Source organism: Mesoplodon densirostris, chromosome 13 (assembly GCF_025265405.1).
Source record: "Mesoplodon densirostris isolate mMesDen1 chromosome 13, mMesDen1 primary haplotype, whole genome shotgun sequence".
NCBI classification, from domain to species: domain Eukaryota; kingdom Metazoa; phylum Chordata; class Mammalia; order Artiodactyla; family Ziphiidae; genus Mesoplodon; species Mesoplodon densirostris.
Genome location: NC_082673.1, coordinates 57,931,502 through 58,053,310, shown reverse-complemented (window position 1 = coordinate 58,053,310; position 121,809 = coordinate 57,931,502). Strand labels below are relative to the sequence as shown.

The 121,809-nt window shown below is 38.7% G+C and overlaps 2 protein-coding genes across 2 annotated transcripts; both read right to left on the bottom strand.

Moving 5' to 3' along the window:
• Nucleotides 1-20,093: 20,093 nt before the first annotated feature.
• On the bottom strand, nt 20,094-112,172 carry SPAG1 (sperm associated antigen 1). Its single transcript, XM_060116035.1, has 19 exons — nt 112,078-112,172; nt 108,334-108,475; nt 106,414-106,573; nt 95,776-95,901; nt 91,777-91,841; nt 91,162-91,271; nt 90,231-90,336; nt 87,036-87,166; nt 83,736-83,842; nt 73,488-73,647; nt 46,409-46,804; nt 45,944-46,043; nt 40,559-40,711; nt 33,068-33,234; nt 29,196-29,328; nt 27,180-27,306; nt 22,122-22,286; nt 20,438-20,809; nt 20,094-20,330 (listed from the first exon to the last, which is right to left on the bottom strand). The coding sequence occupies exons 2-19, from the start codon at nt 108,471-108,473 to the stop codon at nt 20,199-20,201; spliced, it is 2,850 nt and encodes a 949-aa protein (XP_059972018.1). The 5' UTR covers nt 108,474-108,475; nt 112,078-112,172; the 3' UTR covers nt 20,094-20,198.
• A 2,260-nt stretch (nt 112,173-114,432) lies between these two features.
• POLR2K (RNA polymerase II, I and III subunit K) lies at nt 114,433-117,638 on the bottom strand. Its single transcript, XM_060115998.1, has 4 exons — nt 117,565-117,638; nt 116,822-116,890; nt 116,386-116,478; nt 114,433-115,727 (listed from the first exon to the last, which is right to left on the bottom strand). The coding sequence occupies exons 2-4, from the start codon at nt 116,880-116,882 to the stop codon at nt 115,705-115,707; spliced, it is 177 nt and encodes a 58-aa protein (XP_059971981.1). The 5' UTR covers nt 116,883-116,890; nt 117,565-117,638; the 3' UTR covers nt 114,433-115,704.
• Between the last annotated feature and the right edge of the window lie 4,171 nt (nt 117,639-121,809).

Below are 121,809 nucleotides of genomic sequence, written 5' to 3'. Positions count from 1 at the left end.
TGAAAAGATAAGCATTATAAATCCTCATCTTAAAAGAAGAGTAGGGTTTCCCTGGTGGTGCAGTGGTTAAGAATCCGCCTGCCAATGCAGGGGACACGGGTTTGAGACCGGGTCCAGGAAGATGCCACATGCCGTGGAGCACCTAAGCCCGTGCACCACAACTACTGAGCCTGCACTCTAGAGCCCATGAGCTACAACTACTGAGCCCGTGTGCCACCACTACTGAGCCCGTGCACCTAGGGCCTATGCTCTGCAACAAGAGAAGCCACTGCAATGAGAAGCCCGCGCACCACAACGAAGAGTAGCCCCCGCTCGCCGTAACTAGAGAAAGCCCGTGTGCAGCAACGAAGACCCAATGCAGCCATAAATAAATAAATTTGTACAAGAAAAAGATTTTAAAAAAAAAGTAAAAAGGTCTTAAAAGACTGTTTTAAGAGATTCTACTCTGGCAACATTAGATTATGAAACTAGAGCCATTTAAATTCAAGCTAATAATTGTAATGAAATGCTTTCTATTCTCATAGCCTCTATAAAATACATAGATGCTTTTTCTGTTTTCCTGTTACATAGGTAATACTTCATGAAAATAATATGTATGAATATGTTGACTGCCTTCTTGACATTTCTGTAGAAAGCTAAAGAGTAAATGGACAGCTAAATGATCTTGGGAGGAATACAGCAAAGGCGGTGCCGAGGTAGGAGGCCTGTGCGTTCAGCGCACCCCATCCCTCTCCTGGTTGTACCCCGACCAGTACTGCCTCAGTCTCACTTTAAAAATGGTCTCATCCTTTCAACTGACTTAAGTTCCTTCAAACTTGGATTAATTAAGGACCAAACCAGATTCCTCTGGAGCTCAACCTTGGGCTACCATAGCGTTAAGAGAATACTCCACAGTTCAAGACAGGCCTTAACACATCAAAATCTTTTAAAAGCCCTTTACACTTTGCTTTCTTTAAGGTGAAAATCGCATAGTAGTGAGAGAAGGAATACACAGATAGTGATCCTATACCCTACTGTTCATTGTGTGGGCTACCAGTTTAACTGAATTCTCTTAAATGTACAAATTTCCAGCTTCAGAACACTGAATTAGTAAGCTTTTTATGTTAAATATATACAATTCATCTTTCTTAACTTATTTTCACCAGAAATTGGGTTAATTTGTAAATATGTAAGATTTTCCATAGCATATTGTCTAGTTAAATACAAATTTTGGAGAACTTCCCCATGATGATGGAGAAGGAAGACTCTCAACTCACCTCCTCCCACGGGCACACACCAAAATTACAGTGACGTACAGAGTAATTATCTATGAAAATGACCCGAAGACTAGCAGAGAAGATTTTCCACAACTAAAGATATAAAGAAGGGGCCACAACAGATGCGTATAAGGGGTGGAGACTCGGTATAGTCAGGACGCACACCCCCAGGTCAGTGACCCACAAATGGGAGGAATATCACAAGCACAGAGGTCCTCCCCAAGGAGTGAGGGGTCTGAGCCCCATGTTGCGCTCCTAGCCCAGGAGTTCTGCACCAAAAGATGAGCCCCCCCAGGACATCTGGTTGTGAAAATAGGGCTTTTTAAAAACAGGCTGATTCTTAAAAGCAGAGCTTATGTTTGAGAGCTGGAGGGCTATAGGATAGAGAGACTCTGCTCTTAGAGGGCACATGCAAAGTCTCAGGTGCTCAGAGTCCCCGTGCAGAGGGAGAAATTAGAAAGGAGCCCAGGTCCTAGACCCACGCGCTTTTGCACAGCAAAGGAAACCATCTATCAAGTGAAAAGGCAGCCTACTGAGTGGAAGGAGATATTTGCAAATGATATGTGTGATAAGAGGTTAATATCCAAAATATATAAAGAACTCATACAATTGAATATCAAAAAAAAATTCCGTTAAAAAAATGGGCAGAGGAACTGAATAGACATTTTTCCAGAAAAGACATACAGATGGCCAACAGGCACATGAAAAGATGCTCAACATCACTATCATTAGGGAAATGCAAATCAAAACCACAATGAGATAGCCCCTCACATCTGTCACAATGACTGTAATCAAAAAGACAACAAAAACAACAAGTATTGGCGAGGATGTGGAGAAAAGGGGACCATCCTGCGCTGTTGGTAGGAATGTAAATTGGTACGGCCACTATGGAGAACAGTATGGAGGCCCCTCAAGAAACTGAAAGTGGAATTACCAAATGATCCAGCAATTCCACTTCTGGGTGTTTTTCTGAAGAAACAAAAACACTAATTTGAAAAGATATATGCACCGCTATGTTCATAGCAGCAGTATTTACAATAGGCAAGATACGGAAGCAATCTAAGTGCCCATCAGTAGGTGAATGGATAGAGGAGGTGTGTGTGTGTGTACACACACACGCACACACACACACATGTTGGGTTGGCCAAAAGTTCATTCCGGTTTTTCCATGTGAATATTAGCCATAAAGAAGAATGAAATTGTGCCATTTGCAGCAACATGGCTGGATGTATAGGGCATCATGCTAAGTGAGGTAAGTCAAAGACAAATATATGATCTCACTTATATGTGGGATCTGAAAAAGCAAAATGAAAACAGACTCATAGATAAAGAGAACAAATGGGTGGTTGCCAGATTAGGGGGAAGGAGGGTGCTTTGGGCAAAGTAAGTGATGAGGATTAAAAGATACAAACTTCCAGTTATAAATGAGCCCCAGGGATGTAATATACATCATAAAGAATATGGTCAATAATATTGTAATAACTTTGGAGACAGATGGTTACTAGATTTATCATAACGATCATTTTGTAATGTATGTAAATGTCAAATCACTATGTAGTACACCTGAAACTAACATAATATTGTATGTCAACTATATTCAATTAAAAAATAAAAAAATAAACTTTGATCACCAAAGGATAAAATATATGTTGAAAACCATCAGAGCTATTAATTCATATGTAACATGAGCAAAATACCTAAACTCCTACTCCTTATATCATTTTGCCAATTTTAGAGTCAATTAAGATTTTCAGCTACATTTTATATGGCTCTTTTAATGGGCTTGTTTCATTTATTTCCCTTAATTAAGTATGAGATATCATTGCTTAAAGCCAGTATTTACATACTGGTTGTTTCTGGATGCCCCAAATAGTATTCTAAACCTGGGGAGAGTTATAGCATTTTGGTAGCCATCATTTAATATATGAATAGTGAAGGAGAGTTTGCAATTTATAAGTTTAGTTCAAATTTAATCGCTACATTTCCTATGCCAGTGAGAATCTTTGTGATTTCTGCCAATTTATTCATTCAACAAAGAGTAAATCTGGAGATACAGCATTGTACTAAATAAACATTCTCTGGTTTCAGCAAGCTTATAGTCAAGAGAGTGACATAAATAAAACATATACACATACCTTAAAATAATGTCAGATAATGGATGCTATGAAAATACGGGATGGGGGGAAAAGTGACCAGAAGTATTGGGTAGTGCTGTTTTATACAGGGCAAACTGGAAAGATGTCTTCTTAGGTGACATTGGTACAAAGATCTAAAGGAAGTGAGGGAGGAACTATGAAGACGTACCTATTGGATGAGCATTCCTGAAAGAGATCTTCCCCCAGGTGAGTTAATGGACGAGTTAGACATCAGTCTTGGAATTTGTTTGATATCTAGAAATATGTTGGCCACCTTGTTTTTCTTGGAGAGTGTCTTGACTGTTCTTAGCACTTTACATTTCCTTGTTTTTCTTGGAGAGTGTCTTGACTGTTCTTAGCACTTTACATTTCCATAAACATTTTAGAATAACCTCATTGCATTCCATCAATTTTGGTTGGGATTGCGTTGAACCTATAATTATTCCTCTAGAGATCTTTCACATCTTTTTTTTAAGTTTTATTCCCAGGTACTTGATTTTTTAGGTATCATTTTCTGTTTGTTAGTATATAGAAATGTGGCTAATTTTTATGTAATGATTTTGCATCTAGGGAACAGTTCTCTTAATTCCAAGAGTTTATCTCTGGATTCTTTGAGATTTCTCTATACACAGTCATCTGTGAATAATTTTTTTTATTTAACAAACACTTTTACAGTGCTTTGTAGTGTCAAACACTTTCTATGTACTTTTAAAATATTCTTGTTTACTCTTTAGAACAACCCTGTGAAGGAGGTACTCATTATCCCCATTTTACAGATGAGGAAACTGAGATACAGAGTTAGCATTCTGCCCAGAATTACATTGCTGGTTAGTGGCAGAACAGGGATTCAAATCTTCCTCTTTGATCGCCGCATCATATGTTTTTCTGGCCCATTTGGACTGGCTAGGACTTCAAGTGCATAATGCTGAATAGCAGTGGTTTTGGGGGCATTGTTAACTCGTTGATAATCTCAAAGGGAACCCTTTTAACATTTCAACCATTAATTATGATATTTATATTTCAGTTATATTTGTAGATATATTTGTAGATACACTTTATCAAAATTATTAAATTCTTTTCTAACTCTTAGTTTGCCAAGAATGTTTACCTTGGGAAATATGCTGAACTTTATTGGCTGCTATTTTGGGGGGAGGGTCATCTATCATGTAATTGTGATTTATTCCTTTAATGTGTTAACATAGTGAATTTGATTCTTCAAATGTTAAACTAAGCTCCTGGGATAAACTTCAATATCAGAGTATGTAAGACTGGAATTATGTCTTCCTTGAATGTTTGGTAGAAATTGTTATTAAGGCTGTCTGGACCTTCTGAATTTTTTTTTTTTCTTTTTTTTATACCACGGAGGTCCACATTTTCAGGGTTAGTAAACAATTCCTTTTCATTTACATAACAGGAGCAGCAAGGCATGGCAAGCTCTTTCCTCTGTGGTCACAGAGTTTGCTAATCCTAGAGTGTGGCAATTTGCTGGTTGTCTGGTGCTGACATATTCCTGCTTTTATTGTTTTTCTTTGCAGCTTTTTGCCTAATAATGTTGGAGCACCTATTTCTGCTACCTTTTGGCCTGCATGAAGGAGGTAAAACTTAGATATTTCACAACCCCATGTGTACCAGGTGCCTCCAAATTCTGAATTCAGGATACTAGGAAACCAGAAACCTTAAAAAGAAAGAAACTGTAGGCTCGGAGGCAAGAACCGTATCTTTACTTTTTCCTGTTTGTGTGCTTAATAAGTACTTCATCTACGGAGAGGGAATTGAGGATAAGCTTGCTATGACGGGACAGAACAACTGAGCAAAGACATGAGAATATTTGTGGACCAAGGCCTCAGAGTTGGTGACCAGCCACTTCATTACATTGTCCACTAGAATACGTTTTGAAACAAGACAGTGGCTGAAACTTTTAACAAGGTTTTATGCCAAATAGGTTAATCCATAAATATTCTAGGATGTATGACAGCCACTGGAACATCTTTTTTCGGGGTTGGAATAGCCAAGGCATTTTACTTTTGTTTCCGGGGGCTTTTTTTTCTGTTTAAGGAAAATGTAATACATTCAGCTAAATAAAGAAATCATCGTTGCTTTAGAGGTAATGTGCAAACTGATGTTTTAGAGACAAGTACTACTGAGAGTTTAAATAAACTGGGCACAAAAGACTTTCTTTCTCCTTCCCCCTTTTTCCTTTCTCTTTTTTCTTTGCTCCCCCCTTCCCTTCTCTACCCTTCTTCCCACATTACCTTCCCCCATAACCACTGCAAATGACCAAGTATGTGTGATAGCATAGCTTTCTCTACATTCATATAATCTTACACAGTGCGTATATGTATTGATTATTGTCTTGATTTTCTCAATATCTAAGAAATCAGTCCAAGCCACGTGATATAGCTCCAGTTCATTCGTTTTGATGGCTGCATGTTCATGGGTATTCACTTTGTGTCTCTTTTGTTTTGTTTTCCTCTCTACAAACACTGCAAGAAACATCCTCATACATAAGTCCTTGTTTTCTGGTGGTTTGGAGTATGGGAGATGGATTCATGGAAATCAAATAGCTACATTGAAAAGTATATGTATTTTTAATTTTAATAAGATTATCAGATTGCCTTCCCAAAAATGTTGTCACAATTTCCAATTCTACTAACAATACACGAGTCCTCTTTCCCCTGTATTCCACCAACAATAGATATTAGGAGCTTTATAGTTTTTGCAAGGCTGTTTGGTATAAAGTAATACCTACTACTTGATTTTTCATATCCCTATGAGCGAATTTGTACATCTTTTTGTGTGGTTTTCTTTTTTATGGGGGGAGGGAAATGATGGTATTTGATTTGCTGTTCTCTAAAGTGACTTTAATATTTTTTGCCTATATTTTTTTAGTTGTTTTCTCCTTGTCAGTTTGAAAGATATCTTTATTATATATTATAGCTATCATAATAGCTATATATTATATATATTACTATTAAGTTATATTTTTATTATATTTTTCTCTAAATCTAGTATTTGATTATTGACTTTAACTTTTCTTGCTGTGCATTTTTTTCTTAACTTTATTTAGATTTTTTTTTTTTTTTTGGCCGGATTGGGTCTTCGTTGCTGTGCACGGGCTTTCTCTAGTTGTGGTGAGCAGGGGCTACTCTTTTTTTTTTTAACATCTTTATTGGAGTATGATTGCTTTCCAATGGTGTGTTAGTTTCTGCTTTAGGGGGCTACTCTTTCATTGCGGTGCGCAGGCTTCTCACTGCGGTGGCTTCTCTTGTTGCGGAGCACAGGCTCTAGGTGTGCGGATTTCAGTAGTTGTGGCACGCAGGCTCAGTAGTTGTGGCTCACAGGCTCCAGAGCGCAGGCTCAGTAGTTGTGGCACACGGGCTTAGTTGTTCCACGGCATGTGGGATCTTCCCTGACCAGGGCTCGAACCCGTGCCCCCTGCATTGGAAGGTGGATTCTTAAACACTGCGCCACCAGGGAAGCCCTAGAATATTTTTAAACTTAAAGTTGCAAAGATAATTCAGAGGCTCCCCATACACTCTTTACTCATATATATTATTTTTTTGCCATATGAAAGCTCTAATTTTCAAATGTGTCTAATGGTATATTTCAGGCCTCTAATCATGGCTAAGGTCTCCCCTACTCCTAAATGATACTTAGTCTCCTAGGTTTCTTGAGAGATTGTTATTTAATTTTTTACCTTTGCTTTAATCTGTATTGAATTTATGTTTAGTATGTAATATGGAGGTCCAAACTTATTTTCTTCCGTTTAGAAAGCTGTTTGTGATGACAGTGTTAATCTATCCTTTCCCTGTGATCTGAATACAGTTTTTATACTGGAATTTCTAGATTTCTACAAAAAAACCTGCTGGGATTTTTATTGTGATTCAGTTGAATGTATAGATTAATTGGGGGAAAATTAGCATCTTAATATTGACTCTTCTGATCCATGAATACATTGTATTTATCCATTTAGTTTTTTAAATTTCTTTAAACAGTGTTTTGTAGTTTTCAAAAACTGTTTCTGTAGATTTTTTTTTTTAAATCTCAATTTCTGATTTTTCATTAACAGTATACAGACATACCTTGTTTTATTGCACTTTGCTTTATTGTGCTTTGAAGATATGGTGTTTGTATAAACTGAAGTTTTGTGGCAGATGATGGTTAGCATTTTTTAGCAATGGAGTATTTTTTTTTAATTTATTTAATTTATTTTTATTTTTGGCTGCGTTGGGTCTTCGTTGTGGTGCGCGGGCTTCTCATTGCAGTGGCTTCTCTTATTGCGGAGCACAGCCTGCGGGCTTCAGTAGTTGTGGCCCACGGGCTTAGTTGCTCCGCGGCATGTGGGATCTGCCCGGGCCAGGGCTCAAACCCGTGTCCCCTGCATTGGCAGGCGGATTCTTAACCACTGCACCACCAGGGAAGCCCATCAATGGAGTATTTTTTAATTATGGTGCATACGATTTTTTAGACATAATGCTACTGCATACCTAATAGACTACAGAATAGTGTAAATGTAACTTTCATATGCACTGGGAGACCCAAAAATTTATATGACTCACTTTATTGTGATATTCACAATAAACCTGCAATATCTCCAAGGTTGCCTGCATAGCAATACAATTTTTGTAGATTGATCTGGAAATCCTACAAACTTCTAAATCATTTATTAATTCTAATAATTTTTTGGCAGATTCTCTAGGATTCTTCTACACAGACGATCATGTCTACAAATAAAGACAGCTTTATTTCTTCCTTTCCAGTCTGGAAGCCTTTAGTAACTTTTCTTTTTTTCCTTCTTTTACTGGCTTCAACCTCCAATACAGCATTAAATGGGAATGGTTAAGAGTAGACATCCTCGTTTCCCATTGTAGCATGGAAGTGTTTAGTCTTTCACTCATCCATAGCTTTTATTCCTTCTGATAATTTAAAGGGGTGACCATGCTTAAAGGGGTGACACACTTAAAGGGAGTGACCTGTTTGAAATGATTGGAATTTGACCTTAAGTTGTTGTCTGAATTGGATGGTTTGCTTTTTTTCCCCTCAATTTAAAAAATTGAGATATAGTTCACATATAAAATAAGAAAAATAGAAAACCAAGTTTGGTTTGTAAGTATCCTGACTGGTTTCTGACCACTTCACAGTGAAGCATGCCGACAGTGGCAGAGTTTCAAACTAAGTTTCCAGTGCACTGTGACACTGGAAATTCTACAGTAAAGTAATTCAATCAGACTGAGCTCTTTCTTCTCATCAACCCAAGTCAACTTAAAAATATGGCTTAGATTTTACCTCTTCCTGAAAATGTTCTTGATTAACTTTGGCCCTTTTAATAACTTTGACACTTGAACGTTATATTGATGCTTTTTTTTTTTTCCTACTAGAGTCTCTTGAACTTGGTTTTATTTTCCGTTTCTTCCAAATTAGTCATAAGCTCATTAAAAGCAGGAGCTATCTTTTTATTTATCCCCTACAATACTTTATTCAGAGGATCATAAATAGTTTAGTTCACTTAGATGCTTATGCAACTCAGATGTTAATTAGTTATTATACATTCAGCTTCTAGGACAGTGGGTGTATATTCCAACTTGCCTAAGAATCACAAGAAATATTTTAAAATTTAGATTCCCAACACCTGGACTCTTAAGATTTCCAAGTGATTCTGATGCAAATATTCCAAGAACTACTGTTTGAGAAATATTTAGAGTGTCACTGTAAAGTTCTCAGTGATAGGAACTTCTCTAATCTGAATTTTGGAAACCAGGGTACCTTTTAGGGCAGTGTTCTTTAGATTCATTCATTCAACATTTGCTAAGCACCTACCAACCTATGCCAGACTCTGAATATACATCTGTGTTGGCTCACTCTCAAAACAGTGACAGGTTGGAAAAGACACATGCTATTACAAATAGGTTGTTAAACTCAACATGTGGAGTAACCTCTTGGCTGTTGTGACCTGACTGATTTCCAGGAGATGGCACCAGACCACTTCTCTGGCTATCCCATTTCTATTGGTGTGGTCTTAATGTGTGTGACTTACCCAGTAAGTAAATATAAAGGTGTCCCTAATATTTGCAAATAGCTTTATTATCCTTTTCTAACAATATAGATGAGATCATTATACTTATGGGAAGAAAGGAGTTCTATACATAGAAGGTAAGATAAGGAACTTATGAAGTAACACCAGGCATTTTACAAGAACTACATAATCCTACAACCCTGAGTGGTAGGAAGGTATCCCTTCTCATTTTGCAGATGAGGAATCTAAAGTCTTCAAGTTTATACAGCTCCTGAGTAGCAATTAAATCCTGAGTTGGGATTTAATTCCAGGTTTATCTAATGCCAAAGTCTATGCACTAAAGCAGTTTCCCAGAAAAACAGAAGGGGCAGCTCTGTCTCCTGCTGCTGTTTCACTGATCTTTATTATTCATTAACCTTCAACCATCTTTTATTTGATTTTTGGCAAAAGGTATCAAAACCGATAAACTTGACGAAATGCATTGTATTCTGGAGACAGATTTCGTGCTAACAGACGTCTCTTGTGTGGGAAATTGAGAGAGGCAGCGGCCCATGACTTCCACATCAGTCCTTAGGGGTCCTTTTGGTCTGGGTGGTGCCCACTGGCTAATAGGAGAGTAAAACAAATTCCTAATGAACCCGCTTTGCTTCACCCTGTTTCTAGATAGCAAACCCATGAAATAATAGAAAAACAAGTATAATAAACTATCTTTGAACTCACTCTAATGGACGTTTTGCTGTAACTCATGATTAATCTCTTTGCACACAACATAGCATCAAACCTTTTACTTCCTTCTGAGAAGGCCTTTAGTGAGGAGTCCACCATCCCTAATAGCGAGGCACCACAAATTGGTCACATGAAGGGAATTTTCACCAAGATGTATAAGTAGAAATGAACAGGCTAAACTTAAAGCTCCATGTTTTTGAAGCTTTCCTGACAAACATCAGATTCTCAAAATATTCACCACTTTGCAGTGGCAGTGTGTACAGCCCTTTGCATTTTGAGATCTTGCTCATGAAGGAGGTACTCTCTGAATATGCCTAAATAGACTAGCGCTCATTCTGAGCAATTCAGAAGTATATTAGCCAGTTTAGATTCGGTATTATGGCTGCTCTTAAAGCGTTGCTTCTTCACCTTCCAGTTTCACCTCCTTTGCCCACAAGGCTCAGCAAAAGGGCAAAACCAATGCAGTCACCACTTCTCAGCGTTTCATACTATACAATATTCTGTTGTGTTCTTATTTGGGCTTCAGTATAAATAAAGGGATTAGCTTTAGGTGAGACTATCTCTAAAAAATTTCTTTAGGCTACAAGAGTATAACACAATTCTATGACTACGAAAAGGCAGAATTCTGGATTTGATCCAGGTTTTTGAGAGCAGTTTCAATAGTGATGGGAGGTAGAAGCCAAATTTCTTTCAAAAAAGGAAATTTAGGAGGTGGGGAAAATGGAGAAAATTATCTATTTTTGAAAACATGATGTAGAAAAGGATGGAAGCTTGGATGTTGAAAGAGGGGCTCTTCTTTAGGTGGGAAGAGTTGAGTCAGTTTGTAGGCTGAGGGGGGGCAGTAATAGAAAGGGACATATTGCAGATGCAAAAGAGGTTATTCTTGGGGGTGGGATAAGGATCAGCATCAGGAAGGAGAAGAATACTGCTTTCTGGGAGAGAGAAGGAGCAGGGAACATTTGGTCATAAGCCAAGAGGAAGGGAAGCTGATTGGAGCAGTCGTATGGGATGGCCTCAGTTATTTCTGCTAAGGTCAGGAGGCTGAGGGTGGCCAGGGCAGTGGACCATGGGATCATGTGGTAACAACTGCAGAGGCTGGACATTAACTGATGGGCCATAGTTAGGAGACGTAGAATCCTAGACTCAGGTTCTATACAGAGGGAGCTTTCATATTGTCCATGAACCAGAAATAATGATAGCCTCTTGTGTCGTGTATAGCTTAAAAGGTATTTTCATAGGTTATTCCACAACAAACATGATTGTCAGCGAGACGGTAGCTACTAATCATTTAAAAATATGCAAACTTAATTATTATGATTTGCTCAGGTATATTGTCATGTATAGTTTTCAAAGCCTGTGTTTTTTTTCTCCTTTTCTGTTTTACTATTTTGTCCTTCACTCCTAGTCTAGAAACTGTTTAAAAAGGTCCCTAAGGCATGAGTTTAAACTTTGATGATAAATCAGCCTCACTCTAATAGAGAATTACTTTGAGACTTTTCTACTTCTGGATGAATGATGTACAGCAACCCATCAGATATAACAAGTGAAAATATTCTCCTGAAATACTTTAATATATGTACCCTAACATATAATGATAAAGTTAGCAATGCTTCTCATTCATTCCATGCAGATTTATTGAGTCTCTACTGTGTCCGGCATTTTGCTCATCAAGATAGGCAACAGAACTAAACCAGACATTTTCTGTCATAGACAAGTCAACTCAGAACACCGCAGCAGTGCTTAGAGCTATGATAGAACTGTGCACATGGCACCGTGAGGAAACAAAGACAGATCATCTAACTCAGCCAAGGGAGGTGAGGAAAATCCTCTGGATTTTAAAATCCATTTGAACTGGATTTTAAAAGATGACTAAGAATTCACTCTTGTGGGTTTTTTTGGAGGGAAGAGAGAAGAGCATCGGGAGCAGGGAAACATTCCGTGCGAAAGCAGTCAGTGTTTTTTTGTTTTGTTTTTTTAAGTTATTTATTTTATTTATTTATTTTTGGCTGCGTTGGGTCTTTGTTGCTGCACGTGGGCTTTCTGTAGTTGCGGCAAGCGGGGGCTACTCTTCGTTGTGGTGCGCGGGCTTCTCATTGTGGTGGCTTCTCTTGTTGTGGAGCACGGGCTCTAGGCGCGTGGGCTTCAGTAGTTGTGGCACGTGGGCTCAGTAGTTGTGGCTCGCGGGTTCAATAGTTGTGGTGCACGGGCTTAGTCGCTCCGCGGCATGTGGGATCTTCCCGGACCAGGGCTCGAACCAGTGTCCTCTGCATTGGCAGGCGGATTCTTAACCACTGTGCCACCAGGGAAGCCCTGAAAGCAGACAGTGTTGAGTGAGTGCACCATACTGGGTAATGAAACAAGTTGCCTGGATGAAGTATTGGATTGGAGTTTGAGAGAGCAAGGAAAGTCTAGGATGAAGCCAAAGTTCCTGGCCGAGGCCAGTGTATGAATGCTGGTAACTTTCACCAAACAAGTGAAGCCTAAGTTTGAGGGAACAGAGTTTAGTTTGGGGGACATTACATTTGTAGTAATGAGACATCCAGGTGGAGATGAACCGTTTGAAGTTGGCTTTACAGGCCAGGAACTCATGAAAGATTTAAGGACTTAAGGTTGAAGAGATACAGAAACAGACTGTGAGAGGTTAAGTCTTTGGATATAATTACAAACAATCCAAAATCTCAGTGGCCCAACACAAAAAAGCTTCTTGTTTATGCTCTCCGTCCAGGGCAGATTAGCAGGCCTCTGCTTCAGACCCACACTCAAAGCACCAGGCTGCTGGAGGGGTCATCATCTTGTGACCCACTAACTGGAACATGAGGCCTTCTCAGTCACTGCAGCGAGGGAAAAGGCTGAGCGTGAGGGCTCTGTGCCAGCTCGTGCATACTCTGGCCCAGAAGTGACGGACAGCTTTCACCTCTACCCCAGCGGTCCCCAACCTTTTTGGCACCAGGGACCCGTTTCGTGGAAGACAGTTTTTCCACTGACGGGGGTGGTTCGGCGGTAATGTGAGCGAACGGAGAGGATGGTCCAGGCGTGCTGAGCGCGAGTGACGGGGATTGATGGGGAGCGGCAGTGAAGCCTCACTCGCTCGCCCGCCACTCACCTCCTGCTGTGCAGCCCGGTTCCTACCAGGCGCGGACCAGCACGGGTCCGCGGCCCGGGGGTTGGGGACCCCTGCTCTACCCTATTGGCAGAAGAGGTCACCTGGCTCCAACCAATCACAAAGAGGCTGAAAAGTACCGTTTTGGGTATGCCCAGAAGGGGAAGAAAACAAGGTACTGGTTAAGAGTGGTAATGCCTGGCTAGGAAAAGAACTATTTGTATAATTAAAACTCCGATATAGCTACCATTTCATGTGCAGCATGCAGCTATCTACTTTATCCAATTATAATTCCTTCAGGCTTTATCACATAGGCTCCACTAGTACTAAGGTGAAATACAGTTCCCCAAACGGGTCCAAATATTTCACCCTTTCATTCAACACGCACCATCACTATGCATCTTGATGCTTTTTGTCTCCTATCTCCTGTGCCTGGCACATCCTTTTCTCACATCCAAATGGCAAACTCAAGCTGCAACATTAACTCCTTGATACCTCTATTTGGGTACCAAAGTTGGTAAATTTACATATCCATTGCCTCTACTAAGCTGTAACTCTTAAAGACCAGGCACCTTACTCATTATTCCATTCATATATTTAAAATTTTCCGTTACACAGCACAGTGCATATGAGTTCAAAAGAAAGACTGCCCAGGTTTGAATCTTGGACTGGCCATTTGCTGCATTTGTAATCCTTGTTAATTCATAAGGATTTAATTTAACTTAAATTTTGTTCTTAATTTTCTCTGTGCCATGGTTTCCTCATCGGTAACAGAGTTGTTATTAGGATTAAACTAGACAATGTATGATAAACTAGGCACAGTGCCCGGCACAAAGTGAAGCTAAAAAAAAAATCACCTGCAATTTTTTTTACATTGAAATATATTTGACATATAACATTGTATAAGTTTATAGTGTACTACATGTTACTTGATACATTTATATACTACAATATGATTGCTGTGGTACTGCTAGCTAGCACCTTTATCACATCACATAATTATCATTTCTTCTTTGTGGTGGGACTAATTAAGGTCTAGTCTCTTAGCAAGTTTGATGTTTATAATACAATATTGTTATCTATAATCACTACGCTGTGTTAGATCTCCAGGACTTATTTATTTATCTACTAGTTGTTAGTTTGGACCCTTAAACAACATCTCTTCTGTTTCCCCACCCCTAACCCCCTGATACGCACCATTTTACACTGTTTTTATGAATTCAGCTGTAAGATTCCACATATAGGTGGTATCACATAGTATTTGTCTCTGACTTATGTCACTTAGTATAATGCCCTCAAGGTCCATCCATGTTGTCACAAATGACAGGATTTCCTTCATTCTCATAGCTGAATAATATTCCTTTGAGTATATATATTCCATATCTTCTTTATCCATTCATCAGTTGATGGGCACTTTAAAGTATCAGGTCTATAAGTCCTTGATCTATTTTTAGTTAGTTTTTCTGAGTGGTATAAGAGGAGTCCAATTTCTTTTTTCTGCATTTGTTTACCCAGTTTTCCCAATACCATTTGTTGAAGAGACTACCCTTTCCCCATTGGGTGTTTATGGTTCCCTTGTCTAATATTAGTTGGCATATATGTGGAGGTTTAATTCTGGGGTCTCTATTCTGTTCCATTGGTCTGTGTCTATTTTTATGCCAGTACCATACTGTTTTAATTACTGTGGTTTATTGTATAGTTTGAAGTCAGAAAGTGTGATGCCTCCAGCTTTGCTCTTCTCTCTCATAAGTGCTTTGGTTATAGGGGTCTTTTGTGGCTCTATACAAATTTTTAGTATTTCTTTTTCTATTTCTGTGAAAAATGCCATTTGAATTTTGATAGGGATTGCACTGAATCTATAGATGGCTTTGGGTAATACGGACATTTTAACAATATTAATTCTTCCAATTCATGAGTGTGGGGTATCTTTCCATTTGTTTGAGTCATCTTTGATTTTCTTTTTTTAAAATTAATTAATTAATTTATTTTTGGCTGTTTTGGGGCTTTGTTGCCGTGCACAGGTTTTCTTTAGTTGCGGCGAGCAGGGGCTAACTTCGTTGTGGTGCGCGGGCTTCTCATTGCGGTGGCCTCTCTTGTTGCAGAACATGGGCTCTAGGCTCAGTAGTTGTGGCTCGCGGGCTCTAGAGCACAGGCTCAGTAGTTGTGGCGCATGGGCTTAGTTGCTCCACAGCATGTGGGATCTTCCTGGACCAGGGCTCGAACCCGTGTCCCCTGCAGGTGGATTCTCAACCACTGCGCCACCAGGGAAGCCCATCATCTTTGATTTCTTTAAACAAAGTCTTGTAGTTTTCGTTGTACAGATCCTTCACTTCCTTGATTAAATTTATTCCTGGTATTTTGCTTTTGATGCTATTGTGAGTGGGACAGTTTTATTTTTCAGGTGTTTCATTGTTAGTGTACAGAAATGCAACTGATCTCTGTATGATTTTGTATCCTGCAAATTTACTAAATTTGTTGATTAGTTCTAACAGTCTTTTTTGGTTGAGACTTTGGGATTTCCTATACGGTCGTCCCTTGGTATCTGTGGGGGACTGGTTTCTGGAATCCCCACCAATACCAAAGTTCACAGATGCACAAGTCCCTTATATAAACCTCTCATGGATTCTAAATCTGTAGATTCAGTTAACCCCAGAATTCAAGCCATGGATACGGAGGGCTGACTGTATATAAAAGCATATCATCTATCTGCAAATAATGAAAATTTTACTTCTTCCTCTCCTATTTGGATGCCTTTTCTTTCATTGTCTTGCCTAATTGCTCTAGTGAGAACTTCTGATACTAGTATTGAATAAGAATGGTGAGAGTGCGCATCCTTGTCTTGTTCCTTAGAGGAAAAGCTTTCAATTTTTCACTCTTGAGTATGTTTGCTATGGGCTTGTCACATATGGCCTATATTATGTTGAGGTATGTTTCTTCCATATCCAATCTGTTGCGGGTTTTTATCATGAAAGGATGTTGCATTTTGCTATATGTTTTTTTTCTGCATCTGTTGAGATGATCATGTGATTTCTTTCTTTCATTCTGTTAATATGGTATATAGATTTATTAACTCACATGTGTTGAACCATTCTTGTATCCCAAGGATAAAATCCCACTTAGTCATATATTTAGGTGTTCCTACGTTAAGCCCATACATCTTTATGATTGTTATAAATTCTTGCTTACTGACCCCCTTTATCATTACATAATGACTTTCTTTGCTTCTTGTTATTGTTTTTGGCTTAAGGTCTATTTTGTCTGATATTAGTATGGTTATCCCCACTTTTTGTGGTTTCCACTTGCATGGAATATCTTCCATCCCTTCATTTTGAACCTGTGTGTCTTTAAAGCTGAAGTGAGTCTCCTGAAGGAAACATATAGTTGGGTCTTGTTTTTTTAATCAATCCAGCCACTCTGTGCCTTTTAACTGTTGAATTCAATCCATACATTCAGAGTAATTATTGATATGTATGGACTTACTATTGCCATCTTATTGATTGCTTTCTGGTTTCTATTTCCATTGTTTCTTTCCCCTCTGTTTCTGTTTTTTCCTTATGTTTCTTTTTCCTTTTGTTTCATCTTAGTAAACTGGTGATTTTCCATGGTGATATGCTGTTTTCCCTTTTTGAAATCTTTCACGAATCTGCCCTAGACTTTTGCTTTGTGGTTACCATGAGGCTTAGCTAAAACAGCTCATAGGTGAAACAGTCCATTTTACACTGACAGCATCTTCATTCACCTATGAAGACTCCTCCCTTCACTATCCCCCCTTTTACATTTTTGATGTCACAATCTATCTTTTTATGTTGTGTATTTAACAAATTATAGTAGCTATAGTTACTTTTAATACTCTTTTAACCTTTATCTGTAATTGAGTGGCTAATACACTGTCTTATTATAGGATTAGAATTTTCTAAATTTGAGCATGTATTTTTCACCTTTACAGGCATAAAGGTGTTTTCATGTCATTGATGAGCCTCTTTTCATGTCAGCTTGAAGAACTCCTTTCAACATTTCTTGCAAGGCAGGTCTAATGGTGATAAATTCCCTCAGCTTTTGTTTGTCTTGAGAAAGTCTTTATTTTTCCTTCATATCTGAAGGATAACTTTGCTAGACAGAATATTCTTGGCTGCGAGTTTTTAATCTTTCAGTGCTCTGAATATGTAATCCCACTCTCTCCTAGCCTGCAGGGGTTTTGGTGAGAAACCTGTTGATAGCCCAATGGATGTATCTTTGTAGGTTACACTTTTTTTTCCCCCCCTGGCTGCCTTTAGAATTCTTTATCTTTGATTTTTGGTAGTTTCATTACAACGTGTCTTGGAGAAGGTATTTTCACATTTAGATAATAGGGTGATCTATTAGCTTTGTGAATTTGGATGTCCAAGTCTCCCCAGATTTGGGAAGTTTTCAGCTATTATTTCTTTAAGTAAACTTCCTGTCCCCTTCTCCCTCTGGATCCCCAATTCTTCTAGTATTGATATTTGCTCTCTGTCTCAAGTCCCATAGAGTGTGCATGCTTTCTTTGCTCTTTTTTATTCTGATTTATTTCAAAATTCTCATCCCCTAAGTCATTTATTCTGTCTTCCATCTGCTCTGCGCTACTGCAGAGGCTCTCCAGTGCATTCTTCATCTCATTCATTGAATTCTTCAGCTCCAGAATTTCTGTTTAGTTCTTTTTTGTGATTTTTTGGTAAGGAGTTAATTTTGTTCATGTATTTTCCAGCCTATTGTCATTAAGCTGTCTTTCTGAGTTTTCTTGTAGCTTACTTCAGAACAGCTTCTTCAGAAGACTTTCTTCAGAACAGCTATTCTGAACTCTTTATCAGCTACATCAGAGTATTCTGTCGCTTTGAGCTCGATTGTTGGAGAATTATTGGTATCTTTTGGAGGTGACATATTTTCTTGATTTTTCATGTTCCTTGTATTTTTGTGTTGCTGTTTTTGCATTTGAAGTAGCAGACACCTCCTTAAATCTTTACTGGTTGCCTTCAGTTGGGATACTAATCATTGGTGTTGCTCTATGAGGGGTTTCCTCGGTTTCTGAATGGGTAGACCTGCTCCACTCTTCTTGTTCTGCCTTGTGGCAGAATTCTTAACCTTTTATGTTTCTCCTTATTCTTAGAACTCACCAGACTGGCTGCTGGAAACCTCTCTTTTGTCTTCCAGAAGGTAGTGTTATAGCTCCAGTTGCAATTTCTCCCTTACCCACAGACTGTGGTCCATCCTTCTGAGATACTCCAACTACTGCGCCTGCTCTCACTGCTGTAGCACTGAGGAGCATGCAGAAGGATCTGGCCACAGAATGGCAGGAGGTGTGGGTTTAGCACTTGGGGTGTTGGGGATGCCCACGGACCCAGTGGGGAGATCCCTAAGTAGGGTACTCCCAGAGGCTTGTGGGAAGACTTCCTGCTGAGGTCCTGAAGCTGTCTGCAGGAACTGTGCTCCTTTAATGCCCTTGATATTCTTATCTGCTTCCTTCACTTTCTCTTCCCTTCCTTCAGTCATGGAGGTCCCCCCTCAGGACTCTGGCTGGGGAGAAACAAGTTTCTCCAGGTGTGACCCAACAGTTGGGACAGCCCGGCACTTGCTCACTGCTTCCCACCTCCTCCACGGGAGAGGCTGCCCCGTGCAGCTAGTACTGGGTATGTAACTGTCAACAAAAGAGAACGTTCCCTTTTCATGTTTCTACTGTAAAGTTACTAACACACTCCATCATGTACTTGCACAGAAACTTAGTATCATTCAAAAGGAGAAGACTGTTTTGTTCATTTGCTTGAAGACTAGAGTTAAATAACCATCACAGCAGATTTTCATTTATGAGCTTAGGAAAGAATAGTTTTTTAAAAAAAATGGCACAGTTTGAAACCATTTACCCACAATACGTTAAATATTCTTTAATTATTAAATATTAGATAACAGTGGATATGGTAATAATGAATGTTGAAAGTCATCTTTCCTCTGCTCTTCTAAAGAGCAAGAAAATGCTTCAGAAGAAGAAACCTGACCAAAGACTACAGGAATAAATGACAGCACACTGATAGAGACCTGAAGGTTTTATCGTAAGAAACACCTTTACTGTGACCCAGTTAACAAGGGAGCTCTCAATATAGAGTTCTTCACTTTCCCTTTTGCACGAAGGGAATAAATATGATCATGCTTAAAGGAGGGGGGAGAAAAAGGAAAAAAAGTGGGAGAAGTCATTTAAAATGGGGGAAGTGTGGGAGTGACAATTCAAATAGAAATGCAGGCTTAGTTGCTTTTATATAGTGGTTGTTTCATTACTGCTTATATAAGCAACACATAAGGGAAACTTGCCTTTAAAAATCTAGTAAAAAGTAGTAGAATTTCGGGCAATTTTTGTTCTTAATTATTAGGCAATGCTTCCATATTAGAAAAAAATAAGTTCCTCTTATAGCTCTAAATTAATAATCACTATTTAATAATCATTTCATATTATAGACTTAAGTGTTGCATTTTATCTTAGAGGCCTGTAATCCACAAGTAGTAGAAAATGGGATTTATATATATCTTAGCAGGAAATAAAAGTGATGTAATAATCAGTTAATGATTTTCACTTTTAAAAATGAACTGTAAAGAAATACATTTCTATCAAACTTAACAGGACTCCTTCATAGCCCAAAGAAGTGTAATTTAACTCAAAATTTTAACAAGTAAGTTATTAAAAGAAAATGTATAATATAAATTAAAATGCATCTTAAGTTCCAGATATACTTATTATTAAATATAAAGATGTTAGCTCTGGTACATAAGAAAATATTTAAAACTAATAAAAAGCAGATTGTAGAATATATGTGTTCTATGTATAAAAATAAGTAAAATATTTTATAGCCCACACCAAGGAATCTTTTCTAAGCCAGGTTTTATCCATGCAACTCTATTACAATACCATCTCATTAGCATTACTGGAACACATACATGCATGGAAGAAATCTAACAATAATCTTTATTTAAAGCTCATACTGCCTTTTGAGGGCCTGCACGTCTTCTAAAGTAAAATGTTTGTTTGGTGTGTCTGAGAGGTCATCAAAGAGCTGTTTAATCTGCTCCTTTTGGCCCTTGCTAATCAGTGTCAACATCATCTGAAAGAAGGAGAAAAATTATATTAGCATACAAACTGGCATTTTAAAGTTGTTATAAAAACCCTAAAAAAAATCAATCTCCATGAATAACATAGTTTGCCATTTACCTTAAACCTTTCTGCTTTACTCAGATATAAAAGATGCTGATATACCAAAGAAGGATCTTTATCAATAAGATTATTTTTCAGAGACTGGATGAGAAGCAGGAATGTATCCCCTTCAAGTTTGTTACTCAACAACACTGGCAAGTCTTTCGGTTCAGTGATGGCTAACAGGTGTGCACAGGCTTCTTTATCTTTCCTAGTACTGAATGCGTTTATAACCTGGCCAAATTCGTAGGCATTGTTAGGCTTGGGGATTGGTAGTTTCTCGTAGAATTCTCGTGGCCCGTTGCTTGTGTCCCCCTTCTCAGAAGCACGGGAGTCAGTGGAGACGTCCTCCGAGGTCCTTTCAGGCTCCTCTTTCTGGCCTTCATTCACCTTCAGGGGGAGACAGATTACACTGTGACACAATGGCCATTGCATACACCCCAAGTTACCTTTATTAAAACGGGAAGGGGGCTTCTCTGGTGGCGCAGTGGTTGAGAGTCTGCCTGCCGATGCAGGGGACACGGGTTTGTGCCCCGGTCCGGGAGGATCCCACATGCTGCGGAGCGGCTAGGCCCATGAGCCATGGCCGCTGAGCCTGCACGTCCGGAGCCTGTGCTCCGCAATGGAAGAGGCCACAACAGTGAGAGGCCCGTGTACCGCAAAACAAACAAACAAACAAACAAAAAAAACGGAAAGGAACTGAAAAACACAAGTGGACGGTAGTTTAGTCAAGTTCTAAGTGAAAATATATAACTTGTAATAATCATAAAATCTACTTTTTTTTAGGAAGAGAACTTTTAAAGTATAAGTATCCATTCATAAAAGCATTCATTTTTAAAGTTAAAAAAAATGTTGACACTGAGAATATGACAGTGAAATTTTATAATTTTCCACAAGTAAAAGCTGCTGCATAAAAGAAGACCTGTAACAACTTTATATCTCTTCTTCATGATAAATTTTACATTTACTTGTTTTGTTACATTTGATAGAGAAGTCAACTTACATTTTTCAATTCTCTTAAAACAGCTTTTTCCTTCCCTCCGTAGAGGGAAAAACTCCCTAGCTTCTTTCACATATTAGCCTCTAACTCTTAGCAGAAATGTAAGATGATAGGTAGCTGATATAGTATTCAGGAAAACACAGGAATCCAAGAGCTGACATTCTTCACTAAAGGCAAAACAAAAGGCTACAGCACAAGGCATCGAGTTGTCTGAAATCACAGAGGTAGGTTTGATTCTAGGGTAGTGCAGGACCCCTGATGAGGCCAGTCTTGTTTACAAGTTTACTAAAAAAGTCTAAATCAATCATGAACCCTCTATGGGGTGTGGCGTGCAGGACCACTGAAATTGAATCAGTCCTGTAGGGTTCTCTGGGTCGACCAGGAAGCAAAGCTCAGTGGCCAGAGGCTCGCAGGGCAACCTGGAGTGGAAGCAATAAAACCACAGGCCAGGTGGTACTGGGGGAGGGGCGCACAGAAAGGAAGAATGCAGACACCCAAGGGTCCTTGGACCCAAGTTGAGAAATGCAGTGGCTAATTATCACAACAAAAGAAAAATCTTATTATAATTTGTTAAAATGTCTTCATTGATCATCAGAATAAAAACACGAAAAATTTTAAAGTCATAAGAATATGACCTCAGAAATCCCATATGAGTATAGGATCTCCAAAAGAGTACTTTCAGAGATAATCAAATATACATACCTCTTGAATCTCAATTTTCCTTCTCTCCTTTTCTTTGTTGAATGATGCTGCATTATCCTGAACATTCAGGATTCTGGTTACCTCTTCCAGTTCCATTTTTGCCTCAATAATATTTGGGTCTAGTAGGAGAACTTTATGGAGATCGTTTAAACTTTTCTGATAATTCTGAAAGCAGGAACAGCAGAGAAAATAATTTTCATACATAAAATGAGAAGGGGCACAGATGAGCCCGGGTGGGAGTGAAATTGGTGAGACGAGTACACAGAGTTTGTGCAGTGGGTTCCATTAGTACCGCAGTAGTAAAGTTAGGCCTATGAGATAAGTCTTGGGCTAAAATATTGTAGCCCACAACACAGTGGCCATCCTCTACAGAAGAGTGAGCACAGAATCTGGGGCTAGAAGGCAAGTTAAGTTCTGTACCACCACAGCTTTCATAGTCCCTGGCACACACAGGCATTTCTGGTCTGCTGAATGAATAGATGAAAGAGCGAACGGCCTACTAGCATGAAAGCTTGAGCAAGATCCCACTGAACCTTTCTGAGCTTCAGTTCTCTCATCTTTAAAGTAAGGATGAGAAGAGATTCTCTAGTTTTCACGAGGTTGTGCCGAGTAATCAGCACATTAATAAAATAACATGGGAGTGGCTTAGCCTTAGAAAGAGCTGGGCCAGTGTTAGCTGTTACCATGATGCCCTGTTCTGTAACACCCTTCGAGTTGCCTACTGCTCAGACAGCCTAGAGTCAACCTTTATTCCTCCATAAAGAGTCAGGCAATACACTGGAGAGGTTGAGGGGAAGGAGAAAGGATCTACGCTTAACCAGACACTGCACGGAATCTGCTGGCAGAGACGGACACCACAGAATCACAGTCTGCTGTGACAAGCCACATTGTAGAACTACAGACTAGACCCATGTTTTGATTAAGCCAAAATTAATTCTGTGAGGAGGCCAGGAATTCCAGTGACGTGTAACCTCTCAAGTATTCACGACATATAATAACAGCACGCACTGGACGCTGAAGCAGAGGTAAAATAAGCTGGTGGTTGTGTGACACTCCTGGGGGACGAGCTGTAATGCCGCGGCCCTTGCCACTCCACCCAGCAACATACTAGAGCAAGAGTGATGTGTTTAAAAGGGATAACCTTACACCTGCTCTAACTTATTTTTAAAAAAGGTAAATTATTTACAAACTGTATGTAGTACATCAGCGCTATTAACAACAATCTCCACACAGCACTTTGTCACAACAGCGCAGTTGGAAAACCTGCTACAAAAAACAAATGACACTGTGTTTCCATCCTAGGTGTTCCAGGCACCGAATCATACTGAAAGGCAAGAAGGGTGGGGGGGGGGGCAGCGGGGCAAGTTGAGGGAGTAATAATAGCTCTTACCCGTCTCAACATTTTGCAAGTATTCTTATTTTAGTCCCACAATAGCCCTATAAATACTGTTATTGTCCCCATTTAAAGGTGAGGAAACAGGCATAGAAAGATAATCTTTGAGATGATGAAAGCAGCAATGAGCAGAAGGTGAATGATAAGACAGCTGTGGAGCTCAAGTGAGAGGCCTGAAAATGGAGACTTGTGAGCTGCAGCCTTGGAAATAGAAGGCCACCAGCAAGGAGTTGACATGACTATTGTTTCAACCATTCAAGGAAAGTCTGTGCCTAAAGACCAATCTGTCTGGTTGGAAGAAACCTAAGAAAGCAAGAAATACACTTTGATAAATGTTAAACAGGCAGGCAAGTGTGAAGAGAGGGCCCGACAGCAGAAGGTGCGGGGACGGCCATGGAGCAGGGAGGCGGTGGCAGAGGAGGGGCCGGGGTGCCGGGTCAACACAGCGTCAGACCCGATCCGGCCCCTCCGTGGGCCGGGTGCTAGGACACCATGGGGGAAAGGACAGCCAGGGCCCCGGCCCTCGTGGAAGCTTACGTCTTATGAGGGGAAACAATAAGAAAACAAGTGAACAAATGAATAAATAAAGTAAGCGTGCACTGCCATTTATGCAATTAAGAGAAGCAAGGAGGGAGACGGATGCTAACGAGGGGAAGGAGTCTCCTTTGACACGGGTGTCAGAGAACACAAGACCTGAAAGGAAGCCAGCCGCGCAGAGTGGGGGGCAGAGGAGAGCTCACACAGAGAGAAAAGTGCGGCTCCAGCAAAAAGGAGGACGTTAAAAGTTGCTAATGACCTTATTAGGCCTCAAAAAAAAAAAAAAAAGGTAAAGTATAATCACATGTGTTTGTGATAACATTTACTATTAATAAATGTGCTTAAACTACAATAACAGCAATTATTTTAGACGATATTACTCTTTTTGATACTTTTGGCCTGATAGCATCCCCAGTTGGCTGTGAATTCCCTAAGGCAGGCACTATGTCTTACCACCTCTATGCTCCCAAAGCCTAGCACGTGAGTGGCACTCGATAGAAGATATACATTGTAAGTAAAAGCAAAATGTTCAATGATCTTTTCTTATGAAGAACAGCTGAACATTAAGGAAAGCCCTATATTTTTCAAACCTGGCACACAGAAAAAAAAAAGTAAAATAAAGCAAGCTAGAAAACAAACAAAATATCTGAGAAAGCACAGGCAGGGCCCCTGCTCCCTGTGAGCCCCTGTGCCACTTCCTCACCAGTCACACAGAGGAAGCCGATCCAGGTGTGAGTTCGGATGCATTTTATAAGCAGTGGTAGCCTTTGAAGATCCTGAAATTAAATTCACTTGGCACATAACTCAAACTACAGGGTATACAGATCAAGTTATAAGAAATCAAACCAGGAAAGCTGCCAGCCTCATACTCTAGTGGGATAGCATTACTAAAAATTGGGATTATCTTTCTGCATCATAATACAATTTCTAGAATTCATTCCAAGGAAGTATAAAATTCTGGTCTTTCATTAGGTACAACTTCTGACTTTGAATCAAGTAAACAAGTTCAAAGAGTCAGGCAGCCAGTATGGGATAAACCTGTTCTAAGGGTCTGGACATATATAAACTCATGAGTCATGCAGATCATGAGTACCTCACGGACCCAAATCCATTAAGTTCAAAAACAGTTGAGTAAATTTTCAAGAAGCCTCTTTTAATTCATGGTGCCACACACCACCTAGGAAATCTTTACGTGAGGTTTACAAATGAGTATGCTGCTAACAAAAAAAAGGGGAGGGGACTGGTCAGGTCGCCTGGGCCCTGGGAATACAGTGAACACACTGAATACAGGACACAGTGCAGCTGTGGAGCTGCTGGGCTGGTGAGTGGGGCATCCACATGCTGGGAGGGTGACACACCCCAGTTCCATGGGGACAGACGCTCCTGCGCTCAGGACATTTCTGGACCTCGCCCTACACACCTCTTCACTTGCCTGTTCATCTGTGTGCTATATAACAAACTTAGGAGGGTGGGAGAGGGGAGGAAAGGGAGGGCAGCTGCATGGCCCTGCTGGTAAGGGGTAGAGGGGTGGCCCCACTGCAGCCTGGGGATCTAGGATCTAGAAAAGCCTGAGCACTCAGTGCACACAGGTCGTACTCATTTGATACAGGACACAAAAACATGACCACCCTCTCTCAACAAAACCTAGGTTTTATGGAATATATCTTTAGATATTTCCCTGTCCGTGATGGGCAGGGAATTACAAGAACTCTCTCAAACTCAATAAAGTCAGCACTTCTCCCTCAAATCTCTCCCTCCTGCTGTACACCCTCCCTTATCACACTGTACTGCTCAGCCACCTGAGACAGAAACCTGTATTTATCCAAAGCAAACGAAAACACTAACTTGAAAAGGTACTCCCGTGCTCACGGCAGCATTATTTACAATAGCAACCTAAGTGTCCATCAGTGAATGAAGAGAGAAAGAAAATGTGGTATATCTACCCAATGGAATATTATTCAGCCATAAAAAAGAAGGAAGTTCTGCCATTTGTGACAACATGATAGACTTTGAAGGCATCGTGCTAAGTAAAGTTAGTCATACAGAGAAAGAACTACCTTATGATCTCACTTACATGGGGAATCCAAAAAAACAAAACCACCACCAACAAAAACTTACAGAAACAGAGAACAGATTGGTGGTTGCCAGAGGCAAGGTGGGAGTTGGGGTGTGGAGGATGGGTGGGAAAGGTTGACGACCCTCAAAAGGTACAAAATTCCAGTTATGTCTCTAAGAGAATAAATCTTAAAAGTTCTCGTCACGAAAAAAAAATTAACTGTGTGGTGAACTACACATATTGTGATCATTTCACAGTATATACAAATACCAAATCACTATGTTGTACACCTGATACGGATATAAAACGTCAATTATACCTCAATTAAAAAAGTCAATGACCTGTACACTGACAATGTGTGAATTTCATTGTATTAAACCTTAATCAACTTGATTCTTTAAAAATACCATTTCAGGAAATGCCATTTCCCAGTATGTTCTGATTTTTCCTTGTCATGTTATTTTCTACAAATAGGAACATTCACTCAAGTTTTCCACACAGAAGAATCATCATAAAGAAAAATGTAATTATACAATAGTTTCCTTGAAAATAATGGTGTGGTTTTCTTGGAAAAGAATGCCATCCTATAGCCTCACACTGACCACCGGCCAGTTTAAGGCCCAAATCACAAGGAACTTCCCAGCCTCTGCCATGTCTCTACCAACGTCCATGGGGTGAACACACCTTCCGTTCTGATACCTCCCTCCCACCCTACAGACAACCCCAGTCCCCTGCTAGAGGAATCCAGTGGCATTGATGGTGGCCTTCAGTAATTCAGTAACAAACCTTCCTGTCCTTTAAAGTGGACCTATTATAACTAACAACACTCCTTAGAAAATCAGGAAATAAATCATCGTTTTTGAGCTGGAAGGAATCTTAGAAATTATCTAGCTCCACATTATAGTTCGGGGAAATCAGGCATCTTCCAAGGTTTTGGGACTGCTGAGTACAGAACTGGGATGAAATCCCAGGATAATGTCACTGCCATTCCTTGAGCCCACAATTTATGTTCATGAAAACCAATAATCTGTTCAGAGCTGACATTTATATATTAAAACGAAGATTTCCTCACCTTGAGTCCTTTGTGAGCAAGAGCTCGTCTATAGCATGCTTTCACACTCCCGAGATCTATCTGAAGCGCCTGGTCACAGTCCTGCTTTGCCTCTTCAAACTGGCCCAGCTTCAAGTAACAGAGGGCTCTGGTATGTAATGGAACTCAGCATTATGAAAGTAAAAACAACATATCTATAAACTTGGGCAACTAACAGAAATCAGAAAATAGCTAAATAAGTCCGTTTCTATACCACAGCTGCTGCAATTGAAACCTAACATTTTCCTCCAATTATGGAATTTTCTTGCAATACTTGCAATCAGGGCCCTGGGGATACAACCGCAATCAAAACAGTCCCGGCCCTCAAGAAGGCTGCAGTCTAGGGGAAGAGACAGTCAAAAGAAGCGAACACAATAAAATCCGTAGAGGATGCTCTGGTAGCACAGAGCTGAGACACGCATCACATTTGGTGGAGCTGAAGCAAGGGGAGGAATAGTCAGGGAAGACTTCCCAGAAGAAGTGACGTTTAAGTTGAAGCCGAGTATAAGGTGAGAATTATCCAATGCGAAGGCACTGGGCTGAGATTTAATGTGTAGGGAGGACACAGCACATGCAAAGTCCTACGGTGACAGAGAACACGGTGCTCTTGATGGACTAAGAAAAGAGCGCTATGGTGGTGATGAGGCTGGGAGAGTGGGAGGCCAGATCAGAAAGGTCCCGGCAGGAGGCTGAGCTTTATCCCAAGGTTAATGGTAGTCCAGTGATGGGTTTTTAAGTAGAGGCTGATCTGTTCACCATGTTTTAGGAAGATTGCTCCAGCTGCAGCATGGAGAATCAGAGGGAACAAGACTGTGCAGGGATACCTGGGAGGGCACTGCAGACGTCTAGGGAGAGCCGGTGTCAGCCGGAGGAGGGGCTGACGGTGAGGGTGGACAGAAAGGCTCACGCCCAAAGGAATTCCGAAGGTAGGACATCTGAGCTGCTGACAGACTGGAGAGGGAGGCGTGGGTCAGGGATGATAACCCACCGTGAGTGCAGAAGTGAGGGAGGTGCTCAGGTCCGGGGCTCAGAGACAGAGATTTGGGGGACATAATTGGAAGGTGGTAAATGGAGCTGGGGAGAGGATTAAATGTTCCAGAGAACATTGGAGCAGACAAGGGATCTATGCCTTTAGAAGCCTGAGAACACCAGGGAAAGAGAAAAGTGAGAAGGGGAGAGCCAGGCTAGTGAGCTGTCTGCACCACAGCCAAAAGGGGAGGTGGTCTCCAGGAAAAACTGAGTGGCCATTGATGCCCAAGGCCACCGAGGCTGAACAGGAGAAGGGTAGAAAAATACCTGTTGGGTTCAGTGACAGAATTTTTCACAAAAAAGGTTGCCAAAAGAGGAAAACATGTACAAAAACAAAGCAGTGTGAGATTAAGTTTAAAAGTTTTTTCTGAAATGGCTAAGAGAACCCATGCTGAGCCCCTATTCTTTAGGAACCATACCTTATTCTTCCTTGTCACTGCAGACCCTACCTACGCCCTAAAAATCCCCAAATCACCATATTCTAGGTAACTATCTTTTTTACCATAATGTGTTAAACATGGCACCTGAGCAGCATTCTGGAAAAATCTGCCCATTCCTACTACACATTAGAAGATGCCGGGCCCTTCCCTTAGCACTTCAAGAGAAAAGGGGCACTGAAGACACTAGTTTGAAAGGCAGCTGATTGCTGCTCCCCCTCTGGAGGACCGCGCCGAGGCCTCCTCACGAGCCGCGGTGAGGCCACGCACCACGGAGAGTCAAAGCAGCACCAGCCAAGGCAGCCATGGCCAGGCGGGAACCTAACGCAGCCCACGTCAGACCTCCCAGCTCCAAGACACATCATGTTTTCAATCTCTCCGATAGCCCCGCCTCTTTAAAAAACACTCACTTAAAACAAGTTGCTATATAGAGTCTCAGAATCATGGGAATAAACTTTGGCAATTAATTTATCTATAATTTTTTCATCAAAACTATTAACATAAGAAATATAGAAAGTTACAAAGAACTTGCCTGTTTGTATAAATGGCACATTCCTTGTTGTTAATCTTTAAGCATTCACTGTATTTACTAAGGGCATCTTTATAGTTTTTGTCCTTTACACATTGATTTCCTTCTTCTTTAAGGGTTTTAAACATTTTTTCATCTATGGGACACACACAAAAAAGAGCAAGTATTCATATAAGCACCTTTACAAAACTTTAAGTATACTTTAAATTAAGTGACCACAAACCATACAGAGCTAAAGTCTAAATGGAACAAAACGTTGTATACAAATTAAGATAAATTGGCTATAAGTAAAAATGATTATACAATTATGACACTATTTTTTCAAATTAGAAAATAAAATACAAGTGATTCTATCCTTTCATCCATATTGGCACGCCTTCTTTTCTCTGCTGGAGATAGAAATATCTAGTGTTTGGTGTAGTAACTATTTCATAAAAAGTGAACAGACAAACCCATTAAAGCCTGAATTAGACATCTTCCAACAGTCCAAGTTTCCTTGGAATCACACCTCCTCCACTCTCTGCTCCTAAGGTTTAAGTAAAGCAAATCCCACCCTAGCCCTACCTTTTGGAGTAATCTTTGTTTTACTAACCAGCACACTATGTTCCCTTGGCCACAATAATCTAATTGGTCAGGAATGGACCTATGAGAGCCAATGAGCTACAATAAGATTTTAGTGGCAGCTTCTGGTAAGGTAATTCTTGCTCTTTCCCATGGAACATGAGGATAAAAGGAGGAGCTATTCTGCCATCGTGCGATGCAAGGGGAGAATCTGTCTGAGAATGGGGCCAACAGAGCAAGAGAGAGGCCAAGACAGACAGCTAACGAATAACCTCTGAGTGCCCAATCCAGCCATCCCTGCAGCTCTCCTACTTGTGGCCTTTTCCACAAGGGGTGCCGATAAACAACCTCTTTTGCTTAAGACATTAATGGCTGGGTTTTCTGTTATCTGCAATCAGTCCCAACTATTACTATTGGCTATTATGTTGCAGTGAGCATGGCTGACTCCTCAACTCAGGACCCATTTCCTTCTTCCTAAGGGCACCTCAACATTCATTCAGCTATCACTCCTCTCCTACTCAGCCCGCGTGTCCAGGGGAAGCTGACTCCACTGATCAGGAACTCATGGCATGGCATTTCTTCATTACAGGGAGTGGTTCAGCAATGGGCACATGACCCATTAGAATAAATACCGACAGAGCTCAGCCAACAGAATATAACAGGCTAAAAAAGCTGGGTCTTTGGGGCAACATATCTCCTCATTCTTAAATTAATGCCACCAAAAGCAATGGTGTCTCTCTCCCTTTGGACATTGATATGTGCAGACATGAAGTCTAAAACTGCTACAGTTCTATTATTTCTAGCCAGAGCCTGAGCCCTGACAAGTTGTGCCTGATTTTAGAGCCTGTCTGGGCCCTTTCAGTTACTTGAGCCAAAACTATTCCTTACAGTTATAAGTCAACAGATTTTCTGTTACTTGCAACCAGAGTTTTCTAACATACATAAAATGTTAAAATTTAAAGTTTTAAATCTATGTAATAACTTTAATCTATGGAGTATCTTGATATAAAATAAAATTGCATAACAAATTTTAAAATATGCCTTTAAATTCTGTGATCTAAAAATCTTGATAGATGTACTGAATTTATAGTATAAACTTGGAATGTAAAAAATAATCTTATTTGTCCCTCTGCACAAATGGCATGACATATTAACTTTTCATCCTTTATTTCAAATTACAGAATATTTCTGCCTAATGTTTCATGTTTCAAAAGAACTCACACTATGTGGCCGAATGACAGTCCCCATAAATCTTGGTATATCTAAGCTCTAAAACAGAATATTACAGAGGATATTTTTTCTTCCAATTTGCTGAAAAACTTTCCTCAAGCTTTTCTTCCTACATTGTTTTTAAGTCTTTGGTATCCAGTCTCACTAATAATTAGTACACAAATATAAACAGAAAGAGCTGATTATTCTTGTGCTTATGATTCACTATCACATATCTACAGTATGGTTAGTATATGCACGTTATTAGTAATGAACAGCTACCCTTTATTGAGCAAATGCTTTGTGCCAGGCCCCATTAATAATGGATTCTAGAAGCTAGAGATCTCCATATTTTTCCCAGGGCTGCTGAACCACCTAAAAGCCTTGGCAGAAGTTCCCTGCATCTTCTTCCTAGGCAATGAAAAGGGTGAGCCACTGGGACATCACGGCTCAGTGTGTCTGCAAGATGAAGCTCGACACAGACACACATGGGGTTCCTAAGCAGGCAGGAGAAATGGAGCCTCAGCCAGCTTTCAAGCAGGAGGCAAGCGTGAAGCCACATTAAACACTCGGCACAAAGTTCTGAGGTAAGCACTGTGGGGATGTAGGTATGGATGTGAACAACTACGATACAGGCAGGAGGAGGTACTGCTAGATATATGTTGTAGGGCTTTTTTTTTTTTTTTTTTTTGAAAACTATAGTTTATTTTATAAGAAAATTGGGATTAAATTACAAGGATCCATGTGACCCCAACTTTTGTCAGTCATTTCATGGTTTGTGAGGCTCTGGCCCCTTCCCTCGGCATGGTGGCACAGCCTGAAAAAAATGTATACTTTCTTGTTATTACTTAATAGAGATCTTCCTGGGCATGTTCCCCAAAACAAACTCCACAGGATGGGAGAAAGGTGCTACTACAGAGTAACAATCCTTGTTCCTACTCCCTCTCGGCTTTGTAAAACCAAAGTCAGATGTTATATAGCCCCATCCCCAACCTTAAATGTAAACAACCAAACGATGTTTTAAATTAAAGGCTTGCATCTTTGACATTCTAGAATTTCTGTATGGTGAGATTTATAAAATTCATATGGAAGTACATAGAAGTTCTTATAACAAATGATGGCATTCCCTAAGACTTAATCTTTAGATCTCTCAATTACACTCTGTACAACCTTGGTGATCTCATCTAACCTCACAACTTGAAATACCATTTATAACCTGCCTGCTTCCAAGTTGATATGTCAATACAACCTCCCTCCCCTCTCAAACTCTAAGTTCTTTTGAATGTCTAGTAGGTTTTCTGAACTTGATGTGTCCAAAACTGAGTTCTTGATTGTTCCAAATCTAATTTTTCTGCCGTTTTCCCATCTAATAAATGGCACTTCCATCCTTCTACTTTCTCAAGATAAAAACCCTGAAATTATCTGTAGCTCTTCTCCCACATCCAACTAGTCAGCTCTACCTTTAAATTGTAACTAGAATCTAATAATTCTCACTACCTCTTCTACTACCCTCTTTATTCAAGCCACCCTTATCTCTTGACTGGATTATTATGGTAGTTTCTTAATGCCCCTATCTCTTCCTTCCTTGGCTTTCTATAACTGCATCTCATCACAGTAGCCAGGGTGATTCTGCTCAGCTGTCAGTAGCTTTCTATTTGTTGTAGGGCTTTATTTTGCTTTATTATTTCAAAAACATCAATCTCATTAAACTAGCCTTGCCACATACATGGTGTGTAGAGAACTATATGCTACTCAATTCTTTTTTCTTATTTTTAATAATAATGCTGACTTAACGTTTATTAAGAGACTGTTATAAGCTTACACAGTCAGCACATGTGCTAAGTATTTCATATGCATCTCTCCATTTATTCCTGAGAATAACTCCATGAGACAGTTACTCATATTTCCCCCTTTCATATACACTCAAACACTGGAGGTATGCGACAACTTCCTAAGACTCTGCAGTTAGAAAGAGGGAGAACAGGGTCCTAACTTAAACCCATAGCAGACGCCTGAGTTCACGCACTTACCCTTCTGCTTTACTGTGAAAATATATGCACAGCTCACGATAACCCTCAGAAGAAATAAGTGTAGACTTCCCCTACCTGTGGTGCCCGGTTGGTGATGGCTGCAGGAATCTCCCACTTGGTCTGGGGGCGTCTCTGCCACAGGCCACCAAGCTCGCAATTGTGCGGAAGTGGGCACAGCAGGAATGGGTGACAGCTTCTCCCGCCAGCTTGGTCCATCCAGGGCCATTAAAATTTTTGTTATCCTGAAAAGAAAAAGAAAAAAGTTTTCTCTGTTGATCATGCAATTTGCTTTCTACATTACTGGAGGTCATATCAAGAGTAAAATTTACAAATGCTATGCACTTCCGTACTTCCCTGTAGAAACCACACAATCAAGCTATTTGCTGTCCATATAAACAGTCTTAAAAAGGACTCTTAAAAATTGCCCCAAACTATGTAACTTTAGATCCTTTTTGCATCACAAGAAAAAATTAAGACATTTCTCATTAGTTTAAAAAAATTTTTAATGTATATGCAATAAAATTTTAATTTTAAAAAAAGTGAAGTATAAAACTAAAATTTAGGAGGCCTAGAAGAAATATCCCCTGCATAACATTTCATATAATTACTAAATTGATAATGTATTACTCTTGAGAATAATCAGAAGTACTTTAGAATTTCTGTGCCCAAAGTGTATATGAAAGACAGGTGTATAACACTGGCTGCTAAAACTGATGAGGAGTAGCAGTTACATGGAATAGTGCTTCTTTTTGAAACATTTACCGATGGTTAAGATATTCTTTACCTTGTGCTTTTTTCCATCTCTAAAATTATCTACTCTTCTTGTTTTCATATGCATAAAGATGAAAGAATAGGATATTGGAGCCTACTACGAGGGCCCTTGTATTAATGACATTTGCTAATGGCTATCATAATATTGAGATAACATCCCTGATTATCACTTTCTCATCACTTTAAACTTACAAAATATCATACTTAGATTTTAAAACAAAACTGAATTATGTCAAGTATCTTTTCCAACCACAATGCTATGAGACTAGATACTAATTACAGGAAAAAATCTGTAAAAAATACAAACACATGGAGGCTAAACAATACACTTAATGATCAAGAGGTCACTGAAGAAATCAAAGAGGAAATCAAAAAATACCTAGAAACAAGTGACAATGAAAACATGACGACCCAAAACCTATGGGACGCAGCAAAAGCAGTTCTAAGAGGGAAGTTTATGGCAATACAATCCTACCTCAAGAAACAAGAAACATCTCCAACAACCTAACCTTACACCTAAAGCAATTAGAGAAAGAAGAACAAAAAAACCCGCCAAGTTAGCAAAAGGAAAGAAATCATAAATATCAGATCAGAAATAAATGAAAAAGAAATGAAGGAAACAATAGCAAAGATCAATAAAACTAAAAGCTGGTTCTTTGAGAAGATAAACACAATAGACAAACCATTAGCCAGACTCATCAAGAAAAAAAGGGAGAAGACTCAAATCAATAGAATTAGAAATGAAAAAGGAGAAGTAACAACTGACACTGCAGAAACACAAAGGATCATGAGAGATTACTACAAGCAGCTCTATGCCAATAAAATGGACAAACTGGAAGAAATGGACAATTTCTTAGAAAAGCACAACCTTCTGAGACTGAACCAGGAAGAAACAGAAGATATAAACAGACCAATCACAAGCACTGAAACTGAAACTGTGATTAAAACTCTTCCAACAAACAAAAGCGCAGGATCAGATGGCTTCACGGGCGAATTCTATCAAACATTTAGAGAAGAGCTAACACCTATCCTTCTCAAACTCTTCCAAAATATAGCAGAGGGAGGAACACTCCCAAACTCATTCTACAAGGCCACCTTCACCCTGATACCAAAACCAGGCAAGGATGTCACAAAGAAAGAAAACTACAGGCCAATATCACTGATGAACATAGATGCAAAAATCGTCAACAAAATACTAGCAAACAGAATCCAACAGCACATTAAAAGGATCATACACCATGATCAAGTGGGGTTTATCCCAGGAATGCAAGGATTCTTCAATATACACAAATCAAACAATGTGATAAACCATATTAACAAACTGAAGAATAAAAACCATATGATCATCTCAATAGATGCAGAAAAAGCTTTCAAGAAAATTCAACACCCATTTATGATAAAAACTCTCCGGAAAGTAGGCATAGAGGGAACTTTCCTCAACATAATAAAGGCCATATATGACAAACCCACAGCCAACATCGTCCTCAGTAGTGAAAAACTGAAACCATTTCCACTAAGATCAGGAACAAGACAAGGTTGCCCACTCTCACCACTATTATTCAACATAGTTTTGGAAGTTTTAGCCACAGCAATCAGAGAAGAACAAGAAATAAAAGGAATCCAAACCAGAAAAGAAGTAGATCTGTCACTGTTTGCAGATGACATGATACTATACATAGAGAATCCTAAAGATGCTACCAGAAAACTACTAGAGCTAATCAATGAATTTGGTAAAGTAGCAGGATACAAAATTAATGCACAGAAATCTCTTGCATTGCTATATACTAATGATGAAAATTCTGAAAGAGAAATTAAGGAAACACTCCCATTTACCACTGCAACAAAAAGAATAAAATATCTAGGAATAAACCTACCTAAGGAGACAAAAGACTTGTATGCAGAAGACTGTAAGACACTGATGAAAGAAATTAATGATACAGACGGAGAGATATACCATGTTCTTGGATTGGAAGAATCAACATTGTGAAAATGACTATACTACCCAAAGCAATCTACAGATGCAATGCAATCCCTATCAAACTACCAATGTTATTTTTCACAGAACTAGAGCAAAAAATTGCACAATTTGTATGGAAACACAAAAGACCCTGAATAGCCAAAGGAATCTTGAGAAAGAAAAACAGAGCTGGAGGAATCAGGCTCCCTGACTTCAGACTATACTACAAAGCTACAGTAATCAAAGACAGCATGGTACTGGCACAAAAACAGAAATACAGATCAATGAAACAGGATAGAAAACCCAGAGATAAAACCATGCACCTATGTGTCCTTATTTTTGATAAAGGAGGCAAGAATATACAATGGAGAAAAGACAGCCTCTTTAATAAGTGGTTCTGGGAAAACTGGACAGCTACATGTAAAAGAATGAAATTAGAACACTCCCTAACACCATACACAAAAATAAACTCAAAATGGATTAAAGAACTAAATGTAAGGCCAGGCACTATAAAACTCTTAGAGGAAAACATAGGCAGAACACTCTATGACATAAATCACAGAAAGATCCTTTTTGACCCACCTCCTAGAGAATTGGAAAAAAAAACAAAAATAAAAATAAAAAAAACCCAGACATTTCTCCAAAGAAGATATACAGATTGCCAACAAACACATGAAAGGATGCTCAACATCACTAATCATCAGAGAAGTGCAAATCAAAACTACAATGAGGTATCACCTCACACCAGTCGGAATGGCCATCATAAAAAAATCTACAAACAATAAATGCTGGAGAGGGTTTGGAGAAAAGGGAACCCTCTTGCACTGTTGGTGGGAATGTAAATTGATAAAGCCACTATGGAGAACGGTATGGAGGTTCCTTAAAAAACTACAAATAGAACTACCATATGACCCAGCAACCCCACTACTGGGCATATATCCTGAGAAAACCATAATTCAAAAAGAGTCATGTACCACAATGTTCACTGCAGCTCTATTTACAATAGCCAGGACATGGAAGCAACCTAAGTGTCCATCGACAGATGAATGGATAAAGATGATGTGGCACATATATACAATGGAATATTACTCAGCCATAAAAGGAAATGAAATTGAGTTATTTGTAGTGAGGTGGATGGACCTAGAGTCTGTCATACAGAGTGAAGTAAGTCAGAAAGAGGAAAACAAATACCGTATGCTAACACACATATATGGAATCTAAATTTAAAAAAAAAAAGAAAAGGTTCTGAAGAACCTGGGGGCAGGACAGGAATAAAGACACAGACATAGAGAATGGACTTGAGGACACGGGGAGAGAGAAGGGTAAGCTGGGATGAAGTGAGAGTGTGGCATGGACATATATACACTACCATATGTAAAATAGCTAGCTAGTGGGAAGCAGCCGCATAGCACAGGGAGATCATCTCGGTGCTTTGTGACCACCTAGAGGGGTGGGATAGGAAGGGTGGTGGGAGGGAGACGCAAGAGGGAGGAGATATGGGGATATATGTATATGTATAGCTGATTCACTTTGTTACAAAGCAGAAACTAACACCATTGTAAAGCAATTATACTCCAATAAAGATGTTAAAAATAAATAAATAATTTTAAAAAGGTGGTCCCCAAGACTGAGAAAGTTACTGGTAATTAGTAGAATGCATTCAAATTAGTTAGCTCAGTAGTACTTTTTGTGTGAGAAAAATTTTATATTTATATAGAGGCAAATGTAATACATACACTTTTCCTGCAATTTCATAAACCGAAATTTCAATAGTGATCTTTGGTTATGATAACCACATCTCATATATTTTAGTGTAAAAAATAAATTTGAAAAAATAAATGTATAACCACCCACAATAGCAGAAGAAAAAGAAAGAACATTTTAGAAAAAAAGAATTTACAAGCAAAACTTGTATTACCAGCAGAGAGGTAAGGAAGAAGCAGCTGAAAAGAGATGATGTGTTGCCTGGGAATAAATAAGTATAGACAGGGAAATGTAACACATAATATTCCTGGGCAGGGATATGGTTAATGGAAGACACGTACAAAATAAGCACAGATGTTTAAATTTAAGGGAAAAAAAGCTGCTGTGGCTTAGGTGGCAAAGCAAGCATAAATATGGGAATCATGAAAAGGAATAGTGAAATTTTCTAAATGGGTATTTTATAGAAGATATATATGGCAAAACCAGACAAAACCTCCTCATCTTCTTATAAACGATGTATCAGCAAGAGCCATTCAATTAAAAAAAATGAATGAGTCTTAAAAGTCAATTTGTGTAAAAGAACCTTCCTGAGTACATATAAAAATTACAATACAATCCTCAAAAAGCTAAACAGAATTACCATATGACCCAGCAATTCCATGCCTAGGTGTATGCCAAAAGGAACTGAAAACAGGTATGCAAATAAAACCTTGCACGTGAATGTTCACAGCAGCACTATTCACAACAGCCAAATGGTGGAAACAGCTGAAAGGTCCATCAACGGATGAATGGATAAACACAATGTGATACATCCATACAACAGAATATTATTCAGTCACAAAAAGAAGTGACGTCAACACACATGCCACACCGCGGACCAACCTTGAAAACATTATGCTAAGTGAAATAAGCCAGACACCAGAGGTACATATTGTATGATTCTATTTATATGAACTATCCAGAAAGGGTAAATCCATAGAGACAGCAGATCAGGTGCTTGGAAAGGGAGAATGAGGAGTGGATGCTTAAGGGGGACAGAGTTTCCCTTTGGGGATGAAATATTTTGGAACTAGTTAAAGGCGGTGGCTGCACAACACTGTGAGTGTACTAAAGGCCACTAAATTGTACACCTTAAAATAGTTAATTTAGCTGTTATGCGAATTTTACTTCAATTTTTTAACAAAGTATAATGCAGAAGGCTCAGAAATGTGAATGACCACAGTCTCTCCGACATAAATTCCTCCCTTCAGACCATTCAGCCTATCATTATGAACCAGATTTCCTAAAACACCTCCTCAACAGCCCCCTTGTCTCTGTCAGATACTTCTTTGTTTCACGAGAACCCCTAACCCTGGGAGAAGATCCTACTTTCCCCAACCATCTCGGAGACTCCCAGACAGAGGATGGGCAAATTAAGAGCAGAATTCCACAGTATGGGGTGAGCCACACTCTGTCTGTTGGAGAATGCATTCATTCCACACAATTTTACTGAGGATGCCTACTGTACAAAGTACCGCAACTACAGAGTGCGGTAGAAAACACAACCCCGACCTCCAGGAACTCCTAGAAGAATGAGAGAAAAAGAACAAAAAGAGAGGGCAGAGAATTTACAAACAATACAGAAAGAAGGCACAGGTGGTAGGAGAGGAGGCTGAAGGGCACGTGTGCTGGGGAGATGGTGGATCAGGGAAAGTCCTCTTCTTCGGGACAAGAAGGAATTAACCAGACAAAAAGGGGGAAGAAGAGCCTTCAGACACATATGAGGAGGCAGCAGGTGGCGTGCAGCAAGGCAGCTGTGCAGCAGGAGAAAAGGCCTGGAGAGCTCTCGGTGACACGCCTGATTTTACAGGATGGAGACCAAGCCGTGAATGCCCACGGTTCCATCTGGTCCCACTCAGATCCAATAACCAACGTCTACCCTTTACTTCTGGACAGGCTGGGACCAGACAGGTCCTGAGCGACCAGAGTAGAAGCACCAAGGAATGGCTGCCCACTCTCCACACAGATCTTTCCAAGAGTTTTTCTCCGAAGTGCAGTGGAACCAGGTGGGGAGGTAAGGCAGTATCTCAAAAAAAGAATTAATCCAAAACCTGCCATTCTCATTTTCCATAGCTTTGTTCAAGGTCCCCTCGTGTTCTCTCAACGCCCTTCACCTCTCCAACAACTGTGGCCCACACAGACAGAGGCAGCCTGACCTCTCTGTGATCCCCACCTCACTAATGTTCACACTTGGGGAGAATCTGTCTTATGTTGAGTTGTTCCCCCTAGCTATGTTCTAGTTTGCTTAAAGACAGAGGCTATGCCATTTTTTTTTTCCCTTTCTGTCTTTTTGTGGGGTGTGGGGCATGGTACACTAGACCAACACAAGGCTCAGTGTAACATACACATACTTGCAAGAAATTATACTTTGGACAAATGGGATCAGAAAATATTCTACATAACTAGAAATGTTATCCAAGTAGTAATTTTCAAAGTTCATCTGAAAGCAATTTATGAAGTCTGGAAATTCTTACCTTCCCATTCTCACCCAGGGTGTAAATAGGTCACAATGTAACTTAGAACCAAATTCTGTGCTATTTTACCATTTTAAGTTAATACTCATCCTAGATGAGTGTCTATTTAAAGGGCACATAACCCAAATATCTAGCAGGCCCATGAAGACATCCATCAAAACCATTTGGTTTTGGGCTTCCCTGGTGGCGCAGTAGTTGAGAATCTGCCTGCTAACGCAGGGGACACGGGTTCGAGCCCTGGTCTAGGAAGATCCCACATGCCGCAGAGCAACTAAGCCCGTGAGCCACAACTACTAAGCCTGCACGTCTGGAGCCTGTGCTCCGCAACAGGAGAGGCCGCGATAGTGAGAGGCCCGTACACCACGATGAAGAGTGGCCCCCGCTTGCCACAACTAGAGAAAGCCCTTGCACAGAAACGAAGACCCAACACAGCCAAAAATAAATAAATTTTTTAAAAAACCATTTGGTTTTGAAGGAATGAAAGAAGACAATCATTCATGTAATGCCAATAACGAAGAACACGTCTACACTTTGACATCATTCTTGAAGGAGGGGAGGAAAATAAAATCTCATTCATTAGAAAACAACTAGACCTCAGGCGGCTGCCTCTGATTAGGTTACCTGTTAACACTGTCATTTGCTATCTGGATTCCGCAGTCTATTTGCAACACTGTTTTATAATCCACATAAGCTTTCTGATACTGCTCCAAAGTTTCATAGGCCTTTGCTCGTCGAAGAAGAGGCTTGATTGAGAATGGATGAAGTTCCAGAGCCCTAAAGGAGACAGAAATATTACACTGTCATTTGTTTTGAAAATTACTTCCTAACTTACACTTACTGAATGTATCCGATAGGACTGGACTCTCACATACATTCATATCTGATATTTTACCTTGGGGATCCAGCAACATACCAGAAAGGCAAACCCAGAGTAGCAGAGCAATCAAATCTGTGGTTACTTCCTTTCTTTTAAACCAGTATCGAAGCCCTTTGGCATTTACTCTTTCCCCCAGTGAGACTGAACTCCCTGACAGCAGGCGGTGCCCTCCCTCCCACTCCCCTGTGTACTAGCAGAGCCCATCATGGCACCAAGCACAGAGTAGGCTTTCAACAGGTTCTTGTTATTGACAGATTAAAAGGAAAATTTTTATTTGCACCTATGTATTTAGTAAGGCACTTAGCACAGAACCACAAAACCTACACTGCATTTTGAAAATAAGCTCTCCAAAACTTAATACAGTTGGATTATGATTTACTTGCTGCCAAAGGGCTTCAAACATAGACCCGAGGAAATCAAGGGAGTAGGTATCCAATGATTTCTTGTAAGTCATGAATTTTCACCTTGCACTTTTTAGTCTATGAAGCATTTCCAATATCACTAGAGATGTATTTCAAGGTTATGTTCCTTGGTTTTATCTGAAGTAACTGCTTAAAGTACCTCACTACTTAAGGCACTTCATTATATTCTGAAATAAAGCATACAATCAAAAGATTGTATTTATGAATGAAAACTATTGTACTCTTAGTTTTAACAAAATCAACTGAAACTGTAAAGAAGTACTCCGTGCAGAGATCCTATGAAGAGCTAATAATCCACTAACAAATCTCTGTGCCAGACTGTCCACAGTGGGGATAAAGGTTTGCTCTTCTGGTAATTCTTATGCATGAGCAGTTTATATATCAGACATTTAACTTGCTTCAGGAAAAGCACGAGTGAGGGCTTCTTGACTTTTTCCCCAACAGTCCTGGAGATCTGCTGTCTATTCCTGTCTACAGTGATCTGGAAGGAGGAAGCTCCAACAACATCTGCCGGTGCTATTCTCTGCAGACATTCTCATCTAATGTCACAACAAGCCTGCAAGGTAAATAGTAATATGTTCATGTTGCAGGTGAGGAAACAGAGACACACAGGGAGCAGTCTGCCCACGTGCCCGTTCTTCTGAATTTAAGCTACAGGAAAGCAAGGGCGTTGCGGGAGCTGATCACCACTGTATCCCAGTGCCTAGATCACTGCCAGGCCACTGGAGGGGCTCGGCAAACCCCTCCCAAATGAACCTGAGGGCCTACACTCTTTCTACCACGAACAGAAACAAGAGCACCACAGATAAAGGAACTCGGAGTCACCTGCCATTCAGGGGTCCCCAAGTCCTGGGCCACGGACCGGTACCAGTCCACGGCCTGTTAGGAGCCGGGCTGCACAGCAGGAGGTGAGCAAGCGAAGTTTCATCTGCCGCTCCCCATCTTCCCAGTCCCTTGCATTACCTCCTGAACCATCCCCCCAATCCGAGGAAAAATTGTCTTCTGCAAAACTGGTCCCTGGTGCCAAAAAGGTTGGGGACCGCTGCTCTACATTGTACAGATACTCAACTGCACGTGCGGGTGTGTTCCTCAGCTACGTACCACAGAATTTGTTCTAGAAATGTCATTAAACCTAATTAGTTTCATTTCTTTGAAAAATAACCAATTTTGCTCTGCCTAGGTGTTAGGATTGGGGATGATTTTAATGATCTCCTTTGCGTTGTACTGGGTTTTAAGATTTTTTTCTATAATAGGTATGTATTACTCTTGTAACCAGTAGAAGTTATTTTAAAAATAAAATTAAAGTCTATTAAAAACACGCAAACACTAGAAAACAGGTTTCTGGGCATCTGTACCACTGCCTTAAATCTACCTTAGTTAAATGCTTAGGGGATATTAGCTACACAGTGATTATAAATATAGGTCACAACACAAGACTACCCCCATTTTACAAAGACTTCCAACACCCAAGGTGCTATTTATCCACAAGAGAGACCTGAGGTAGGCGTGGAATCTAAAACTGAATGAGATGATGCATTTGATTTTTAGCATTGCCCAGCCAAGTAAATGCAAAGCTTTTTCTCTTTAACCGCAATCCTGAAAATGAATGCGAGCTTTTTTTTTTTGAATGTGAGCTTTTAAGTGGGAATTCCACTAGAAGAAAAAAAGAAAAAAAAAGCACATCCATTCATAAAAACAAACACAGATAACTTTTAAACCAGAGTTTACAAAAGCTTAACTATTCAAGTTAACACAGTTAAGATTCTTAAATCGTCTTCTAATTTCAAGTCCGTCTGTGAGCAACAAAGATGAGAAAAAGCAGAGGATTACTAGGCAACATTCATTCGTCTTGATTCTGTCAGAATACCATCAATGGAAAATCAGTGAAAGATTTTTGATATGGTTTAGATAACCCAAAAAGATTATCTGACAGATGGGAACAGTGTAGATTTTTCTTTTAGCTGATAAGCAATTATGAGAATGACAAGTAATTTCTAGAAATAATTCTAGAAATTCTAGAATTATTTCTAGAAATTGTTTTATTGTTTAAAATCATTTGGTTTTAAACTTTTCTTAGGTGTCATAACCCTGTTTCATGCTTCACCTGGAAGCCTAACCTAGAAACCTGGAGATGCTGAGGCGAGGAGAGGGCAGGGCTTGTAGCCACTGAGCTCCTCAAACAGCCTCATGCTCCTAGCAGCTGCTCTCCATAAGCCCCTGGGAAAGAGCTCAAGGGAAGTGCTTCAGAGTAGGCCCCAGGAGTGCAGACACTTAAAATCAAAGACTTTTCCCCCAAAATGCATACAAAGTTATTTAATAGGTTCCCCCTCTCCCTTATTTTAAACTTTGCCCTGGGGAGTTTTTCTTTTTCGCTGTTTGAATCCTGCTACCACTTGTTTTGTAATAAGCGCTCCTGCAACAGGAAACAACTCTCCAAGGAGCAAAGATAATTAACTGAAAAACTAAAAACTAGGCTCCCTTTTAAAATGTATGTAATCTTTTTGAGGTGAAGAGAAAACAGTCATCCTTCTGCTAATAATTGGTTCCTAGTTTATACAGATTTAAATACAGCCATATTTCAACATGTTCACATAAGTAAATCATGGTTTCCCTGGCACTGAAATGAGTTTGAGAATCGCTGCTTTGGAGTAAAATCACCCCATGCCCCTTATGCTAAGACTCATACACCAGGTATCAAAGAAAACATCTAAGTAGGTCAGCTTCTAGAAAGGTCAGTACTGACCAGCAGAGCCAGATTCCTCGGCCTAGAACACAGCTCTTAACTAAGGACACCTTACCTAAACCACCACCCACCTCCCTCCCTCCCTCCCCTGCAGGCAATCTCCCGCTCTCCTCCAGGGCAAACCTCCATTCTAGCGCCCACCCCCACTCCGGACCCCAAAATCTCCTCTGTGACTTCCTCCTGGGTCTACACTGAAACACAACACATCTGAGCAAGAAAATGTCTGCCACCTTACTCTCTCTCACTTAAGGATAAAGTGAGTCCACTGTTTTTTTTTTTTTTTTTGCGGTATGTGGGCCTCTCACTGTTGTGGCCTCTCCCGTTGCGGAGCACAGGCTCCGGATGCGCAGGCCCAGCGGCCATGGCTCACGGGCCCAGCCGCTCCGCGGCATATGGGATCCTCCCAGACCGGGGCACGAACCCGTATCCCCTGCATCGGCAGGCGGACTCTTAACCACTGCGCCACCAGGGAGGCCCCTGAGTCCACTGTTTTTAACTAGAGTCCTGAACTCACTCACTGAAGGAAGACCTAAGACAAGTCTGAAGGGTAATATATTACCATCACACACTTGAACTGAAAGGTCCTTAGCTGCAAATCACAACATGCCTGATAATCTGCAAATACACGTGGTCTTGTTGTTAGTTATGGGCAGCGGTAAATGTTTAACAACCGGCTCTCCTGAGAAAAAAGGCCCAGATTTGGGGCATTTGCCAATTTTCATGGTATTAGTAGTACTCCAACCATGGCAGATTTCAACTACCAACTTGACTTCAACCAACTCACAAGATCCTGAAAACGTAACAATTAGCTAGTGTGAGATAGCACAGCAGTAGGTGGGGTTTAGAGTCAGACCAAAGTGAATATAAATATTATTGATTTTAAATATGAATATGCAAAATCGGCAAAAAATCCAGGCAGCTCACGGCCTTCTTTTTAAACTGCAGGCACAGATACCAGCAAGATTTTATCCATATCAATAAACAGATACTATCAATTGAAAAAAAATTGTTTACCTTATAATCAAGGTGTCCACATATGCTACTGTCCAAACTAGGGCTTCTGAGAGTGAAAGGGGGTGATATTAACAATTATACCAGACTACAGGAGTAAACCAAAACTGTGAAGGTTAAACCAGTACATATGGCTTCTTATTTTTTAGATGCACTAATAGTAGCTTATTTCCAAAGGGCTCCTGAAGCAGGCTTATTATTTAATGGTAAAATGATACTTTTTATTCACGTAAATATATTCATCCATCTCAGCATGTAACTTGTTGAGTACCATGGGTGACTAATGTGCTTGAGGGATGCAACCCTATAATACATGATTCTTGACCTCAGGGAGCTTAAAATCCAATGCAGTGGATGACATAAGTACCTACAGGTGTGAGAGTGACAGTGCAAGCATTACAGCCATGCAGATGACCAGGGAGCCTGAGGTGACCAGGAAAGCAGAGAGGATGGGGAAGCTGAAGAGGAAGAATTTCTGAAAAGCAAAGATGTGCAGAGGGCATTATAGATATGGACCAAATGGGAGCAGAAAGCTTTTTTGGGGGGCAGTGTGGTGACAGAGGAGGTTATAATTACCTAGAAGACCATACTGAGCCACTGAACGCCCGCTGAAACAGTCTGCACAAAATAAGCCTTCAGGAAAAGCTATTCTGATGCCACAGTGGATTGGAGGAAGCAGAGAGACTAGTTAGAAGGCTTCTCCAGTACTCTGGGATTGATGTGAAAAAGAGTATGAATTAAGGTGACAGAAGTGGAAGTGAAAAAAGTTTGCACAATCTTCTATAATTGTCTTCATATATGTGAAAGGATTTACGAGTTTTATGTATTAACCAATTAACACATCTTAAATGTCTTAAGAAATTAGACTCTTATGCAGAAAATTCAGTATATTAAATACTGCATTCATCAGTGAAATGATAATCTCTTGACAAAGCTGAAAACGGGCAGTTTACCTGTTACAATCTTGAATGCAGCCACTGCAATTTCCGTCTTTTAGGTAACATGCTGCTCTATTTGAATATAAGATACTTAGATCATCTGCACTTCCACTTCCTAAAATCACATTTAATTAAATACAGTTAAAATCCATTAGCGAAATCACAGTTCACCAGACGACTGAGGTCTCCCGCGGCACTGCAGTCCTACATACACCCCGCTGCTAATGTAGCTCCGAGGACCTCCCAGTGCCCGCAGTGGCCACAGAGGCCAAGCCCGTAAGGGACCGCTGCAACCCTGCCCCGCCCGGGCACACGCTACGCGTTCCAAGGTACAGCTCCCGGAGGTGGAGTCGCTCCCGCCCTGCCCTCAGTTACTGGGAGGGATCTGGAGGTGGCCCGCGCCTCTCCCGCGGTGGCCCCTTTAGGTCCCGCGAGCCGCAGCCCGAGGGGCCAGGGGCCCCGCGGGCGCAGCTCACTCACCTGCAGGCTCCAGCTGCGCGATCGCCGCCGAGTACCTGAGAGCAGCCTCGGCGAACTGTCCGTTTTTAAAGAGCTCGTTGCCCTCGCTCTTCAGGCCGGCGGGGCCGACTGGGGCGGCGGGCGCCGGCGCCGGTGGCGCGCCAGGTCCGGGGGACGCGCCAGCCGCGGGGTCCCCGGCGCCCCGCCCGCCGCCCGGGTGCCCATTGGCGCCGCCCGCCGTCGCTGGGGCCCGCGGCCTGTTCCGCTTGTCCGCGCCGGCCTCCAGCGCCCGGCCCCGCCGCAACGCGCCCCTCTCCGGCCGCTGGCCGCCCTCGCTCTTGCCAGTCAGCTTCTTCTGTACGTTGCCCATGGCGCGCGGCTCGGCGGCGCGCCCGGCAGGCGCCGGCTCCGCGGCCTCTGTCGGGAGTGGATGCGGGAAGTGAGTGTTTGCATCATCGCGAGCAACTACCAGGGAGGCCGCGGCTGTGCCGGCGCAGGGGCGGGGTCGCGGGAGAAGCCGGGCAGAGTGGGCCCGCCCCTCGGGCGGAATCCGGCGGTTCCGGCGCCTTTGGGGGGCCGGTCGGCCCAGACGGTTAACAGCGGAGGCCGCGCTCCGAGCCCTAGTGGCTTCCCGGGCTAGGGACGGAAGCCAACCCCGGATTTAACTCTTCAAACGCTGAAGAGCTTGGGACGTGAAAACCGGCATTTCAAAATCATTCCCTTCATCAAAGCATACGTATCGAGGTAGGTCTTACAAAATATGTACTTTTCTTCCATTTACAGTTTAGAAATGAATGAATGAAGTTACTAAAACTTGAATACAATAATTGCACCCAAAGTTAGGGCACCCTTTCTTTACGTTAAGGGACTGGGAGAAGATAATTTGAAAAAAAAAAAAGTCCAAGTGATTTTTAAGCCATTTAAAAATGATTTTAGCAAAGAACTCACATAAAACAGGCACCTAGTTTTTAAAGTGAACCTTAAAAAGACAGTAAAATTTCCAGTACAATACCTTATTCAAACTTAAAAATTCCTTTGATCTTGATTGAAAGATTTCAGGTACTTATCAGAGCTTTAATAATTGATTATTGAATTGGTATTTAAATAGGCAAATGATGCATAAACATTTCATTGATGGGTGTCTTAATGTTTAAAACAAAGCAATTCATCATTTCAAAGCACTAAATGCAGAGACTTCCCAGCTTTCTCTTGTAACAAATTCTAATCTGATTTTTAATGAATCTATTTCCCATTCTGTTTCATGAATGGTAAAGCCAGAATTTGAAGCACAAAGACAGAGGAAGTAGAAAACCACTAGTACTTAAATAAAAATCAGTGGATGGATGATCACCTTAAGGCAAGCAATGAGTATAAAAACACACTAATTAATAAATACAGTTTTCTATACAGCAGAATAACATCCAGTTTTGGATCACTAACCAAAAGGGGCTTAACAATAAAAAGATGATCTTATTATAGAGATAAATCCCCAAATTGGACCCAGAGCAAGGCTCCAGTACTCTTCATCTGGCATCTGCTGCTCAAGTCCCACCCACCATAAAAATGGATGGAAGCTTAAGTCAGTGTCAGTAGAAACGATGGACAGCTAGTATTATTTTCTATTCCCTTGTATGTCTGACCAATACTATTACTAAATAAATGCCATTTATTTAGAACTTAACATGAGTCAAGACCTTTACATACGTTATCATTTTTCATTATCATTAATCTTCATACCAAGTATTGTCCCCACATTACAAATGAAGCAAGAGAAACACAAGGAAGAAGCTAAGGAATTCTCTCAAGCATGAAGAGCTAGAAACCAACATAACTGAGATTCAAAAGAAATGAATGCTGTACCTTTCCTTAAGACTGAAATGACCCTTAACATTTTCCTGCAAAGGTAAGCAGAGGCCTGAACATGAAAGACCTGTGAGTCCTGTTGGGTATTTAACTACCTGTGGGACATTCCAGAGGAGCTGTTCAGGAGGTAGCTCCAAAAGTAGATCAGAGGCCTTATCTAGAGACATTGACTTGGGAGTTGCTGGCATAAAAAGGATCACTGAAGTTTGAGTGTGAATGGAGTCACCGAGATCTTCCAAAGGATCCCTAAGAAATAAACACTTAAAGGCGGGCTTCCCTGGTGGCACAGTGGTTGAGAATCCGCCTGCCGATGCAGGGGACACAGGTTCGTGTCCCAGTCCGGGAAGATTCCACATGCCGCGGAGCGGCTGGGCCCATGAGCCATGGCCACTGAGCCTGCACGTCCGGAGCCTGTGCTCCACAACGGGAGAGGCCACAACAGTGAGAGGCCCGCGGACCGCAAAAAAAAACCCCAGAAAGACACTTAAAGGATGATCAGAATCTCCCGTGGAGATGGAGGAGTACCTAGAAATGAGAGAGAAAACAGGAGGGTGTACTGCCTCAGAAACCAAGAAATAAGAGTATTTCAGGGAGAAAGGAGTCAACAGTGACAAATATCAAAGGAAGGAATGGCCAAGAGTTTTGACTGCATAAGAACTAAAGAAAATCATTAGATCTGAAGACCACAAAGACTTCAGTACCCTGGGGTGGGGTGGTTTGGGTAGCTGGTAGATATAAAAATCCTCAATGAAGTACTAGCAAACTGTTAAAAGGATTATACATCATGACCAAGTGGGATTTATCTCAGGAATGGAAGAGTAGTTCAACAGTAGAAAATCAATCTATGCAACACATGACATTAAAGGACAAGGGGAAAAACTGACATCATCATAACTGACATTGAAAAGGAACTTGACAAAATCCAACACCCTTTCATGATAAAAACACTCAGAAAACTAAGAAGTAAAATTTCTCAACATGATAAAGTACTTTTATGAAAAATAGCTAACATCATACTCAATAGTGAAATCCTGAAAGCTTTCCCCTGAAGCTCAGGAACAAGACAAAGATGCTGTTTTCACTGCAGCTACTCAACATTGTACTGGAAGTTGTAGCCTGATCAATTAGACAGGAAAAAGAAATAAAAGACATACATATTGGAAAGGAAAAAGTAAAACTATCTCTATTCATAGATGACATGATTATCTACAGATTATCTATCTATATATACCTATCTATATATAAATGTACATATATTCCCAAAGAATACACACACACACAAACCACTACTAGAGCTAATAAGCAAATTCAGCGATTTCAGGGTACAAGATCTACAAAAATCAGTTGTTTCTATAAATTAGCAATGAAAAATCCTGAAAGGAAATTATGAAAATAATTCCATTTACAATAGCATCCAAAGGAATAAAATATTTAGGAATAAATTTAACCAAGGCAGTGAAAGACTTGTATAATAAATATTGCTGAAAGAAATTAAATAAATGGAAAAACATCTCTTGATCATGGATAGGAAGACTTAATGTTGTTAAAATATTAATACTATATAAAGCAGTCTACAGATTCAACATAATCCCTATCAAAACTCCACAGCTTTTTGGGCAGAAATGGAAAAGCTGATCCTCAAATTCATGTGGAATTTCAAGGGGCCTAGAATAGCCAAAACAATCTTGAAAAAGAGAACAAAATCAAAGGACTTACACTTCAGATTTCAAAACTTATGGAAAGCTACAGTAATCAAAACAGCGTGGTACGACATAAGGACAGAGATATAAACCAATGAAATAGAGAGTCCAGAAATAAACCCATGCATCTATAGCCACGTGATTGTTTTTTTAGGGTAAAATATGTTTGAATTTTTATCAAACGCAAATCAATGAAACATCTAAAAACCACAGCTTTGGACCATGTCTGTCAGTCAGGTGGTTTGTTTGTTTGTTTGTTTTTTTCAATACATCTTTATTATTATTTTTTTTGAGGTATAGTTGATTTATAAGTTTTAGGTGTACAAGATAGTGATTCACAATTTTTAAAGGTTATATTACATTTATAGTTATTATAAAATATTGGCTATATTCCCTGTGCTGTATAATATACCCTTGTAGCTTATTTATTTTATACATGGTAGTTTGTACCACTTAATCCAATACCCCTACCTTGTCCCTCCCCGCTTTACTCTCCCTTCTGGTTTGTTTTCTATGTCTGTAAGTCTGTTTCTTTTTTGTTATATCCACTATTTTATTTTAGTTTTTAAATTCCACATATAAGTTTTATCATATAGTATTTCTCTTGCTCTGACTTATTTCACTAAGCATAATACCCTCCAACTCCATCCATGTTGTTGCAAATGGCAAAATTTCACTCTTTTTTTAAGACTGAGTAGTAGTCCTGTGTGTGTGTGTGTGTGTCACATTTTCTTTATCCATTCATCTGTTGATGGACACAAGTTGCTTCCATATCCTAGCTATTGTAAATAATGCTGCTATGAACACTGGGGTGCATAGATCTTTTCGAATTAGTGGGTTTTTTTTAACATCTTTATTGGAGTATAATTGCTTTAAAATAGTGTGTTAGTTTCTGCTTTATAACAAAGTGAATCAGCTATACATATACATATATCCCCATATCCCCTCCCTCTTGTGTCTCCCTCCCACCCTCCCTATCCCACCCCTCTAGGTGGTCACAAAGCACCGAGCTGATCTCCCTGTGCTATGCAGCTGCTTCCCACTAGCTATCTATTTTACATTTGGTAGTGTATATATGTCCATGCCACTCTCTTACTTCATCCCAGCTTACCCTTCTCCCTCCCCGTGTCCTCAAGTCCATTCTCTACCTCTGCATCTTTATTCCTGTCCTGCCCCTAGGTTCTTCATAACCATGATTTTTTTAGATTCCATATATATGTGTTAGCATACGGTATTTGTTTTCATTTTATTTGAATATATACCCTGGAATGGAATTGCTGGATCATATGGTAGTTCTATTTTTAGTTTTTTTGAGAAACCCGCATACCGTTTTCCACAATGGCTATACCAATTTACATTCCCGCCAACAGTGCACAAGGGTTACATTTTCTCCACATCCTTGCCGACATTTGCTCTTTGCGATCTTTTTGGTGATAGCCATTCTGACAGATGTGAGGTGATATCTCCTTGTGGTTTTGATTTGCATTTCTCTGATGATTAATGATGTTGGTCATCTTTTCATGTGCCTGTTGGCCATTTGTATATCTCCTTTGGAAAAATGTCTATTCAGGTCCTCTGCCCATTTTTTAATCAAGTCTTTTTTTGACATGGGTTGTTGGAGCTGTTTATATATGTTGGATATTAACCCCTTATTGATCTTATCATTTGCAAATATCTTCTCCCATTCAGTAGGTTGTCTTTTTGTTTTGTTGGTGGTTTCCTTTGCTGTGCAAAAGCTTTTTAGTTTAATTAGGTCCCATTTGTTTATTTTCGCTTTTGTTTCCTTTGCCTTAGGAGACAGATCCAAAAAATATTGCTACAACTTATGTCAAAGGATGTTTTGCCTATATTTTCTTCAGGAGTTTTATGGTTCCTGGTCTTACATTTAGGTCTTTAACCCATTCTGAGTTTATTTTTGTATATGGTGTTAAAAATGTTCTAATTTCATTCTTTTACATGGAGCTGTCCAGTTTTCCCAGTACCGCTTATTGAAGAGACTGTCTTTTCTCCATTATATATTCTTGCCTCCTTTGTTGTAGATTAATTGACCATAAGTGTGTGGGTATGGCCAACTGATTTTTGACAAACGTGCCAAGTCCATTCAATGAGGAAAGAATAGTTTCTTTAACAAATGGTGTTAGGACAACTAGATTTCTACATGTCAAAAAACAACAACAAGGGCTTCCCTGGTGTCGCAGTGGTTGAGAGTCCGCCTGCTGATGCAGGGGACACGGGTTTGTGCCCTGGTCCGGGAAGATCCCACATGCCGTGGAGTGGCTGGGCCCGTGAGCCATGGCAGCTGAGCCTGCACGTCCGGAGCCTGTGCTCCACAACGGGAGAGGCCACAACAGTGAGAGGCCCGCGTACCGCAAAAAAAAAAAAAACAAAACAAACAAAAAAAAAATCAAACCTAAGTTGGACTCCTTCCTACCTCAACTAATCAAAATAAATCAATGACCTAAATATAAGAGCCCAAACCATAGCACTCTTAGAAGAAGACATAGGAGTAAATCTACATGACCTTGGATTTAACAGTGGATTTTTTTTTTTTTTTTTTTTGGCCACACCACGTGGCACGCGGGATCTTAGTTCCCTGACTAGGGATCAAACCCATGCCCCCTGCATTGGGAGCAGGGAGTCTTAACCACTGGACTGCCAGGGAAGTCCTAATAGTGGATTTTTACATATGACACCAAAGGTATAAGTAACAAAAGTAGATAAATTGGACTTCATTGAAATTAAAAACTTTTGTGCATCAGAGGATATTATCAAGAAAGTTAAAAAAACCCACAGAATGGGAGAAATTATGTGCAAATCAAGTATCTGATAAGGGTCTAATATCCAGAATACATAAATAACGGTTACAATGCAACAATAAAAAGACAACCTAATTTTAAAATGGGCAAAGGACTTGAATAAACATTTCTCCAAAGAAGATATACAAATGGCTAATAAGCACATGGAAAGCGGTCAACATAGTAAGTCATTAGGGAAATCCAAATCAAAACCATAAGGAGTTACCACTTTATAACCATTAGGATGGTTATACTCAAAGAGGCAAACCATAACAAGTGTTTGCAAGAATGTGGAGGAACTGGAATCCTTATATATTGCTGGTAAGAATATAAAATGGTGTAAACACTTTGGAAAACAGTCTTGCAGTTCTTCTGGAAGTTAAACATAGAGTTACCATATAACCCAGTATTCTGCTCTTAAGTATATACCCCCCCAAATTAAAAACATATGTACACGCATAAACACAAACCAAAAATACTTGTACTTGAATGTTCACAAAAGCATTATTCATAATAGCCAAAAAGTGGAAACAACCCAAATGTCCATCAACTGATTAATGAATAAAGAAAATGTGATATTATCAATGTAAGAAAATTATTTTTCCGTAAAAAGGAGTGAAGTACTAAGACATTGTTCTTAGTAATATTTTTTTGGATATGTCTCCTCAGACAAGGGAAACAAAAGTAAAAACAAACAAATGGGACTACATCAAACTAAAGAGCTTTTGCACAGCAAAGGAAACTATGAAAAAATGAAATGGCCACCTACTGAATGGGAGAAGATATTTGTAAACAATATATCCGATGAGTTAGTATTCAAAATATACAAACAACTCATATAACTCATAGCAAAAAAACCCAAACAACCCAGTTAAAAAATGGGCATAGGATCTGAATAAACATTTTTCCAAAGAAGACACACAGATGGCCAACAGGCAATGAAAAGATGCTCAAAATCGTTAATCATCAGAGATTAAAACGACAATGAGCTATCACCTCACACCTGTCAGAATGGCTGTTATCAAAAAGACAACAAATAGGGGGCTTCCCTGGTGGCGCAGTGGTTGAGAGTCTGCCTGCCGATGCAGGGGACACGGGTTCGTGCCCCGGTCCGGGAGGATCCCACGTGCCACGGAGCAGCTGGGCCCGTGAGCCATGGCTGCTGAGCCTGCACGTCCGGAGCCTGTGCTCCACAACAGGAGAGGCCACAGCAGTGAGAGGCCCGAGTACCGCAAAAAAAAAAAAAAAAGACAACAAATAATAAGTGTTAGTGAGGATGTGGAGAAAGTGTAACCCTTGTACACTCTTGGTGGGAATGTGAGTTGGTACAGCCAGTATGGAAAACAGTATGGAGATTCCTGAAAAAATTAAAAACAGAACTACCATACAATCCAACAATTCCACTCCTGGGTGTTTATCTGAAGAAAACAAAAACACTAATTAGAAAAGATATACAGACCTCTATGTTCATTGCAGCATTATTTACAATAGCCAAAATATGGAAGCAACCTAAGTGCCCACTAATAGATGAATGGATAAAGAAGATGTAGCATACATATATAAATAAATGTACATAAAATATATAATAGAATATTACTCAGCCATAAAAAAGAATGAAATCTTGCCATTTGTGACAACATGGATAGATGTAGAGGGTATTATGCTTAGTGAAATAAGTCAGACAGAGAATAACAAATACTGTATGATTTCACTTATATGTGGAATGTAAAAACAAAACAAATGAACAAACATAAAACAGAAACAGAGTCATAGATACAGAGAACAAACAGATGGTTGCTGGAGGGGAAGGGGCTGAGGGAAAGAGAGAAAAAGGTGAGGGACATTGAGAAGTAAAAACTTCCACTTGCAGAAATAAATGAGTCACAGGTATGAAATGTACAGTATGGAGAATATAGTCAGTAATTATGTAATATCTTCATATGGTGACAGATCATAGCTAGACTTACTGTGGTGATCATTTTGAAATGTATAGAAATACAAAATCACTAAGTTGTGTAGCAGGAACTAACATGTTATCAGTCAATTATACTTTGAAACCAAATAAACAAGCTCATAGAAAAAAAGATCAGATTTGTGGTTACTAGAGGTGGGGAATGAGGGGAGGGGGAAATGGATGAAGGCAGTCAAAAGGTACAAATTTCCAGTTATAAGGTAAATAAGTACTAGGGATGTAGTGTACAACACGATAAACATAATTAACACTTTTATATATGAAAGTTGTTACAAGAATAAGTCCTGAGATCTCATCATAAGGACATTTTTTTTTCTATTTTAAAAATGTTGCATCTATATGAGATGATGGATGCTTTCTAAACTTACTGTGATAATCATTTCATGATGTATGTAAGGAAAATCATTATGCTGTATGCCTTAAACTTTATACAGTGCTAATGTCAATTATATATTAATAAAACTGGAAGAAGAAGAAAAAAGGAATGAAGTACTGATACATACTTCAACACTTCAACATGGATAAACCTTGAAAACATTATGCTGAGTGAGAGAAGCCAGACACAAAAGGCCACATATTGTATGATTCCATGTACATGAGATATTCAGAATAAGCAAATCCACAGAGACAGAAAGTGGATTAGTAGTTGCCAGGGGAAAGGGAGATGGGAGTGACTGCTAATGGGAATGGGATTTCTTTTTGTGATGATAAAAATGTTCTGGAATTAGACAGTTGTGATGATTGTACAACCTTGTAAGTATACTAAAATCTACTGAATTTGTAAAGGATGAATTTTATGATATATGAATTATATCTCAAGTTTTTAAAAAGAATGCTTATTTTACCTTACCCTTGACAACAAAGAATATTTTTTTTCCATCTCAGTCAATTTGATGGGAGAAAAAAATCTATATTTAACTTTCATCTTTTTATTAGCAATACAAAAATGTATTGATCATTTAATTTCTTCATTAGTGATTTCTCTGTTCCTATGCTTTGTTCATTTTGGTACTAGGCTCTTTAACTTGGTCTTATTGTTTTGTAAAAGCTCTTCATATTTAAGGTCATAAACCCTTTGCCATTTTACTAACTTGTCATTTGCCTTTTATTTTTTTATGACATCTGTCTTATACAAGTTTTTAATTTTTACATAATCAAAATAATTCATCTTTCTCTTTATGATTTTGTCTGTTGTTTTAACTCTTTGAAATCCCCACCCTTCCACCCTCCTGATCCCACCAATACTAGGACAAGAGAAATATTTACACTTTATTCTTCTGTTTGTCAATGACTGTTTAATTTTCTTATATTTCATTTTTAAGTGGAGAATAAGCAACAACACTACAAGGGAGTCTAGAGGCTTACTTTCCTCTGACGGCCACTTCTAAATATTCTCTACTAGGGAAGGAAAACACAAATAGGGAAGTTTCCGAGCAAGCCCATGAACTCAAATCCCAGATCCAATCAGCCTGGTGAGGACAGGTATTTCTTCATAGCAGTCCTCAAAAGGACAGGTGAAGAAAGCCTATCAATTGTCTTATCTCAGTACCTGACACAGAGTAGGCGCTCAGTAACTGTCAGCTGTTAAATTAAACCCGTTGGTTATGCTGTACCTCAGTCTGGGTGAACTGGGCCTGGCCAACCCAGGTGGAGCCCGCAGGGGAGCAGCATTATCAGCCGAGGATAGAACACACTAATTGCTGCATTTTCCTATGGTCTTCAGGGCTCCCTGCATCATACCCCATAATGACTAAGAATTCTTTCTTGGAATGTGGTGGGAGCGGAACCACAGACAAAGATTCCAGTTTGATAACCTCCCTCTGGGCTTTCACATTATTTTCCTAAAAGTGACTTGGATTTCTCCTGTCTTGTCCAAGGCTCCAGGACCTCTTGTTACATATTACCTAACAATGGAACTTGGTAAAAATGAACATAATATAGTCCCATTGTTCTTACTTCATCTTAAAAGCACTACTTCTGGGCTCAGCCATTTAACCTACCTAATCTTGACTTGCTTCTGATAAAAGGGAACTAACTGGTCTTAAAATTTATATCCTTCCTAATCAAGACATTTTTGTTTTCTGAATCTTGCATACTTTTATATATTCCCTAATCTACAAAATAATTATGGGGGAGCGGGCATGAATGACAGGATCAGAAATGGTTCTCTTAAAGCTCTGCCTGCTTGGAAATCTGAATGGGAATATTGCTTCCCTATGGGACTTACCTTAGGGATAACCACCTAATTCAGAGAGAAACATATCAATCTGTTAAGTGACATTACACTACAGTAATCCTAACCCAGATTTTTAATCATGGAACCATATGTATTACTAATTTTTGATTAGCCCTTTACTGTTTATCTCTATTTGTGAAGAGGGCATTTTAGTATGTTTATTGAGATGCAGTTGACACATAACATTGTTTAAGTTGTACAACATGGTGATGTGATACACATATATACTGCAGAATGATTACCACAATAAGGTTACTTAATACATCCATCACAGAACTACTATTATTTTTGTAATAAAAATATTTAAGATCTACTTTCTTAGCACCTTTCAAGTATATAATACAGTATTGTTAACTATAGTCATCATGCTATACTGAATCCCCAGAACTTATTCATCTTATAACTGGAAGTTTATACCCCTTGACCAACTTCTCCCCAATACCTCCAACCCCTCAGCCCCTGGAAACCACCATTCTACTCTCTATTATTATGAATTTGGCTTTTTTAAGATTCCACACCATAAGTGGGATCATAGAGTATTTGTATTTCTCTGTCTGACTTATTTCACTTAGTACAATACCCTCAAGTTCCCTCCATGTTGTCACAAATGGCAGGATTTTCTTCTTTATGATGGCTGAATAATGTTCGTGTGTGTGTGTGTGTTGTGTGTGTGTGTTTGTATCACACTTTCTTTACTTATTCATCCTTTGGTGGACACTTAGATTGTTTCCATATCTTGGTTATTGGGAATAATGCTGCAATTAACAATGGATATCTCTTTGAGATAGTGATTTCATTTCTTTTGGACATATATCCAGAAGTGGGATTGCTGGATCATATGGTAGTTCTATTTTTTAATTTTTTGAGGAACCTCCATACTGTTTTCCATAGTGGTTATATTCCCACCAACAGTGTACAACAGTTCCCTTTTCTCCATATCCTTGCTGACACTTGTGATCTCTTGTCTTCTTGTTGATGGCCATTCAAATAGGTGTGAGGTGATTGTGGTTTTGTTTGCATTTCCCTGATGATTAGTGATGTTGAGCACCTTTTCATGTGCCTGTCGGCCATATAAATGTCTTCTCTGGAAAAATGTCTACTGAGTTCCTCTGCCCATTCTTTAATCAAAAATGATCATATTAGTCATTAACCCACTTGTTTCTCAACATACGTTCAACATCTGATAAGAGTTCTTAGTACAGCGTCAGCACAAGAGTGGATAAACACCAAATTATATCTGTTTCTTTGACAGTGTAGCCCGGTGATATTTGGCCTGGGTTTTATAGAACCTGTACTTCCTTAGTTGGTATCTAATAACCATGTTTAAGAGATAAACTTTGGAATCTCACAGATTTGGGGCCATATCCTAACCATATGACTTATAACCTGTGCAAATGTGGCAAATAACCTTTCTAAGCTTCTGTTTCCTAATCTATAAAAGTATGGATATTATAGCTTCCTTGAGGATTAAGTGAAATAATGTAAGTAAAGCACTTTCACAGTTCTTCAAGTGTGCTAATTGTTCAAAAAAAAAAAAGTAATGAGAAGAGCAATTCCTGTCAAGATGGAGTAAACATAATCCACCCTGTCTCTCACACTGAATACAACTAAAAACCTGGGACAGAATTCATGTAGCAGTTATGTGAGGACACTGAAAAGTAAATGGTAGCAGGCTGATTGGGGAAAGGAACTAGAATTGGAAATACCCCCCAAACAGCAGTGAGTTTCTCATTTTCCTTTCCTCTGATATCTCCTAGCCTCTGTCAAAGTCAGTTTAAAACCCCAAACAGGGGCTTCCCTGGTGGCGCAGTGCTTGAGAGTCCGCCTGCCGATGCAGGGGATGTGGGTTCATGCCCCGGTCTGGGAGGATCCCACATGCCACGGAGCGGCTGGGCCCATGAGCCATGGCCGCTGAGCCTGCACGTCCGGAGCCTGTGCTCCGCAACGGGAGAGGCCACAGCAGTGAGAGGCCTGCGTACCGCAAAAAAAAAAAAAAAAAAAAAAAAACCAAAACAGTGCACTGGGCATGGAGAAAAAGAGCTTTAGGAGATCCCCTTTATTATTTATCTTAAGAAAAAAAAAAAAAAAGTTGGCCCCATGGGGAAATTCCCTATTTCTGTTTGTTTGTTTGTTTTGTTTTTCCTTTCTCTCCAATCCCAGCTCCCAGGCAATCCTTCAGCAGCTGCAGTAGCAGTAGCAGCCAAGTAGATAGCTAAAACTTTGAGGGAGAGGAACTCTTATCTCTGGTCAGAGAAACTGTGGTCCCAAGGATATCCTCATTGCTTTTTTTTTTCTCTTTCCTCTTGCTGCTCAGTACTGGAGGCACATAGTTATGGGAAGTGTACAGTAGAATTAAAGTGTGCTTTCTAGCCAAAGGAAGAGGAAGGAAAACCTCTGGGATCCAGAAAGAGTAGGGAAGAATCACAGAGAGGAGGGAACTTAAGAAAACAATTGCATAAAATTGTAACTGAAATGAGCTTACCCACCAGGTGATCCATATGCATAAATTTGACCTTAAACATCCTACCAAAAATTTTGAGAAGTGAATTCCAGGGGAAACCACTACCTAGGCCCCAGTTGGTCATGGGGTGGTGCACAGGTGGGACAGATCCAAATAGTGCTGCAAAGGTTTTGAAACTAAACTGACATTAGAACCATAGTCCATGGAAGTCAGGTAGGAGAACTGTTACCCAAAACTAAGCAGATTGATTAACTGCTTTAAAATAAAAGTTCCCCATCAGATTTAAACAAAACTAAAAATCACATATAATAATATTAAAAATTGCTAATATACAGTACAAAATTCCTTACAAGTGAAGAAGAAAGAAAATCTCAACATGTGTCAAAGAAAAAGGCAATTAAGTAATACTAAACCCTGAATAACCAGATGTTATGAATTCTCAAACAAAGACTTTAAAGTGGCAATACTAACCATGCTCCAAGAAATATAGGCAAACACTCTTAAAACGAATAGAAAGATTAAAAAGTTTTGCTGAAAAATAGAAGATTAAAAAAAAAAAAAGAACCAAATGGAAACATTACAATGGAAAAATACAATAACCAAGATTAAAAAATTCACCAAATGGCTACAATAATACAATTGAGATGAGAGGAAAAGGTCAGTGAACTTGAATATATAGATCAAGAGAAATTTCTCAATCTTAACAAGAGAGAGGAAAAGTAACTGAGGGAAAAAAAGAACAGAGTCTCAAAGTCTTGTAGGACAATACCAAATGGTCTAACAATTGTGTCATAATAGTCCCAGTAGGAAAGGAAAAATAGTGTTGTCCAGAAAAAAATTTGAAGAAATTAGGGCTGACAACTTCACAAATGTGGCAATGACATGAACTTATAGATTCAAGAATCTCAGCATGCCCCAAAAGGATAAATTCAAAGAAATGCACATCAAGACATATCATAATCAAACTGCTAAAAAAAAAAACAAAAACAAAGGAGTAACATTCTTTTCAAGTGCAAATGGAATATTCATCAAGAAATAATATATCCTATATCATAAAAAAAAGCCTCAACAAATTTGAAAGTAATAATGTAACACAGAGTGTATTCTCTGACCTTAACGGAGGTAAACTTTATGTTTATTTATTTATTTATTTTATTTCCATTCTTTAAAAAATATTTTTATTTAAAAAAAAATTTAACATCTTTATTGGAGTATAACTGCCTTAAAATGGTGTGTTAATTTCTACTGTATAACACTGAGGTAAACTTTAAATCAATAACAGAAAGATTACTGATGTCTCAAAAATTTGGAAATTAAATATGCCATATGGGTCAAAGAGGGAGCCTTGAAGGAAATTAGAAAGTATTTCCAATTGAATGACAATGAAAATACAACATGTCAAAATGTATGGGATGCAGCTAATGCCACATTTAGAAGAAAGCATAGCATCAAATGCTTATGTTAGGGAAAAAAGGTTCAAATCAACATTCTAAGCTTCCATTTGAGAAACTATCTTAGAGAAAGAGGAGAAAAATAAACCCATAACAAACAAAAGAAGGAAATAATAAAGAGCAGAAATTAATGAAACTGAAAAAGATAAAAAAGCAGAGAAGTGAGGAGAGCTTCAAGATGGTGAAAGACTAAGATGTGGAGATCACCTTCCTCCCCACAAATACATCAGAAATACATCTACATGTGGAACAACTCCTACAGAACACCTACTGAACACTGGCAGAAGAGCTTAGACCTCCCAAAAGGCAAGAAACTTCCCACATACCTGGGTAGGGCAAAAGAAAAAAGAAAAAACAGAGACAAAAAATAGGGATGGGACCTGCACCAGTGGGAGGGAGCTGTGAAGGAGAAAAGGTTTCCACACACTAGGAAGCTCCTTCACAGGCAAAGACAGGGGTGGCGAGGGGGAAGCTTCAGAGCCATGGAGCAGAGCGCAGGAACAGGGGTTCAGAGGGCAAAGCAGACAGATTCCCGCACACAGGATCAGTGCCAACCAGCTCTCACCAGCCCGAGAGGCTTGTCTCCTCACCCAACGGGACGGGTGGGGGCTGGGAGCTGAGGATCCTCCTTCGGAGATCAGATCCCAGGGAGAGGACTGGGGTTGGCAGCGTGAACACAGCCGGAAGGGGGCTAGTGTGCCACAGCTAGCAGGGAAGGAGTCTGGGGGGAAAAGTCTGGAACTGCCGAAGAGGCAAGAGACTTCTTCTTGCCTTGTTGTTTCACAGTGCGCAAGTAGAGGGGATTCAGAGCACCGCTGAAACAAGCTCCAGAGATGGGCATGAGCCATGGCTATCAGTGCAGACCCCAGAGATGGGCATGAGACACTAAGGCTGCTGCTGCAGCCACCAAGAAGCCTGTGTGCAAGCACAGGTCACTATCCACACCTGCCCTCCCAGGAGCCTGTGCAGCCCGCCACTGACAGGGTCCCATGATCCAGGGACAACTTCCCTGGGGGAACACACGGCATGACTCAGGCTGTTGCAACGTCATGCCGGCCTCTGCTGCCACAGGATCGCCCCACATTCTGTACCCCTCTATTCCCCTGGCCTGAGTGAGCCAGAGCCTCCGAATCAGCTGCTCCTTTAACCCCGTCTGGTCTGCGCGAAGAACAGATGCCCTCAGGCAACCTACACGCAGAGGCGGGGCCAAATCCAAAGCTGAACCCCAGGAGCTCTGCAAACAAAGAAGAGAAAGGGAAATCTCTCCCAGCAGCCTCAGGAGCAGCGGATTAAATTTCCACAATCAACCTGATGTACCCTGCATCTGTGGAATACCTGAAAAGACAACAGATCATCCCAAATTGAGGCAGTGGATTTTGGGAACAATGATGTATATATATATAGATATATTTCCTTTTTCTCTTTTTGTGAGTGTGTATGTGTATGCTTCTTTGTGTGATTTTGTCTACACAGTTTTGCTTTTACCATTTGTCCTAGGGTTCCCTCTGTCCCTTTTTTTCTTCAGCATGGTTTTTAGTGCTTCTTATCATTGGTGGATTTGTTTTCTGGTTTGGTTGCTCTCTTTCTTTCTTTCTTTGCTTTTTTTTTTTAACTTTTTAATTTTTTTAATTTTAATAATAATTTTTTATTTTAACAACTTTATTTTATTTTACTTTAATTCCTTATTTCCTTTATTCTCCGTTTTATTCTGAGTCGTTTGGATGACAGGATCATGGTGCTCCGGCTGTGTGTCAGGCCTGTGCTTCTGAGGTGGGAGAGCCAAGTTCAGGACATTGGTCCACCAGAGACCTTGCAGTTCCATGTAATATCAAATGGCAAAAATCACCCAGAGATCTCCATCTCAGCACCAAGACCCAGCTCCACTCAACGACCAGCAAGCTCCAGTGCTGGACACCCTATGCCAAGAAACTAGCAAGATGTAACACAACCACACCCACTAGCAAAAAGGCTGCCTAAAATCATAATAAGGTCACAGACACCCCAAAAAAACACACCACTAGACGCGGAGCTGCCCACTAGAAAGACAAGATCCAGTCTCATCCACCAGAACAAAGGAACCAGTCCCCTCCACCAAGAAGCCTACACAACCCACTGAACCAACCTTAGCCACTGAGGGCAGACACCAAAAACAATGGGAATTATGAACCAACAGACTGTGAAAAGGAGACCACAAACACAATAAGTTAAGCAAAATGAAAAGACAGAGAAACACACAGCACATGAAGGAGCAAGGTAAAAAACCCACCAGACCAAACAAATGAAGAAGAAATAGGCAGTCTACCTGAAAAAGAATTCAGAGTAATGATACTAAAGATGATCCAAAATATTGGAAATGGAATGGAGAAAATACAAGAAATGTTTAACAAGGACCTAGAAGAACTAAAGAGCAAACAATGATGAACGACACAATAAATGAAATTAAAAATTCTCTAGAAGGAATCAATAGCAGAATAACTGAAGAAGAAGAATGGATAAGTAACATGGAAGATAACATAGTGGAAATAACTACTTCAGAGCAGAATAAAGAAAAAGAAAAGAAAAGAATTGAGGACAGTCTCAGAGACCTGTGGGACAACATTAACACACAAACATTCGAATTATAGGGGTCCCAGAAGAACAAGAGAAAAAGAAAGGGACTGAGAAAATACCTGAAGACATTATAGTTGAAAATTTCCCTAACATGTGAAAGGAAATAGTTAATCAAGTCCAGAGAGCACAGAGAGTCCCATACAGGATAAATCCAAGGAGAAACATGCCAAGACACATATTAATCAAACTATCAAAAATTAAATACAAAGCAAAATATTAAAAGCAGCAAGGGAAAAGCAACAAATGACATACAAGGGAATCCCCATAAGGTTAACAGCTGATCTTTCAGCAGAAACTGTGCAAGCCAGAAGGGAGTGACCGGACATATTTAAAGTGATGAAAAGGAAAAACCTACAATCAAGATTACTCTACCCAGCAAGGATGTCATTTAGATTTGATGAAGAAATTAAAACCTTTACAGACAAACAAAAGCTAAGAGAATTCAGCACCACCAAAGGACCTTTAAAACAAATGCCCAAGGAACTTCTCTAGGCAGGAAACACAGGAGAAGGGAAAGACCTACAATAACAAACGCAAAATTTAGAAAATGGTAATAGGAACATACATATCGCTACTTACCTTAAATGTAAATGGATTAAATGCTCCAACCAAAAGACATAGACTGGCTGAATGGATAAAAAAGAAAACCCGTATATATGCTGTCTACAAGAGACCCACTTCAGACCTAGGGACACATACAGACTGAAAGTGAGGGGATGGAAAAATATCTTCCATGCAAATGGAAATCAAAAGTAAGCTGGAGTAGCAATTCTCATATCAGACAAAATAGACTTTAAAATAAAGACTATTACAAGAGACAAAGAAGGACACTATATAATGATCAAAGGCTCAATCCAAGAAGAAGATATAACAATTGTAAATATTTATGCACCCAACATAGGAGCACCTCAATATATAAGGCAAATGCTAACAGCCATATAAGGGGAAATCGACAGTAACACAATCATAGTAGGGGACTTTAACACCCCACTTTCACCAATGGACAGATCATCCAAAATGAAAATAAATAAGGAAACACAAGCTTAAAATGATACATTAAACAAGATGGACTTAATTGATATTTATAGGACATTCCATTCAAAAACAAGAGAATAAACTTTCTTCTCAAGTGCTCATGGAACATTCTCCAGGATAGATCATACCGTGGGTCACAAATCAAGCCTTGGTAAATTTAAGAAAATTGAAATCATATCAAGTAACTTTTCCAACCAAAACGCTATGAGACTAGATATCAATTACAGGAAAAAATCTGTCAAAAATACAAACACATGGAGGCTAAACAATACACTGCTTAATAACCAAGAGTTCACTGAAGAAATCAAAGTGGAAATCAAAAAATACCTAGAAACAAATGACAATGAAAACACGATGACACTAAAACTATGGGATGCAGCAAAATCAGTACTAAGAGGGAAGATTATAGTAATACAATACTACCTTAAGAAACAAGAAACATCTCAAATAAACAACGTAACTTTACACCTAAAGTGATTAGAGAAAGAAGAACAAAAAAACCCCAAAGTTAGCAGAAGGAAATAAATCATAAAGATCAGATCAGAAATAAATGAAAAAAATGAAACTATAGCAAAGATCAATAAAACTAAAAGCTGGTTCTTTGAGAAGATAAACAAAATTGATAAACCATTAGGCAGACTCATCAAGAAAAAAAGGAAGAAGACTCATATCGATAGAATTAGAAATGAAAAAGGAGAAGTAACAACTGACACTGCAGAAATACAAAGGATCATGAGAGATTACCACAGGGAAATATATGCCAATAAAATGGAGAACCTGGAAGAAATGGACAAATTCTTAGAAAAGCACAACCTTCTGGGACTGAACCAGGCAGAAATAGAAAATATAAACAGACCAATCATGCACTGAAATTGAAACTGTTATTAAAAATCTTCCAACAAACAAAAGCCCAGGACCAGATGGCTTCACAAGAAAACTCTATCAAACATTTACAGAAGAGGTAACACCAATCCTTCTCAAACTCTTCCAAAATATAGCAGAGGGAGGAACACTCCCAAACTCATTCTATGAGGCCACCATCACCCTGATACCAAAACCAGACAAAGATGTCACAAAGAAAGAAAACTATCGGCCAATATCACTGATGAACACAGATGCAAAATCCTCAACAAAATACTAGCAAACAGAATCCAACAGCACATTAAAAGGATCATACAACATGATCAAGTGGAGTTATCCCAGGAATGCAAGGATTCTTCAATATATGCAAATCAATGTGATACACCATATTAACAAATTGAAGGAGAAAAACCATAGGACCATTTCAACAAATGAAGAAAAAGCTATCAACAAAATTCAACAACCATTTGTGATAAAAACCCTCCAGAAAGTAGGCATAGAGGGAACTTATCTCAACATAATAAAGGCCATACATGACAAACCCACTGCCAATGTTGTCCTCAATGGTGAAAAACTGAAACCATTTCCACCAAGATCCAGAATAAGACATGGTTGCCCACCCTCATGACTATTATTCAACATAGTTTTGGAAGTTTTAGCCATAGCAATCAGAGAAGAAAAAGAAATAAAAGGAATCCATATCGGAAAAGAAGAAGTAAAGCTGTCACTGTTTGCAGATGACATGATACTATACATAGAGAATCCTAAAGATGCTACCAGAAAACTGCTAGAGCTAATCGATGAATTTGGTAAGGTAGCAGGATATAAAATTAATGCACAGAAATCTCTTGCATTCCTATACACTAATGATGAAAAATCTAAGGAAACACTCCCATTTACCATGGCAACAAAAGAGTAAAATACCTAGGGATAAACCTACTTAAGGAAACAAAAGACCTGTGTGCAGAAAACTATAAGACACTGATGAAAGAAATTAAAGATGATACAAATAGATGGAGAGATATACCATGTTCTTGGATTGGAAGAATCAACATTGTGAAAGTGACTATGCTACGAAAGCAATCTACGGATTCAATGCAATCCCTATCAAACTACCACTGGCAGTTTTCACAGAACTTGAACAAAAAATTTGTATGGAAACACAAAAGACCCCGAATAGCCAAAGCAATTTTGAGAAAGAAAAACGGAGCTGGAGGAATCAGGCTCCCTGACTTCACACTATACTACAAAGCTACAGTAATCAAGACAGTATGGTAGTGCCACAAAAACAGAAATATAGATCAATGGAACAGGACAGAAAGCCCAGAGATAAACCCATGCACATATGGTGACCTTATCTTTCATAAAGGAGGCAAGAATATACGATGGAGAAAAGACAGCCTCTTCAATAAGTGGTGCTGGGAAACTGGACAGCTACATGTAAAAATAAACGAAATTAGAACACTCCCTAACACCATACACAAAAATAAACTCGAAATGGATTAAAGACCTAAATGTAAGGCTACACACTATCAAACTCTTAGAGGAAAACATAGGCAGAACACTCTATGATATAAATCACAACAAGATCCTTTTTGACCCACCTCCTAAAGAAATGGAAATAAAAACAAAAATAAACAAATGGGACCTAATGAAACTTAAAAGCTTCTGCACAGCAAAGGAAACCATAAACAAGACGAAAAGACAGCCCTCAGAATGGGAGAAAATATTTGCTAATGAAGCAAATGACAAAGGATTAATCTCTAAAATTTATAAGCAGCTCATGCAGCTGAATATGAGAAATCAAACAACCCAATCCAAAAACGGGCAGGACCTAAATAGACATTTCTCCAGAGAAGATATACAGATTGCCAACAAACACATGAAAGAATGCTCAACATCAGTAATCATCAGAGAAATGCAAATCAAAACTACCATGAGGTATCACCTCCCACCAGTCAGAATGGCCATCATTAAAAAATCTACAAACAATAAATGCTGGAGAGGGTGTGGAGAAAAGGGAACCCTCTTGCACTGTTGGTGGGAATGTAAATTGATACAGCCACTATGCAGAACAGTATGGAGGTTCCTTAAAAAACTACAAATAGAACTACCATACGACCCAGCAATCCCACTACTGGGCATATACCCTGAGAAAACCATAATTCAAAAAGAGTCATGTACCACAATGTTCACTGCAGCTCTATTTACAATAGCCAGGACATGGAAGCAACCTAAGTGTCCATCGACAGATGAATGGATAAAGATGATGTGGCACATATATACAATGGAATATTACTCAGCCATAAAAAGAAATGAAATTGAGTTATTTGTAGTGAGGTGGATGGACCTAGAGTCTGTCATACAGAGTGAAGTAAGTCAGAAAGAGGAAAACAAATACCGTATGCTAACACACATATATGGAATCTAAATTAAAAAAAAAAAAAGAAAAGGTTCTGAAGAACCTGGGGGCAGGACAGGAATAAAGACACAGACATAGAGAATGGACTTGAGGACACGGGGAGAGAGAAGGGTAAGCTGGGATGAAGTGAGAGTGTGGCATGGACATATATACACTACCAAATATAAAATCAATAGCTAGTGGGAAGCAGCCGCATAGCACAGGGAGATCAACTTGGTGCTTTGTGACCACATAGAGGGGTGGGATAGGGAGGATGTGAGGGAGATGCAAGAGGGAAGAGATATGGGGACATATGTATATGTATAGCTGATTCACTTTGTTATAAAGCAGAGACTAACACAGTATTGTAAAGCAATTATACTCCAATAACGATATTAAAAAAGTAAAGAAAAATCAATGAAACACTTGAAAAAATCAGTAACATTGATAAACCTTGAACCAGACTGACAAAAAAAAAGAGAGAAAACACAAATCGCCACTCTCAGGAAGAGAGGATATCACTACAGATCATTCAGACATTAAAGCTATAAATAAGGGAGTACTATGAACTGTGCTTATAAATTCAACATCTTGGATGAAATGGACCAATTTCTTGAAACTACTAAACTCAGGATTCACCCAAGAAAAAAACAGATAACCTAAACAGTTGTACGTCTATTAAAGAAATTAAATTTGTAATTTTAAATCTTTCACAAAAGAACCTCCAGGCCCAGATGATTTCACTGGCAAATTCTACCGAATTTTTAAAGAAGTAATATCAATTCTACACAATCTCTTCCAGAAAATAGAAGTGGTGGAAGCACATTCCAGCTCCCAACTTTTCTGACGTTGCCATTATCATGATACCAAAACCAGACATGGACAGTACAAAAAAAAAGAAAAACTATAGTCCGATTTCTCTCATGAACATAGACGCAAAAATCCTCAACAAGATAGTAACAGACAAAATACAGTAATATATGAGAAGAATAATACATGATGATTGATGAGGTTTATCCCAAGAATTCAAGGCTAGCTCAACTTTTGAAAATCAATCAACATAATCCAATATACTACCAGATTACAGAAGAAAAACCACATGATCAAATCAATTCCTGCAGAAAAAGTATTTGAAAAGTTCACATCAATTTGAGATAAAAAGTCACAGTCATGTAGAAATAGAAAGTTACTTCCTTAATTTGATGAAGCCCATCTCTCAAAAACCCACAGTTAACAGAAAGCTTAATGATGGAAGACTGAATGCTTGCCCTCTAAGATTAAGAACAAAGCTCATGGATGTTCACTCTCACCATGTTTATTCAACACTGTAGCCCTTAGCCAGTTCAATAAAGTAAGAAAAAGAAAGAAAAGAGGTATAGATTGGAAATAAAAAAATAAAACTGTTCTTATCTGCAGACCATGTAATTTATGAAAAAAATTCCAAGGAGTCTACAAAAACAATCCTGGAACTTATCAGTGAGTTAGCAAGACTGCAAGATACAAGGTCAACATATGTTTTAAAATAAATGATATTTTCATATTCTAGCAATGAAGAATTCAATTTTCAATTTTCTGAAATAAAAAAAATTCTTTACAATAGCTCCAAAAAATTTAAATACTTAAGTATAAATTGGTCAAAGTATGTGCAGTATCTGTGTGCTGAAAATGTAAAAAACACTAATGAAACAAATCAAAGAAAACCTAAATAAGTGGAGAGATATACCATGTTCATGGATTGGAAAAATCCATATAGTTACAATGTCATTTCTTCCCTAAATTGATCTATAAATTCAATGCAGTTCCAATGAAATTCCCAGCATGACTTTTTTTTAGGTACAAAAGAATTGATTTAACTACCTCATATTTGCTGTCCAGTTATACTCTACTATATACTATAGTGATATACAGTGGGAAATTCCTTGTGTGTTTTGCAGTGAGTAGAAATATAGATTTTAGTAATATAACAAACAGGCTTGTGGTAAAACAGTCATCAAATATATATGACTATTAAGTGATTTTATGTAATAAAGGAATATACTTGAATATTAAGAGAAGTTGGAGGAATGCAACCTGTGAAAAATAAAATATAATTGAAAAATATCTGATTTTAAAACTACGTGAAAGGCAAAGACTAGAATAGCCAAACTATTTTGAAAAAGAAAAATAAAGCTGAAGGAATCAGACTACCTGATTTTAAGACTTACTATAAAACTACAGCACTCGAGACAGTGTGGTATTGACAAAGGGACAGACACATAGGTCAGTGGAAAAGAACTGAACCCAGAGTTAGATTCTATTGGCTACACAAATATGGCCAATTGATTTTCTTTTTACAAAGGTGCAAAGGCAGTTCAAAGGAGTAAGGATAGTTTTCATCAAATTGTTTTGGAACAATTGGACATCCATATGCAAAAAAGTGAAACTCAATCTAATCCTCACACTTCATAGAAAAATTAACTCAGTATGGCTAAGTGAAATAAGTCAGACAGAGAAAGACAAACACCACATGATCTCATTTATATGTGGAATCTAAAAAGAAAAACCAAACTGAGCTCATAGAGAACAGACTGATAGTTGCCAGAGATGTATCTGTGTGTGTGTGTGTACATGTGCACACGTGTGCAATGGGTGAAGGGAGTCAAAAGGCACAAACTTCCAGTTATAAAATAAGTAAGTCATGGGAATATAATGTACAGCATAGTGACTAGAGTTAATAATACTCTATTGTACATTTGAAAGTTGCTAAAAGAGATCTTAAAAGTTCTCATCACAAGAAAAAAATTTTTGTAACTATGTATGCTGATGGTTGTTAACCAGACTTATTGTGGTGATTACTTCACAATATATACAACTATTGAATCATGTTGTTCACCTGAAACTAATAGAATATTATATGTCAATTATATCTCAATTAAAAAATTAACTCAGAATGGTACATAAGTGTAAAACATAAAACTATGGAACTTTTAAAGGAAAACATAGGAGAAAATCCTCATGATTTTAGCTTAGTCAAAGCATTAAGATATGATACCAAATCACCAGCCCATTAAAAATTTTGATAAACTGGACTCTAACCAAACTAATACCCTTTTTTTCTGTGAAAGACACTGATAAAAGAATGAGAAAGAACAAGCTACAAATAGGGAAAAAATATTTGTAGATCTCATATCTAACAAAGGACTTGTATCAAAAATATGAAAATAACTCTCAAAATTCAACAGTAAGAAAGCAACAACCCAACTTTAAAAACTGGTGGAATAATTTCAACGGATACTTTACCAAAAGTGATATAGACCTGGCAAATAAGCACATGAAAAAATGTTCAACATCACTAGCCATTAGTAAAATGCAAATTAAAACCACAGTGAGAAACCACTATACACCTAATAAAATGGCTAAAAATTTTTTTTTAATAAATTACCAAATGCTGGCAAGAATGTGAAACAGCTAGAACTCTCATGCTAATGGGAATGAAAAATGGTACCACCATTCTGGAAAAACAGTCTGGAGATTTTTTATATAGTTAAACATACACTTGCTATATGACCCAGCAGTCCCACTCTTGGTATTTACCCCAGAGAAATGAAAACATACGTTCACCCAAAAACCTGTGCATGAATATTAATAGCAGCTCTATTCATAAATACCAAATACTGGAAAAAACCCAAATGTCCTTGAACAAATGAAAGGATAAACAAGCTGCAGTATATCCATATAATGGTGTATTAGTAATAAAAAAGAATAAATCAAAGATACATGCAACTACATGAAGGAATCTCAGTGACATTACGCTAAGTGAAGGAAGCTAGTCTCAAAAGGTTATATACTCTCTGATTCCATTTATATGACATTCTGGAAAAGGTGAAACTACAGGAACAGAGAATAGATCAATGGCTATCAAGACTTGGGGTGATGGAAGGGTTTGGCTAAAGGGAAAGCAAAAAGGAGGTGTTCTTTTTTGCTTTCCTTTTAGCCAACAATTTGTGATAAAATTGTTCTGGATCCTGACGGCGGTGGCTGTTACATGAAATTATACACGTGTTAGAACTGTATACCAAAAAGTCCATTTTTACTATATGTAAATTTAAAAAAATAATTTAAAAATAGTGGCAATTGATACAGTTTATATTATATCTTGTTCCAGATAAGATTTTAAATGATTTCCTTTAATTCTAAGATGCTTGGCTAATTATCTTAAATATAAACATAAGAAAAACATTTGCTCCCAGAACTTGCTTAAAGGTGAGCCTCAATCGGGACTTCCCTGGGTGGCGCAGGTGGTTAAGAATCCGCCTGCCAATGCAGGGGACACAGGCTCAATCCCTGGTCCGGGAAGATCCCACATGCCATGGAGCACCTAAACCCGTGCGCGGCAACTACTGAGCCTGCGGTCTGGAGCCCGCGAGCCACAATTACTGAGCCCATGTGGCACAACTACTGAAGCCCGCGTGCCTAGAGCCCGTGCTCGGCAACAAGAGAAGCCGCCGCAATGAGAAGCCCACGCACCGCAATGAAGAGGAGCCCACGCTCGCCGCAACTAAAGAAAGCCCGCATGCAGCAACGAAGACCCAACACAGCCTAAAATAAATAAATAAATAAATTTATTTAAGAAAGAAAAGGTGAGCCTAAATCCTTGAAAAGCTGCTTACCTTAAATTCTCCTTTTTATCCCTTTGATGCTTTCACTTTCTTTTCCATCTTTCTTGGGTGCTCTACTCTGCCTCCTCATCTCTCTCCCCCTTCTTTTCTGTGCTTTTGTCTTTATCCGAGCTTAACTGATCATATTTTAAGCTGATGTATATATTTTACACTATATATTTTGCCACGAAAAAATAAAAACTTATACTCCTTGTTCTTTCTTTAAAGTTGAATGACTTGAACCTTTTATATTTCTCTAAAATAAAATATTCTGTCTAATTACTTAAAGTTGATTTTTACCTGTGAATGATTTTCAGAGCTGACATTTCCCCCTCAGTTGCTCAGGGACTCTCAAGAAAAAAGAAAAGCTTTTCCCCCCTGGTCAAATGAAAAGGCAGATTTTTTTTTCCCCTTAAAATTGATGTAATTTTCATTGTCTTATATTATGAATATTAAGCTTTATATAGTCTAGATTCTTTTTTTTAAATTACATCAAAAGTGAAATTGCATATTTTAAAAAAATTTGAGAGGCACACATAGCTACAGGGCATTCCAACAGTGCATTCATTTTTAGGCAAACAACCCCTTTGAAGCCAACATATTTGTTTGCAACCAAGTAGCTATATATAAAACAATCATCTAAGAGATGGACATAAGGTTAACTTGCAAATGGTTGGTGTCACAGAGGCAGCCATTTGTATTTAAAGGTGATAATCAGGAATTAAACTGAGCACAAGAAAAGATGTCAGATTATGAAAAAAATGGGTTTGGGAGATTGTATTAAGAAAAAGATTTTAACTAGACTTATCGTGGTGATAATTTCACTATACAAATAGTGAATCATTACGTTATACAGCTGAAACTAACATAATGTTATAAGTCAATTACACCGCAATAAGAAAAGAAATGAGTTGTATTAAGAAAAAGATGAAGGAAAAACCTGCTTGTGGACTTACAAGGTAAAGGCCAGAAAAATCTGGTAGACTAAGAATTTCTGTACAAATAGAAAATTTGAGCCAGCTCATCATATAACAAGATAGGGTTTTTTTGCATAAACCAAAGAGAAAAGATGTCTTACTCTTATCTTCAGTGCCATCTTCATGTTTTCTTCTACTGTCTTTTTCATTTTCATCTTCTGAGTTTTCTACTTCCTGAATAACCATCCTTTTCCCTTTGGTTTGAGTCTCAGATGCAGGTTCAGAATTTTTCAGATCTCTTTCAACCTCTAACAAGGTTTTCTGAAACATAATCGCCACATTAAAGAAAAATTTTTCCTTTAGTAAAAAATATAATCATTCTTGCAGGTAAGAATATGAAGATTTAAAAAGTGAATAAACATAACTAAGATAAAGCTTCTTATGGTGGTCTTTATTTTTCCTTTCAAACAACTTGACTGCTTTGTCTGATTAGAACTATACATGTCTACTGTAAAAAACTTAAAGCATAACAAGTATAAAAGAAGAAAAAAATCATCTGAAATCCTGCCACTCAGATAAACTTGATATTCTGATGATCATCTTCCTAGATGTATTTGTATGCATATACACACACAGAGATGTCCAGTTTTATACAAATTAAACCATACTATACATGTTTTTTAAGAGTCATGTTGAAAGTTCTTTAATATTTTATGCCAACTAGAAATTTTAAAAAATATATCAAACCATTTTGCTTCATTCCTCATGTTTAACACCTTACTGAGGCATAATTGACATAAACTGCACATACTTAAGGAGCACAAGTTTTAATAGATTTTGATGTAATAATAAACATATCCATCATTCACAAAACGTTTCTTCCTATCTTTTTGTTATGCTTCCCTTTTGCTCATCCCTGCAACCACTGTTCTGTTACTATAGATTAGTTTGCATTTTCTAGTTTTTTATGTAAGTAGAATCATAATACACATACTCTTTTTGTCTGGCTTCTTTCACTTAGCATAATTATTTTGAAATTTATCCATGTCATCTTAGGAACCTATTAGTTCATTCCCTTTTATTGTTCAGTATTATTATATGCTTATAAAACGATTTCTCCATTCACCTATTGATGGACATTTTAGGCTGTTATCAGTTTTTGGCAATTACAAATGAAGCCAAAGATTAGTGCTTAAATCTTTGTATGGACATATGCTTGTATTTTTCTTGGTGAATACTCAGAGTGGTATGACTGGGTCATGAAGTAGGCGTATGATTGTTTTGTTTAACTTTTTACCTGTATTCCAAAGCAGTGGGATCATTTTATATTCCCCAAAGTTTCAATTCTCCCACATGCCCATCAACACTTGGTATGGTCAGTCATTTTCATTTTAGCTAACAGGTTTATAGTGGTATCTCTTGTGGTTTTATGTTTCTCTAGTGACTAATGACATTGAGCATCTCTTCATGTGCTTATTTTCCATTCACATAACTTTTGGTGACGTGTCTGATCAAATACCTTATTTTTCATCAACCTGTATTTTCTTATTATTGAGTTTTTAGAGTGCTGTATATATTCAGGATACAAGCCCTTTGTTGGATACATGATTTGCAAATATTTTCCCCCAGTCTATGGCTTGTCTTTTTATTCTTCTGATAGAATAAATAAAAACTTTTAAATTTTGATGAAGCCCAATTATTAACTTTTTATAGATTATGCCTCTGTGTCATACCTAAGGAATATTTGTCTCATCCAAGGTCATAAAGATTTTCTCTTATGTTTTCTTCTAGAACTTTCATACTTCAAGTTTTATATTAAGGTATATGATCCACTTTGAGTTAATCTTTACATATGGTTAAGGTAAAAATGCATTTGGTTAAGGCCCAAAGTTAATATGTAAACATGAACTTATGTTGGATAGTAAAATTAAAGGCGGTTTTCCCTGTTTCAATTTTTTTCTTTTAGAATATTAAAATGCTAACTTTTTAAAGAACATACCATTATAAAAAGGAAATACAATGGGGTCAAGATGTGTTCCTAAGCTGCACCCTAAACCTAATCCACTGAAATGCTGACTTGATAAATGCAGCTGATACAATAGGGACATCAGCTGCCTCTCAGAGTTAGATAACCTGAAAGGTATGTGGAAACAGTGACAACTTACTGGTGGAAGACAGTTCTCCATGGGTTTCCCATATTTCTGAATATATTGTAAGCAGAGTAACTAAACCACCTTTGTTCTAGACTTTTTTTTCTTTGATTTATAACAACAGGAATTTATTTCTCAGTTCTGAAGGCTGGGAAGTCCAAGTTTAAGGTGCTAGCAGATTTGGTTTCTGGTGAGGGCCTGCTTTCTGATTCACAGACAGCTGTCTTCCTGCTGTGTCTGCACTTGGTGAAAGGGACTAGATTATCTTTTTAAGGATGTTTGTACTGAGAACAGCCCTGGGAAATAGAGAATGTCCTATCTGGGCATTCTGATGCCCACATGGAACTTGGGGGCCAGGGTAACAGACATGAGCTTCAATCTCATCGGCTTGCCATGCCATGAGTAGCAAAGTCTTTTGTGCCTGACCCAGGAGTCTTGTATATTCTTCTAGGCCACCTGGCTAATTTTCATGTAGGGTAACTCTCAAGGCCTTCACAGCTCTTGACACTTACCTCTACTTTTTAGGCTTGAATACAGATCCCCTAAGTGCATATCTGAGTCAGTTTACTGTTAGGGATGCTATGCTTACCACACAAATTAAGAAGTAAACACTCTTTTATGGCCATCAAGCTCATGCTTAACCCTACCTAGGAAAGTTCTACACCATTTGCATAATAAATTGAACTTGGCTCAAAGAAAAGAATTGACTACAAAGCTTCAGGAAAGAAAATTATTTGTCCTTCAGGAATAGGTTTATGATTTTGGACAATTTAAGAGCCTGCTTTCTTCCACTTCAAATACATGTTAACATTGGGAATGTCTGAGATGTACATCTTTTTAAAAAAAAATCTTTATTGGAGTATAATTGCTTTACAATGGTGTGTTAGTTGCTGCTTTAAAACAAAGTGAATCAGCTATACATATAAATATATCCACATATCTCTTCCCTCTTGCGAATCCCTCCCACCCTCCCTATCCCACTTCTCTAGGTGGTCACAAAGCACTGAGCTGATCTGCCTGTGCTATGCAGCTGCTTCCCACAAGCGGTTTTACATTTGGTAGTGTATATATGTCCATGCCACTCTCTCACTTTGTCCCAGCTTACCCTTCCCGTGTCCTCAAGTCCATTCTCCAGTAGGTCTGGGTCTTTATTCCCGTCCTGCCCCTAGGTTCTTCATGACTTTTTTTTTTTTAGATTCCATATATGTGTTAGCATACGGTATTTGTTTTTCTCTTTCTGATTTACTTCACTCTGTATGACAGACTCAAGGTGCATCCACCTCACTACAAATAACTCAATTTCGTTTCTTTTTATGGCTGGGTAATATTCCATTGTATATATGTGCCACATCTTCTTTATCCATTCATCTGTCAATGGACACTTAGGTTGTTTCCATGTCCTAGCTATTGTAAATAGAGCTGCAATGAACATTGTGGTGCATGACTGTTTTTTGAATTATGGTTTTCTCAGGGTATATGCCCAGTAGTGGGATTGCTGGGTTGTATGGTAGTTCTATTTTTAGTTTTTTAAGGAACTTCCTTACTGTTCTCCATAGTGGCTGTATCAGTTTCCATTCCCACCAACAGTGCAAGAGGGTTCCCTTTTCTCCACAGCCACTCCAGTATTTGTTGTTTGTAGATTTTTTGATGAAGCCCATTCTAACTGGTGTGAGGTGATACCTCATTGTAGTTTTGATTTGCATTTCTCTAATAATTAGTGATGTTGAGCAGCTTCTCATGTGCTTCTTGGCCATTTGTATGTCTTCTTAGGAGAAATGTCTATTTAGGTCTTCTGCCCATTTTTGGATTGGGTTGTACGTTTTTTTGATATTGAGCTGCATGAGCTGCTTGTAAATTTTGGAGATTAATCCTTTGTCAGTTGCTTCTTTTGCAAATATTTTCTCCCATTCTGAGGGCTGTCTTTTCGTCCTGTTTATGTTTTCCTTTGCTGTGCAAAAAGCTTTTGAGTTTCATTAGGTCCCATTTGTTTATTTTTGTTTTTATTTCCATTTCTCTAGGAGGTGGGTCAAAAACGATCTTGCTGTGATTTATGTCATAGAGTGTTCTGCCTATGTTTTCCTCTAGGAGTTTTATAGTGTCTGGCCTTACATTTAGGTCTTTAATCCATTTTGAGTTTATTTTTGTGGTGTTAGGGAGTGTCCTAATTTCATCCTTTTACATGTAGCTGTCCAGTTTTCCCAGCACCACTTATTGAAGAGGCTGTCTTTTCTCCACTGTATATTCTTGCCTCCTTTATCAAAAATAAGGTGACCATATGTGCTTGGGTTTATCTCTGGGCTTTCTATCCTGTTCCATCGATCTATATTTGTTTTTGTGCCAGTACCATACTGTCTTGATTACTGTAGTGTTGTAGTATAGTCTGAAGTCAGGGAGCCTGATTCCTCCAGCTCCATTTTTCTTTCTCAAGATTGCTTTAGCTATACGGGATCTTTTGTATTTCCATACAAATTGTGCAATTTTTTGTTCCAGTTCTGTGAAAAATGCCAGTGGTAGTGTATAGGGATTGCACTGAATCCGTAGATTGCTTTGGGTAGTATAGTCATTTTCACAATGTTGATTCTTCCAATCCAAGAACATGGTATAGCTCTCCACCTATTTGTATCATCTTTAATTTCTTTCATCAGTGTCTTATAGTTTTCTGCATACAGGTCTTTTGTCTTCTTAGGTAAGTTTATTCCTAGGTGTGTTATTCTTTTTGTTGCAATGGTAAGTGGGAGTGTTTCCATAATTTCACTTTCAAATTTTTCATCATTAGTGTAAAGAAATGCAAGAGATTTCTGTGCATTAATTTTATATCCTGCAACTTTACCATATTCATTGATTAGCTCTAGTAGTTTTCTGGTAGCATCTTTAGGATTCTCTATGTATAGTATCATATCATCTGCAAACAGTGACAGCTTTACTTCTTTTCTGATATGGATTCCTTTTATTTCATTTTCTTCTCTGATTGCTGTGGCTAAAACTTGCAAAACTATGTTGAATAATAGTGGTGAGAGTGGGCATCCTTGTCTTGTTCCTGATCTTAGTGGAAATGGTTACAGTTTTTCACCATTGAGTACAATGTTGGCTGTGGGTTTGTCATATATGGCCTTTATTATGCTAAGTTCCATCTATGCCTACTTTCTGGAGGGTTTTTATCATAAGTTGGTGTTGAATTTTGTTGAAAGCTTTTTCTACATCTATTGAGATGATCATATGGTTTTTATTCTTCAATTTGTTAATACGGTGGATCACATTGATTAACTTGAATATATTGAAGGATCCTTGCATTCCTGAGATAAACCCCACTTGATCATGGTGTATGACACTTTTAATGTGCTGTTGGATTCTGTTTGCTAGTATTTTGTTGATCATTTTTGAATCTATGTTCATCAGTGATATTGGTCTGTAGTTTTCTTTGTGACATCTTTGTCTGGTTTTGGTATCAGGGTGATGGTGGCCTCATAGAATGAGTTTGGGAGTGTTCCTCCCTCTGCTGTATTTTGGAAGAGTTTGAGAAGGATAGGAGTTAGCTCTTCTATAAATATTTGATAGAATTTTCTTGTGAAGCCATGTGGTCCTGGGCTTTTGTTTGTTGGAAGATTTTTAATCACAGTTTCAATTTCAGTGCTTGTGATTGGTCTGTTTATATTTTCTATTTCTTCCTGTTTCAGTCTCAGAAGGTTGTGCTTTTCTAAGAATTTGTCCAGTTCTTCCAGGTTGTCCATTTTATTGGCATACAGTTTCTTGAAGTAATCTCCCATGATCCTTTGTATTTCTGCAGCGTCAGTTGTTACTTCTCCTTTTTCATTTCTAATTCTATTGAGTCTTCTGCCTTTTTTTCTTGATGAGTCTGCCTAATGGTTTATCAATTTTGTTTATCTTCTCAAAGAACCAGCTTTTAGTTTTATTGATCTTTGCTATTTTTTCCTTCATTTATTTCTGATATGATCTTTATGATTTCTTTCCTTCTGCTATCTTTGGGGGTTTTTGGTTTTTCTTTCTCTAATTGCTTTAGGTGTAAAGTTAGGTTGTTCCTTTGAGATGTTTCTTGTTTCTTAAGGTAGTACTGTATTGTTATAAACTTCCCTCTTAGTACTTATTTTGCTGCATCCCATTGGTTTAGTGTCATTGTGTTTTCATTGTCATTTGTTTCTAGGTATTTTTTGATTTCCACTTTGATTTCTTCAGTGATCTCTTGGTTAAGAAGTGTATTGTTTAGCCTCTATGTGTTTGTATTTTTTACAGATTTTTTCCTGTAATTGATATCTAGTCTCATAGCGTTGTGGTCAGAAAAGTTACTTGATACGATTTCAATTTGCTTCAATTTACCAAGGCTTGATTTGTGACCCAAGATATGATCTATCCTGGAGAATGTTCCATGAGCACTTGAGAAGAAAGTTTATTCTCTTGTTTTTGAATGGAATGTCCTATAAATATCAATTAAGTCCATCTTGTTTAATGTATCATTTAAATATTGTTTATTTTCATTTTGGATGATCTGTCCATTGGTGAAAGTGGGGTGTCAACGTCCCCTACTATGATTTGTTACTGTCAATTTCCCCTTTTATGGCTGTTAGCATTTGCCTTATGTATTGAGGTGCTCCTATGTTGGGTGCATAAATATTTACAATTGTTATATCTTCTTGGATTGAGCACTTGATCATTATGTAGTGTCCTTCTTTGTCTCTGGTAATAGTCTTTACTTTAAATTCTATTTTGTCTGATACGAGAATTGCTACTCCAGCTTTCTTTTGATTTCCATTTTCATGGAAGATATTTTTCCATCTCCTTTCAGTCTGTATGCGTCCCTAGGTCTGAAGTGCATCTCCTGTAGACAGCATATGTACAGGTCTTATTTTTGTATGCATTCAGCCTATGTCTTTTGGTGGGAGCTTTTAATCTGTTTACATTTAAGGTAATTATTGATATGTACATTCCTATTACCATTTTCTAAGTTTTTGTTGTTTGTTATTGTAGGTCTTTTCCTTCTCCTGTGTTTCCTACCTAGAGAAGTTCCTTTAGCATTTGTTGTAGAGCTGGTTTGGTGGTGCTGTATTCTCTTAGGTCCTGCTTGTCTGTAAAGGTTTTAATTTCTCCGTCGAATCTGAATGAGATCCTTGCTGGGTAATCTTGGGTGTAGGTTTTTCCCTTTCATCACTTTAAATAAGTCCTTCTGGCTTGCACAGTTTCTGCTGAAAGATCAGCTGTTAACCTTATGGGGAGTCCCTTGTATGTTATTTGTTGTTTTTCCTTTGATGCTTTTAATATTTTTTCTCTGTATTTAATTTTTGATAGTTTGATTAATATGTGTCTTGGCATGTTTCTCCTTGGATTTATCCTGTATGGGACTCTCTGCACTTCCTGGAGTTGATTGACTATTTCCTTTCCCATTTTAGGGAAGTTTTCAACTATAATCTCTTCAAATATTTTCTCAGACCCTTTCTTTTTCTCTTCCTCTTCAGAGACCCGTATAATTCAAATGTTGGTGCATTTAATGTTGTCCCAGAGGTCTCTAAGACTGTCCTCAATTCTTTCCATTTTCTTTATTCTGCTCTGCAGTAGTTATTTCCACTATTTTATTTTCCAGGTCACTTGTCTGTTCTTTTTCCTCAGTTATTCTGCTATTGATTCCTTCTAGAGAATGTTAATTTCATTGTGTTGTTCGTTTGCTCTTTAGTTCTTCTAGGTCCTTGTTAAACGTTTGTTGTATTTTCTCCATTCTATTTCCAAGATTTTGGATCACGTTTACTGTCATCATTCTGAATTCTTTTTCAGGTAGACTGCCTATTTCCTCTTCATTTGTTTGGTCTGGTGGGTTTTTACCTTGCTCCTTCATCTGCTGTGTGTTTCTCTGTCTTCTCATTTTGCTTAACTTACTGTGTTTGGGGTCTCCAATTCACAGGCTGCAGGTTCATAGTTTCCATTGTTTTTTTGGTTTCTACCCTCACTGGCTATGTTTGGCTCAGCGGGTTGTGTAGGCTTCCTGGTGGAGGGGACTGGTTCCTGTGTTTTGGTGGATGAGGCTGGATCTTGTCTTTCTGGTGGGCAGGTCTGCATCTGGTGATGTGTTTTGGAGTGTCTGTGATCCGATTATGATTTTAGGCAGCCTTTCTGCTAATGGGTGGGTTGTGTTCCTGCCTTGCTAGTTGTTTGGCATAGGGTGTACTGCACTGTTGCTTGCTGGTCATTGAGTGGAGCTGGGTCTTGGCGTTGAGATGGAGATCTCTGGGAGATTTTCGCTGTTTGATATTACATGGAGCTGGGAGGTCTGTGGTGGACCAATGTCCTGAATTCAGCTCTCCCACCTCAGAGGCACAGGACTGACTCCTGGCCGGATCACCAAGACCCTGTCATCCACACGGCTCAGAATAAAAATGGAGTAAAAAAGAAAGAAGGGAAGAAAAAAATAAATAAAATAAAATAAAGTTATTAAAATAAAGATTTTTTTTTTTTGGCTGTACTCAGGCCTCTGCACTGTTGTGGCCTCTCCCGTTGTGGAGCACAGGCTCCGGATGCGCAGGCTCAGTGGCCATGGCTCACGGGCCTAGCCGCTCCGCGGCATGTGGGATCCTCCCAGACCAGGGCATGAACCCGTGTCCTGTGCACCGGCAGGCGGACTCTCAACCACTGCGCCACCAGGGAAGCCCAATAAAGAATAATTTTTAAAAATAAAAACAAAATTTAAAAAGTAATAATAAAAAAAAAGAAAGAAGAGAGCAATCAAACCAAAAAAACAATTCCACCAATCATAACAGGTGCTAAAAACTATACTAAAAAAAAAAAAAAAAAAACGGACAGACAAAACACTAGGACAAATGGTAAAAGCAAAGCTATACAGACAAAATCACAGAAGCATACACATACACACTCACAAAAAGAGAAAAAGGAAAAAAAATATATATATATATATCATTGCTTCCAAAGTCCACCCCCTCAATTTGGGATGATTTGTTGTCTATTCAGGTATTCCAGAGATGCAAGGTACATCAAATTGATTGTGGAGATTTAATCCACTGCTCCTGAGGCTGCTGGGTGAGATTTTCTTTTCTCTTCTTTTTTCGTACAGCTCCTGAGGTTCAGCTTCAGATTTGGCCCTGCCTGTGTATGTTGCCTGAGGGCATCTGTTCCTGCTCAGACAGGATGGGGTTAAAGGAGCATCTGATTGGGGGCTCTGGCTCACTAAGGCCGGGGGCGGGCCAGGTACAGAATGTGGGGCGAGCCTGCGGTGGCAGAGGCCGGCGTGATGTTGCAACAGTCTGAGGCATGGTGTGTGTTCTCCCAGGGAAGTTGTCCCTGGATCACGGGACCCTGGCAGTGGCGGGCTGCACAGGCTCCTGGGAGAGGAGGTGTGGATAGTGACCTGTGCTTGCACACAGGCTTCTTGGTGGCTGCAGTGGAAGCCTTAGCGTCTCATGCCCATCTCTGCAGTCCGCGCTGATAGCCACGGCTCATGCCCGTCTCTGGAGCTTGTTTCGGTGGTGCTCTGAATCCCCTCTCCTTGCGCACCACAGAACAACGAGGCAAGAAAAAGTCTCTTGCCTCTTCGGCAGTTCCAGACATTTCCCCCCAGACTCCCTCCCAGCCTGCTCTGGCGCACTAGCCCCCTTCAGGCTGTGTTCACACAGCCAACCCCAGTCCTCTCCCTGGGATCTGACCTCCGAAGCCAGAGCCTCAGTTCCCAGCCCCCTCCCGCCCCAGCAGGTGAGCAGACAAGCCTCTCAGGCTGGTAAATGCTGGTCAGCACTGATCCTGTGTGGGAATCTCTCTGCTTTGCCCTCTGCACCCCTGTTGCTGTGCTCTCCTCCATGGCCCCGAAGCATCCCCCCTCCGCCACCTGCAGTCTCCGCCCACGAAAGGGCTTCCTAGTGTGTGGAAACCTTTCCTACTTCACAGCTCCCTCCTACTGGTGCAGGTCCCTTCCCTATTCTTTTGTCTCTGCTTTTTTTTTTCTCTTTTGCCCTACCCAGGTTATGTGGGGAGTTTCTTGCCTTTTGGGAGGTCTGGGTTCTTCTGCCAGCATTCAGTAGGTGTTCTGTAGGAGTTGTGCCACATGTAGATGTATTTCTGATGTATTTGTGGGAAGGAAGGTGATCTCCGCGTCTTACTCTTCCACCATCTTGAAGCTCCTCATACCTACTTCTTAAAGCTGTGTTCTAATCCTCAACATCATTTTTCCAGCAAGACTGTTATGATTTTAACATAAATACAGAAATAGCAAATTATAGAATTAGGTGAGGTATCACTTTCTGTACTTACTTTGGCCAACTCATTATCAGGTTCAACAGCCAGTACTTTATTCAAATCTTTTATAGCTTCCTGGAGCTTGTTTTGATGTTTATACGTAGTGGCACGGCGCAGAAGAGCTGAAAATTTACCAAAATAAAAGACATACTTTAACATATGGCATTATTGTTGTAACACACTTTTCAAGTGTAAGAATATATGTAGCATAGAACAGTTTAGAATGCAATTGTGCAAACTACACCAACTTCCAACGACCTGGCCCTCTGGGCGCTCCAGTCCCTACCAGCTCCTCCAAGGGCTGAGAGACTCGGTACCTCACCCCTCAGAAGCACAATATGCTGTGCTACAATACTGGGAAGGTCTTCACTAAACAGTAACATGTTCCTCCTTATAATCATCACTAGTATTATTTCCACTTTATGAAAATTTAGAAAACCCTTCCTTTAAATTTAGTACATTACTGACCAGCACCTGACTGAGAATCTGGGTTGTTAGTGAAATCTCTATAGCACAGGGAACTGAAGGAATCCTGGTGATTAAGTCAACTAGGTTCAGAAATTGAATACTTTAGCAATTTGTATCAGGGTGTTTTTTTTTTTGGTAGGTTACAATATCCAATTTGATCATTTTTTAATACTGAAATGAATGCCTTCCTAGTCCGATTGTTATTAATTATATAATGAGAGAATTTTGTGTAGTTAGACATGACTTTGAAAAGAATCAGTCTTGGTAATTCTGAAAAGTGAGATATTTATATCTGATTTAATCCACTATTTTATTTGTTTTAGATTTTTTTTGATGTGGACCATTTTTAAAGTCTTTATTGAATTTGTTACAATATTACTTCTGTTTTATGTTTTGGTTTTTTGGCCACAGGCATGTAGGATCTTACCTTCCCAACCAGGCATTGAACCCACACCCCCTGCATTGGAAGGTGAAGTCTTAACCACTGGACTGCCAGGGAAGTCCCAATATGCTATTTTAAAACATAAATTTCACTAGTTTGATTTTAGTCCTAGAATGAGCCATGAAAATCTAGAGGATAAGTCATTTTATCATAAGTGTAATCAAAATTGTAGCATAAGTACAAGTTTAGCTTTTACTATTACTACTCAGATTTCAGAAGGGACTGTCCATAAAGAAATATTCATGATATAACAATTACCATTTTTAACGACTTTTTACTTTGGAAAATACTTTAGATTTACAGAAAGTTGCAAAGCTAATACAGATAGTTCTCATATACCTTCACCCAGCTTTCACTAATGCTAACATCTTATAGAACTATGGTATTTTTGCCAAAACTAAGAAAATAACATTGGTACAATACTGTTAACTAAACTACAGGCTCTCTTTGGATTTCACCAATTTCTCCACTAATGTCCCTTTTCTGTTCCAGGATGTAATCAAATACCACATTGCATTCAGAGCAATTATTTTTTGAGTAAAAAATAAAGTTTTGAACAGGAAGATATTTATCCACTTAAGAAAACCTAAGACTTTTCAATGCTTTATGGACATAGTGATGGCCATAGTGGCTCTGTCAAATTTTTTTTTAAATAGTGAAGATTCTGGTGCTTAAGGAATTATTCAATCAAGGAAGAATGAAAACAGAAGGCCATTCTACTGGCAGAAGAGTAGCACAGTGGTTGACTGTGGGATCCTGATGTCTCATCCAGTGTTGAGTCCTGGCTCTGTCACTTACTAGCAGTGTGATCTTAGGTGAGTTGTTCAATCTCTCTATGCCTCAGTGTCCTTTTGTAAAATGAGTGTGCTAATAATAGTACCTGCACATTTACTGAGCTGTTGTGAAAATTAATGGAGTTAATATATGTAATACATGGCACAGGGCCTGGCACAGTGAAGGTGTGGGCCCATCAGGAGATCGTAAAACCTTTACCAGGCACCTGCCTAAAGCTGGGGAGCCCACTGGTACTCTGTGATAGAGACAACATACAGGCACGGGAGAACTCTACTGGGGAAAGGAGAGCAATCCATTATGATGACAGTCAGTCTGATGCACCGGGATCCACCCTCAGCACAACCATGGTTTCTGCCCACCCATGTTTGTAGGCATGTGAAGAAAAATTAAGTGGTTATATTTATCTGAATCCGTAAGTGTTTAAAGAAATAGAATGAGTCTGTTATAATTTATGCCACTTCCTTTTGGAATGACTCCCTGATAACAGAAAAGGAGAGTGGAGTCTGACTTGCATACTTCAGGCTTGGACCACAGCAAGGTGGTGCAGTCACTGAGACAGGAAATCAGAACAGAGGACAGGTGTTGGTGGAAAGATGTAGTCAGTTTTAGACACATTTAATTTAAAATGTCTATGGACATCTAGGTGGAAAAGCCCACAAAGCAGCTGGTAGAAAGTTCTAGAGCTCTGGTGTGGACTTATTGTATTATATTAATAAATATTTTTAAATCTATATTAAATTATAGTTAAATTTATTTTTGAATAAAAGGATACAATTCAATAAGCCAGTCACAAAAAGATAAATACTGTATGATTTCATTCATATGATGTACCTAAAATAATAAAATCATAGAGACAGAAAGTAGACTGGTGGTTGCCAGAGGCTGGGGTGGGTGGAGAGAATAGAGAGTTGCTGTTTAATGGGTGCACTTTCAGATTTAAAAAGTTCTGGAGATGGATGGTAGTGATGACTGCACAACAATATGAATGTATTTAATACCACCGAACTATTCACTTAAAAATGATTAAGGTGGTAAATTTTATGTTATGTCAATTTTACCACAATAAAAAAAAATTGAAAGAAAAAAAACAGGGCCTCCCTGGTGGCGCAAGTGGTTGAGAGTCCGCCTGCCGATGCAGGGGATGCGGGTTCGTGCCCCGGTCTGGGAGGATCCCATATGCCGCGGAGCGGCTGGGCCCGTGAGCCATGGCCGCTGAGCCTGCGCGTCCGGAGCCTGCGCGTCCGGAGCCTGTGCTCCGCAACGGGGGAGGCCACGACAGTGAGAGGCCCGCATACCGCAAAAAAAAAAAAAAAGAAAAAAAAGAAAAAAAACAGAAACCACAATTCAAATGCAAGCGTGAGATATTTCTTTTAAAACACATGTACACTTTATTCAATCAATCATCTGGGATTATTAGCTACTTCAATGCAAATAATTAGGAACTTATATTCCAAGTTAAACTTGAAATTAAAAGTAACTTGAGGAAGGTAATGATTCACATATAGAAATTTGAGTTTATTTGAAATATTTTTAGTGTAAATATAAGTGTCTACAAATGGACTTTAACAGATCCTGTTGAAAATTTAAAGGTACTCTATGAACACTTTTACCCTTTAAGTTCCCAGGTTCTAACTCCAAGACCTTTTCACAATCCTGAAAAGCACTGTTCCAGTTCTGTAATTTGAGTTCCGCTTGAGCGCGATTGTTATAGGCTGCTACCGTGGGAAGCACTGATATGCTCCTGTAAAAGAGACACTTAATGGCAACAAGCAGATGACAGGAAAACATAAGATAGAGAAACTCATCTAAAGTTGTAAGTAAAACAATCACAGCTCGTGTTATGGGTGCAATTGTGTCCCCGCAAATGCATATGTTGAAGTCCTAACCCCCAGCACCCCAGAATGTAACTATACTTGGAGATAGTCCTTAAAGAGATAAGTAAGTTAAAGTGAGGTCATGAGGGTGTTCCCTAATCCAATACGACTGGTGTCATTATAAGAAGATGAGATTAGGACACAGACATGCACAGAGGAAAGCTCACTTGAAGACACAGAGAGAAGATGGCCATCTACAAGCCAAGGAGAGAGGCATCAGAAGAAACCAACCCTACAGACACCTTGATCTCAGACTTCTAACCTCCAGAGCTGTGAGAAAATACATTTCTGTTGTTTAAGCCACTCAGTCTGTGACAGTTTGTATGGCAGCTCTAGCAAACGAATATGGCTTGCATCATCAAAAATAATAACATATAATTCTATAAACATATTAAATCAATGTTTGGACAGATGCTTAAATATCCAGTTAAGAGATTTAAAGTTGACTCTGGCTTTAGAATGACATGATCACTTAAATACCCACAGATCTCTTAAAAACCCAGTTTAGTTAACATCAAATATATATTTTTTTTTACTCTTTAGGGACAAGTTTCTAGCACAAAATAAAAGGAGCAATCAACTACAACTAATATCCTTTATCAAGCTGTTATTGTGTTAACAGATACAAATTAGTCTGTAATCTAAAAGTAAATTTAAATCTAAGGAAATGATCATAATTGTATCACAGGAATATAATTGAAGGAAACAAGAGAGTAGTAGTAATTGAGGAATACAGACCTTAAGAGAGTAAATTTTGCTACATTAAGGGTATGAATGCAAAATAATTAATGAAAAGAAGAATTTAAAACCTACCTGGCTGTTGCTTAAAAAACTGATTTGGAATGCTGTAAAATAATGTATTCCTAGATATAGGAAACATAAGGGTATCGGTGCACTAAATTTTCTAAATCCAGAAAAAAAAATGGGGAAGTCACAAAAAGTGTCAATTTAGTAAGACCATTAAAGATGAATATAAAGAAATTACACAGTTGGGTAGCAACCAAACATGGAAAATATATGTAAGAATAAATAACACGAGTACCTGACACTGAGTACTTCCCACATGCCAGGCACTAAACAGTCAACTCATTTAATCCTCATTATAATCCACAGAGGAGGCATTACTGCTCTTACGATTTTACAGATGAGAAAATAGATGTAATGGAAAGGTTAAGTAACATGCCCAAGGCCACAAGCTTGGAAATGGTAGAGTCAGGATTTAAATCCCAACTGTCTACTCCAGAACCTGTTCTCTTTACCATCATGTAACCCTGCTTTTCAGCATGTTGTTTTATTTAATCCTCACAGCTGCTCTGAGGTAGGCACTGTTATAGTCTCATCGCAGTGAGAAGACTGAGGTAAGAGAGGTGAAGAATCTACCCAAGGCCAGAAAAGTGGTTATTTGAGTTCCCTTAACCATTGCAATATGCTGCTTTAATTCTGCACCTCTATGATTTCTTCAAAGAGGAAGAGAAGAAAAAGTTTGTTCCCTGTAATAGGCAAGAGATTCTCCACTGGTGGAAATCTACAAAAAGACAAATAACAATACCAGAGCTGACATCCACCTGCCTGAACAGGGGAGGCTGTACTGAATGAACGATACCTCAATATCCTCTTTACTTTGTATGTTCACTTAAAAACAGTTGAGCAAACTTCTTTATAGACACCAACAACATGAAAAAAATTTTCTTTCCAAAGGTGGAAGCAAGATTGTACAGAGTTTAGCTCTAAGATAGCATTAGTGGTTGTATAAGCACAGTTTGTCTCTAACAATATTTTAGGAAATTAGTTTACTTTTCACAGACTGTAAGAGCTTCATAAGTTCATGCAAGCGTACAATGAACATCTACTATGAACCAGGTACTCTGCTGGATATTAGGGATACAATGATATTAAAAAAATGACAAGTGGGCTTTGCTCTTACAGAGCTTACAGTCCAGTTAGTGCCAAATCACACACACTTGAATTGTACCTCCAACAAAGTAGAGTTAAGATTACTATATGGGTATGTAAATTGGGGGAGGTGGTTAAACTGAGTAGGGTGGAGGTTTAACCTAGTCTGAAAAGTAAAGGCAGACTTCCCCAAAGAAGTGAGACATGGGCTGAGATCTGAAGAATAGGTCAGAATTAACTAAATCATGAGAAGAGGGGAGAGTATTCTAGATGGAGGACCCATCATATGCAAAGGCCCTGTGGTGGAAAGTAGCACCATAAGTACTAGGATCCAGGCAGTCTGACTATAGAACCTGAGTTCTTAACCTCTATGCTATATGAACTTTCTGTCGAGTTCCATTCAGACAGCTTCTATTTTCTCTGTAAAACAGTAAAGTTAGAACCTCTGTCAAAAGTGGGGATGAAGTGGGAGCTTGGAGGTTTAAGGAAATTATTGAAAAAACAAGGCAAACGCAAGTGAATTTATGATAAATCACAAGTACAATATCTTAAGTGGTTCTGACACTGATTATTTAGCTTATTTACATCATTTCAACAATTAAATTTAAACATTATCATTTTTTTAAATGGCAAGTTTTGGGCTTTCCTGATGGCGCAGTGGTTAAGACTCCGCCTGCCAATGCAGGGGACATGGGTTTGAGCCCTGGTCCGGGAAGATCCCACATGCCGCGGAGCAACTAAACCTGTGCGCCACAACTACTGAGCCTGCTCTCAAGAGCCTGCAAGCCACAACTACTGAGCCCATGTGCCACAACTACTTAAGCCCGTGTGCCTAGAACCCGTACTCCACAACAAGAGAAGCCACTGCAATGAGAAGCCCATGCACCACAACGAAGAGTAGGCCCCACTTGCCACAACTAGAGATAGCCCACGCACAGCAATTAAGACCCAACACAGCCAAAAAAAATAAAATAAATAAATTAAAACATAAATAAATAAATAAATGGCAAGTTTAAACCACAACGAAAATCTGCTCACCGAGTATAATACATCACAGCCTCTTCATAATCTCCTGCGTTAAAAGCTTCATTACCTTTCTCCTTTTCATGAGTAGCAAGAAAATCCTTTTCCTTCTCAGTTAGACCTAGAAATAAATGTTATCTGCTATAAGTAAAAATATAACTTAGTATAACTTTAACAAATTTAAATCCAAGAATGCTTATTTTAAAAGAAGCAGGGGCCTCCCTGGTGGCGCAGTGGTTAAGAGTCCGCCTGCCGATGCAGGGGATACGGGTTCGTGCCCCGGTCTGGGAGGATCCCATATGCCGCGGAGCGGCTGGGCCCGTGAGCCATGGCCGCTGGGCATGCGCATCCGGAGCCTGTGCTCCGCAACGGGAGAGGCCACAACAGTGAGAGGCCCACATACTGCAAAAAGAAAAAAAAAAAAAAAAAAAGAAGCAGAAAATTATAAAATAAATAAAAGATAAAAGTTTCCTAAGTTTAGAGATATTTCTTTTCTTTTTTTTAATTTATCAGAATTTTTGAAGGTTTAGATTTTTTGAATAATTGTTTTGTTTTACTTTAATGGTACTATACACCTGTGGACTTCAAGTGAAAACAACCTGCTCCATCTCTTTGTTTTGAGGCAAAAATAAAAAAATTTGAGGGATTTGGAGGAAAAAGAAGATTTGAAAAAGGGAATGAAAAATGAATTACAGTAAAAAAAAAAATAGGTTTATATATATATTTTTAAGTCTTACTAAATTTAAATATCGTAACTCTTACTCATAAAATTAAGAAGTTAAAGGATAGAATGGAATTTGTTAGAGGTGGTAAGCTCTAGGAGAAAATCCATAAACTTTTCATGGAAATCTGCAGCACTTAAAGAGAATGTCTTTGGGTCAACAGCTTTTATTATATTTCAAAAAATTTAGAGACTACTAAATTATTCTTATTTTCCCCCAATTACCTGCTGTATCTAGTCTTGTCTCAATTTTAGACAAATGCAACTTGTTGTTTACTACAGTTTTTTCTTTGTAATCTTCATCAATTTTCACACATTCCTTTTCCACGTCAAATCTTAAATGAAAGAATAATAAAACTAGAAAAAAAAAGCTCAATACAAACAGGAGAGTAAAATTTATTATTGATATTCTTTTACTTGTATCACTGTGCCTTTAGAAATAATATTCCAAAAATATATGATAGGTTTGTATTAGAAGTCATCTCTATTCGTTCCTAGAAAACATGGAATTTAGTGAGGACTTGAATATTAATCAGACCTAAACTGTGTGGAACTTTGGTATTAAAATTGTGACCAATTTCTCTTAATTTAAAAATGTGTTATTTTTTATTTTGGATGGGTATAAGTATTACATTAGTTATTTTTGGTTACTCTTATAAATAAAAGGATGCAGTAGTTTTCTATTTAATGAAAAAACAAAATCAAGAGTGCTTAATCCAAATACTCTTAGTACTCTACTGACATAACTTGATATTTGATATGTTCAGGTTTAAAACAATAAAGAATTTATTACAGTATTTTATGGTAGAGAATTTTTATATACAGAAATATAAAACATACTTATCCCACTCTGCATAATCCCTCGGAATTTTCTTTTTAGCTGGTCTACTTTTAGAATTTTTTTCCTGAAAGAAAAAATTATATTTTATGAGATATTTAATATAAGATTAACAGAGTTTCCTATAAATATGTAGTACTGGATTAAGGTACACAAATTGAATGGGTAAGAAAAATAGGTGCCCTTGAAGTTACAACAACTCCAGTATTATAATTTTTTTAACATAATAATATACAGCAGGCTAAAAAGTAATTTTAAATTTGTAGTTAATTATGAGAGTGATGGGCAGGACTTTAAGTACATATATAAAATTTTAAAACATATGTGTGAAATGTGATTATTATTGATTTTTCTTATAATAGAAAAGTACTAAACTATCATTCATTCTTTTAAAACCTAGGCATTGAAGAAATAAGAATAACTACTTTGCTGTGTTAGACAGAGCTGTTTTGCTTGCAATGACAGACACCCAACTTGAACTAATTTTAGTTAAAAAGAATAAATTATTGGTTTATGTAACCAAACTGATGAAAGGGCAGGGGTATTGCTGGATAAAGGATTCATATACCCTCTTTCTCCCTCTCTCCCCTTTTCTCCTTCTCTCCCCCAGAAGTCTCTGCTTTTCTCTCTCCCTGATTTTGTTTTCCCTGCTGTCTGCTTGCTTTTTCTATGTAGTTGGAAATGTGGCCACACACAGTCTGGGATTATAACCTCACAGGCCTCCCAATCAGAAAGGAAAAGGAGAGTGACTCTTCTCTCCATCTTTAGTTAGAGAAATCCCAGGGAAGGACTCTGATTGGCTAGCTTGGGTTATGGGCCCATCACTGACCAAGCACTGGCTTGGTGCTATTAAGTGGCTCAACCCAGGTCACATGTCCACTGCAAGCACCTTGAAGGGAATGGCAGGAAAGCAAACAACAGCTCACAAATAGTTTCTTAAATGGTTTCTTAAAAGTCAAAATTTGAAGCCATTTGAATGGGTCATTTATACAAGCACGATTTTGTATCATTGGTCATTAGGAGTTACACAGATCTTCCAAATATTCCTACATTTCATTATACAATTAAAAAATCATATCTGTTAAAATCCTCATGGAGTTCACCAACAGGCACATGCAAAGATGCTCAACATCACTAATCATCAGGGAAATGCAAATTAAAACCACGAGATATCACCTCACACCTGTCAGAATGGCTATCATCAAAAAGACCATAAATAACAAATATTAGAGAGGATGTGAAGAAAAGGGAACCCTTGTACACTGTTGGTGCATCCACTGTGGAAAACAGTATGGCGGTTTCTCAAAAAAACTAAAAATAGAACTACCCTACAATCCAGCAATTCCACTCCAGGGTATATATTTGAATAAAATGCAAACACTAATTCAAAGAGATGCATGCACCCTGATGTATACAGCAGCATTATTTATAATTGCCAAGATCTGGAAGCAAATTAAGTGTCTATCAACAGATGAATGGATAAAGAAGAAGTAGTGTATACAAACATAAAAAAGAATGAAATTTTGCCATTTGCAACAACGTGGATAGACTTGGAGGGTATTATGCTAGGTGAAATAAGTCAGACAGAGAAAGACAAATACTATATGATATCACTTATATGTGGAATGTAAAAAATAAAACAAACTAGTGAATATAACAAAAAGGAAACAGACTCACAGATACAGAGAACAAACTAGTGATTATCAATGGGGAGAGGGGAGGGGGAGGGGCAAAACCAGAGTAGGAGATTAAGAGATACAAAGTATTATGTATAAAATAAATTAGCTACAAGGATATACTGTACAACACAGTGAATATGGCCAATATTTTATAATAACTATAGATGGAGTATAACCTTTAAAAACTGTGAATCACTGTTATAACACCTGTAACTTGTATAATATTGTACATCAACTATATCTCAATTGTTTAAAAGTAAAAAAAAAAAAATCCTCATGGAGCTCATCATAAAAGTTATTAAGCGTCTCCCTTAAGGGGAAATTTTTTTGTCACAAGTAGGTATTTGAGAGCCCCTAATAATATGAAATACTCTGAATTCTAACTGAAAGCTCAGGTTTTAGCACTGGCAACAAATACTGCTGATTGATTTCTTTGAAGTGATAGACCATTTCACTATTTCCAAGAAAATGTCTGCCAAAAACTCAACTCTGAATAACTATACTTGTCTGTCAGTCATTTCTTCAAGTAAAAATTGTTCCAGGAAAAAGTTGCTAATTCGGCTGGCAGTCAATCACACAAGTGCTTTTTCTTATGATAACCATCATATTTCATTTCACAGTGAAGTGCCTTCTGTGTACTCCTCATTTAGTCACACAGAATATTTTCTTAACATCTTTATTGGAGTATAGTTGCTTTACAATGGTGTGTTAGTTTCTGCTGTATAACAAAGTGAAGCAGCTATACACATACATATATCCCCATATCTCCTCCCTCTTGCGTCTCCCTCCCACCCTCCCTATCCCACCCCTCTAGGTGGACACAAAGCACGGAGCTGATCTCCCTGTGCTATGTGGCTGCTTCCCACTAGCTATCTATTTTACATTTGGCACACACAGAATGTTAAAAAGATATGTCCTCAAGCTTCAAGATTTAATGACAAAAAAAGTTTTATTGTTTCATCAAAGACACTTTTAAGTTAAATTGGAATTTTTTACTATGAGTGCACAGCAGTGGAGAAAACAATGACCGCTAGTCCAGTTGGTGCCACTGCCTTGACTCATGGTAAGGCACCAGCAGTTTTACCCTCAGTGCAAATGTCAACCCAGTGAAAGAGACAAAAGCATCAGCATTATTTTTTAAAATAACATTGACTTTCTGGATCCCCTAGAAGAATCTCTGGGACAATCAGCATCCACAGGCCATACTTTGAGAACCACTGTACCACTATTCTGTCTATCAATAATGGACTATAAGCTCTTTGAGGACAGAGACCAAATGTTTTTTGTTGTTATAGTTTCAGGACACAGACTTAACACATAATGAGTGTCAATAAATACAAATTCACTGATTACAGACGGTGGTATCCTTCCTATACTTACTTACTTTGTACCTCAGTTACTGAGTAATTCCTAATGAGGAGTAAAAAGACCCAAGAAGGTAAATTACCAAGGAGCAGAGTGATGAAAAGGCTACGGATGTTTTTCAAATAAAACTGGGGACTCAAAGAAGAGACGAGAAAAACAAGAATGATTCAACCCAAAATGAAGAGACTTAGGTAAACATCCTCTTAAAGATGACAGGAATAAAAGGAAAAAAAAAAAAAAGGAGAGCAGAGGGAATGGAATGTGTGATCCAAGCAAAAGCCCACTGGAGACAAGGGCTGGGTTCTATAATATCAGGGTCAGGTGGATGCCAAGAAGCTCAATTTTAACTTGAAGTTAAGTGAACCTGGAACTCCAACAGGCCCCTTCTCTATAGAAGCCATGCGTTACCAAGGAGAGATCTGCATGGCAAAATAGGGACCAATCTCAGAGAAATAAAAATGAGGGGCTGGAGATGGGGGGAGAAATGCACTAAACAGAGAAATGACATCTATAACTGCTTGAAATCCATGTTTAATGGGTTAATTAAACAGATTAATCCATCTGTTTAATGCTTTAAATCCATACTTAATTTGTGTAATAAACTACTCCATCTATACCTCTATTGGATACATGAAATTACTTCCTGAAACTCTTACACACTGAATTGGATCTTAAGTACTCATCAAAACTTGTCAGAGTAGAAGAGACAGAACAGCAAAAGAAAAAAGGAGGAAGGTGGTAAACCCAAGATGCAAGTCTTCAAATGAAAATACTGTTTGATTTTGATCTCCGGGTGAGGCCTACTCCAGAAGGTGATAACACACAATCACCTGAAAAAAATCCCCAGCTGCCTACAGGACATCACACTTCAACTACATTGATTAAACAAAGATAATGTTCTTAATAAACAACAACTTTCTCCCCCTACCACCCACACCCCACACCAAAAAGGCTTACCTTGGCAACATGAAGATGGCTGTTTGAACCACGAACTGGAGGCAAATTATCTTGCATTGCTGGAAGTGTTTCAGTTTCTTGAAAGTATATTTTATCATCTTCTTTTTTAATTTCTGATACCCAACTCTGAGAAGAGGAGAGGAAAAAAGAAGATAAATATACAGTTTGAAATAACTAACCAGGCATTAGAAAGGACTGTACATCATCATAGTTTACTGTGGGTCAATTTTTAGGTGACAATTTGATCATGCCATTTTCCCTACCTGAAATGCCCTTCTTACTCTCTTGTTTTTTTTTTTTTTCAATTGTAGGAAAATACACAATAACATAAAATGTATCATCTTAACTTTTTAAGTGTACAGTTCAGTATTGTTCAGTATTTTCAATGGTGCCCTTCCTACATTCATTGGTGCCCTTCCTACTTTATTTATCTTACAAGATCTTTTTCATCATCCCTTCCAGCAAGCTTTCTCTGAACTCCCTGGTTGGGCTAAAAGTGTTCCTCCTTTGTGTTTAACATAGAGATTTAAAATCCTCTATTTATTGTTTGTCCCTCTTACCACACTGTAAGTTCCTTGAGGGCAGAGCCTATGTCTTAATCTCAAGAACCTTAGCACATCAGCTGCAACTTAACATACTGATTAGATTGACCCAGTCTCCAACTCTAGCAGTTTGACAGAAGGAACATGCTCCTTTCTGTAGGTAAATATTAATTACTTCAGATTCCACTGATTTTTTTAATATATAGTGGTCAGTATAAAATATACAAATAACAAGAAAGACAAGGAAGCAGAAAAAACATTACCCACAGTCAATAGAAGCAGACACATAGAGTGGATGGATGTTGGAAGTAACAAATAAGGACTTAAAAACAGCTACAGTAAATATGTGAGGAGGGTGGACAACATGCATGAACAATTGAGAACTTTGGGAGAAGAAAGGAAACTTTAAAAAGATTTAATGGAAATCCTGAAAATGAAAAACTCAGTATCCAAGATGAATCTATTTGATTAACAGCAGAATGGACACAGGGAAAACGTGACAAAAAGAGAATCAGTAATGTTATAGCAGATGTGAACATTAACCAACTTGACCTAATCAATATTAAAGACTTCTATGTTATTTTCAACAGCACAGGGAACATAGGCCAAAAAAAAGTCTCAATAAATTTGATAGGGGTGAAATTATACAAAGTATGGTATCTGACCACAACAGACCTAAACTAGAATTCAGTAATAAGTATTTAGATTATCCCCAAGTAATTGGAAATTAAACAATACACTTATAAAGAGATCATGGGTTAAAAAAGGAAATCAGATGGGAAATTGGAAAATAATTTGAACTAAGTGATAATGAAGACATATAATTTGTAGGATTCAGATAAATTATTAGAGGGAAATATACAGCTTTAAACAAGAAGAAAGGCTTAAGATCCAATTATTTAAGCTTCTATCTTAAAAAACTAATGAAGAGAGAGAAAACACATTAAAGCCAAAGCAGGTAGAAGGAAATAAAAATATTAAAAAATAAAAGTAGGAATCTGTAAAACAGATAATAGAAAAATAAAGAAAATCAACATTCAAAACTAGTTTTTTTGGAAATAAGTTAATACAACTGACAAACACTTAGCAAGACTAGTCAAAAGAAAGCGAAAGGAAAAAATACAAATTACCAGTATCAGGGATAAAAGAGGTACATCACTAATAATTCTACAGATATTAAAAAAATGATAAGGGGATGTTTTAGACAAATTTATACCAATAACTTTGTAAGTTAGATAAAATAAACAAATTCCCTGAAAAACTTAACTTAGATACAAGAGAAGGTGAAGTACTTAAAACAAACAAACAAAAAAACCTAGCACAGTGTCTGGCATATACTAGGTTCACAATAATGTTTATTAAACTGAATCGTCACAGAGGCCAGAAAAATTGAGTAAGATATTTCCTTATTATATGTGAAATTCTATTATTTATTATTCAGCAGATATATAGTGAGGGTCTAATATTTGTCAGACACTCTTCAAATAGGGGCTAGGATAAACTATATTAACTGTCCTACCCACATAGGAGGCGGGGAGGATGAAAAGGAGGCAAACAGGAGAAACAGGAAGAGAAAAAGGAAAACAGGGGAAGAAAGGTAAAAGGAGAGAGGAAGGATTATAGAGAAGGAAAGGGAGAGAGAGAACTGGGAATGAGGGAGAAGTGGCAAGAAAAGTATGAAGGAAGGGAGATGAGAAGGAAACTAACTTAAGAATTGACCGAGGGCTTCCCTGGTGGTGCAGTGGTTGAGAATCTGCCTGCTAATGCAGGGGACACGGGTTCGAGCCCTGGTCTGGGAAGATCCCACATGCCACGGAGCAACTGGGCCCATGAGCCACAACTACTGAGCCTGCGCATCTGGAGCCTGTGCTCCGCAACAGGAGAGGCCACGATGGTGAGAGGCCCGCGCACCGCGATGAAGAGTGGCCCCCACTTGCCACAACTGGAGAAAGCCCTTGCACAGAGGCAAAGACCCAGTACAGCAAAAATAAATAAATTAATTAATAAACTCCTACCCCCAACATCTAAAAAAAAAAAAAAGAATTGACCGAGAAAGAACACAGCTGGGGGAAAAGCAGGCCCTGCAATTAAAACGGCTGTTTACCCCTCAGAAAAGAAAGCCAAAGAATGCTGGACAAGAACAGCTATTTTAACCTGTAGATTAATTACCAAATTTTCAAACTCAAGTCAATAAAATGACAAAATGAGAAAGCTGAAAGTTTTTAAAAATTAGCATTCTGAGTTAGAGAATACACATACCTCAAAATTGTTTTCAAGTGTATGATTTACCTCAGAAAAAATACACTGAATAAAATAAAGTAAAACCAAAAAAATTTCTTTTTCCAGAGTCTGTTTAAAAAAATATATTTCTTAAGCAAAATGAAACCACAAAGGAACTATGAGATGATATAGGTAAATATATATCTGGTGGAGACAGAGTTTTCCTAAGTATAAAACAAATGTAAAGATCATAAAGGATAAAATCAAGAGGTGTGGTTACATAAAAATAAATAAATGAATAAACATCACACACAAAACTTACAAGGCAAATTAACAAATTGAGGGAAAAATTAAAATATGTAGGAAAGAACTCTTACAAATAAATAAGAAACGTATCAATAGAAAAGTCAATAAAGGGGCTTCTGGCTCTGACAAAGTAACAGGGACTAGATTTACCCTCCTGCCTAAACTTTAGAAAACCTGATAAAATATATGAAACAATAGTTTTCAGACACTGGACAACAGGTAGCACAGGACAATAATTCTTGAAAGAAGGAAAACAAATGAGGTAAACCCTACATTTGCTCCAAAATGAGTGCCTAGTGTTTCCAGGCTACAGCATAGGGAAAGGAAACAGTCTTAGGTCTCAATGAATTTAGAAGGATGGAGGTCAGACTTTGGGGAGACCAAGATTGCAAGAATTGAGGAGGCAAGATTTCTGAGAGGAAAGAGCTGGACAGAGAGAAAGCTCTGAAGATAACCTGAAGAGCCCTGAGTCTACTAAAGAAATTGAATTAATAGTTAAAACATTATCAATAAAGAAAACTTGAGGCCCAGATGGCATCGATGGTAAATTCTAGAAAACATTTAAGGAAGAAATAATATCAATTATACATAAGCTTTTCTAGGAAACAGAAGAGAGAATACTTTCCAACTCACTCTGAGGTCAACAGTACCCTGCTACAAAAACCAGACAATGACATTACAAGAAAACTACAGACCAATATCTCTCATGATCCATAGACACAAAAAGTCCTTAACAAAATTTTAGCAATCCAATCCATATAAAAAAGATACATCATGATGAGTAGAGTTTATCCTGGAATGCAAGGTTACTATAACACTCAAAAACAGTGTACATAAATTACCTTATTAACAGACTACTAAGAAAACCATATGTTCATCTCAATAAATGCAGGAAAAGCATTTCACAAAATTCAATATGCATTCATGATAAAAATTCTCCATCCATCAAACATGGAACAGAAGGGAGCTTCCTCAACCTGATACAGGACATCTATACAAATCTAAAAGTAACATAATGAAAGGCTGAATGATTTCCCCTAAGATTGGGAAGAAGACAAAGATATCTGCTCTCATTTCAACATTGTACTAGAGGTCCAAGCCAATGGAATAAGGCAAGTAAAAGGAATAAAAGGCAGCCAGTCTGGAAAAGAAGAAAATCTTTCAATATTCACAGATGCCATAATCTTCCATAAAGAAAATCCAAGGAATCTACAAAAAAAGCTACTAGAACGAATGTGTTAGTTTGAATTAAACAAGACACAGGATACACAGTCAATATAAAAAGGCCAATTTTAGATAACTATAAGCTTGCAATGTACAAGTAGAAATTGAAATTAAAATTCTACTGATATGAGGTATCTAGATTAGCCAAACTCAAAGAAACAGAAAGTAGAATGGTCAATAGATGCAGAAAAAGCTTTTGATAAAATTCAACATCCATTTATGATAAAAACTCTCCGGAAAGTGGGCAAAGAGGGAACATACCTCCACATAACAAAGGCCATAAATGACAAACTCACAGCTAACATCATACTCGACGGTGAACAGCTGAAAGCATTTCCTCTAAGATCAGGAACAAGACAAGGATATCCAATCTCACCACTTTTATTCAACAAAGTTTTGGAAGTCCTGGCCACAGCAATCAGAGAAGAAAAAGAAATAAAAGGCATCCAAACTGGAAAAGATGTTGTTAAACTGTCAGAATTTGCAGATGACATGATACTTATTATACACAGAAGATCCTAAAGATGCTATCAGAAAACTATTAAAGCTCATCGATGAATCTGGTAAAGTTGCAGGATACAAAATTAATACATAGAATTCTGTTGCATTTCTATACATTAACAACAAAAGATCAGAAAGAAAAATTAAGGAAACAATCCCATTTATCATCACATAAAAAAGAATAAAATATCTAGGAATAAACCTACCCAAGGAGGCAAAAGCTCTGTACTCCAAAATCTATAAGATGCTGATGAAAGAAATCAATGATGACACAAAGAGATGGAAAGATATACCATGTTCTTGGATTAGAAGAATCAATATTGTCAAAATGACTATATTACCCAAGGCAATTTACAGATTCAATGCAATCCCTATCAAATTACTGATGGCATTTTTCACAGAACTAGAACAAAAAATTTTACATTTGTATGGAAACACAAAAGACCCCAAAGAGCCAAAAGCAATCTTGAGAAAGAAAAATGAAGCTGGAGGAATCAGGCTTCCTGACTTCAGACTATACTATAAAGCTACAATAATCAAAACAATATTGTACTGGCACAAAAAAACAGAAATATAGATCAATGGAACAGGATAGAGAGCTGAGAAATAAACCCACACACCTATGGTCATTAATCTATGACAAAGGAGGCAAGAATATACAATGGAGAAAAGACAGACTCTTCAATAAGTGGTGCTGGGAAAACTGGACAGCCACATGTAAAAGAATGAAATTAGAACATTCTCTACCACCACATACAAAAATAAATTAAAAATGGATTAAAGACCTAAATGTAAGATTGGATACTTTAAAACTCCTAGAGGAAAACATAGGCAGAACACTCTTTGACATAAATTGCAGCAGTATCTTTTAAGATCCATCTCCTAGAATAATGGAAATAAAGACAAAAATAAACAAATGGTACTTAATTAAACTTAAAAGCTTTTGCACAGCAAAGGAAACCACAAACAAAACGAAAAGACAACCTACAGAATAGGAGAAAATATTTGCAAATGATGCAAATGACAAAAGATTAATCTCCAAAATATACAAACAGCTAATACAGTTTTATATATATATATATATATATATATATATATATATATATATATATATATATACACCAATCAAAAAAATGGGCAGAAATCTAAAGAGACATTTCTCCAAAGAAGACATACAGATGGCCAAAAGGCACATGAAAAGATGCTCAACATCACTAATTATTAGAGAAATGCAAATCAAAACTACAATGAAATATCACCTCACATTGGTCAGAATGGCCACCGTCAAAAAGTCTACAAATAATAAATGTTGGAGAGGGTGTGGAGAAAAAGGAACTCTCCTATACTGTTGGTGGGAATGTAAATTGGTGCAGCCATTATGGAGAACAGTATAGAGGTTCCTTATAAAACCAAAACTAGAGTTACCATATGATACTGCAATCTCACTCCTGAGCATACATCTGGATAAAACCATAATTGGAAAAGATACATGCACCCCAATGTTCATTGCAGCACTGTTTACAATAGCCAAGACATGCAAGCAACCTAAATGTCTATCAACAGGTGAATGGATAAGGAAGATGTGGTATATTTATTCAGTAGAATATTACTCAGCCATAAAACAGAATGAAATGATGCCATCTGCAGCAACATGGATGGACTAGAGACGTTCATACTAAGTGAAAAGCCAGACAGAGAAAGACAAACATCATATGATACTGTTTATATATGGAATCCAAAAACAAATGATATAACTGAACTTATAAACAAAACAGAAACAGGCCCACAGACATAGAAAACAAACTTATGGTTACCAAAAGGGAAAGGTGGTGGTGGGGGATAAATTAGGAGTTTGGGATTAATATATATACACTACTATATATAAAATAATCAACAAGGACCTACTGTATAGCACAGGGAACTATACTCAATATTTTGTAATAACCTATAAGGGAAAAGAATCTGAAAAAAAATAGATATATATGTATGTATAACTGAATCACTGTGCTGTACACCTGATACTGACACAACATTGTAAATCAACTATATTTCAATAAAAAGATAAAAATAAAAAAGAATATAAACAGATCAGATAATAAATAAAAAAGAAAGTAGAATGGTGGTTGCCAGAGGCTGGTGGTAGGGGTGGGATTGGAGAGTTGTTATTTAATGGGTAGAGAACTTCAGTTTTGGAAGATGAAAAAGTTTTTGAGATTGGTTGCACAACAATATGAATATACTTAACACTAATGAACTGTACACTTAAAAATGGTTAAGATAGGGGCTTCCCTGGTGGTGCAGTGGTTGAGAGTCCGCCTGCCGATGCAGGGGACACGGGTTCGTGCCCCGGTCCGGGAAGATCCCACATGCTGCGGAGCGGCTGGGCCCGTGAGCCATGGCCGCTGAGCCTGCACGTCCGGAGCCTGTGCTCCACAACGGGAGAGGCCACAACAGTGAGATGCCCGTGTACCACAAAAAAAAAAAAAAAAAAAAAGGTTAAGATGATAAATTTTATATAAACCAATAAAATTTCATAACTGAAGTGACTTAGAATGAGCAAAAAAATTTAAATTAAAAACATTAACTTTTACAGTAGCATAAAATATATTGGATACTTAGAAATAAATTTCATTAAAAATAAGCAAGTATACACTGAAAACTATGAGCCACTGCTTCACTAAAGACCTATATGAGCAGAAAAAATACATGTTCATGGATTAGAAATCTCAATATTGTTAAGATGTCAGTTCTTCCAAAATTGATCCACAAATTCAACACAATCCCAACTCAAATACAAGCAAGCTATTTTGTAGAAATTGGCAAACAAAGGACCTGGAACACCCAAAACAACTCTGAAAATGAAGAACAGAGTTCGAGGACTTGCACTATCTGATTTCAAGACTTAGTGCATATATGGGAAAAGAATCTGAAAAAGAATAGATATATATAAAAATGTATAACTGAATCACTTTGCTGTACACCTGATACTAACACAACACTGTAAATCAACTATACTCCAATATACTGATAAAATTAAAATTAAAAAATAGACTTACTGTAATCAAGACAATGAAGTACTGGTGTAAAGACAGACATTTAGATTGATGAACAGAATAGAGAGAGTTCAGAAATAGATTTACACATACATGGTCAGTTGATTTTTGACAATGGTACCAAGAATTTCAATGAGGAAAGGATAATCTTTCATTAAATGACACTTGAACTTTTGGATATCCATATTAGTATGTACAAATATATGTATGTGTGTGTATGTATATATTTGTGTGTGTGTCTAAAAAATGAAACAGATCTTAGACATATATTTAAGAGCTAAAACTATAAACTTTCTAGAAGAATCATAGGAGAAAATTTAGGGATCTTGAATTAGACAAAGATTTCTTAATAGGACACAAAAGCACAAACTATAAAAAGAAAAATCGGTTTCATCAAAAGTAAAAACTTTTGCTCTTTCAAAGGTACTGTTAAAAAAATGAAAAGGCAAGCCAAACAGTATCAGAAAATATTTGCAAAGATGTATCTTTGTGTGTAAAATACATGAAAGACATGTATTTTACAACTCAATAAGAACACAAAAAATCTAATTTTTTTAATGGGCAAAGGATTTAAAGACACTCTACAAAAGAAGATATATGGATAACAAATAAGTACATGAAAAGACATTCAACATCATTAGTTATTAGAGAAATGCAAATGAAAGCCACAATGAGATACCACTATATACCTAATAGAATAGCTAAAATTAACAAAACTGACGATACTAAGTATGGACAACAATATAGAGCAGCTGGAACTTTTATCCATTATTGGCAGGATTGATTGCCACTTTGGAAAACATTTTGGCATTTGTTCATCAATGGGTAAATGGTTAAACTGTGAGATATCCATACAATTCACTACTACTCAGCAATTAAAAGGAATGAACTGTGGACACATGCAACAACATAGATGAATCTCAAAAGCATCATGCTAAGTCAAAGAAGCCAGACATGAAAGAAGATATACTATATAATTATATTTATATGAAAGTCTAGAAAAGGCAAATGTATAATGATAGAAGCAGTTCAGCGGTTGCCAGGAGCCAGGGTGTGGGGTCAGCACTGACTGCAAAGGGGCAAAACAAAACTTTTAGGGATAATGGAAATATTCCACAGCAAATGTAGTTTGTCAAAACTCAGTGAAACTACCATAAAATCGCTGATTTTTAAAAAATTGAAGTATAGTTAATATACAATATTATGTTAGTTTCAAGTATATAACATAGTAATTAAATATTTTTATAGATTATACTCCATTTAAAGTTATTACAAAAGAATGGCTTTGTTTCCCTGTGCTGTACACCCTTGTTGCTTATTTATTGTATACACAGTAGTTTGTATCTCTTAATCCCTTACCCCTGTCCTGCCCCTCCTTCCTCCCTCTCCCCACTGGTAGCCACTATTTTTTTTTTTTTTTTTTTTTTTTGCTGTACGCGGGCCTCTCACTGCTGTGGCCTCCCCCATCGCGGAGCACAGGCTCCGGACGCACAGGCCCAGCGGCCATGGCTCACGGGCCCAGCCGCTCCGCGGCACGTGGGATCCTCCCAGACCGGGGCACGAACCCGCATCCCCTGCATCGGCAGGCGGACTCTCAACCACTGCGCCACCAGAGAAGCCCGGTAGCCACTATTTTGTTCTCTATGTCTGTGAGTCTGTTTCTGCTTTGTTGCATACATTTGTTTGTTTTATAAAATAGCTAATTTTTATTGAATGTAAATAATAACAATAAAGCTGATTAAAAGAAATCAGTAAAGACACAAACAGGTCATTAACAAAAGAAGAACTTCAAGTGACAGATTTTTAAAAATTTAACGTTACTAGTAAACAAAGAATACACTACGTACTATCATTTTTTAACTGTTTAATTGACTTTAAAATGTAAAAAATGATTACAGTTTCCAGTGAAGAGTACCTGAAGTGAGCATTCTTACACACTGCTGGTGGGAGAGTACAAAGGTACAACTTCCTGAGAACATAGACATGTGTTTCAACAGCCTTAAAAATATTTAGATCCTTTGATCAAGTAATCTGAATTCTAATAATTTATCCTTAGTAAACAACCAGGATGGTACAAAAAAATTATGAACAAACATAACACTATTTATAGATGCTGACTGAATTATGTTCCTTTCATAGGATGGGATATTATTCAGTCATTTAAAATACATGTGCACGGCTTCCCTGGTGGCGCAGTGGTTAAGGATCCGCCTGCCAATGCAGGGGACTCGGGTTCAAGCCCTGGTCCGGGAAGATCCCACATGCCGCGGAGCAACTAAGCCCGTGCCGCACAACTACTGAGCCTGTGCTCTAGAGCCCGTGAGCCACAACTACTGAGCCCATGTGCCACAACTACTAAAGCCTGCACGCCTAGAGTCCCCGCACCGCAACAAGAGAAGCCACTGCAATAAGAAGCTCACTCATCGCAATGAAGAGTAGCCCCAGCTCGCTGCAACTAGAGGAAGCCCGCGCGCAGAAACAAAGATCCAACTCAGCCAACAACAAACAAATAAATAAATAAATTTATTTTAAAAATAAATAAAAAACAAAAAATAAAATACATGAGCATGCCCTCCCCACCCCCCACCAACAAATCCAGACACACAGACAGACACACACACACACACACACACACATTCACAATATTCTCCTGGGTGTAAGAAGCAACCAGTACCACCTAAGTAATTACCACTAAAAGCCCTTTACTGACAAAAAAGGAAACCTAGGATTTCAGATAAGTAAAGTAGATATATATCCACGACAATGTCACAAAAAGTGATGTTACTCTATACCTTTATATCACCGTCAATTTTTTCCCATTCTTCTGCTGTGAAACTGGCTGCTGTCGCCGCAGGTTTCTCTCTCCTCAAAGCTCTGCTTCCAGAAGCCAAGCCTGAAAGGCGCTTTTCACAAAATTCAGTAAGTTCAGGATAATATCCTTCCTCACCAGACCTTTTAAAAAATTCAGAATTTTAGAGTTACCACTTCTTTCAGAGATCATATAGACCAGTGTTTTGCAAGCTGGGTTCCATGGAGCCCAGGGGTTCCACAGAGATCTCACGGTCTGCCCCGAACGAGCATGAAGGCTGAGCTGCTGCCTTCCCCTCACCGTCCTCAATTAGAGCAACCTCCACTTTCACATGCTAATCTATGGAGTGCTGCGATGAAGGGGGGAAAAAAGGAGTTCCAAAGACATCAATTTCCATCACACACTTTAAAAGTTGAATAGATAACATTTCCTCTCCTCTTTAACACACATATGTTCATTTTGTACATAAGGTAATTTTAAACTTATAAATGAAAATTCATTATTAGAGACAGGCAAAGAGTGAGACTTTGGACTTATTTTCTAATGAGGAGTTACTGTTCTAGCTCATTTTTTTCCCCCTCAAAGGGATAGGAAGAAAATGGCAGAGGAACAGTTTAGAACAACACACCTCTAAATTCAACCACTCAAGGAACAGAATTCCTTCCTTAGAGAGTTAAACAGAGACATGTGTTCTTTTTTGCTTTTTTTTTAAGGAAAATCAACCTTTTCCCCGTTTCTTGTAAATCTGTTTACTTCTAAATTTTTAGAAAAATAAAAATAAATCCCATTTTCAAATTAAAAAAAAAAATCCCAAGTCAATACAATACAATTTAATTAGGCTATTCATAAAATGTCTTTCAAACTCTTTCATCCCATAAACTTCGCATTTTCTTTTAGTCTTTAATCAAATAAAAATGAAAACGTTCTTATATGCTGAGAAAAACAAGAGGGAAAACAATGATATGATGAGGCTATTACATCAACACTGGCTGGGGACAAGCAGCAATGCTTAGGAAGGACAGGAGGCTAAAGGTGATAAGGAAGAAAAAGGAAAAAAAAAGAGAAAGAAAAAGGAAAGAACACAGCAGTAAGGAAGGGCATCAGAGGAAAGAAGAGAGAGAACAACTGCTGAGCAAATGGAATACTACTGATGTCCCGGAAATGGGCAGTTTGTGCTCACAAGTGTTTCTGCAGTAATGAGGCTACCCTCCAAATGAAAAACCCTCAAGAAACCCGAAACAGGTGGCACAGGTTGGTAGGCCACAGGGCAATGTTTCTTGTAGAGTTCCCTTGACCACCCGCATGTTGATCAGCCAGTGTGCTTGTTAAAAACACATGTTCCTGGGCTCCACTCCTGATTTCCTGAAGCAGAATCTCTAGGTGTGGTGCCCTCAAATTTGCATTTTCTAACCACCGTGTTTGCCAAATATTAAAGTTTGACAATCACAGCCACAGGGCTCTTACCCAGAAAAGGCCTTGATTCCCTGACTTCTGGTCCTACTTCCTCCCCCACTACCCCATCCCCCATGCGACGGCTCCCAGTGAGTCACCCACCTTTGCTGGCAGATAGTGTGAAGTGGGAGAGTGCCAAAGCACTTTATCAGCATAAGCAGGTGCCTCCTAATGGCTGCTTTACTGGTTCCTAGAAAGTGCCAGGAAGCAAGAAAAATGCCCTCTTGGATACTAATTAGCCTAAGTCTCGTGATGGAAGTAGATCTAGCCAGAACCCGCCAAACTAACCACAGGATCAAAACCACTATTTTGGAACCTAACATGGACAAAAACAACAATTTCAATATTAGAAAATCTGCTCCAAAATTTCTAATGTAGCTTTGAATTTTAGAAGTCAATAATATAATTAAAATTGGCAAACTGAAACATGATATGATTTTTAAATGCTTACCTGAGCACACAAAGAATTTTTTCCAAGTGTTTAATGTCTGAACATTTTTCAATATACTTGAAATCCAAATGTTCAACAGGTATTTTAAATGTTTTTGTTGTTCCAAAGCCCCACAATGATGGATAATCTTTGGCAGTCATGGCTGAAATATAGTGTAGGAAAATAGTTATGAATCTAATATATACATTAATAGTCAATTTGGATAGTAGTAACCATCTAGGTACTTCTGTAATATTTATTTTTCATTTCTATAGAAAAGGAGATGGAGTATTTCTTCTAAGGAGGAAGCTACTCATTGTAAATTCTCTCTCCCTGATAAGAACAGTTAACATTCATGGGGCTAATTACTATATACCGACTTCCCTGGTGGCGTGGTGGTTAAGAATCTGCCTGCCAATGCAGGGGACATGGGTTCGAGCCCTGGTCCAGGAAGACCCCACATGCCACAGACCAACTAAGCCCATGAGCCACAACTGCTGAGCTTCTGCTCTAGAGCCCATGAGCCACAACTACTGAGTCTGCGTGCTACAACTACTGAAGCCCATGCACCTACGCCTGTGCTCTGCAACAAAGAGAAGACACTGCGATGAGAAGCCTGTGCACCACAACGAAGAGTAGCCCCCGCTCGCTGCAACTAGAGAAAGCCCGTGCACAGCAACGAAGACCCAACGCAGCCAAAAATAACTAAATAAATAGATAAAAATAAATAAATTACTATATACCACAGATGGGTTATTTTACTTAATCTTCACTTAAGCAAAACTGAAATACAACAACAAAGCAGGTTTTGGTGCTGTAGAGGAAAAAAATTTTTTCTTGTATCCATTTGGGTTCAGTAGCTGAGGCCTGTAAATTAAACTGACAAAAGATATCAATGGGAGAAAAGGTTCATTTTATATATGCCTGGGGCTTCACAGAAAAGTGAAAACTCAAAGAAACTGTTAGGCCTGGGGAACTATATACCATTTTAACAAAGGGTGATAAACTGTGTAGAAATGATTAGACAAAGGAAAAGGGGTTTTGGCTTCTAGAAGGTAAATCTATGGAAGAAACTAATGGAAGATAAGGGTTATTTTAATAAGGTTTGTTTATGCAGACTCACCTCACTGCTGATTGTCCATCTACTGTGATAAAGGTTGTTTTCTTCATCTTGGTATGAGAAAGGAGAGGAGGGAACACCTTCATAAAGGGAAATTTATGCCCTGCTTTTAGGCAGAAAAGGGGAAGGCCAAGAGTTCTTCCTGTGTCTGCTGTTTCCTAATTGCCTTCAGCTCAAAATAATCTTCATGTCAAAGTGGTCTACTTGGAGTGGAATATTCTGATCCTCTTCAGTGCTCAAACTGCTTTTTAAGATATCTTTTAATGTTGATTTTGGTATCTTCTACTTTAGCTGTTTGTTAATATCCCGACCATCCTTTCGTGATTCAGCACAAACATAAATAACATCTTTTCTGTAACTCTCCTTAATATCACCCTCTTCCCCATTCCTTGCCTCCTTACATTCTCAGTTGCCCACTCCCATAATGAACAGCTGCCAAAGCTGTGTTCTAAAGGCACTCTGTACATACCTCTCTCATATCACATAGCATATATCCAAATTCTGTTTCTTTATCTTCCCTTCTAGATCATGAGAGATCTTACTTCATTCATCTCAAGAGCTTCAGGTCTAACATAGTAAATACTGTCTTATACCCCTTAAAAAATACATGCTAAATTCAACTGAATTGGGAATAAGACAGCCCTGGATAATTTCACTCTATTGATATGCTGCTAATGACGGTGACAATAACAGCAACAAATATGTAGTTCTTAATGTACTTTACTTATATTATTACTTCATTTAATCCTTCAACTATATCAAGTAGGTTTTAAGTAGAGAACAGTAATAACAGTTAGCATTTATGGAGCTAAATTTCTATATGCCATGAATTATTTCAATCTTCAAAACCACTTTCATGAAAGATATTAATAATTACTCCCTTTTTACAGATGAGAAAGGTGACGTTTCAAGTATATAAATTGCTGAAGGTCATATAACTCTTAAGTAGTGAACTGAAGAGTTGAATCTCAGTAGGCCACTACAGAGCTCACATACTTAACCATCATATTTAATCGTGCTTTTCAAATTGCAGGTGGCAACCGAAGAAATCAATTTAGTGAGCTGCAATCAGCATTGTTTTATGAGATAGAATAGCAATAAAATCAGACTACCTGACACATACCATTAAATACTGTTTTATAGAAAATTTTATTTCATGTCTATATAAAAAAAATTATGTGTATATAAATGCACACACGAATGTTGTGTACATAAATGTTGCAAAGAAAAATATATTTATTATGAATTATTGTCAAAGTATTAAAAAAAAACACTGCACTAAAACACACTGGGGGATAAATTTTAAAACAAGTAGCAATGGGTCTAATTCATTAGCAGTATTCCCTTCAGCATGCCTGCCCCCTGGGAGTCTGGTCATATATCAGATCTCTGCAGAAAAAGAAGATGCTCTGTCAGTTTCTCCATATTCCTGCTGGCTTTGGCTTGGGTATAGAATATAGATGACAGTTTGCCAGCTTTCAAATGAGATCCAGCTAAGAAGTGAGAATATGGCTTTCACACCATGCTAGCGGGGCCCAGTATGATGAATGTCTCCCATCACAAGGATAGCCTTGGGGTGGAAGTCACATGAAAGCCAGTGAAGAACTTTAAAATTATTGATGCTGCCCAGAATAGAATGAGTTGTCTTTAGGAGAATTTTTCCAAAGAGCTGGAGGATCTTTGATGGGAGTGACTTAAGCATCTAATGGGATTAAAATAGATGTGCTCGAATTAAAGGAATCTTGAAACCCCTGAGATTTTATGATTTGACTAAAGTATGGTGAAAAACATTTGAAATGATAAAGACACCTCTTACCTAATCAAGCGAATTTTATTCTGAACACTGTTTCAACGTTTCTGAGAATCCTTTTTGAAAACTCCCACTTGGTGGGTGGGGTGGGTAGGAGAGACATTCTCAAGACCACTAAACGTTAACTCTCAAACTCCAAAAAACAACTCATACAATACTTTGTTTGCTCTATTTAGAACTCTTCCACTTCTGTTTGCAATTTGTCTCTGATTAGAAAAAACTTTGGTCCTAATTGGCGTTAATTTCTTCTCCACCATCCTAATCCACATCCATTTCCCATATTTCCTAATCAGTTTATCAGTAATACCTCCAGCACAAACTGCAACGGGCTAGTAACACGAAAAATGGTTTTCTTCCACCTAGGCACGTTCTTTCCAGCATCCACAGGGCTGGGCGCCACCTGCAGCCGGAGACGGAAAGGAAACGGCATCCTCCAGCCGTAGCAACGGTTTCTATGTACAGCGCGGGTCAGGGACTGCCTGAGATCCGGGAGCTCTACAGCCAACCCGCAACGGTCAACGGGCACTTTAGGACTCTACGAAACTGCTCCCCATTCCCCTGCTTTGTTCACAAGGACCGGTGGCCGCCGCCAGAGCCCGGGAACCTCTCCGCCGCACCACCCCCTCCGCGTTGCCGCTCTGCCCCAACATCCGCCACCGTCAGCCCCGAGAAACAGAAGGCCCCCAGGTTGCTGGCCCGGCCGACAAGGTTGTTCAACCCTCCAACTGCAGCCCGACGGTGCATTTGCTTCTCCGGGTCCGTCTTTCACCCCGGCTCCCGGAGGAAGGGATTGCGATGGAGAGACGTAGTTTACTCCTGGCCGGCAAATACTCACCTGGTTCAGACCCCAAGCCTTGGGGAGGCCCCAGCCACACACTTCACCAGCCGCGCGTCTCGTACCCAGGGAGGGGCGTGTCGCCCCGCCCCACTCCCCCCACTCCGGCACCCGAGGGCTTCCGGCTGACCGCCGGGGGCGGGGATTAGGGCCTCTGCGTGATGACTGGCTAGTCTCCGGTTTTGCCATCCGGCTGATTGGCCTTGCAGACCCAGCTTCACCCGGACAGAAGGTTAGCCGAGAAATAAGAGTTGCAATTCCACGTGCCCTGTAATTTTCTCTTCACACACACTTTATGTTTTTTTTCTGGTTACAATTATGTACATATACAATTATGCTGAATAAACAAGCAGGATAAAAACTAACTCAAAGGAAATGGACTATGCAGGCAAATGAAAATTACCACTTCATAAAGACATTGCGTCCAATAATTAATAGATGGATTAGAAAGTAAAGTTGAAGAAATCTTTCACAGAGCAGATAAAGAAAAAAAGGAAATCGAAAAAGATGATAAAGTTAGGTCTAATATTAGATTTAAAAGATCTAGAGAGAAGAGAATACTGAGGGTAGGAAGTTATCAATTCAAGAAAATTTTCCAGAATTGAAGAGCTTGAGTTTTCAGACTGAAAGCACCCACCAAGTGACCAAAACAGGGAAGGAAAACAGACCCATACCAAGGCACAAACTGCAAAATTTCAGGACACTAGCAAAGAAAATTCTAAGTTTCTAGAGCGAAAACAGGTCACATACAAAGCATTAGGAAGAAGAATAGTTTTGGACTTCTCCACAATACAGAAAACTAGATGACATTCCGACACTGGGGAAGAACACAAGACAGGTCACTTCAGGCAGAGAGAAAAGCAGGAGCACAGGCAAAAAGGTCCGTTATCTGCTTAAGGAACTGCAAACATCTCCTTAAAACCAAGACTGAGCGGTGGGTTGAAGTGGTGACAGAGGCAGGAAAGGAGTCTATACTATTCCCAAATATACTATTCCCAAGAGTTTTCATTTTATCAAAATGGGAAGCTACTAAGAACTTTCAGCAAGACAGTGCTGTGCAATTCCTATTTTACAATGAGCAAGCTGGGAAATCCCTGGTGGTCCAGTGGTTAGGACTCTACAATGAGCAAGCTAAAGAGTATGGAAAACAGCAAGACCGGTAACTGAGACTAATCCTAAGGCTGATACAAGCACCTGTGCAGAAAATGCTAATACTTCCTGTAATGGTGTTAACAGTTAACATTTATTAGATTAAGAGTTTTCATGGAGTATTTAATTTTATCTTGCAGCAAACCTTTGACATAGGTGCTATTATTTCATGCCCATTTTACAAATAAGGAAAGTGAATCTTGGTAGTCACTGGCATCGAACAAAGGACACTCTGGGAATACGGACCCAAAGCCTTTTGCCAAAGTCCATACAGTTTATTGTGCTCCTAAGTACTAACCAATTCACAAGTAAGTCCTATTCAACTTCAAAACATATCTCACAACCAGCTACTTCTCACTCCCTCTACGCCTAACCTGGCCCAGCCACCATTACTCTTAGCCTGAACTTTTACAGGTGGCCCCTAACTGGCTTCCCACCATCTCGTCCCTATATTGTCCGTTTCCACAGAACAGACCCAGTAATCTTTTAAGTCTGGGCAGAGGGTGGAGGGTGGAGGGTGGATGGATGTGCATGTATTTGTACATGTAAGGAGGCAACTTGTTTTTACGTGTTCTCAGTTTACACTTTCTCACTTTATGTGATATTTTAATCTTCTTAAAATTGGTCATTTATGATTTCATCTACTAGTTTTGAATGTCATTAACTTCAATCTCTGAAGATAGCTTCAGAGTCTAAAAGCACTGAACTATCATTAATTCCTTGACTTTGACAAGCTGAAGTCAAAAGAAATAAACTGGCCAGTAATTGAGTAGCAGTGCTGGATTTGAACCAATTTCCATGTATTGATATTTTTGATGGACCTGCATGTCTACAGTCATTGGTAAGCAGTTTAGTAGGGGACAAGTTATGTATTAGCTTCAAGCTCAGATTTACTGATTTTTATATTTATAGAGCACTATTCAAAAGGATCTTTTAAAAGCAATTTTATATCTATTTTACCTTTTCTTAAAACTGTCCAGGTAGGCAAGAGGTAAAATTACTTCCATTTTATAGATGATGGGGACACGAAGAGCTAACTGACTGAAACAATGGTCTTGAGTTCCAGTGGTTAATACTTTTCCCATTAAACCACTGTCTAGTTAACCAAATAACAGTACTCAATTAAACTACTGATACACACAGGACCTATGATGAAATTAGAATAGTTAAGAGCAACATTACCCAATGAGTTGTGGTTTAGGAGGCTGTCATAAAGAGATATTTATTGGGACTCTTGTACAAAAAGGACAAGCTCAAGAAGGAACGTGGCAGAATTACAAAATTATGAAAGCCACAGTCCAGGAAAACCTGGACCAAGGAAGCACTCTTTAAAAATCTTGAGTATGGTAGTACTTTGTATAGCACATAATAAATTTACAGAACTTAGTATGTGAGGATGGTAGTAGAAACAATGTTTTGTTTTGTTTTTTAAGTGGCACAGTTGCACAGTTAATACTTTGAATGTGCGAGACACACAAAACTATTAAAAAGTTGAAATATATCTAATCGAATCCTGGAACAGATGCAGTATCTGAGCATCCATATCCCTAAGATCAAGGCAAAAGCTTTAAACATTCATCCAATTTAGTGTAAACCAACTCCTATTTTTTCTATATCCTGAAAGCAGAGTTTTTTACCTTAATGAATGATTACACCTGGAAAACTGCACCTGCCTTAATAGTCTGCTTCATCCACTTTACTTGGGGTTGATTTTGCCTTAGATAAAGCAACCATTAAAGTTTCTTTTCCCTTGCCGAAGATTTAAAAAACAGTCAAGGGCTTCCTTGGTGGCGCAGTGGTTGAGAGTCCGCCTGCCGTTGCAGGGGACACGGGTTCGTGCCCCGGTCTGGGAAGATCCCACATGCCGCAAAGCGGCTGGGCCCGTGAGCCATGGCCGCTGAGCCTGTGCGTCCAGAGCCTGTGCTCCGCAACGGGAGAGGCCACAACAGTGAGAGGCCCGCGTACCACAAAAAAAAAAAAAAAAAAGTCAAGCATTATATACAAATACAGAAAGGCCTATGCCAAGTTAATAAATTATAACTCAAAATGAGGTATGCACACTGACAGTAAGTGCATTGGTATACTCTATACAAAATGAGGCTGGAGAGTTTACAAACAATTGGTGATGTAAAACAGTGGTTTCCTAGGAACTTACTTAATCAGACCTTTAAAGGGCCCTAGCAAACCTCATTTTTAACAAGGGCCCCAGATGATTCTAGGTTTTGATTAAAGTGTAGTTTGGGGAAGCACTTTTAACCTTCATTGTGTGTCAGATTACATATACGATAAAATTAAATTACAAACCATGTAACTGAACAAAAATATCTTTATATAAGCTATTGATACCTAAATACAATATGGTTTTTAAAACGAAATCATTTGTATATAGTTGTATTCATAAAGTACACTAATCAAAAGCTATACAACATTAATAGCAAATCCAAATCCAAATGAAGACATTCCTCTGAATTTCATCTTTCATCGAGCATCAAAAACCACCACTATCAAAAACTGAGTTAAGGACAAAAAAAGTACTTCAAAATTATATTAAAAATGTAATACTTCCAAGTCACTTTCTCTTTGCAATAAGCTAGTTATTTAATCTAAAATGCACAAAAGAATGAAGTTCACTATTTACTATGATAATTAGAAATGAACTAAAAAAATAAACTATTTTATTAGCCCCCCCCCCATGATACAAAAGACCAACGCACCAAGAAACACTAAAGCAGTGTTAAAAGTGATAATTTAGTGATCTAAAAAACACTGGTAGTTATTACATAACAATTTACTCTCAGTCTTTCAGCTAATTTGTAAGCCTCACTTATTCCATTAGGTAGCATACAAACTCAATATTTGTATTTCTCCTTGTATCATTTAGTTTGCCCATAAACTGAAGCTCAAGAATGAGTACTTATATACAGAATACCTGAAAAAATACACTTATGAAAGCCAAAATCAACTAGTATTTAGATTATTTAGTATATGTCTATACACTGGAGTACTGGTTCATGAAAATGCTAATCATGCTTTTTGTTTTTTTGGTAAGTAATCCAAGTTGTTACCATTTTTACCAGAAATTAGCCTTTGACTATCAAACCATGCATTATTTTTCACTTCCTCTTATCTCATATGCAGAAAGCTTAGTTAGAAGGATACATCTTTTAGTCCTTTTCTTGTACATTATTCTGTATCCACATTCTCTGCAACGGATTGGATCCCTTGATTTTATTTCATTTTCTGTGTGACATTCTAGAAACAAAACACGTTTATTCAATGCCTAAAAGGGAAATATTACAGACGAGCAAATTATCTTAACCATACTTTTCACCCAAAGAAATAAAATACAGTATACTCAATCTCAAGGGTATGTTGCCATTACCAACATATTAAGGGAGAAAGAAAAAAAGAGTGGAGGGCAATGCATTTTTCCTAGGAAAGAAAATGAAATCTTAATAAGAGGATTTTTTAAAAAATTGTTAAAGTTGTTCTGCTTTCTAACTTTAAAGATGAATGACTCATTTAAGCCAAAGATAAATGCAATAAATGCAAAACTGAGGTGAAATACTCTTACTTTTGTAAATGTTACTCTTACCTCCACAGATATATATCATTGGCTGCTGCTTTGGGGGTTGAACGTCCTTCTGGGTGTCCATTGTTGTCCCTGAAATCATAGACAAATATTTAATATCTCAGATGGGGTCCTCACAAATCTAACCAGGCCTCATTTTTCCCGGAGAAAGCTAAAAAGGTCCCAATTCCTAAACTGTGCTTTTTTCAAATCCTATAGGTGGGTCTAAAGAACGAAACAAAAAAACAACGTATTGTGCATTTACCCCCACACTGGACACAATAATAAACACTTTACATATGTCATTTCAATTATGCATGCTATTTCATTATAATTTTTACAACAATTCTAGGAGGTATTACTTTTATTTTACAGATGAAGGAACTGGGGTTTTAAGGAAGTTAATTTGGGCAGGATTATTCATGTGTTACGAGTCAGAGATTTAGATCTGACTGCAAAGCTCGCGTCTTCATTTAACACAAGTTCCATTTTTCCGAACTTTAGCAAGAGATTGCCAAAAAACTGTATCCCTCAACAGGAGAACATGCGAACCGAAGATAAGGGAAGAACAAAGAAATAACTCCCAACGGCTAAAAAGCCAACAGCTAAACAGGCAAACAACCCAACAGCTGAACAGGCAAAGGCCTAACAGCATCGACTCTATCCCCAGCCTCTCCCGACTGTAACCCCACACCAGACCTGTTTAGCCCCTAGCGTCTTTCCAGTTTTGGCCCAAATACCCACCCGCCAATCCCCCAATTCCTTACCCACGTAACACGGAGAACCTTCTCTTCTTTTCCGAACAGATTCCGCCTCGCCGCTGTACTGCAGCCAACTTCCGGCGCTGGCTTATGACGTAAGCGGAGTCTCCGCCCCTTCCGGCCCAGGTGCGGCAGAGGAAGCCGGATTGAGCGCAGCTGGTGAAGCTGGTTCTATTTTTGTGTTTCAGACCCTGGACAAAAGTGCTTGTTTCGGTCTCACCTGTTTTCATTTTTCAGGGAAGTAAAGCGTTTTAGAAGCTCCTCAAGTCGAAGGAGGTTTGTTTTTATGACATATGAAGTCGGTAGAAAGTAACACTTTTCCAGGAGGGCAGAGTGGATAGACCTAGAATCTGTCATACAGAGTGAAGTCAGAAAGAGAAAGACAAATACCGTATGCTAACACATATATACGGAATTTAAAAAAAAATGTCATGAAGAACCTAGGGGTAAAACGGGAATAAAGACACAGACCTACTTGAGAATGGACTTGAGGATATGGGGAGGGGGAAGGGTAAGCTGTGACAAAGCGAAAGAGAGGCATGGACATATATACACTACCAAACGTAAGGTAGATAGATAGTGGGAAGCAGCCGCAGAGCACAGGGAGATCAGCTCGGTGCTTTGTGACCGCCTGGAGGGGTGGGATGAGGAGGGTGGGAGGGAGGGAGATGCATGAGGGAAGGGATGTGGGAACAGATGTATATGTATGACTGATTCACTTTGTTATAAAGCGGAAACTAATTTAAAAAAATACAAAAAAAAAAGAAACCCAAGTGAAGTGCTCGTGGAATCCTAGGCTGACCGTTACTCCGAGAAACGTAGAAGAATCGGCTCCACCGCTGATTTCCACGTAGAAAAGCACTTTTCAGATTATGCATTTCAAGTCGTTTGATACCTGTGCCGGGGCAGTGGAGCAGCCGCCCCTATCCTTAGTATAATATCGTTTTTGCTTTTCGCCCCTTTCTCTCCTAGGCTCCCGTCATCCCTGTAAACCCCTCCTTTTACTCGTTTTAAAGCACAGGTGAGCTTGCGGGCAGCTACGTCAATTACTCCCACTTAAAGCTAAGGGATTTAGGTAGTGGTAGCTGTCCATTGACCCTCCTTTCATCCCATGTATTCATTCCTCCCCAGAAAAACAAAACGACTTGCCCAGTGGAGGCGTGTTCTTTCAAAGATCAAAATTTTAGTGAGACTAGTAACAGTTGGGTTCACAACATTTGCATTCGTTTGCTTCTTTCACAGCAGGTATTTATATCACGAGGGAGAAGAAAATGAAGTTACTAAAATTTAGAAAATAACCAGTTGTTAATAACTATTTTAGTTAATCTGAGAAGCAGGTTTCTTTCTCCCCAACATGCACTACTTTGGTTTTTATTAAGCAGGCTATACTGCTTTTCGGTCTTCCATCCAGCAACTTGGGAACCTTGAGCCTCACCTTTCACTTCCAGGACACTGGTTGCACTTCCACAGACCAGCCTGAGAGATTTAACTCGATTTTCTCAGTCTTCCTAGCTGCTGAGTTTTAAATTTCCAGGAAACACAGTGGACTGTCCTGCTTCTTTCTCCATAGATAGGCTAAGATAGAACATAAATATTTTGATCATCAGCTCTCTTATGAAATACCCCTTCTCTTAGCCAAAGGGAAGAGGTAATCCAATAGAACAGTCAAAATTAGCTTCACTCAAGAAATACTAGGTAAAACCATTGTCATGATAAGAGAGAGATTATGGAGTGATCCAGAAAGTGTAACTTTAATCATTGCAAACTGACCTGGGTTCTGACTATGCAGCTTGAGGTTATCAAGATGATGCTGGCACATAACACAGTTTGTGGAGATCAGAATGGATCAACACATGTAGAATACAGATGGGTCCTGGAACCCTACAGAGGGTTAGGGTAAAGACAAGTTATAGCAAGGAGATCCAGAATTTCAACAGGAGTTCATGTCGAGGCTAGTTCCCAATGCAACATTCTTTTTCCTATCAGCAGGAACCAGTAACTTTAGGATCATTTTGGAGCAGGGTCTGTGGAAGCTGTTATCAATGGTGACAGCTAACTTTTCTTGAGCATTTGCTATGTGCCAGACATCATCGCATTGCTCTCTCTTAATGAGGGCATTTGTTTTGTCAACTTGGATACTAGTGTTTTTAAATGCTTACATTGCAATAATATGGTTATAGAGATGCAAGTTGCTATTTTTTCCCCTGAGTATCTGTTTTCCTTTTTCTTGATCATACTCATTTAAGTATACCTGCATAGCTTGACTATCATGGTGATGGAAAACCCTTTCATTATGTTTTCCTGGATGGTCTCCAAAAGAAGCGTTAGATCTGTGGAAAACAAATGGGTTTTAGAATTCTGAGGTCAGTAATGAGATTACACCCAATCCAGAAAGGGAAGGGAAAAGGCCAAAGACTGTGATGTGTAAAGAATAGGAAAATATAGCTCAGTGGCTTAAATTTGCAGTATATGAGTAAAGCTAGGGCAAGCTACATGTAACTAGGTGTCTTTTTGCCATTTTTTGGGTGGGGAGAGGTGTAAAATTATTCTTCGAGTGAATAGAAGGGAGTTATGATACATTCTTTTACTCTTTAGTTGTAACAAAATATCTAAAGAAAAATTACTAGAGAAAGAGAAAAGGGCAATGTTTAATGGTGTTTTGGGGTCGTGTGGCTTTTATTTAATCATAGGAAAAATCCCCTGTCCTGTTTACATTACAGTGGAGTGGGGAGCAGACCTTACACAAAGTAAGTAAATAATACGGTATTTTATAAGGTGATAAATTATATGGAGAAAATTCAGGAGAGGAGGATTGCAAGTGCTGGGCAGGGAGTGGCAAAATAGAGGCTTGATTGTAATAGAGACTGGTTTGAGGACCTAGAAAGGACACTACTCACTCTATCCGACAGACCGTGTGAGGGAGGCTTCAGGAAGGTGCCATCTTGAAGAATGTGTAGTTCACCAATTCCTTACCTTAAGTCCTACGGGTACCACAAACGTAACAACCTCGCACTAAATTCATCTTATTTTCTCCCAAACCTGTACTCTTCGCTCCTCTCCACCCCCATTATCTTCCAGAGTAATGCAGTAGCTTCCTAAGCCACCCTCACCTCTCTTCTTTCTGTCTTCCATTCTGCCACCAGAGTGGTCCTGCTAAAATGTCCTACATTGCCTGGGACTTCCTTGGGGGGGCGCGCAGAGGTTAAGAATCCGCCTGCCAGTGGGGGACAGGGGTTCAAGCCCTGGTCCGGGAAGATCCCACATGTTGCGGAGCAATGAAGCCCATGCGCCACAACTACTGAGTCTGCGCTCTAGAGCCCAGGAGCCACAACTACTGAGCCCGCGTGCCACAACTACTGAAGCCCGCGTGTCTAGAGCCTGTGCTCTGCAACAAGAGAAGCCACTGCAATGAGAAGCCTGAGCACTGCAACGAAAAGTAGCCCCCGCTCACCGCAACTAGAGAAAGCTCGCGCGTAGGATAAACTTCAGACTCTTAACGTGCATCCAAAACTCTCCACGGCTTGGCTTCTTCCCCTCGTCAAGAATTTTCTTTGCCCTTTCCTCAAACCAGTCTTAGTTTCCAGCTGTAACAAATTATTTGTAGTTTCTCTAATGTGCCCAACTGTTTCAATTTTCCTGCCGGTACATTTTGTTTCAAGTTTAGAATCACCTGTTATCTGTCTTTAAAGATGCTACCCTTCCTTCAAAATCCACCTCATATCACAGTCTATATAAAGGTAGCTCTGCCCACTCTTCCGCTGTAGATTTAGTTGATCCCTTTTCTTTTGTGTCACAACCATTCCTCTACTAAAGCACTTACACCAGTGAGCCCTTCAGGGCAGTAACTGCGCCATTCCATCTTTGTATTCCCAGTACCTAGCCCAATAACTGGCACATAGTCAGAGCTTAATCATTGTTAGTGAGTTTGATTTTGGATATATGGCATTTAGGATAACTGTGGGGCATCCAGATGGAGAAATGTTCTGTCGGAGGAGAGTGGTAGCAGTGGCTGTTACTGGCTTTAAAGTAATGCTTTTAACTCTGAATGAGAATTATGTAAGCACAGAATGGTAAAGTAAGAAAAATGTTGGGTAGGACGCCCATTTAGGGAGTAAGCAGAGGAAAAGAAGCCAGAAAAAAGAGATTAGGAAGAAGTTGCCAAGAGCAGAAGGATGGGCCTGACACATAAAACATCCCTTTTTAGATGCCTAAAAAAACAAGCATAATGATGTCTAGAGATGCTGTAACCAA

Coding starts and splice junctions, on each gene's coding strand:
- SPAG1 (XM_060116035.1), bottom strand. CDS start 108,473: ATGACTGCCAAAGATTATCCATCATTGTGGGGCTTTGGAACAACAAAA. Junction 87,167..90,230: donor GCTGTGATGTATTATACTCG/GTGAGCAGATTT, acceptor TCTCTTTTACAG/GAGCATATCAGTGCTTCCCA. Junction 20,331..20,437: donor GTAAAGCAGAAAGGTTTAAG/GTAAATGGCAAA, acceptor TCCTTCTTTCAG/ATGATGTTGACACTGATTAG.
- POLR2K (XM_060115998.1), bottom strand. CDS start 116,882: ATGGACACCCAGAAGGACGTTCAACCCCCAAAGCAGCAGCCAATGATA. Junction 116,479..116,821: donor AATGATATATATCTGTGGAG/GTAAGAGTAACA, acceptor TTTTGTTTCTAG/AATGTCACACAGAAAATGAA. Junction 115,728..116,385: donor CAAGAAAAGGACTAAAAGAT/GTATCCTTCTAA, acceptor AGTTTTTGATAG/TGGTGGTTTTTGATGCTCGA.